This window comes from Micropterus salmoides, unplaced genomic scaffold (genome assembly GCF_014851395.1).
Source record: "Micropterus salmoides isolate LMB-PRFRI ecotype aquatic unplaced genomic scaffold, ASM1485139v1 Ms_hic_scaffold_2, whole genome shotgun sequence".
Lineage (NCBI taxonomy): Eukaryota > Metazoa > Chordata > Actinopteri > Centrarchiformes > Centrarchidae > Micropterus > Micropterus salmoides.
This window is the reverse complement of record NW_024041150.1, coordinates 3,612,093-3,745,048: the sequence shown is the minus strand read 5'-3', so window position 1 is coordinate 3,745,048 and position 132,956 is coordinate 3,612,093. Positions and strand designations below refer to the sequence as shown.

The window sequence follows — 132,956 nt, the reverse complement described above, 5'->3', positions numbered from 1 at the left end:
GTGTAGGGAACTTATTCAGGTGGGATTACGCAGCCTTCAAAGGTACATTATGTGACTTATTAAATTTTTTTTACTTTTGTAGAGATGATGATGATATTTATATGAATATATAAAACTGAAAAGACGGCAGTGTTTTATTTGATATGACTGTGTGTAAACTATGGGTGAACTGTATTTGTGTGAACTTGCACCTCACAGCTTTAGTGATGGCACTGAACTGAATGTTAGGTAGATATTAAAAACCTGCTCCCTTTTAATAACCTGATCTCTCGAACGACAGGTTTCACTCTGAAGAATGGAAGATTTCTACGCTAACAGCACCTCACAGAACAAAAGCTATAATTACAGCAACTTCATCGTCGATACCCAGTATGTGGTGACATGCATGATCATTGCTCTCGGTCTTCCTTCGACCCTCATGGCCATCTATGCACTTTTTTATATGGTATGTAAATTCTGATTATGATTTATTTATTTACTGTTATGTGTCTGTTAAGAATGATGATAATCTTAATTAATTATTAATACATTAGGATGCAACTTGTTTATCGTTAAAAAAAAGGTGAGGTGATGTAATAATAAACAAGTCACAACAATCAGGAGGGAGCGAGAGTGAGTTTCAGACCTGGGCACTGACAGTAAACACATCAAAGACTAATATAATGATCTTTCAGAAACAATCCAGAAATCAGTTCAATACACAATTTTTATTTAGACACCACTAAATTAAAACATACAAAACACTTCACATACTTTAGCTTCAACATTACATACACATGAACCCTCAACGTGGCTGTGAAAGATCTGAGGGCGAAAGCAAGGAGAGCTTTCTATGCAATTTGAAGAAAAATTAAAATCTACATTTCCATTAAAATCTCTCTAAAACTCAGACACAGGCCGAGGTCTGATCAGCATCGGTTGGGTTGCCTGGATGAGGGTGTCTGTTGCAAGACCCGAAATACAATGACTCCAGGATACAACACTGATGAGTGTTTGCATTAAGAGATGTGTGATAAACAGGAGGAATAAAACAGATTTTCAGCCCGTGTTCATCAGCAGGGAATGTGTGTAGAGGGTCTCTGACATTCTCACACGTGTGACGAGTTAGAAGTGAGAACAGCTTGAAAGTGCAGCCAGTAATCTTCTGGGCCAACCTGCTCTCTCAGCTCCCTGGCAGATTACTTACAATCCCCCCTGTCTCAAAAAAGCTCAGAACATACTAAAAGATTTATCACACGCCGGACACTCTCTGTTTGAACTGCTGACAGATGTTTCAGGACAATAAAAGGACCAGTGTGTAATATTTATCTATCTATTGATTGAAATGCAATATAATATCCATAACTATGTTTTCAGTGGTGTAAAAAAACAGCGCAGTTCTCAAACACGGAGGGCTGGCTGGGTTGCTTTAATTGACAAAGTATAATGCAGAAATTCACCTCTTGATCTTTCATCGTTCGATAAAGCCCCATGGGGCCACAACCAAATTCAAACTGCGTAAAAACCACAGAAATATGTTGTCAAAATACAATTGCCACTACTCCGGCTAAATCCGTCCATTTTCACAATCTTTCCTGAGTATACAACCAGGCCAGCCATATATACAGTGGGTACGGAAAGTATTCAGACCCCTTTAAATTTTTCACTCTTTGTTTCATTGCAGCCATTTTCCAAAAATCAAAAGAGTTCATTTTATTTCTCAGTAATGTACACTCAGCACCCCATCTTGACAGAAAAAAACAGAAATGTAGAAATTTTTGCAAATTTATTAAAAAAGAAAAACTGAAATATCACATGGTCATAACTATTCAGACCCTTTGCTCAGTATTTAGTAGAAGCACCCTTTTGATCTAATACAGCCATGAGTCGTTTTGGGAAAGATGCAACAAGTTTTTCACATCTGGATTTGGGTATCCTCTGCCATTCCTCCTTGCAGATCCTCTCCAGTTCTGTCAGGTTGGATGGTAAACGTTGGTGGACAGCCATTTTCAGGTCTCTCCAGAGATGCTCAATTGGGTTTAAGTCAGGGCTCTGGCCGGGCCATTCAAGAACAGCCACGGAGTTGTTGTGAAGCCACTCCTTCGTTATTTTAGCGGTGTGCTTAGGGTCATTGTCTTGTTGGAAGGTAAACCTTCGGCCCAGTCTGAGGTCCAGAGCACTCTGGAAAAGGTTTTCGTCCAGGATATCCCTGTACTTGGCCGCATTCATCTTTCCCTCGATTGCAACCAGTCGTCCTGTCCCTGCAGCTGAAAAACACCCCCACAGCATGATGCTGCCACCACCATGCTTCACTGTTGAGACTGTATTGGACAGGTGATGAGCAGTGCCTGGTTTTCTCCACACATACCGCTTAGAATTAAGGCCAAAAAAGTTCTATCTTGGTCTCATCAGACCAGAGGATCTTATTTATCACCATCTTGGAGTCCTTCAGGTGTTTTTTAGCAAACTCCATGCAGGCTTTCATGTGTCTTGCACTGAGGAGAGGCTTCCGTCGGGCCACTCTGCCATAAAGCCCCGACTGGTGGATTGCTGCAGTGATGGTTGACTTACTACAACTTTCTCCCATCTCCCGACTGCATCTCTGGAGCTCAGCCACAGTGACCTTTGGGTTCTTCTCTACCTCTCTCACCAAGGCTCTTCTCCCCCGATAGCTCAGTTTGGCCGGACGGCCAGCTCTAGGAAGGGTTCTGGTCGTCCTAAACGTCTTCCATTTGAGGATTATGGAGGCCGCTGTGCTCTTAGGAACCTTAAGTGCAGCAGAAATTTTTTTGTAACCTTGGCCAGATCTGTGCCTTGCCACAATTCTGTCTCTGAGCTCTTCAGGCAGTTCCTTTGACCTCATGATACTCATTTGCTCTGACATGCACTGTGAGCTGTAAGGTCTTATATAGACAGGTGTGTGGCTTTCCTAATCAAGTCCAATCAGTATAATCAAACACAGCTGGACTCAAATGAAGGTGTAGAACCATCTCAAGGATGATCAGAAGAAATAGACAGCACCTGAGTTAAATATGAGTGTCACGGCAAAGGGTCTGAATACTTATGACCATGTGATATTTCAGTTTTTCTTTTTAATAAATTTGCAAAAATTTCTACATTTCTGTTTTTTTCTGTCAAGATGGGGTGCTGAGTGTACATTACTGAGAAATAAAATGAACTTTTTTGATTTTTGGAAAATGGCTGCAATGAAACAAAGAGTGAAAAATTTAAAGGGGTCTGAATACTTTCCGTACCCACTGTATGTATATATAATTATAACTACTATCATTATATCTCTAAAGTGATCATTCATAGTCTAACATCCCTCTCCGTGAGTAACATCTATATGTTAACATCAGATTTGCTGGGAATGTATTGAAGTAATAACACATTATATGAATAAAACACACTCTTATTAAAATTCGACAAATTTAATAACAATCTGGATAAAGTTCTTAAAAGAATTCCAGTGCAGAGAGAGGAACAAAGAAATAAACGCATAATATAAACGCAGCAGTTTGGCAGAATGGGCCACATGAAGTCTGGATTCTGCAGACAGAGAGAAACAAACATGAGCACATCCAGCTCTCAAAGGTTGTTCACCAGTCAGGAGCTGTGGAACAACAGGGCTAAAATTAACGCTACTATGTGGCTGTGTTTTAAAGTTTTAATGACCGGGTCTGTTTGTTTTAGAGAGGAGACGACCTCGGAGGTAATTCGGCTAGAACCCTGCCAGGGAAGTGGAGCGGCCCCAGAACAACTCTCATCAGCTGTTAGCTGTAAACACTAGCAGGACTAAAGTTACGGTACGGCTGTGTTAAAACTATAGCACAACGTCACTGCGCTGTAATAACGTTATGTTTTATTAAATGTCACATTATTAACAAAATAGATAATGTCAGTCCATTGACTGTTACCTGACAACTGGCTTGCCTCATTCTCCGGCGCTGGCAGTAAGTCAGAAGACTCTGAGGAGGACCCATGTGATCCATCCTGCTCCACAGCAGCCGAGCTGTCACGTGACAAATGAACGACTCAAACCCAGAGACCCACAGTTGAGCGTCATGAACTATCAATTCAGTTTCCTGTAATGACAGAGCTCATGCAGCTACTGTGTGTTTAACGAGTGAACATAAGAGTCCAAGACTTTTCACGGATGCGTGAAAATGAACAAATTACTCTTTCAGACTACTCGTTCCTCTTGAGTCATATACAAGATTAGTACAAATGAACGGAACATTCTTTGAAAAACGCAACACTCGTAAATATAATTTCTCAACATATCTACCTAAAGAAACCTTATTTCTTGACTGGCTACTCTCTGCTGTCCCAGAAGAAACACCTTTTGGCCTATGTCAGCCACTGTAGCTGTCCTATGCTCTTTGAAATGGTAGGGGGCAGTGGTGGACTGGACAGTTGGTTGCAATTCGCAATCTCACCGCTAGATGCCACTAAGTCTTACAAACTGAACCTTTAAAACGCAAACAAATAGATAACAGTACTAAACACTGCTTGAATAATGCAATATTAAGGAATGAATTGTGAAGTGGACTGTCGTGTGTGTGTGTGTGAGATGTGTCTTTACTTTCCTTTTTATATATTTTTATAGCTAATTTAAGGGGATTTTTTAAATTTATATACCTGTTTGCACTTTACTGATGTTGCACTGATTAGATTGCATCCAGTTTTGTGTTACATGTACAATGACAATGAAGATTGTATTCTATTCTATTCTATTAAGATGGGACAAAACAATCATAAAATCACACCAAGCTCTGTAAGAACATCCTGCAGGTGAAGAGAAAAACACCAGAACTCGGCCGATACCCCCTCTTACTAAAAATACATAAAAGATCAATTACATTTAACAATCACTTAAGTCAAGTAATCCCCAGACATACCATCACATAGCTGTACCTTCAGCCAGAAACGCCAACTCAAGCAGACCAAACCAAATTATCAACAAGAAAAAATAATAAAAATGTCCTAAACTAAGAAATAAGTTTGCTTCATACAGACTGCGTGAACACAGACCGGTCATGAAAAAGGGTCCCCACAGATAGAGCTGGCTACCAGAGGGGAGGGACTCTGCTCCCAACTTCTCATCTTATGTTCTAAATTCAAAACTTTACGAGAAAACCATTTGAAAATTTAAAAATTGTGTGAATCCAATTGACAACATAATGAACCTCTGTTAACATGCCCCCCCCACGTCACCTGATATGGAGAGGGCCGAGGAAAGGACCGGCAGCTTGTGAGTGCCAGTGCGCAAAAAATAAGGTGCCAGCCCACTTCAAGCACTGTTTCTAACAGTCAAAGGAGAGTTAATGGCTCTGACTGCAGCATAAGATGACAGATTTTGGAGGAGGTGGACTTCACAACATTTTTACAACAGCTTGTTTGCTTTTGCCAATGTTTTCCTGCAGGTGAGAAGTGATCATGTTGCTCCGATCTACCTCATCAACCTTTTCATTTCTGACCTGCTTCAGCTCTGCTACATGATCGTTGAGGTGGCAGAACGTTGGGATTCGAAGATATATGAAATCTTTTATGTATTTGTCTATCACTTCGGCATGATGGCCAGTGTTGGGTTCATGGTCTGCATCTCCCTGGAAAGGTATCTATCTGTCTATCCAGTATGTGTGGAGCTCCTTCTGTGTCTGAACATTATATTAGTTTATAACTCTGAAGCTCCTCAAAGACTTTGTGTCCATCTTGTATTACAGGTATTTGGTCATCGTCCACCCGCTGTGGTACCGCTACAGACGAACCATCAAGACCTCTGTGGAGGTCTGTGTCGTGGTCTGGGTCCTTCCTCTTATCTGTGTTATCCCTTACTATTTCTGGGATAAGTATGTGGTCACAGACATAATCTTGGCTGTCTTCCTTCTACTTCCCTTTCCACTGTTAATCTTCTTCTTAGTTGGGACCCTCAGAGCCCTGTCTGCTTCCATTGCGCTGCCCTCCAAAGAAAAACGACGAATAGTTGGAATTTTGGTTCTGGTGCTGCTTATTTACATGGTGCTGTTCCTGCCCAACATCATTTGGTTTCTAGGATCACGCTTTAACGAAACACTCAACACCCTGTCATTTACGTTTGCTAAACTGAGTCCTCTTGCAGACTTAGTCCTGTATGTCTTCATGAGGAAAGGAGCCATTGACAAGTTTTTGGCCTCTGTGTGTTGTTGCAGAATGGACAGCAATGAAATCAGCATTTCATCAGTATGAATGATGACAACATTTCCACAGTCAGCTTCATGTAGGCAGAGAAAGAGGGAGAGAGAGAAAGGGGGGGAGAAGAAATGTAGGTGAATAGAAAGTGTAGATAGAGACTAGACAGATATAGGACCTTGATCTTTTTTGGTCACTCATGAAGATTTTAATGTAGTTGTTTACTTTTTTCGTTGTAACAAATGTTTCTCTTCCCAAAAATGTATTTATTAAAAAGTATTGTTATATTTTGTACAAATAGAAAACACAAATGAATTTAATTTGTTAACTTAGGTTTGGGAGCGGGTCCACGCCTCAACCACACCTCCAATCACCTGTCAAGGCTACATATACAGCTCCGCTCAGCCTGCCCCGCTTGTTTCGGATCGCTCGACACAAGACAGACAACGATCCACACTCAACAGCACACGCTTAACAGTACACTTGTTTCAGATCGCTCGACCCACCATTCCTTTCCCTTCATCCATTCATCCCTATACACATCCACTCATCCTCCTTTCCCTCTATCCCCCATCCCTGCTCCTCTCATCCCTTCATCCCTCATCCCATCATCCCCCATCCCCGCATTCCCTCATCCCTTCATCCCCTCTTGCGTCCCCCACTCATCCCTTCCTATTTAATCAGGGCACAGCTCTCTCATGTCTCATCTAGGTACCGTCTGGGGGGTCTTGAAATCTCAGGCAAAAACACTTCAGAGACGAAACCCCCACACTGAGTCTCTCTGCCTGGTCTTCTGTCCACCATCTCAGACCAGCCTATCAGACGACATCCTTCTTCCACCATCACCCTTGCCTTCTATCTGCACTAATCCGTCCACCATAATCCCTGCATTCCATATTTGCATGTTTCTCTAAATCACCATTGTTGTGGTGTGGTCCTTGCTAGTGAACTACATATTGTTTGTTTATCTTTATTTAAAACTAGTTTGGCCAACACTGGTGTTTTACCGGTAGGCATGCTATTTTTATGCCACATCATACCACATTACATGTCAGTTTATATCAAAATTGTACATTTTATTGAAATCCAATAAAAATCTGTTTCTAGACAAAACTGTGAATGTTTGTCTTTGACCAACTCAGTGAATTATGCGTGAAAAGTCTTGGACTCTTATGTTTTCTCGTCACACGGTAGCTGCATGAGCTCCACCAGCGCCGGAAAATGAGGCAAGCCAGTTGTCAGGTCACTGGACTGACATTAAATAGATATTTTGTTAATAATGTGACATTTAATAAAACATAACGTTATTACAGCGCAGTGATGTTGTGCTATAGTTTTAACACAGCCGTACCGTAACTTTAGTCCTGCTAGTGTTTACAGCTAACAGCTGATGAGAGTTGTTCTGGGTCCGCTCCATTTCAGTGCCCTGACAGGGTTCTACTGGGAGCCGAATGACCTCAGGGGTCGTCTCCTCTCCAAAACAAACAGTCAGCAGAATCCGGAGCAGATGTGGCCCATTCTGCATCCAGAACTGCCAAACTGCTGCGTTTATATCACATGTTCATTTCTTTGTTCCTCTCAAATTCAAAATTACTTTATTGGCATGAATGGGAACAACAATATTGCTGGAATTCTTTTAAGAATTTAGGGCCTTTATCCAGATTATTATTAAATTGGTCAAATTTTAATTTAATTCTTCAGTACATGCACACCAGCACACTTACCCAATTGGGTTTACTTCATGTCTATGAATTAGTGCATTTCTGCTTTTCTGCTTTTAGTCAGCATTACAGGGATGATTCATGAAATTTGTTAACAGTGTTCAAAGTTTGGATATAACAGATACCGAAGTGGGGGTAAAAATAAGATTCAAGTCAAAATGACCATCTCCTTAGTATCTGAATGGTCCAACTGGTTTGTGTCGAATCACTATCAGTATCACCACTAAACATTTGTGATTCAGTGCACATTAAGGCAACATTTTGAGACAAATAGTGCACATGTAGCATTACATGGCTGCAATCAGGTTCCAGTATCTGAAAAAAACATGGTAATGTAACATGTAGGCTGCCTTTAAGTCACATCATTGGGAATATAACAATTTCTATTAGAGGGCACATAAAAAAACAACTTCTAATTCTTACAAGCATCAGCTTTCATTAAAAGTGCTGAGGCAAAACAATGACATTTGAGTAATAAATTAGGTTTATTTATATAGTGTAACAATGTCAGAAATACAACACAAGAACAACTGGTGCATCTGTTCACATTGAAGTCAAACAAACAATCAATGAACGATCACTATCAGCTCTAACCCCAGTGAGAAAAACATGCGTTTCCTGTGACTGTTTTTAAAAAGAAGCTGCTTACTGTGGTGAAGAAAATGACAAAATCCAGGACATTTATTCATTTTGTCTCTTGAGATGTAAGGGACTTACAACAGCACCATAGTTTTCTTTCCACCACTACATTCATTTAGCACGCTATGTCATTAGGAAGCTCCTGCACGTCATTAACCCCCACATAACCGCTGCATGTACTGTTTGGCTGCAGAGGACTACAGAGAAGGACTACAGATACATATACATGTACAACAAATGCAGGTAGTGTTTGATACTCAAATCAGCTCCTCTACACTTCTAGCTGAGGTGAAGGCAGGCAGTCATGTCATGTCTACTAAAGTAAATGCATGTGAGAGCTGTCAGCAGTGACTGCTACAAATGCTGCTGCTGAGTACTGCTCCCTCAGCCTTTTTTAAAATCCTAGAGCACTACCTACAGGTAAAAGAATCTTGTGCCACAGACTAGTACAGTTAAAATATTAAAGCTGCAATCAGCATTGGACAGGCCTTTGCACGTGAAGCACGTCAGACAGTGTTGTGTCCGCACTGCAGAAGCCGCAGCTCTCCCGATGCTGCTCTGAACTGACGCTGCACAAAGTACTTAAAAGTCACTTTCTGTGTCCCCTATGTGGTGTAAAAGAGCTCCCAGTAACTTATGTCGCAGTACATCAAGTGTGGAACACACTGAGAAAATGTTATTTAAATTGCATGGTGAGTGTCACACAGGGCTTACGTCCTGTTGCCAGTTGTTGGTTGCGCTATGACTATACCTGAATTGTGGCATGTAGATGTGTTGAGGGCAGGACCATTCTCAGTCACATAAAGTTTGGTACTTATTTGAGAATGTGCAGTGAAGTTGTGTGAAGATACAACAACTTCCTGTGTCTTGGCAAAGCGTGGAACTTTGCTAACTGAAAACTCACAAGCTTCACAACGTAGCATCATCACTGGGTTGAGGCTTTTCTGGGACAGTTTTCAAGTTCATATTGGCAACATACCACAGCGTTACGCATGGCGCAATGACTTGGGTGAATGTTGGCATATGGATGTGTTCAAGGTGGGATATGTTATCATCAAATTTGGAACAGGTGTGAGCATGTACACTTAAGTTATAACAACTTCGATATTCCACTCCACGCCACGGGCCTCCACGGTCGACCAAAACTCACCAAGTACAACGTGTAATCATCAATGGGATAAGACTACACAGCAAAAATTTTAAGTCGCTTGGACTAATACTCTAGGAGGAGTTCATTAAAGTAAGTAGTGTGTAAATCGCCAAATATGACAATTAAATCCAAAATGGCCGGTTGGTTGTTGACCTGCCTGAAATGCCTCCAAAGCATAAACAGAGGACGCTCAATGACCAAACATTCCTGGCACACCACTGTTTAGCTTGTAAATATATTTTATTTGAGGTCCAGTCCACTGCTGTTGAATAAAATACATAAAGCTGCACATGCTCAAATCAGTAACAAGGTGGGCCGCCAGCAATAATATCTGGCCGGTGGCCACATTGCTTTGTTAGCAGAAAAATTAAAAATAAATAAATTGATAGCGGCAGGTGCTGAAACAGATCTCACTTAATCACTCCCTCTTAAGTTAATGTGCCTACAAAATAAAAGCACACGTTTTTTTGCAGCAATGCTTTATGTCGAGTTTATTGAGAGCTTTTACTTTGAAAAGTTCTGAAGAGTCACTGGCTTGCTTGACACACCTCTGAAAAATTGTGATTGGATTCCCCTGAATTTCCTCGGGAAATGAAAATAAGCGTTCCATAGGTTTGTGAATGTGGCTCAAACGCTGGGACGCGCACACACGGCAGCACATGCGTTACTCTGAGCATGTGCAAAAGTGTCCTTGTAATCAATTTGTTAAACAAGGGAGAAAAAAAAAGGCCGCCGGATGCTGGGATCGATCATACTACTCTCCAAACAGGCGTCCCGCACTCTGTCGACTGAGTTAAACGAGTACATGTATAAGCAAGGGTTTGAAATAATTTGACTTTGTTCTGCGCTGCCATGTAACGGCTTGAAAAATATGTGGCCCGATGCCAGACTTATTTGGCGACCTCTGCTCCAAGTCATCACATGACACACTGATGAAGTCTCTAAAAAGCTGTAAAACGCTTTACTTTGGAAGAACATAGCTCCTAAACTAACCACTTTTTTTTAGCAAACACCAAAAAACTTTGCTAAAACCATTCCAACGCTGCATGCTCCAGGATGGAGGCCTAGGCCCTCCCTGTCTCCAGATACTACCTCAGCTGTTCATAAAACCTTTGTGCATTTTTTAGCCCTGTAATGGCCCAAGATTGTAGAGCCAGAAGAAATAATCTCTACGCTGTATCACATCCATGAAGCTGAAATGCTCCCGTCCACCATCACTTTTGATCCAGCAGAAACAGTCACAAGCTGTACCTTTAATGTCACAGCTTCCTGTCCAGCTGTGGAGGCTGCCTCTCCTCCAGACTCTGGAAAGATTAACATCTTTTCTGCAACTTGCAAAAATGGAGTCTGTAGCTGCACATATGCCAGAGAATTTAGCTCTTAAAGTTGAGTAGGTTGGAAGAAAGTTGAGCTTCTGCTCCCATTGAAACCCATTCATTTTAAAATGCATAACAAATATTAATATATAATCAACCATTACAGATGTCCGCAATAAAAGTAATAGCACCCATCTCCTGAACAGGATGTACATTTAGAAATTTCTAGGACAAACGGTGCAGGAGAAAATAGCAGCTTTCACACTAATAATGTTTATCAGATATTATTTCAAAACTCTGGCCAACAGGAAGGACCTAATGCATATCTTTTCCTGTTTCACTTCCTTAAAAGAGAAAATGCAGATTACTGCACGTTATCACTTACCATATTTACCGTAGACTGTTTGGATGGAGAGGACAGCACATCAGACATTGAACTCATTCAGGTGTGGTCTCGCAGCTTTCAAAGGTAAATTTCACTTTTTAAACTTTTGCAGAGGTGATAAGAACGGAAAACAGTCGTCAGGATGCATAGAAAAGACAGCAGTGTTTTATTTGATATGACTGTAGGAAGTGTTATAGTCAAGACTGTCCAAACCGAGACCAAGTCAAGACAGAGTTTATCGAGACCGAGACAAGACCAAGGCTTTTAGGGGCTGAGACCAAGTCGAGACCAAGACCGAGGGAGACCAAGACCACATTACATGACACACAATAAAATGTGGAACGACAAATTGATCTGAAATATCTACACTCCCATTAAAACACCCACATATAAACACTAAGAGCTGAAATCAACGTAAGCATCTTTATTCAACACTCCTTTTCCATGCTTACCATCGCTTTTGTGGGGTGAAAGTCGTTAATGGGAAAAACACATTTTTAATTAGGGTTATTGGTTGCATTTGAAGCAATACGTTTTACATCCAATCAAAGTTAGGATGTTAACAAACAAATCAGACAATGCAGAAGAAATGTATTGATGTTCACAAAGTTATGGTCTTGACTGGTCTTGAAATAAAATCCCAAGTCTTCAATGTCTGAGACCGAGACAAGACCTTGCACCTCACAGCTCAACTGTCACTGAACAATGTTAGACATTAAAAAACCTTCTCACTTTAAATAACCTGATCTCTCAACAGGTTTCACTCTGAAGAATGGAAGATTTCTACATTAACAACACCTCACAGAACCAAAGCTCTGATTACAGCAACATCACCTTTGACTACAATGTTGACAACAGCACCTCCTACTACGATGAAAAAGCTAAATCCATCATGTTTGTGGTGACATGCTTAATCATTAGTATCGGACTTCCTTTGACCCTTGTGGCCATCTATGCTCTTTATTCTATGGTATGTACATAATGACTATGAATATGATTTCTTCATTTATGATCTATATCGTGGTTGTAAAGATGATGATAATCTTGAGCACAATTATTAGCACAGTACATTAAAAAAAAGATTTGAATTTATATAATAATACACAACACACAGCAATCAGGAGAGAAAGAGAGAGAGAGACAGAAAGACAGTGACTTAAAATAACTTAAAATAACTGCGTTACCTCGGTAAATCCAGTGAATATATTTTTAATATCTGTTAACATCTCTATGATGAGCCTATGAAATCCATTTTTATTTTTGCCAAATTCCATGTTTTAATGTTTTTACGATTTTAGCACATTTTGTCATCAGAAAGAGTATGTAATCATATCAATAAGAAAATATTTGAAATTGAATCAATATCAATGAATTTGGTGTGTTACGCAAATATGCATAATGAAATATATATTTAATATTTGTGCAATTATTTATGGGGTCAGTTCATAATGAAGGTAACAGTAGGACATTAAAATACAAACAAGTCCTCCAAACTAAACAACAAAATAGTTTATCCATGCCTCCCAAAAACACACAAATGAGCTTTTTCCAGTACCACAGGCGACTGGACTACTTAGGGTGTACTCACTTTTATTTAGACATTAATGGCTCATTAATGGTGATGTGTTATTCTGAGGGGACAGCAAATTTACACTGTTATACAAGCTATGCACTCACTACTTTAATTTGTAGCAAAGTCTCATTTCTTCAGTGTTGTCACATGAAAAAATATAATCAAATATTTAAAAAAATGTGAGGGGTATAATAAATTTTGTGAGATACTGTGAGTCAGGCGACCTAAGCCACATGACATTAAACATGTGGTTAAGGGTGTGAAACGATTACAGTTTGGTTAGGTTTAGGAAAACGTCATGGTTTGGGTTAAAGGTCCAGTGTGGAATATTTAGGAAGATCAATTGACAGAATTGCAATAAAATATACTTAACTATGTTTTCAGTGGTGTATAAAGACCTTACATAATGAACTGTTGCGTTTTTTTTAACCAAACTGCAGAAGGATGCATTACAAGTTGACTCTGACCACTGCAGCTTGTCAGCATCTTAGAAAGTCTTTACGAAGTCTTTAAACTCACTTGCTGGAACGGTGCCGGTATGTTTCGCTCTTTTGCTGCTTGATGCCTTGTCTGTGAATCACCATTGCTAATTCCATACCAACATGCGTGTTCCAGGTTGAAATCCTAGGCCCTCCCTGTCTCCAGATACTACCTCAACTGTTCATAAAACCTTTGTGCAGTTTTTAGCCCTGTACTGGCCCAGTTGTTCTTTCTGTTCCCCAGCCACCCGTCTACAATTCATCGCTGCGCTCACCTCTCCAGATGCCTCACCTGCGCCCCTCTAGCCCTTAAGATTGTAGAGCTAGAAGAAAAAAGAATCTCTACGCTGTACCACATCCACAAAGCTGTTGTCATTGCTCACTGTCCTACTGCAATGCCCCTCCTGCGGTTACTGTCCCAGATGAGTCCTAGGGCGGGCTCGGGTCTAGTCCGGGTCATCCCTACTCCATCCCAATGATGGGATGGAGTAGGGATTGTGCTCGCACAATGAGAGGGAGGCACTCCTCTTGTTTATCCCCTAACCATGACATCCAGCTGGAAAATAGATACGACATCCTCACCCTCCACGATTTCCGTCCTCTGGTTGGGGAATCCCAGCCTCCTCCTACGTTACCGTAACGGTTACCTGCAATTCAAAATCAGGCTTGGGGCCTGCCACTAACACACTCATCACTTGTTCAAAGGGTCAAAAAGGATTCGAGCAGTCTGTGGCTACCATCTCTATTAACCTCTTGAAACAGACACCTATTTCTAGAAAAAATGCCTAAAATAACCAACCCAAAATGAATCAGGAATAACTCCTCAATCATTCGGCCTAGATGCATAATTATCTCCTTTGATGGGTCAGAAGTTCTAAATAAACCTATTTATTTTGCTATTATAGAATAAATGGAGATGCAATAAAGGAAAATATGATATTTTCATTCTCGCCTGGTAGAAAATCCATATTTTAATAGCAAAATCACCATCAAAACCATCATCCTGTAGATTAATATTCAACTGATTATCTTCTAATACTCCTGGAATACAACTGTAACTGTAAATGTGATGAAAAGAAACTGTTATACAACAGTTATTATACAATTCTTCAAAATATACCAGGCAAATGTCCATGTTTTGGCCATATTTATGTTCACTTGTAAGTTTTCTTCAAAACAATATTCCTGTCCACACAACCACGTTCCAAATAACACAGAGCTTCTAAAACATTGAAATATTGATAAAAACAGTGACTATTCATCAACATTCCTATGACGAAAAACACACCCATGTTTATAGTCCCAGAAGTGGAGAACAGTACTTTCTCTTTGTATTGAGCAGAAAAATTGTTTGATATATTGGATGTCTGTGCAGCTACTACGGGTTTGTTATTAGATGATAAAGACCGCCTGTTCCAAAGCAACACTTCTTCTCTCCTGCGGATTCTGGGAGTAGTATATAGGTGACCGCCAGCTATGTAGCTATGTTATTCTTGACAGCCCCCCGAAGCCAATTACCCTTACCCTAACCATCAGAGGATGTGTGCCTAAACCAAAGTTATTGACCGGTTAAGCCTACAGCTGCGCACATAGGCCTCACGGGCCGACTTGCTAGCAGACGTTACGACCACCAATCCACTAGATGGCGCTGTCGCAAAAGAACTACGGTCCTAGAACTGTGGTCCCATGATTGCGGGGGTCCTGAAACTGCAGACTCCAGTACTGCAGATATAAAATATTGTAATCTGGTGAGAAATGAACCTAACGGCTCAGGGATACACAACTGATCAGAGCTGGGTGTAGGATGAGATGAGAGATATCTGGATGGCAATAACTGCAGCCATGTACAGTAATTACAGAGCTTATGTTGTGATAAAAGCTAATTTAACTCTTGGTGTTTGATGTGTGTTTGGTATGGATGTAAATGGTTGGTTTGACGTTCTAGCTGAGCCTCCTAGCTTCACGGAGGTGTGCAGCATGCATATGGTGACAAAATACTAGTATTGGACATGGATTTCTCTTTTGCATTTCGCGCAAAAATCGATTTTATTATTTATCTGTTTTTTTGAGTGTGTTTTTATTATTGTGTAACTTTGTTCAGCACTTTATAAATAAAATTGACTTTACTTTACTACGCTGAATACGTATGAAAAATAAGTAGCAGTAGTCATCGTCTGGTTTCTTAGAAAACCATACATCCCATCTCTCTCTCTCTCTCTCTCTCTCTTTCTCTTTCTATCTATCTATCTATCTATCTATCTATCTATATTGTAAGTCGTTTTTGGATAGAAGAGTCATGTAAATGTTATACAGACTTTGTGGCTATTTATAATACGTCACCCGACTTTTGTCACCTTTGGGCGTCATGGTGGTGCAGGGGTTAGCACTATCGCCTCACAGCAAGAAGGTTGTCCCGGCCTTTCTGTGTGGAGCAGGTTCTCTCCCTGTCTGTGTGAATTTTCTCTAGGTGCTCCGGTTTCTCCCACCATCAAAAACATGTTAGGTAGGTTCTCCAGTCAGTGCCGTGTGACCTGGCATGGCACCTGGAGTTCGTCACCGGGCGCTGTACAGTGGCTGCCCACTGCTCCCTTCAGGGATGGGTTAAAGGCAGAGCATGAATTTTGCTACATGTATGTGACAATAAAATACGTCATTCTTCACCTTCTTCTTTACTAATCTTTTACGGCCACTAAAAGGTTGCAGCTACAAACAAATGTAGATATGGGTCGTAATAAAGTGCTGAACAAATTACTTATAAAGATGTTTTTCTGGTGAGGACTCTTTCTATATTATTATTTAATAGGGGACAGTTCTCAATGAATGCATTTATACAATACACGTACTGAAAATTGTCCGGTTAAGTAGGTTATCATTTGACTACTGACACATTTTCCCCCATGGATCTTCTGCAGGAAGCACCATATTATGCTGGTCAAACGCAGAGTAACAAGTGGGTCAGAAGGAGTCTACTTTCACATCGGTAGCACTCCTGCTTGTTTTCAAAGCTTCACCAGAAACTTACATAGCTGTATACATTTTTGTATCCAACTTTGAAATGGAATATCTGACTCTGTTCACACAGCCACAGAGTCTACAACAAGATTGTGTCTTGCATCTGCTGGTTGTGCTGTCCTGCTGCAGAAGCTGCAGGACATCTGGCCCTTAGTCTTGTTACTGCAGTGATTGGCCAGTGTGTCACATCTGAGATTTCTGACAGCACAAAGGAGAGTTTGATGAAAAATGCATAAATAGCTCTGACTGCAGCTTGAGGGGGACTTCATAACATGTTTACAACTGCTTGTTTACTTTTACCAATGTTTTCCTGCAGGTGAGAAGGGATCACGTTGCTCCGATCTACGTCATCAACCTTCTAATTTCTGACCTCCTTCAGCTCTGCTACATGATCTTTGAGGTGGCAAACATTAAGGATGGGAATGTACGTAAAATCTTCTCTTTTATTTACTACTCCGGTCTGATTGCCAGTGTTGGGTTCATGGTCTGCGTCGCCCTGGAAAGGTATCTATCTGTCTATCCAGTATGTGTGGAGCTCCTTCTGTGTCTGAACATTATATTAGTTTATAACTCTAAAGCTCCTCAAAGACTTTGTGTCCATCTTGTATTACAGGTATTTGGTCATCGTCCACCCGCTGTGGTACCGCTTCAGACGAACCATCAAGACCTCTGTGGTGGTCTGTGTCCTGGTTTGGGCCCTTCCTCTTGTCTTTTTCATTAGTATATTTCTTGAGACTTATGTGGAATCCAACCAAGTCTTCATCATCATCATCCTCCTTCCCTTCCCACTGTTAATATTCTTCCTGGTTGGGACCTTCAGAGCCCTGTCTGCTTCCATCTCGGTCCCCTCTGATGAAAAACGACGAATAGTTGGAGTTTTGTTGCTGGTACTGCTTATTTACACACTGCTGTACCTGCCCACCATCATTATGATCCTGGTAGACCACTCGAACGATACCCTCTTCTACCTGTCTTTCATGTTAATTAAGTTGAGTCCTCTTGCAGACTTAGTCCTGTATGTCTTCATGAGGAGGGGGACCATAGACAAGCTTTTGGCCTCTGTGTGTTGTTGCAGAATGGACAGCAATGAAATCAGCAGTTCATCAGTATGAATGATGACAAAATTTCCACAGTCAGCTTCATGTAGGCAGAGAAAGAGGGAGAGAGAGAAAGGGGAGGAAACAGGAGGAGAAATGGAGGAGACGAGACAGAAATGGGACTTGCTAATCTTTTTAATTTAGTTGTTTACTTTTTGTTCATTGTTAATAATGTATGTCTACTCAAAATATTGTTTTTTTTTTGTACAAAAAGGAAACTACTTATTTTGTTTATCTTTACTTAAAACTGAAAAACCTCCACTCTTCCAATCCAATAAAAATCAAAACTGTGAATGTTTGTCTTTGACCAACTTAGTGAATTAAAACCTGCAAATGTTCAACAGAATCTCTGCTGGTTGACAAATCTCTATTGTCTATATGAACATAAAGCCCAAACTGCTGCTACCAGGGAGGCATCCTGCATGTATGTAAACTGCTTGTACACTGTATGTTTCCCCTTTTTAAACGTGAGCTCATTATTACCTGAGATCCAACAATAACAAGCAGATTTCTCAAACTGTCAGACTGTGTCTTTAAATAACTTGTCTCTCTGCAGGGGACACTTTGCTAACCAACAAAATGCATTTTTGGAAGGTCAACTGCTAAAAGCTTAAAAGAATGACTTGATAAGCTGTACAGTTTATACAATTATTATGATAAAGTATATCAATTAGAATTTAATTAATCATACATGTTAAAAATTTATTATAATATATTAAATTCAATATTAATTATTTCAACTCCATTCAGAGCTCACAGATATTAGATAGATAGATCAGTAATTTCCTTCTCCTCAGACAGAAATACTGATCCCTTCCAAACTAACATCTTATATTTTATGCTGGATGTCTGACTGTGATAGGATTTCATTAACTCTGCTCACTTTTCTGAAAAGGTTTTGGCTAAACTGATGGATAAAAAACATTCACATTGACATACAGTCCTACCTGGAAGTCTGCTCATGTGAAGACAGAACTGAAAAGCCACAAGCTAAATGGCCTGTTGTAATGTGAGCTGCAGTAAAGGTTTCAATCCAGCTTGAATGGCAGGCAGCTTTCATATTTTCATGTGTGTAGATTAACAGGTTAAAGGAATGTCTTTTCTTGTAAACCAGCTTCAATAAACTCACACTGTGTAAAATATTGTCCAGTAGGCCAGAGGAGTACCTGTACCAGCTCAACATCAGTAGTCTATCTCTTGTAATTTACAGTCATTCATATTCATTCAGGAGATGCTTTTGTCTTAAGTGACGTTGAAATAAAAACGTTGGGTTGAGTTTAACCCTACTTGCTTTTGTCTTTGTGTAGGCCTATATTATACATACACACACACACACACACACACACACACACACACACACACACACACACACACACACGCCTATATATAACAGAAGCATGCTTTAGATGATAAAAACAACTAACGTTACCCAGAAGCCCCTTTTCTCAATCTGCTCACGGACTGCAGCCACCTCTATTGTTCAATTTAAATAAAGCTCCATTTAAATCACATGACAGATACATTTTGGCAGGTTAAAAAATACAATTTTAACTTTTGCTAGTAAAGAATAAACCTCTCCATATTCACGCTGGTTATGATCTAAAGTATACACAACATAAAATACTTCCATGCCATCATCTTTGCATTATGGAGGGGGTTATATAATGGTAGACTGCATGTCCAGCCTCCTAGGACAAGTAGCATTTTTTTTTTGTTTGTTATAAAAGGCGCTATTTAAATGTAATGCATTATTAAGTTAGGATGATTATTGTTCACCATTTGAGCAGGGGGAATTATCACAATATCCAAAGGCTATCATTTGCAGTATTATCTACTAGTGCTGCATTCAGTTCAATGCACATATCGAATCCAAAGTCCAGCTTCCCCGCGGCCAGTGGCCTTTTTATATACAGTCTTATGCCAGGGGCGCACTGCCTAACAGAGGGTGCTTAAACGCGCCATTACCATTGGTTATTTGCGGGAGATTTACTGATTTCCAACCATCAAAGGAGCTCGTGAACGCAGCACAAAAAACAACGCATGTGCTGTTTGTGCTTGAACCTGATTGGTCCGTTTCGAACTCAGACCGCGGCGGTGTGTTGTTTTGTTTAGTTAGCTTAACGTTAGTTAGCACACAACAGAACATCCTTCTGCCTGTGCACTTAATGTCCCAAATACAACTATCAGGTAGGCAATGTTGTTGAGTAATAACACAGTGTGAGTGTCGTTGATTTTATTTTCCACAAAACTAAAGTTAAACGGACATTTGTTAAACTATGTTAGAAGTTGACAGGTGCGGCTATATTCAGCTAACTAGCTAACTAGCTAGCAGGTGGCTTAACATAACTTACTGTCCAAAGGAAGGTAAAGGTAACGCAGCAGGCGAGCTAGACTTGCAAGTTTGTCTTTGGTGTAACGTTAGAGTAAAAAGCAGGCCAAGTGTGGTTACGTGACCGTTTTCATTTTTGATACTGTTGCTTTACTTTTTTGCAGGATGATGGATTCATGTCTGAGCGACAAAGACAAACAGGTTGAAGATTTGAAGAGATATCTCTCATCAGAGTTCAGCACCTTACCAGACTCACAGGTAATCCCGGTAATGTCAGAGAGGCGCATTTACATTGGTGCCATTATTTTAAATCAATAAGAACACACTTTATTTGTAACTCACTTTGTATTTAAACAAATCCCAAAGTGGCACAGGATTAAAAAAAACAACTGATAAGTGCTAAAATAAAATACATAGATGGCACAAAAATAAAAACAATTAAGCAAAGAAAAGTCCAGAAAGCTTTGAAGTGTTAAGGCCGCTTTTATAAGCATGCACAGACTGTGGTGTCCTCAGGGAGAGCATGCCACAGACTGGGAGTGGCTGAGCAGAAAGCCCCATCTCCCATCATATGGAGCTTGGTCCTGGGATCAATACTTTTTTGGGTATGAGGAATTTGTCCCCCATCACTTACATTGAAAGTGCATTAGGATGAGAAGGCAAAATTACAGGAAACCCCTCTTCTGTGTTCACATGGGCGCACCTGACTGTTGTTTTAAGATCGACTTGAACCTGTTCTAGACCACGGTGGCCTCAAGCATCTTCCATCGTGCACAAGGTGTAAAGTGGTGACAGCTAGTCCACCTCTTGGATTGAAATGAATTCCCACAGAATTTTTAACCTGCTAGGGAGATGGCACACTTTTTAATTGTATGTTTATTCTATTTGTTCAGACACCATCTATAACTGTTGAACTCCCAAATGATGGTTGGTTGTTATGTTTTCAGTTATCTAGTGGCCATCTGCATATGGCCGCCCACCCAAAGTCTAGGTTTTGCTTTAGGTTTCTATCTGTTAAAAAGTAGTTTGTCCTTGCCATTGTTGCCAATTGTTTACTCATGCTGGGAATTGTTGGGTTTCTGTAAACAATATTGTAAAGAGTCTAACTAGACCTGCTTTACATGATTTAAGTGCTCTGGGATAGCTTCTGTTATGATTTGGTGCTATATAAATAACACTTAATTAAATTGAATAAAGTGAAAATGTTTCTTACCAAACGATCTCTCACAGCTAACCCATATTTGTTCTTCAACCTAATGCCTTCCTTTTACTTTCCTCCTGATGTTTTTGATTAAACTCTGATGTGTTGTGCAGCATTCGAGCATCGAGGACAGAGAACACCTACAGGTCTACCTCCGTATCCGGCCCTTTTCCTCAGCAGAGAGTAATAATGGAGAGTCGCAGGTAAATTAAAATATATTAATGTGCTAATGGGAATTGCTAAGAAATTGATACCATTGTGCTTTGTAGCTGCTTGTTTTACTTGTCAAGTAATGACTTAATGAAAACAGTCTTTTCTTTATGTTTCAAACTTTCTGCTGTAAAATCCTGTAAAGAGAAAATACAGAATCATTCTAAGAGTGTCTTCTTTTTGTTTTTAACAGGACTGTGTTACCATCGAGCCTCCTGACACTGTTCTTCTTAAGCCTCCTGGCTTGTCCCTCTCAGCGCGGCTCAGCACTGACAAATCCTTTCTACAGACTGGGCAGCGCTTTCAGTTCTCTCAGGTTGGTGTTTCCTGGTAGATAAGAAAGCCAAACAAGTTTAAAAGTTTCCTTTCTAATACTTATGTGTTGATGTTTTCTTATTGTTTTGAGTATATCGTCAATTGTATACGATCCATTTGAGTCTTTGTCCATTCAGTTTTTAAACTGAAATCAAGCTCACAGGCCAGAAAATGTTAAAGACATCCAGATCTAAAAGATGGAGTGTTTTTCATGATTACCTTTTACACTTTATTGATAAGCTTTTTTTCTTCCTTTTTAATAGGTGTATGGTCCTGAGACAACGCAGAGAGAGCTGTTTGAAGGCACAGTAAAAGATTTAGTGAAAGATGTTTTCGAAGGGGGAAACTCGCTGGTTTTCACATATGGAGTCACCAACGCTGGGAAGACCTTCACATTCTTAGGTCTGTTCCACTCTCCCATAGATTATATAAATAATAATAATGACTGAAAGTTTATTTAGAGTTTGGACTATTGTTCTTCAGAAGAGGATGTTTGTAGATCAGATGCAGGACAACTTTTTTTTAGCAGTAGCTTTTTGCCACCACACCCTGTATAACAGGTAACAGGTGTGTCTGATCAGTGTAATAGCCACATGGAGTTAAATGTTTTTCGGTATAGCTCAAGCTGTACAATCTTATTGTAGTAAAAACTTTACCCTAGAAAGGTGTCATGACTTTGTTATTGTAGATTTTGCCTGGTTTGGTCCTACATTCGTAGCTTGCCTAGCGACCTGGCTAATGGTCAGGAGATCTCTGAAGTCAATAATTGTTCTTGTGCAGCTGTTGGCCTTAATCTTAAAATGAGAGTGGAATAGAAGTGGCCTAACAGAAACGCTCTTGTCACTCCAGGTCCTGATGCCGATGCTGGTATCCTGCCCAGGTCTCTCGATGTCATTTTCAGCAGTATTGATGAACAGGTTTTCAGCGGGATGAGCATCAAACCTCACCGCAGCCGAGAGTTCATAAGGCTCACCAGGGAGCAGCAGGCTGAGGAAGCAGTGTTCAAGAGAAACCTCTTCAGACAACTTAAAGAGGTAACTTGTCTGCCCGAGGCGCTTTATCGCCCACCCTCCACCCAACTTCGAAATTCTGGGTTTTCCGCCCAACTTCGAAATTCCGGGTTTTCCGACCTGAATTTTTACTGTCAGGCAATCTGTCTGTATTGATTCAAACAGGTGTGTATTTATTCTGTCAGAGGGGCGTCAGACTGACAACTAAAAACTGTGGCTGAAGCGTCACCTGCGTAGGCAAGACCTTTGGTGTGTGAAATCAGAGGGTGCAAAGGAGAGACTGATTAGATGGTGACATGACACAGCTTACTGTGACTGTTGAAAAAAGATGTGTTTGAATGTTTTTCAAATGATTTGTTTTGGAAAGAATTATTATGCGCAGGAAGTAGGGTTGTTCAAGACACTGTTGGACAATCTGACAAACCCCTTCAGAGCTCTAAAAGTTCATGTAGCCACTTACACTCATGAATTACTACATAATGTATGTCACTAGTAGGCCTGTCATTTTCACTTTGCTTAAGGCTTGTGAAGTACAAGTGGACATCACTCTCCCCAGACATAAACTCTTAATGCCTTTTAATATTAAAGCTCAGGAGGAGCTGTAATTATTCTTGTGAAGCACTTTGCTCTTACTTGTGACATTACTCTTAAAAGTACTATTTAAATAAAATATTGAAGAACTGTCATTTATGCATTTTTAACTTTTTTTCCCCTCTGCCCTTTTCAGAGCGAGAAGAGCAATGCCGGCCCGTTGAACTCAACCAATAAGACTCTCCTTGAAGGCAAGATTTAGTTGTCTTTTATTATGAAAAAATAAACCTGTGCACTGAGATAATGTTTTACTAATTCTGACTGACAGCACTGTCTTTATATACAAAATGTACTGCTTAACCCCAAGGCAGGAATGCAGATTTACAATTCACATCCCTTGATACTGCATATACTATAGCGTGTGTTGCTACTACAGTGTGATTATTTTAAGTTTGTCTCTGTTGCAGGCCCCTCTATGCTGCAGACGACTGCAGCAGCAGAGGACAAAATCAGCCTGGAGGTGGAAGCGCTAACAAAGTTCTCTGTGTGGGTTTCTTTCTGTGAAATCTACAATGAAAACATTCACGACCTCCTGGAGGTGGTGCCCAGCGGGGCCCCGAGGAGGACTGCACTGCGCCTGTCACAGGACGTCAAGGGCAACGCCTTTGTGAAAGGTTTGAAGGGAGGGCGGGACAAATACCACATTACTTGACAGAAGTCTGAAGTATTAAGATTTAAGCGAGTATTTGAACTGTGGCAACAGTTCTGTTTCTTTTTAATCACAAATTTCATCAATACACTATAAAGCTAGATTGTGTTACAATGTTTAAAAATTACTGAATTTCCTTGCAGCTTTTGACATATGGCATACGTATGTAAAATACATTAATTTGGGCCTTTTCCTGTGAAATGTTGATGAATGAGCAGCCATGTGTCTCAAAATATAGGGGTGATCCTCCAAACTAATAGAAAGATCTTCGAATTCTTTAACTCTTCCTACTGTGCCGTTGTGTAAAGAAAATAAAATAAGGACCATTTACTGTTAATTAACAGTAAATGTTTGTGCATTTGTATTTAGATCTGCGTTGGGTTCAGGTAAATACTGCGGAAGAGGCTAACAAGGTGATGAAGCTGGGCAAGAAGAACCAGAGCTTCTCCTCCACCCGGCTCAACCAGCTCTCCAGCAGGAGGTAAGGACATCAGCCACCAGCATTTACTTTCAAAATACGACAAAATTAGAGAATGTGCCCACATTTAAATCTCTTTTACATGTAATTTAAGAGCAGACCTGTTTGGGCTTGGGAATGTCTACCCTCCCAGTCATCTCTCCACTTTTAAACCCCTTCTTATACTTTCTCTCTCTTCACAATCTCACCTCCCTTCTTATTTTATTTCTATCCGTTTCCTCTGCACTTGCTCGAGTGTGGTTGTAGTCATACTGAAACACACACATGTGAAAAATTGAGCGGAATAAGTCTGAGCTGAGTCTTGGAAGCTTTTTTTTTTTTTGGTCCACTTCACAACAGTGTTGAATGCATCGTATTTCTGTTTTTGTGTGTATTTCTGTTTTTTCTACAAAGTAGGGTTGAACAATTATTGAAAATCTCAATATGGCCTACTGCACTTTTCAAATCGCAAGAGGTGGAATATTTGTTAAAGGGAAAATGTGCAACAAAATAACTTTCTTTTTTTAATTTTATTTTTTAAATAAATTAAATATTGTCATGCTGCAGAGATGTCCTGGCCTACACATCATATTCTATAAATATAATAATGTAGAAATGATCAGTCCAACTATTGTATCGCAATTCCAATATCAGTCAAAATAATCACACTTAGAGACTTTAAAAAAATAATTCGGACATTATACAAAGTTACTGAAATGTATGTTTTCTTTCTCTTTCTTCAGTCACAGTATTTTCTCCATTCGCATATTGAGGATTGAGGATAGTGGGACTCCGAGGGTCCAAGCAGTCAGCGAGTGAGTAAAACTTTAACTGGCATATAAACATGGATTTGGGTGAGTGTTGCTGTATGATTGTGATACAAGGCAGCATTGAAAAAGCATGCATGTGTGCAAAAATAAAATCTTCTCATGAAAGAGTTCTCATTTCCTTTTACGTGGATTAATGTGTTTGTGCTCAGGTTGTGTCTGTGTGACCTGGCTGGCTCGGAGCGATGCGCCAAGACTCAGAATAAAGGAGAGCGTCTGAAAGAAGCTGGAAACATCAACACCTCACTGCTCATCCTGGGAAAATGCATCAACGCACTACGACACAATCAGCAGGCCAAGTGAGATCATTACCTGTCTGTCATTCTGTCTGTGTAGAATTGATTTAAAATCAAAAGACTTCACGTACTATGAAAGTGTCACTCGTAGTGTTGAATTGCAGATGGGAGTCTAATTCTGAAACTATGTGGAGGTTTTAGCACACGGTTTTTTGTTTTGCTGTATAGTTGTGTTATGGCTTTCCTCAACCTCCAAAGGTAGCTGAATAGATCCACCTGCTGTAAACAGCCTATCGAGCACCAAACAGAAGACGGACAAAGTTTGCAACTAGCTGGGAAAGAAAGTTAAAATGCAGAAGTTCAAGAGCCAAATACTTATCTTAGTTGGTGGAGTTTGCTGTAACAACTTAATAAGTTGGTGATATGTGGTGGCTGTACGCCTGTCAGCTTATCTACCCCCTAGTGGCCACTAATGTATTACTGCAGCTTCAAAGACAATTTGTCTTAAAAGTTATCAGCAAAAACAGTTGCACATATTTCAATGCCAACTAAGCCGTTTGTTTGTCTGTTCCCTCCCTCAGGCTGCTCCAGCATGTTCCCTTCAGGGAAAGCAAGCTGACCCACTACCTGCAGGGCTTCTTCTGTGGTCGAGGTAAAGCCTGCATGATCGTCAACATCAACCAGTGTGCCTCCATGTACGACGAGACTCTCAACGTCCTCAAATTCTCTGCTGTGGCTCAGAAGGTGCAGACACATTATTATGCTTTACTCTCTGAGCTGCAGTTTAATTAAAGTCCTCCATCTTTACCCCACCCCTGCAGTCTCACATTTAACTCTCAAGTCAGCGGAAGTCATCTCAAACGCACCTATAGCCTACATATGTTTTTCACTGTGTGAGAAAATTAATTATTGGCATGAGAACGTGTGAAAAGGGTCAATTGCAAGAGTCTCGCAAGACACTTTTGACCTCAAAGAGAAATATTGTCACTTTATAATATATAAATATTATTAAGTTCTTCTTTCTGCTCCTGTCTGTTTGCAGGTTGTGGTTCTATCCACCAGGCCTCTTCCCATCATGTCCCAGAGGTCCACCAGTGATGTATCCTTCGCTCTTCGGTGCAACAGGAGGAGCTCCCTGATTGGCTATGATAGTAGCCTGGAGGATGTACAGGTGGGGTGGAGACTTCTGCTCATGCTTTCTTATATTTATACAAATATAATATACAATATTCTATTTAGTGTTTTCCCTAGGATGGAGTTGTAGCAGCGGAGGTGAAGCAAAATTTTTGTCTGAATATAAAACCCCAACACAACATGTCTCAGCAACATTGCTCTGGTGATCATGAGCATGCGATGCACCTTTTAGAATAGCTAAAAATGTCGTGGTTGGGGGAGTGGGGAAAATTTTATGTTTTCCAATGAAAAATATGTAATTTCACAATTATTTTCACCATATCTCTGAACAAATAGTTGGAAAAGTTGGAGCAGATAATAAATCAGTCTACTGGGGAGTAACTACAACGTTTAGATTTGGGGAAAGTAATTTGGTTGGTTATGATGCTCCACAGTGATTTTTGGGCATCAGCCCAGTGTTCATGTTTGTCTTTTGTGTCTTCATTTTACAGCTTTTGACATAATATAAAAAAAATTAGGCTACATGAGAAACCTCCTCCCTTCTGAGGTGCATTTTATTTGCACATTAAAATCCAAAAAGAAATGTCTCCTCATTCTCTTATAAGGACTAGTTTACATCACTAATTAGCTTTACTAATCTCAGCTCCTCCAGTCACCTCCGTCCTCTCTTTTCTTAACGACCACTTTTCAGACTCATAAGAAAACTGAAAAATAATTTGATCAGTCTGTACAGGACAGAGCTGAAGGCTACGCCAGTTTACTCTCAGTTTGTAAGTGATGTTCCCAACATTGAATAAGTAGGTAGTGTGTTGAAAGAAAGAGTGAAGCCCTGAAGTTCTTTCCCTAATAGCTACTGCATATCAGTCCTGAGTCAGTGTTTTATCTCTGGGTGCTGTTTGTGCTCACATCTTTGACTTCAGTGATACATTTTTCTGCAGCTATTGCTTGTTTAACTCAAGCACACATGTACTACATGCATGGTGCAGTGAATGCGGACTGCTCACACATCGTTAGAACAACAATTAGGATATTATCAGAGACTATACATATCGCACACCCCTAGCCGGCAGTTTGAATCTTGCTTTTTTTGGCTTCAGTCATCACCAAATAAATCTACAGTGTGTTATTAAATTCATTTGTCCAGGAGGATGAAGATGATGAGTGTGAGGAAGAAAAGAGCCTGATGGAGGATACAATGGATCAGACCTGCAATGAAGAAGACAGCGATGAACACGATAATGATAAAATTCTCATCGGTAGAAAGATGCACCAGGTCAGTCCCACACCATTTAATACCTTGCCTTTAACAAAGAAGTTGCCATTAATTGCTCAAAATATCAGATATTTAAAATTTCACAAAGTATAAGATCACTCGGGAAACATCAGGTAGGTAAGAATACATTTAGGGAAAATAAATAAAAGTAAAGTATTGATGTGCCTCAAGCAATGATGGCAAGGCAAATGTAAATGCTCAGTATTTGTATAGCGCCTTTCTAGTCTTTTCGACCACTCAAAGCGCTTTTACACTACATCTGCATTCACACACATTCATACACTGGCAGAACAGCCGCCAGGGGCAATTCGGGGTTCAGTATCTTCCCCGAGGACACTTCGACATGCAGCCTGGAGGAGCCGGGGATTGAACCGCCGACCTTCCGATTAACGGGCAACCTGCCGTCGATTGTAACTAAATTAATTAGTCTTCGTCGAGAAACCATACTGTTGGTTTTTAGTGAACTTTGTTTTATATGGTGTTGCCCTCTCATTTTGATTAGACAGGTAGTCTAGAGGTAGGAAAGGAGTCTCTATAGTACTGCTCATTGCAGGCTGATCAGTGTGTTTTTTCTCTTAAAGTTTTCAGTTTCTTCATGTATGAATAGACTAAATCATCAAAGTTTTATTACAAAGGACATGTAATGAATATATTCAGTAGTCTTACTGAGGGAACAAAACTTTTTCAATTTTAAAACTCTATTGTTGTGTATTGCTATGTGTTGTTGTCCCGTTCCTCAGCGGCAGGTGGCGCTGTTGAGACAGCTGCAGCTACAGCTGAAGAAGGAGCGAGCGGAGAGCCTGCTCATGGAGGCGCGAGTCAGAGAAGAAATCAGCAGAGAGTTCTCAGAGCTCTTCTCTGAGATGCAGAATGACTACAAGTGAGACTTTCCCCCCCTCTTCATATATGTCCCGGAAAAGTTTGGGTCTTATATAAATAATACAAATATGTGTTTGTGTGTGTGGTTCAGTGACCGCCTGGCGAGGGAGAGAGAAATCTTAGAGGAGCGAGCAGAAAGGAGAATGGAGATCTTCAAGAACCTCATTGACAAAATGTCCACCACTGGACCCAGTCCAGATGCACAAGCCATGGTAACACAATCAGTCTTTCCCTGGGATCAACCCTATTGTGTGTTTTGTTTACTTATTGACTTGTTAAATGTTATGCATGCAAAAAAGAGGTTGTTGTAGATTGCTATTCCATATTTTTACATTTATCTAGGTTTATGTCTGGCACCCAGGCACTAAAGAAAATTCCTGTGTAAAAACAACTTAGCTGTTTCTGATTCTGACCGCTAACAAAGATTTAATGATTAAAACATGAATTAAAACAGCAAATATGAAGAGGCTGTATTTCATACCTGTCGCACTGCATGTTGTGCTGCACTGGAACTTGACACACACACCCTGTTCTCAGTAACAGAGTTGCCCTAATTATTGAGTTTGACCTGTCTTTGACCTGCTTCCGCCTACAGCTCGTCATTGAAATAATAATGACGGCAGCTGGAATTATTTCTTTGCTGTGAGAGCAAAGGGAATTGCAAGGTTTCATTGCAAGACAAGTTATTTGATCTCTTTTTGACATCACATGTTAATTACCCAAGGCGAAATTTGTATGTAGCTACTCAAGTTGGCACAGGTTAAGTGTCTGTTTCCAGCCCTCTCTGGCAAGTGTGCTTGAACCACCTCGGGGAACTAAGCCTGGATATTCTGACTGTCAGGATATGCTCACTAATCTCCCTGACTAACTTCTCTGATGTGCTCTTTCTTCTGCAGGACAAATCTCTGGACTGCTCTGAATTGGCAGGCATAAAGAAAGCCACTGAGGCTGCTCATAAATGTCTGGGTTCAGGCCGAACGGCGGCTCAGGGAGACATAAGAGACGCTGTAGAGGAGCTGGAGAGGAAGGTGTTGGAAATGAATGAGCACCAACAGAAAGTCCAGCAGCCAATGGCTCACAATGGTAAAAACACACAAATCCATCTCTGTCTTTATATGTCAGAAAGGCAGATGCTGGATACAGATGGATGAAGGAAATACAAACTGAGCTGTTCTTATAGTTTGTGGCATCTAGAGGACTGATGCACAGATAAATGGAAACAAACATCCAAGTTCAGGACATTCATGGGTGTTTTAATTTAGACCCAGTACAAATTGAAAGATCAGTTCACTCATATCACAATTATGGTCCTCAGAAAACTATATATGTCTTCATTAGTTACAAAGACAACTGTTAATCCATAGAGACGGTTTATGGAAAAGTTTTCAAATGTGATTTTCTTTTGTCAGTGCTTTTGAACAACACAAATTAAGTTCTGTTCACCACATAGATCTCAAAACCTCATTAAATAAAACCAGAACTATTTGCATGGCTTGGTACCAGTAATGGTGTCAGGGGGGAAAATATTTTTATAATTTAGGTGAACTGACTTGAAGGGGTTGGTTACCCTTAAACCATGAAGAACATGCAAACTATTTCAAATCAGTCGAATGAAAGAAGACATATGAAATGTCAATAATTCGACATGGTGGTGCACAATGTATTTTTAAACTGTTAAATGGCTTTCTGTGATTTATTCTGACATTAGCTGTGTTTCCATCAATTTTTTTTACGTGCATTTTCAAGTATGTACATGTTGAAGTGAATGGGAGATGGAAACACATTTGCCGAATAAGTTCTGACGTAGCGAACTTGTAACTCATGTCTGATCAGCTGTTTTAGTAGTTTTGCCGGATATCCCGTCATAACATGCGGAGACATGGCTGGTAGCAGTTTGCCCGCTTAAAAACACATTCCTGAGGACCTCTCTCCATTTTTCAATGGCTGGTTTTGTTTCTGGTTTGGAACCCATACACCTTGTGTATTACAGCCATGTCTAACGTCAACTACTGACGTAACTACGCTTGCTGTAGCCTGATTTATTCGCTCCAAACCAGCTGATGGGAACGCACATATTTCGGATTTACTGCTTCTTTGTTTGCGAAATTTCAAAAATCCGCTTAAAATTCGCATGACGATTGGATGGAAACATGGCTATTGACAGTTGGATGCCAGTGTGTCACCTGCTTTACTGTAGCATTTGTGCAGCATTTACTGTGGGTGGCTAGGTTATGTAGAAATCAATAAACCCATACATAAAAACACAAAAATAATCACTCTTAAGATCCTCATATACTCAATATTAAATGTGTTTCTTTATTTTCTGTGTTATTTCGTAGGTGAAGCCAGCGGAGTAGAGGAAGAGGAGAAGAGGAGGCTTCTCTTTCAGCTCCAGGAGAAGTCGTCAGAGGTTGCTCGGCTCGAGAAACAAGTGGGAGACCTGCGGAGGGGGGCAGAGCTGGGCTCGCAAAGTCGCTCCATGCTGGTCGAGGAGGAGAGCTCACGTGAGAGAGAACGGCTGCAGGTAAGATCCCTCGGCATAGGAGCACATAACCAGGAGGAGGTGCTGAATGCCCTGAAAGAGAGAGAGGCGATGTCATCGGTATCCTGATAACTCTCAACAGAGCCGGTTGTCAGTAAAGGGTGAATTACCATCATCTCCGCTATTACAGTAAAAGGTTTTGGTTTTATTTGGAGATACATCTTTTAATTTCCAAAAAATCCCCTCGTCATGGTTCTGCAGCTCTTTTCATTTATGCTGCCACAGACTTGTAATGTTGATCAATGAGCGTCTCCACTATCAGTTGGAGGTTAACGTCTTTCTCAGTAATACCTTTGCAGCAGGAGGGTAAACGGTTTCATTTTGTGTTCGTCTTACTAACCCCTCGGCCGTCACCGCCCTTCATAGTGTTAGTCTGATGTTTGTTATAGGGCCAGGAAGGTATTGGGCTTATTCATATCTAGGTGACCTGGGTTCACAGATCAGATCATTTAAAATATATTGGTTTGTTTTGTTTTTTAACATAATTTCAAGTCACTATAAATGTTTTAAGTTTGCCTGGGAACTAGAACATGACTGTGGATCTCAAAGGACAGTCATTTGGCTTTAGGAGGTAATGCACCACATTTTAATTTTATTCAGAATCACCTACCCTTATTAAGGCAAGACTTTCCATGACTTTCAAACTTTCTGCATAGAAAGAATTTTGCTCAGTCACCAGGAAACGGTCGATTACCGATTTTCACCAGGAAAACATGATATTACAATAAACTATACAATAATCTTGTTATCCTCTCAAAATCAGTGCTTCTCTGCATTTTATCCTCTAAACAGGAAGATATAGTGTTTTTATTTCTAAACCGTGCTTAAAGGGCAGCAGTTGCTACCTGGAAAGTATGACATCCTAACACTGATATACTTTAGGAAATGGTCAACAGTAGGGTTGGGGCGATTCATCGACGTAGTAGACGTAATCGATTACGTAAATACTTAGACTTGCATTTATGTGCGTTGAAGCGTTGCTGCGGTGTTGGCAGGGATTCCCCTGGACCGCGCATTCGACTGTCTGAAGTTTGGAAGTATTTTAGACAGACACTCAACAGCATGCTGCTCCGTGAGCTCTGTGAACTAGAAATAGCTTGACTGCAGCACAACTGCTGTCCACGAATACGTGAAACGAAAGTATCCCGGTGCACTTTGTCCAGACGGCAGCACCGTAAATCGTGTTTACTTTCTGTCTCCACACAAGCACGGCTCATTATCGGCACGAGGACATGTAGTCTGCTAAAAACTATTTTCAAAGTATTTCTTCATCGCCTTCATGTTAAAACTAAATCATGCCTCGCTGCTGTCATGGTAACGTAAGGTTACACCGTGTGCCATCTAACATTCGGCCGTTTCATATATTCTTTCTCTTTATTTAACGGCCACCTATGAGCGCGAAAACAGCTGAAACAAACATTACAGACGATCTGACTTCTTTGCCCCACACTGATTATCATACTGCATTACTCAATATTGAAATAAATCCATGTCAGAAACATTTAAAGTTTGAAGGAGCCTAATTAATGTCTGCTCTTGTTATTATCACAACACATCAGTGACGTGGAAAGTCAACAGGTTAAACCTTTCAAAAACCCCCTCATATAGGCTGCCCTGTGAACATAACATGTTTTACTTAACTGCAAGAGTTGTTCATGTCTGTTTTCAGTGACACTCTTCCCACCCTAGTTTATTCAATGCATGTAAATAAATCAATACTCCTATTACCTAGGAGGTGTTGGCTGCCCTTGAGAAGGAGAAAGAAGGCGCCCTCGCTGCCTTGGAGTACCAGACTATGGGAAAAGAGGAGGCGCTGGCCTCCTTAGAGGAGGAAAGGAAAGCAAGGGAGGAGGCCCGTGCCACACTAAAGGAGCTGAAGCAAAGCAAAGAGGAGCTTCTAGCGTCCCTTAAAGAAGAGAGAAAAGGCAACGAGAAAGCCCTAGAAACTGAGAGGAGAGCCAAGGAGGATGCGATTGCCGCCCTTTCAGAAGAGAAACAAAGCAGGGAGGATGTACTTGCTACTCTTGTTGAAGAGAGGAGAAGCAAAGAGGAGGCTCAGTCTGCTCTGGAGGTGGAGAGGAAGGAGATGAGCAGGCTGGTTGAGGAGAGAGAAAATAAGCAACAGGAGGGTGATGCTCTTCGACGAGAAGTCAAAGAGCTGACTGCCAAACTGGAAGCCACAGTGCAGCAGGTGGGCCACAGCATGATTTAATATTTAAATCCACCACCCAGCGAAAGGGGAAGAATGTATAAAAGCATAAAATTGTCAGTGATTTATGAAACTATGATACTTACCTCATGATATATTGTTTATGTTAAAATGTGATCCCCCCCCCCGCCAGAAAGTTGTTTAGCATGTGTCTTTATAATAATGGTTATTTGTGTTTCATTAAATGGTGTTTGTGCCTAAAGACTAAAATAAAGTGATATTTGTGAAACACCACAGGTGACCAGCGAGACGGAGAGAGCTGAACAAGCGTTAGTCCAGCTACAAACTGCTCAGGCACACTGGACGAACGCTCCAAGGAGATCCAGGAGAAAACTTCCCACATCCTCGCCCTGACGCAGGAAGTTCAAAGCCTGAAACGGGAACTACAGACTTCAGCAGTATCTTCTGGTTGTGTCAAAGATCAGCTTAGAGAGGAAGTCTCAGAGCTTCGGAAGAATGTGACCGAGGAAAAGGAGAAAATGAGAGCAAGCACAGACAAATGCTGGAGCTGGAGCACAAGCTAGAGCAGGCAAACGAACAGTTGGCACACAAACAGCTGATCTCCGACCAGCAGCTGGAACAGTTCACAGAGAAGCTGAACCAACAAGATGCAGCTTCAAAACAGCAAGTTGAAGAGCTGAAAAAGAAGCTTCGGGAGCAAGAAGAGAAATCACAGCAGCCACTGGATGAGCTCACATCCAGGCGCGAATCCCAAGAACGTGCTGCCAAAGAAGAAGTGGAACAGCTGAGAGCCAAACTCGAGGAACAAACGCAGGCCTCCAAAAAGCAGGTAGAGGAGCTCAATGAGAAGCTGCGAGAACAAGAAGCCATATCACAACAGCAGCTGGAGGAGTTAAAACACAAACTGAGTGAGCAAAAGGAAACCTCCGGCAAACTTTTAGATGATCTCAAGCAAAATCTCAGTGATCAGGAGAGAACTGCAGAGCTCCTCAAGGTCGAACTAGAAGAAGCTAGGTTTAAAGGTTCAAGCAGTTCCTGTTGCTCTGCTGCTGAAGAAGATCTCAAGAGACTGAACTCCGATCTCCAAACTGAGATCGCGACCCTGAGGGCAAAGGTTTCCAGCGTGGAAAACACGGAGTCGTCTCAGCTAGCCTCTTCAGAGATGGAGAGAATGCTAAAAGAAAAGGACAGACAGGTGGAGGAGAAGCTGGCAGAGGTGGAGAAAGCGTCTGCAGAGAGAGAGGCAGAGCTGCAGAAAAAGCTGCTGAAAAGGAGGCACAGGTGAATTCCCTGCAGAGGAGCCTGAAGGAGGCGCAGGAGCGGCGGGAGGAGGAGGAGACCCAAGCTGTCCAGGCGGCCCGGACCAGGGAGGTGGAAAGGCGCAGAGAGCTGCTGGCTGTGGCGCATGAGGCCATCGCTCAGAAAGATGCAGAGCTGGAAGAGAAAGCAGAGATCATCAGCAGGTAAACGTCATTTCCTTTACACATCAGCGTGGGAAATTACGTCTTCAGAATTCTTGTAAAGGCTAGATACAGTTTGATTATAAAACATACATGCAATTTTAACAATACTTTGTACTGTAAAACCTAGTAGAGCCTTTCACCCTACACTTAGCTCAGCGTTACGGCTCTGTCAACCCCAGCCTGACAGCTGATTGACACTTGCAATCTGGAATATGTGATAATCCTGCTCCTAGATAGACTGAACATCTCTCTGAAGAAGGTCTGCCCCTGACTCTTTCTGAAGTATCCTCGGTGTTGGATCACAAAAATCAGATTTGTCATCTAATCAAATCTTAAAATCAAACTTCTCTGAGTATTCAGGTGGTGTGGATATTGATGGGTTCTGATTTTCAGGTGTATCTGTAGCCAGGACTTATTATTTATCCTGGTTTAACGAATATAATCTTTACATAAGGATGTAGTAGGGAAGTAGGAAATAAATTTTTGTCTAGTTTAGCAGGAGAACATCAACAAAAATCCTCAACTGTAAACCAGAGAGTGGAAGTTTACATAAGTCCGTGTAAAACATCTGTTTTCAAGGCTGCTTTGTGATTGGAAGTCATTTTGGACGGCAGTACATCTGGGGCATCTTTTGGTTACAAAGCTATTGTATTTATCTTAAATATTAAATGCCGATTATTTGCTTTCACAATCGTCCAAATACATAAATACTTAAATCATTTAAAATAAAATAAGAGGAAACAAAGCGGCTAGACTTAAATGCTTCGCTGTGACACAAGGGATAAACATTGTCTGCTCTTCTTAACCCAAAATGTATTCGCTCCTCTCAGATCCCCTGTATTGCAGTCGTACTTCAACAGAATTGGATACATTCAATTCCCTTAGTATTTTTAATGGTAGGCTGCTGTTAACGTTCCTATTTTTAGGACTGCAGCCTGAAATACTCAAGAAAATAGTTACATACATACATATTTGTTGATTTTATGGGTCCTGTGCTATCATTCTCTCTCAAAGTCCCTTGATAAGATAATATATAATATGTCTATTACAGACAGTATTCTTTATTCCTCTGTATTGACAAAACCCATCAACTAAATAAGTCAATAAAATCTTACGGTAATAAAATATAGTCAGTTTGTGTCAATAGTCACAATGAGCCTGATGACAGATTGTGGTTTAACAGTAATTGAAACAGTCCTTCATTATTTTCATATTTATAATTCACAATAAAAAAAGAATATTTGACAACATAACCATCTCCAGAAAGATGTTACTAAAAGAATGGAAAGTGCTGTAAAAAAAAACGTTCTTTCTTAGATCTTCTAAACTAAAATGATTTATTACTGGTCACGATGTTGAATAAAATAAGTCTTGTCTCGGTGGCAGCCTTTTAGGATGCTGGATATTTGATATCTAAAATGTAATACTATTATAATGGACGGCATCAATTTAACTGTCAGAAAGCAGTCACTCTAAATATGTTGTTGTGATACTGGAGTTCATTATCCTTCCCGGAGTTACAGAGAAAACCAATAAACAGTGAGACCCCGTCTCTTTGTATTACCGTGCCTCGTTTTGTACTAGATGAAATTATTCTGTCAATGTGAAATACATTTCCTCTGTATTATCTTGCCTTTCATCTCTCCACAAGTACCGCGGTGTCCAGGAAGAGTTGTATTTCCACCCACTGCGTTTAAGATCCATTGTGTTGTTAGATCACAGTGTACTATCCTGTCTCTTTTAAAGCACTGGTAGCTCCTCATTGTTATCTGGTCTTACTTTCTCAGACTAAAGGAAAATGCCAAGCAGGAGTCTGAGAAAGTCAAGAGCCTCAGCCTCGACCTTCAGAGGAAAGAGGACGACACTTCAGACCTCAGAGAGAAACTAGCCGACTACAAGAAGCAGATCCAGCAGGTCCAAAAAGAGGTACACACATTGTCTTCATTGTCCTCTTTGTCCTTTTAGTTTAGCTCTCTCACTACTTATTTACAAACAAAAGAGTTTTGTTGTAAATTTGTAAAAGTCAGTGTGTCAATTACCAATTAAATATGACAGATACATTAGTGCTTCAGAGAGACCGGTTTCTCTGGCAAAAGTATACCCAGTATCTAAAGATAGTTGAGCGGAGACAAGAGGATGATACAGCTGCACACGTTAGACATTTTGGGTTATTTAAAACACTTGCATGGTTTAAACCGTGGTGCAGTATTCAGATTTGACTTTTATTTTTCCATTTCTAAAGGTCTCATATTTTAAAATGTTCAGGCTTTCTTAAAATCAGACTATGGTCCAGAAAAAGAGTTTTGTTCATTGTTTAGTTGAAAGTGTAGCTTTATGTGCAAGTTGAAGAAAGTTAACTACAGTAAACTTGAACACATCACATCCATCACTGGATACTTACTGGACACAGATATAAACAGCAGACACCTTGAGTTACTTTTATCTATAATATTGTGTAAACTTTAGTTCACATCTTTTTTTTTTTTTTTTTTTTTCTCCTGAAGATTTCGTCCATGAGAGAAGAGGAAAAGGCTTTAAAGCAGAAGGTGGCTGACACGGAGAAAGCCAAGAAGCAGCTTCAGTCTGACCTCGCCAACAGAGACAGAACCATCCAGCAACTCAAAACGGTCTTTCACTTTTCCATTTTAAGAAGCAGTGTAGGAAGTTCTGGCACAACTTCACCTACTTCCAAGGTCTACAGACAAGGGAAAAGATCTGAAGAGGTCAAAGCACTTGTAGGAGTTTTGACCCCTCTAAACTTTTCCATTTCTCAGACCAAATCTCTGAAGGCTTTAGCTCTGTTTGCCCTGTTCACCCTCTTTGTGTTCATTCATGTTCCATCTTTATACTCTGCTCATCTCTTAATGACCTCCTCCGTCCCTCCTTTAGGAACAATCCTCTGACGCCAAGTCTGACCAGACACTCCAGCTCTACCAGAAGGCCTGTAAAGGTAAATGTGTGTCGCAATGAGTAGGGATGGGTATCGCTACTCGATACCTTTTTGTGGTATCGAGCAAAACAGCCCAGTATCGAAACTGCCTGCACCCGCTTGTCCAAATCTATGCGTGATTTTAACAGGCTCTCACCTTTGGCTGCGGTCTCAGGCATGTTCGTCACTGTTGCAAGTTCATCACCACAAGCTTGGCTTATAATTCTCTGTTGTTTGGATGACCTAATTAGGATGAGGAGCGATCTGATACAATTTCCCAATATTTTTATAGAACAGTTAGGCCTATTTGAAAAAAGGAATAAAGAAAATGGATCGCCATGGTTGTCCATAACAACAATAAAAATAATTTTAGGCTACCAGTCAACTACAGTACAAGGTATCGAATGAAGTACTGAAGTTGGTATCTGTATCACTTTAAGGTACTGGTTTAGATACTGGTATCGTAAAATTTTAAACAATACCCAACCCTAGTGATGAGTGTCTTTACTCCTTGATTAAAACACTAAAACTGCTGTTGGGAACTTATTTATGGAAAGGCAGTGAAAAGGAGAGGACCTCCCTCAGGGATCAACATATCATAGTGCATTTATTACTGTGTGGGTACCAGGGTGGTGTTCTGCGTCTAATCCTGCACCTGGATGGGTGTGTTTTTGTTGATTTGTAGACCTTGAAACCAAGGAGCGCGTGATGGAGGACATGCGTTTGGCACTGACGGAGCAGGAGGAGACGCAGGAGCAGATGGAGCAGGCCTTGGAGGAGAAACTTAACCTCATCCAGGAGCTCTCCAGCGGTAAGACAAAGGATCTGAAATATCAAAAGAAAGAACATGAACTGCAAACACAGACATTGTGACAAGAACGTGGATTTCATTGTTTTGAATTAAAAATATGTTTTGCCCATGGACAGCTTAGTCTAATCCTCTTATCCTGTCAAACTGCAGGGAAACAAAAAAGTTCATAAAACGCATTAAATTAAACTGAGTGAACTTGTATCCTCTCACAGCAGCAGCGCAGTTTTATTGGATACTAAAGTTAGGTCAGTAAGAGGACAGAAACACACAGGATGTAGGGTGTGACGTTATGGCTAACCACAAAAAGACGCGCACATGAAAACAGATACAATAAAAGATACAGCTGACTTTATCTGGCCCTTATTTCATTATGTTTACTGACAAAAACGGTAAAAAAAAAAGAGGAAAAGGAAACACAGAGAAGTGAGGAGTCAGGCTCATAGCACGGATAACACCAGGCCATCTGCCATAGCTTTAATATTGGTGGACTCACCACACAGGCTTATTTATCTTATATTGAGCTGAATTTCTTTTTAAAGCAGTAACATACCAATTTACAAAACAATTGGTTAAAAGTTTGCATCTCTAAAAACTATAAATAAATAGTAAGATTTAAAGTATGAATCGAGTCTGTCACTTAAGCAAAGACAATACATTTGGTCCTACTTACTACACAGGTGGAAATGCATCTTGACCAGGGAACATGACAAGTTATGCTGAAGTTATATAAAGTTATACTTTAAGTACTTGTTTCGTCTTTGAATGCAAGTATTGATTCTCTGGTTTTAATGATTTCAGAGGTGGAGAAGTTGAAAGGGGTGTTGTTGCAGCAGAATTGCGGAAGCAACGCCCACCGTCAGGTCAACAGCCCGTCAGATGACCTCAAACTGGCCCAACAGGAAGCTGCCCAGGTTCAGGAAAGCTTGAAGGTAATGAAGTCTTTTTCACCTGTTGTAATTGTACATCAACTCTTAAAAAGAGGGGGGGGGGAATCAATGTGTAGACTGTTTTTTTTTTTTTTTTTTTTTTTTTTTTCTTTTCAACAGGAAATAAATGCACAGCTCATTCATTTTTAACACACATCCTTGTAAAAAAAAAAAAAAAAAAAGTTTTAAATTACCATTTTGTGTACAGCTGTGTACAGAGAAACATCAGGCCGAACGCAAAAAGTGGCTGGAAGAGAAGCTGTCCCTGATCGGCCAAGCTAAAGAGGCTGAGGACAAGAGGAACCAGGAAATGAGGAAATTTGTGGAAGACCGAGAACGCTACACTCGGCAGCAGAGCCAGTTGGTAAGACGAAGATCATATGAAAACATGCTTTACATGTGAACATGCCACCATATTAGCATTAATCTCAAAGCACAACTGAGCCAAAGTACAACTGCAGCTAAAAACGTCTTAGACTGGCAAACCAAGTGTGGGTTTGCCAAAATGGCCACCATACAGAGGACAAACCATTTTGATTTGGGTAACACGGGCTCTAATATTCTTGTTTCTCACTTCTCCCTCACAGATATACAATATAAAACCAGTATTTTCCATCAAAGATACATTTACATGTTTCCTGTTTGTCAGGAGTCCTTGTCGTCCCAGCTGGCTGAAAAGGAGCAGGCCATGGAGAAGTGGAGGAAGGAGAGAGACACTCTGGTAGCAGCTTTGGAGGTCCAGCTACAGAAGCTTCTCTCCAGCCAAGCAGAGAAAGACAAACTCATCCAACAGCTGCGCCAAAATAACACACAACCACCACAAGAGGTCAGTATGACATAATGATAAGAGATACAGGGACCACACACAGATATGTACACTTATTACATTAAAAAGACTGACCATGTGAAATTGGGTGAAACACCTTCAAATGTGAGATATGCAGTTCAGTTAAAGGGGAGATGGAAATGAGATGGAAGAGGAAGGTTAAAAAAGGTGCTTTAAGAACCAAGTGTTAATGCGCAGACTGTGCTGTCTCACATCCCTTAGTCTGATAAGATCCCTCTTCTGTATAAAGTCCCTAGGCTTTTAATGGATTATTCAACCTTCAGTAACAAAAACTTGCTGCTCTCCTCTATTTGAAACGTCCTCTTGTGTTTCACCCCTGTCGACGCTCCGTTCAGTGATGTCAGAGCAATTGGTACCCATCATCTGTCAAGGCAAACACATGCTGTGGCGTTATTGATCGGGGTTTAGCCAGAGGTGAAGCTTTACTGAAAGTTTGAACCTGTAGAGTGCTCCATATCAACAATTTTCTGCCCCATTTCATTCAGTGTTTATTCACCCCTTAAGATAGGATTTATTGGTAGAGCAGAACCCAAATGTTGTGCAGGGAAAGAGGCTGAAAAACATCCCTCAGCCAGCCAATTAGACAGATAAGGATAAATAAATGTGGTTAATGTCTTTACTAATTCATTTCTGTAATGCTGCACAGCAGAGCATTTGATGCAGAGATTCTGTCATTTTTGTCATACATTTGGGCAGCTTATTGACCTTGGTGCCACTATTCATTCATCTTGCTTTTCTTTCCGTCTCTGGTAAATTGCAGATTTTGTCGATGAGCCAGCATTGTTACCTTGGAGACTTCTGTATTCCAACATATGTTACAGCTCAGTATTTTGCACTTTCCTCTCTCACATTTTGTCCTCACTGAGCTTTTGTGTGGTTTTCAGAATAACATAATTTCTTTCATTGTGACCAGACAGCGGTACCCGAGATGACTGCAGAACAGACCGTGTGAAGGGCGGGCTTAAATGGTTCACCAAATCAAATTGATCCTGCTCATTGTCTGATATTGCTGCATTGATTTAAACATTTGTATCAGGCAAATCAAAAAGCCACAAATGATATGTAAGATGCGATGCGACGGATTGCAAAACCTGCTGCAGCATGGATTATTTTTTTCATTAATTTATATGATTTCAAATAGCATACTCGAATGGTTTTGAAAATATATTTGAACCGGATTTATGCACAAAGATTACAACGATTGTTGGATACTTTAAACATGTATGTGTATTTAATTAGATTAAATAGAGGGGTGTTTCTTTTATATGTTTTTGTGCACCTTTTTAATAAATGATCTTTTTTACTATTTGTGTTAACGTTAGAGCTTAAATATTTCAAGCTACTACAGCGGAGTTGTCATATTTTCCAGAAATTTAAAGACATTTCTTGTTGCATTTCAATTAAGTTTAGCCATGCGTCCCTCCATGCTAACGGTATATTTTTCTCCAGGATCCTGTTGTCTGTCAAAACGAATGCAATTTATGTTTTCAGGGTGAGATGAGGGTCAGGGAACACTGTCATGGAGTATTGGAAGCAATTCCATGATGTGTTTCTCGCACAGTTCAATCTGTCCAGAGCTGTACGCTGATTGTGTTGTCTTGTACATTTATTTGGGGATATTGGTCATGCCTATATAGGTTTCCATGCTCGCTAAAAAATGTTGTGTAACATTACTTTTGTTTCTCTCTGATGTGATGTTTACCGGTAATGTAGCTGGTAGGTTCCTCACTGTTGTTGGCTTGTAACACTTAAATAATATATTTTTTTAAATCTCATTTTCTTTTACAATGGTTCGAAGCTCTGCATAACATTCTTGGTGAAAAGCATAAAATCACAGGAGAAAGACAACATCCTCAGAGTCTGTGAACTTCCTATTACAGAGTGGTGATGTTGGTGTCAGCGTAGCGGAGCTGCAGGCTACTCTGTCTCAGAGGGAGGCAGAGATTCTACAACTGAAGGAGGAGCTCAGGGCCTCAGCAGTCCAACAGGGGGAACCGGTCACACAGGTCAGTCTTAAAGCAAATGCCCCTTTTTAGTATCAAATAACCACCTCTGCTTTCTGGAAAGGGGGCTGTGGAAAGATGTGTGGTCATCTTAAATTCATGGGTCTTAAAATGTTTTCATGATGCACCAAAATAACGCAAGTTCAAAGGAGTTTGCACAACCACTCTCAAATGGTTTTGTTCTATTTTAAGCACACCTGAGCTTAAAATCTGCAACATCTGGGCGGCTGAATTACACAGTGACAATGTGGCTGAGAATGTGAATATAATAAAAGAGAAGAACAGACTCAAAGTTGCATGTCAGTGATGCAGAAAATGTCTTTGCCTGCTGGGCTTTAACTTTTTTATGTTAGATTGTCCTGAGATGTTCTCCATCTTCAAAATGAACTAAAATGTGGGCTGCAGACCGCAAAGCGTTAGGACTTGGATCCTTTTGAATTTCTTGTTTTGATCTTGAGAACATCTTTACCACAAGGTACAACAAGGATTTTTCACTCTCTGTTGACATTGCTGGTCTTCACCTTTTTTGACACGCTGTATTGTGGATTTAACAGCACCAGTATTTAAGAAACCCTCTGCTCCAGAAACGGGCGCTTTATAATGCTTAGTGGTCTTCTTACCTGTATAGCTTTTGAATTTCACGCCCACAGAGGTTGGCTGATAAATAAAGGCTGAAAGAGCGTTAAATAATGCATTAAATTTATCGACAGGCTTTGGATATATTATTCTTGTAATCATGATTTATTATTATATTTTCTTATTCTGCCTGCGACAGACTAAAAGCAATGAAAGCCCTGCTACATTGGCTGCGAAACCCCAGAGTGAAACCATTAACAGGAAGTCTGGAAGAAGGAGGGATACCAGAGCGTCAGTCAGCAGTCAGGTAAGCTCATGAGATGCCCTGAAGATGGGTCTATGGTATACTTCATGAATCAATCAGTTTAAGTCTAAAAAAAACAACACAACGTTGTGATTGTATTAGCCCTTCCATGAGTGGTTCACTTTACATGAACGGTGGCTGATGATTTGAGTGGTATCACACTGCTTTGTTTACATTTACTTTTTCGCACTTGCCAAACACACAAACGGCTAACATCATCTTTAAAGTGATGCTTGAAGTAATCACTAGCGGTCGAGACATTTTGGTCTGTCTCAGTTTACAAATCATTTTATATGATATAGGCTGTGTGTCTTGAATTTTATGTCTCAATTTTTCTTTTTTTAAACATACCTTTACAAGACACATAAGACTTGTAGTTGTTGCCAGTGATGCCGTCTTGCTCAGCAACCGTGTGCGGATACGTTGTGATGACCTCCACACCTTGTAGTGACAGACAGACCGGTGTGCGTCCTCAGAGCTAGACACATTTCCCTCTTGAGTGACCACAGCGTGACCCTTAACCTTAAAATGATATGCGATCCAACAGGGCTCAGCTGGATACCCGTCAGTGCTCGACTCCTCTGAGATTTCCACAGAGAACGGCAGGACGAGCCGCTTCCCCCGGCCCGAGCTGGAGATCTCCTTCAGCCCTCTGCAGCCAAACCGCGTGGCTCTGCGACGGCAGGGAGAGGAGAACGCCGTCACCGTCAAAATCAGCCGCTCCGCACGCAAGAGGAAGAGTGGAGAGATGGAGAAGGTAAGCCACTCAGACAAAAAAGCATCTTGTCCATGCTCCACATTAGCAGATTCATCAGTCTGGTCTTTTTCCCGTCATGGATACATTTCATACTATGCGTCTAATTACAAACAAATTATCCATGTGGAAACATCCCATTGTATGAACTCACATTTGTACACATTTTATACATGTTTCCTTCTCAGTTCCCCAAAAATAGATCCTCCCTAGATAACTAAAAAACAACAACCGTGCAACATGAGCCTCAGAGATGGGCCTTTTCAGTTATTTTCAGAGATGATGGTTCGTTTTTCACACATTTTTCACTGAGAACATTTCACTGTAAAACCTTTCCCTTAGCCGCCATCAATCCAGCAGCGGCAGCGCAGAATTGTCTTGACAGTTACCTCTGAGAGTGGAGCAACAATAAATCTGGCACTTTGTAGACCAGTACAAAGCAAACTCAAACAGCTGTGATGTGTAATTCGTTTGGCATTTTCGCATTAACATATTCGCTGGTTTTGGAATAATACAATAGTATACTGAATGGAATGCAAATGTTAAAAATGTATGCAAGGGGGTTGTCATTGTGTGCAAACCATATCGCAAGATCTTCGGTTTTAAATCCCTCATGACCCTCATTTCCACTGCTTTTAACATTCTCTTCCGCTTCCCGCCCTCTCTGTCTGTGTGTTAGATGAAAATGGAACACAACTAAGCTCCTAGAGGTAAAAGTACGACTGCGTGATTCTGGTCAAAATGAGTGCAAGGAGTGTCAGAATTGAGATCATGATTTTCTCCCATAATTCTTAGGGACAGCTTTTCTTTTTTTTAAATGGACACCTCATGTAACTGCATAACACACTACATTGAAAGAACAATCAGTTAAATGTGTTGCCTACTCCATGGAACACTTCAGAAAAATGGTTTCCCGTGTGTGGGAGTCTGCTTTCACACAGTTTCATCTGTTGTTAGCAAACCATTTTTTCCACCTCCAAACTCCAGGAGATAAGAGCTTCAGTCCTGTGTGATCATCAAAGGAAACACAGCCTGTAGACTTGGACACATTTCTGCCTTAACCGCTGCTCGACACTTAATGTTAGTGTACAACATCAGAGCAGTTAGCACAACATGACAGTGAGCAGAACCATATCTTTGGCCAGGTTTGAAAATAATTCAGAGCCGTTGTAATCTTTCTTATGCTCTGCTGGATGTGTGAGTGGTGTGCAATGGGGATTTTCTGCTGAAGATTTGCTGGCCTTTTTGCGTTGTTTCAGGTAGTTGTACAAAACCATGGTGTAACATTGTGGCAAAGTAACGGGTGCTTTTGGACTTCTTCTGATTCTGGACTGTCATCGTCTTTGAATCCAGTTTCACTCAGCGAACTTTTGTCTGAACTGTGGGTGTTTCCTCCTCAACATCACTGGGTTTCCGTGACTTTGACACATTTTTTTAACGCTTCTTCTTTTGCTGCATTTTACTGCGTCCTGCCTCGCACTCCATGTACTTAGTTTGTCATATGCAGCATAGCACACTTGTCATTTGCTGATGTAGCTTAGAAAGAAATTATTAAGGGTGGAAAGGTTTCTGTAGAAACAAGAATATGAACACATTAATGATGCGCAGGTCTCTGTTTTTCAATACCTGCACCCACCGAGCTGTACTGCCTGACCCGCAAATATAATTATGCGTTATTCCACCACCAGATCCTGACCCGACGAGGAAACGACTAACTTTATGCATTATAGTAGCACAATTGTGAGATCTGAAGGTGTTGATCCTGCTGCTGGGAGCAGTCCAGAGTGCTCTCTTTCATCCCCGCCCACAATGGTGGGAAGATCTAGGCTAAATATACAGACAGATCATTCCACTATTTATTGTTGAATAGCTGCAAAATGAGTAACCCACCATAGACATGAACTCTGTCTCGCTGCATCCTTCACATCTAGTGTTTGGCTGCACTGTGTAGAAACAGAAGTTCCGGGATTTAACCTATTTTGATGAGCTTTGACCACACAACCAGTTGCACGCTCACCGGATGCACAGCAAGCGCTCTAGGCAGCATTTAGAGGATAAGAAGGTGGAAGGTGGACTATTGCACACAATGTGTCTGTAAGTTATTAATAACTTACTCGGAATTTTCTAGTAAGCTTTTCCAAACCCACGATGGTGTCAGTCAATCCGCATCACACATGTAAAATGTATGAACAAAGAAAAATGTACAATAAACATTTACGTGCACAAGCACTTAAAACAGTAGAGAAACATTCAGTATTTTTCTGTCTCCTAACTATTGGCCTCAGCAGTCTTACAAAGGCTGTTATGCAATTGCCAGAATGCAGTTTGTGTTTGTGCAGGCAATGTGTGACTAGTAAAAGTAACAAGGTCAACATGCCAATCCCACCCCATCTGTGCCATTTGGCAGCGGATTAGAGTCTTCATCATGTGAACCGGTCGATACTACGCCTGTTCTGTGAAAACAATTGCAATCACACATTGTCTCAGAAAGTAATCCCAGCACAGACCAAAGAGGCTCCAAGGAAACGAGACCAGTCTGTGAGACTCATATGGGAAAGTGAGCTGCACTGGAGGTCTAACAGGGTAAAGGTTGTTTTTCAGGACACGGTCCCAGTGGAATTTGATTAAATGCAGCGGAGGAGCTGTACTTATGTTCTTTTGTTTATTTTGACTAATGCAAGGGAAGTAGGCTAATGCCTCTGTTACATTTGGCTCCCAAAGGCATGTGACACATGCAACCGCTAATACAAGCACGTACAGATGGGTGAAAAATTAAAGGAAAAGCCACATGAAGTGTCTCAGTATGGCGTCAGGCCACCACAAGCCTCCAGAACAGCTTGAATGCTCCTTGCCAAGTCTGCGGAGCCCTTATTGGAGGCATGAACACCATTCCTCAACTTTATTTCATATATCATTTGGTCTTAACGGAGATGGTGGTGGGGACCACTGTCTTACACACTGGTCCAAAATCTTCCACTTGTGAAACTGGGTTGAGTGGTAAGGCCGTAACATTTAATTTACATAATTTTCACCCTCACTAAACCATTCAGTGAGCCCTAAACAGGGAAGAATGTTTCTCCAGACTTTTATTAAGCTTTTTCCTCAAATTTCCCCCCCATCTGTATTTGCACATACACACACTTTTTGAGATGCCATAAAATGCCTATGTAATATGTACATGTGGTTTACAAAAAAGAAGGAAATGTTGAAACCCGTATACAGTACTGCAGAGCACACACTCAACACAACTCTACAGTATATGACAAAGATATTTATTATTGTGTCATTCGAATAGGTTTACAAGACACCATAAATTACATTAAAGCCGAATATAAATGTTTTCCAAATATAAAGGACAATGCATTTATCTAATCAGTTTTTCAGACCTATGTCAACGACAAAGTTTGTTAATTATCAAAATTTGTAAATTATCAATAAAACATTGTGAAGAATATATAATGATAATAATAGTGAAGAAAGACAGTAATGAAATTCATTTAGCCTTAGTTAGATAACTATACACACCAAAATTAAGCAGCCATACCAATATTCTAATATTTTGACACCAGCAAATTTCAGGGTTGAATCCTTTCATGAAGAACTGACACTTACAGTAATCATGATTGAAAGAAAATGTGACTTCCACCAGATCATACCATGATATGTTTTCCCTGCTGAATATATTAACATCTGCCAACCTCAATAGATGGAGGAAGAAAACCACTTCTGAATTGAGCGATTAAAGATATTTGGCCTCTAAATAACTAGGATGAAATATACTTTTCAAGGCAATGTTTTTGTTTCCAAAGCTATTCCAGTAGATATAAAGCTACAGCATAGATGTTAAAAACATGTACCATCCACATATGATTGAGAGAAAACAATCTCATTAATCATACATAACCACTTACAAGGAGAAACACACATACTCTGACTTTAGTCATAGAGCATATATATAGACATTCCCCCCCAGAGAACACATTGAACAAGCATCGCACTCAGAGGAACACAAGGTCGGGTACAGTTCACTTGTCACATCACTGTTCAATGTCTGCATAGGTTAACACTGGTTGCAGCTTGTACGACTCCTCTTTCTTTAACAAATGCATACTGAAAATACTTCATGTCTGCATTTGGTAAAATATGCTGCCTCTATAATTTTGTGCATAAAGTACACATTTTTCAACTCCATAGTCTCAAACACCGCTCCACTGAAGCATTGTCTCTTGCACAGTAACATAATTTATTTATTTATCACATCATTATTGCAATTTTACAGTGTTGGCTCCTTGTTGCTCATCTTGTAAACACTGAATTTCCACATAATCCCAAGTGGCAGTATGCTTGGTGTATATCCTGATATATTCTGAGTGCTTAGGCATGAAAATACCTTATGCTGGTAACTCATTTTTCTTTATAAGCAATTGCACTACAAACCATTATTAATGTAGTCATAACAAATATTGTGTAAATGAACAGTGGTGCAAACATATGTGATTTAGCATCACAAGAAGCACAAGTTTGTTGGTCGTGGTTACGGTGCCATCCCGTCTTAGTCCAGATCGGCAGATATAAATCATGTTGACACCCTTGCTCAGGGTCTTTTTGACAATATTTTGACATCACTTTTCACACCTTCAGTGACAACAACAAACATCCCTGAATAACCTTTTGTTGCCAAGGGCAAGGGTATAAATGCTGTGCAGACTATCAGAATATGTGTACGCTTTTACCATGATGAAATTAATAAAATTGTCTAATGAAAAGTCCATCTAAAATCTTCTTAGTCCTGTTGAGAATGTGGTTTGCAGTAAATTTTCCTTAAAATAAACTAACAATTTTTACTTTACAAGTTTATTTACAGTTATTATTTTACAAGTTACACAACAGAGTTTCCCAAATTTCTAGTGAGAATTCTGGCTTTTTTCTATGCTCTTCAGTCAATGCATGTAAACTAAGGTAATAAGGTAACTCTGTGTCTGCCCCAGTCAATGTATGCAATGGAGTCAGACAGGGACACATTTTACCTCCCTTTCTCAATGTTTATGGACGATTTATTAAAGAAGCTTGTTGAACAGCTGTGGAAAAGGATATATGGTTGTTACGCTATCATCAACCACTTGATTTACGCAGATGATTCCCTTTAGTGCTAGTCTTCAACAATTACTGAGGGTTTGCTTTCAGTGTGGCTCAGACTTTAACATTAAATATAATGCAAAGACGAGTAATATTATGATTGTTGGTAGTAGAGAGTCAACAGTCATTGTCATTCATCTGTCATTTCCTGACTTCTCTCTGTCTGCTGTGTGATGAGGCTAAATATTTGGGACATTAAATAACTGATGACCTGTCTGATGGGAAGGACATTTGCAGACAGTGTCGTATAATGTATGCACACTCTAATATGTTGATTTGCAAATTTAGTATGTGCTCAGTATCTGTGAAGGTTACCCTTTTTAGAGCATATAGTACCCCTATTCATACCTTTAGTGGTGGTGCTACAGAAAGAGCAGCATGCAGAAACTCAATGTAGCATATATTTATTGAGGCTCCTGCTTAAGGTACCACAACGAAGCAGTGCAAGCCATTAGCAAGGTGTGTTATCGGACTCAGCAAACAGTTATTAGTTACTAGTATTTTCTAGTTTTTGTTTGTCTGTTTTTATTCTATGTTTTTTGGATCGGGTGTGTGTCCTTAATAAAGCTTTGATTAACAACTTTGTTTGGCACATTAAAGTGTACAAACTGTTAAAGATTTTGCTGCAATCAAATATTGTGTTTGCAGCAGTCAGCTATTGTTGTCTTGGTATTTTTGGAACTGAAAGTAACCAAAATTGGAATTACTGACCGCAGTCACCTTCGTTCCCGGGAAAGTGAACCTTGTTTGAAGAAAAGGTCGTTTTGAGATGGCACCGAGAGGAAAGCTGTTCAGCAACTTTGTGATTCAGCAACTTAAAACACGTTGTTCACTTAAGGGTTTCTGACTAATAGTTTTGAAAAGTAAAAGAAATGTAACTGGGGCAGAGCAACATTTGCTTTGCGATTTTTGTTTTACAATACAAGACCATACTTTAATTTAAAGCCTTCCTTTAAGGAATATCAACATGTTTTTTTCCAAACCCCCCTTTTCTATTTAACAAAAGTTCTCAAGTCTTAAATGTTGCCTAAACACAAGCAGCTGTAAAATAACATTGGGCTAAATAAAATCAAGTCTAAAAATGGCAAAATTTTAATCTGTAAATTATGTCTGATTAAAACAACCTGACTAGACACATTAAGTGCCCTGCCAGTTTTCAAAATTGGCTACCGACACATTTTGGTTGGTACAAAGAAAGTATTGAGGTTAGTACTGAGTAAGGTTGCGCGATACAGACAAAAGTCATATTGCGATGCTGGCCAATGAAACTTGATCATTATATAGCGTTTTTTATGCGGGCTCTAAATCGAACAGAACTCCACACAGCCAACGGACGCAGCTCTCCACAAAATAAACAGAATATTGCGTTGTGATATTGTGCAACGATATCGAGTCAATATATTGTGCAGCCCTCGTACTGAGTCAATATTTGTGTGCCAAACCTAGAGGTGCAAAGAATGTACGCCATTATTTTTTTTTAAGTTTAGGAATAGGTATTTATTTTGGTTTAATGTGGTACTGAGGAAAGTACAGTAATTATAACAATTTTGTGTGCCAAACAGTTGGGTTTTATTGTTTTCCAGAATTTTGACAGCTCCTCAAGAGAGCAGCGAGAAGTAGGACACTCGATACTGTGCATCGTCTCTCTTCAGTTTTTTAAAACAGTCAGTCAACTGTGTGAAGATGTGTTAACGATGTGCCTACATGCTCTGACAAAAGCTCATTAGCTGGAACATATTTGGCCATGTTCACATAACAACTACTCCCCCAATGTAACTAGGCTATTTTGACTTAGTTTCCTTGTACTCTTCTGGTATGACGACATTTTCTCTTTTGATGCCAGCCGTCGGAGTATTTATACAGGGGTGAAAGCTCTGCAATGAAACCCCAAAGTAATTCCACTAATGACTGCCGTCCTGCTGACTGAGCTGGGTTCAAGAGAGAACTGGAATAGAAACAGAGGGTAGGAAGGTGTAATGAAAAGCCAAGGAAAAGATGTAGGTGTCAGGGAGCAGTTCTACGGCACATCTAAAGTGATGTGACGTGACATCAGATTTTATTCTGAGGATCTAGGGCACTTCACTCAACATTTATAAACATGAACACATCCTTTAAAAAAAAGAAAAAAGATTGAGATGAGAGAACTTGAAAAATTCTCTGTTGGTATAAAGGTCATATTTGATGTCCATAAATGCATTAACACACGTTTTCTTTTCACGTTTCATAGAGATGATGGTCTTTTTTTTATTTATTTTTTTTATTTGTGACTGTTTCTCTCTTTTTGTACATTTAGTTCTCTAACCAACCTCTATTAAAGGCACTGCAATGACCCAGTTTCTTCTTGTAAAGCAATGGAGTGGACCTCCATCCGAACATATGAGGAAAAATTTATATCAAGGGGGGTTTGTTCAAGTGTAAAGTGTCAACACATCAATGTTCCTGTCAGCCTTTATACAGAAAACGTTTTGTACCCAGCCACAGTAAAAGGGAGAGAATAAGGTGTAGAGAAAACAAAGGGAAAAGGTGAGTTTTAAGCAAAGAGAGAAATGGGCCAGAAAAGAGAGTGCAGAAGGAGGTGGGAGCAGCACACAAAGAATAAATTGAGAGAGACTGGTTGAGGGTTAGAGGAGGGAAATGCCAGCCAGGGAGGAATAAAGTGAAATGAAAGGGGGATGGAAGGAGAAAGAACAGACAGTGGAGCGAATACAGCAGTGGGGAAGAGGGTTGGAGGAAAATAGGAGAAAGGGAAGATAAAAGTGGCAGGCAAGCAGAGTTGAAGCAAAGATGAAGAGGTTGGTGGAGGGAAGTTAGATGGCGAGATGAAAGAGGTGGTATTGTGGGTTGGGCGGTTGGATAGGAAAAGGAAAGAAATGGAGGAGGGTAAAAAGAGCAGAAGAAGCTGACACCACAGTGACAGAGATTAGATCTGAGTCTAAATGCACAGCCTGTACTTAATGTTCACATCTATTAACACGACATCTCCCTCATGTTCCCGTTTTAACACACAGTCACATTCTGAAATGAAGATGTGTGCAGTCAGTCTTAATGTGCCACTGGAAACCATCTGACTTATTATTCTTAGACAATATAGCCTGTAATTAGTAAGTGTCAGACTCATGGTGCAGGTAGGGCACATTGATAGGGTACTCTTTAAAGTGACTTTACGCTTTAGAAAAGCTTACAAAATCTAAAGTCTCTATATTTGTTTCATGGATATGCAATACCGCGCAGTGACACAGCCTATACTTAGAGAAATTTCCTGTCCCCTTTCACACATCATGAAACTGATCACAGCTAGCCTCTCCAATTATGGAGCCTGTAATAGAGGCTTTCTGGTTCCATCTCCAAACTTCTACCAGTCGTGATAGAACTTCTGAGTCATCCTCACAGACGCACTTGGAGATATAGCAGCGTGGAAATAAACAGTCAGGCATAACAAAAATATTCTAGTGGGTAAGGATCAACCCGAGGTGGCAGTGTATTTGGAAAGTTTGCTTGCGTCACCAGTTGAGATGGAGACAGAACGAGAATCGACATTTAACTGTCTGATTTTGGAAAAGAACATTCACATGTGGTCCCAGGATATTTTTAAAGCTCCCTTTAGTGATGTTTTTGATATTGGCATAGAATCACATGACTGCAGAGACCCTGAAGACTGACTCTCAAGTGTTTGCTACTTGCCGAACACTAAACGACAGGCAGATGAAGTTAGAGACTAGTTGGTAAAGAAAGTGTAACATCTAACAGCTAGATGGACTCTCAGGAGTTGGTGGAGACCAAACAGGAGCTAAAAGGACGGTGTTGGATGGACAGTTGTGTGAATGTTGGACCCAGATTGATCATATGGACACAAGCATGTGTCTGCTCAATGTGTAATGAGAATAGTCAGTTTTTAGCAGGTTAACAAATACAACTTTGTTTGTGTTTTAACGTCTCTCTGCCCCCTTGCTAATGCAGTTGTAACGTTCACAGAATCTGCACATTACGACTGATACTGTGTTGTTGATTTTAGCTCTTTGGAAACCGGGAAAGTCTCCAGTATGTGTTGTATGTTTGTTGCATTGAGCTTCTCAAAGGCAATGTTGCTTCTCTCTCTGTGGGTCTGTCTCCCAGCAGGATCTTGGCCTATCCTTGATCCAGCCGAGAGTCAGCAGGAGCACAGGCAGAGAGCAGGTTCACCACTGATTAATGGGACAACACTTAATAGGGCCTCCTCACAGAGGTCAGGGAGAGAGTGAGAGTCAGAGCACGGACAGGCAGACACACAGATAAACGCTGCAATCCTCAGAGCTTCTATCTAGAATTGCAGATTTTTTCAGGTCAGTCAACCTGCCCATCTTGCTCGGTTTCACTCTTAAGCTACTCATTAATTGGATAAAGTGGGAGAGTATTTATGGCAAGTGATTTGTTGTTTGGCCGTTGTTGTGATGCGTCAACACAAATGTGAAAGAAAGGGGGAAGTGAGTGAGGAGAATATACTGCAAAGGGTGTTGTTATGAAGCTCAAATGGATTTTCTTGACTTGGCAGATTAAACGCTGTGGTTTTTGGCTTTGTTTTCTTCTGAATCAGGCATTGATAGATTGTCGTATGAGTATAAGTTCCTTGAATATGAGACGATATGGGCCAGACAGCTGGACATCACACAACATCAGTTGGGGGAAAAAATCACAACAATCTCTCAGTAATGGCTTTCACATGAGAAAATGTGCTTTTACATTTAAACAATAACTTATTTTCAACCTTTTTCATTTAGGAAAATGAATTTGTATGAGAGCTCTCCAATTTTAAGCAGCTTAGTGTGGAGGTGTTGAATAGGGCGAACATCCTTCAACTGAAGTGCCTGGATTCAAGCATGCCTCCTCTACTCTGTCCAGTTATACTAAATCATTAGGGGTTTAAAGGTTTGCAATTTAGGGATGGGGATTGTTAATTTTTATTGATATTGATACCCTTATTGAGACTGCTTAAAGATCCGATTCTTTATCTGTACTATTATTTGGTGATGGTTATTAGGTAGGACGAGATGTGCCTGCACGGTATGAGCAAAATATTGTGCGAGAACATTGTTATATATTGAGATGACATATGACTTGCGTTAAATAAACGCATATTGAAGTGTGCATATTAGCTGCCTGGTTGTTTTTAAATGAATTATAGGATTAGAATGTAATATTTTAATTTTGTTTCTAGAGCAGCAACAGCAAAGTCAGTATATAGTAAGTCCCTCCTCCTCCTCCTCCTCTCTGCTGTTATTTACTGCCTGCAGGTGATGTTACCTGGTCGAAGGAGTAGTGGCTGGTTTGTCTCAGCCAGCAGCTGAGTTTTTAACAGTGTGCCAGATTTTAAGACTACAGACCAGTACAGCTTTCTATTTAGCTTGTTTTTAACATTTGGTTAATTGCCTAGTTAATGTTAGCTTGTATAAAACATACAATATGACACACTGAGGACAAACAAAATTAAATTAACCCTTTCTACGTGTTTACCTTACAGACAGGTGTATTGATAAAGTGTTGTCTTTTTACTCGCAAAGGTTTTATTGTAAGTACTTACAGTAACGAGCTTCGCTGTCATCAACTCGAGTAGCGAACTTAACTTCACCGTCTCCACCGTGACGGCGCAGCCTCTCCCTCTGCTGGGCGCTGTGTGTGTGTGTGTAGGAGTCTGCAGAGAGGCTGCACCCTGATGATAAACGGTCCCGGGCCAGTCCAATACTGCGTTTCGGTTGCCTTTACTAAAAAACATTAATTTTCTTATCCATCGTGTTTCAACATTTGACGCTTGAGACATAATGTTACATGGACTAGGACATAGGACTCGCTAGTCTCGATAGCAGTATCAGTAAGCTAGGATTTTGGAACTGGGTCCTTTTAGAACTGGGTATCGATCCCCATTCCTCGTTCGCATAGATAATTACCTCTCATAGTTTTGGGGTCATAGTGTGTTTTCAGTAAAGTTAGTAATACAAAGATATTAAATGAATACAAAGATGAATATTTATCCTAAAAAATGTAGTTGTAGGCCAGCTTAGGTTAAATTTCTAGAGCTGCTGGGCAGTTATACACTATGTACAAGCTTACATGTAGGCATAAACTGAAAATGAGCTGTACATCTTTGCATTGGTAGTTGTCACTAAGGGGCTTCCAGAGAGTCCAAATGTTGCTGGTTCAGTTAAACATTATGGAATAACAGTTGTATGCAAGATGTTTAAGCATCTGTTCACACACATTCAAAAATAGGATTTATTCTTCTTAGTTTGTCAAACCAGCAAAGCCGTGTAAACAGAAATGCATACCCCCTGCGTGGCGTTTTAGAATGAAAGATTGTGGGCCTTTGTGTTTTTTAATAGGCTCTGGACAATAATAGAGTCCCATGAGGCATAAATGGTTGTGGCTACACAGAAAATACTTATTACAAAATCATTGTTGGTTTTATGTTAAAGGGTAACAGCTTTACCCTTTAACCTCTTGATAGCTTTTCAGGCTGTAGTTAATGGGCGCTGCTGTTTGCTTCCATTGTGTCCAACCCAAGGGAACAATATAATCATGACCACAAAACTACAAAAAACAAATTCAGCAATAATGGAGCATAACTGAAAAGGTCTTTTGACCTCAAAATACACCAACCTTAATGCTTCCAGAAGCCACACCAGCTCTTGAATCTTAAACAGTACATCCATTTTGATTAAATATGTGTTTTCTTCTTTCATTGTGTTCCCCATGACTCTTTAAATAGTTGTGTTTTGTGGTTTCCTTGCAGAAGGCAGCAGGCTGTACATACTGTATATAAACAAGTATATGCACATATATGCCATCTATGTGAACATTTAACATTAATGCAGAAATGAGTAGTGGGCCACTTGGCGTCCAGCAGAGCTTGCTGAGGGGACTCTGCACCCCATGCTGACGCTAGTGGAGCTTTATATCCAATCCCCACAGGATCTGAACTAAATAAACTTTTAATGCTTCCTTAGAAGCATTGACATGGTTTAATGTTTCATGTCATTTTCAGTCATGTTAGTGTCTGAATAGCTCATGGCAAACTCAAAATCTGAAAGGATATGTGGGTTGTTACTTATCTGTTTATATATGTTTTTATACCATTTCTCTTAACAGTGATCAAATGTCAACTACATATATAATCAAGCATGCAGCAACAATGCATGGATAACTCGTAGACTCTATCCAAACCCCATTCACTAGAAACAAAAAAGACTTTGAACAGGAAACAGATCTTAAAGTAATAGTTCAACAATGAAGAAGGGTGGCTATGCAGAGTCGTCTTGAGTCTCTTGTGGAAGCTGGCCAGCGACTCTGCTGTGCTGGCGTTGGCCGGGAGCTCGTTCCAACTATGCGGGTCAGAATAGAGAAGAGTTGTGACTTAGTTGAGCACCTTTTGTCTGCTCTGAGCGTTGGCAGTGCTAGCCACCTAAAAGACGTAGTTGAGGGGGCGCTCCAGCTGGGGCATTAGGTCTGACTAACGCCTGAAGGTAGGTGGGCCAGTTCCATTGACAGCCTTATAGGTGATTTCCATTGTCTTAAATATGATGCAACTACAGGGAACCAGTGGAGGTCACGGAATAGGGGGGTCACATGGTAGAACACTTGGGTACTTCTTTACTCTTGCCATGTCTTCGACCAGCGATGGAAAATGCTCCTGCTACCACTCAAATATGTCTCTGTATTTGCTTTGTGATGACTCCCTATCTGGGTTTTGCCCTGCATTGCCCACTTTATAATGATGTTAATTCCAGTTACCATTTCCACCTTCTTGTCTGTTGAAGCAAAGGAATCTCTGGTCTGACTTTTCACCATTGTTGTTCTTCATTTCTATTCTGCTAACTAAGTAACCAACTGCAGAATAGACAATCTGCTTCCTGTTTATACCACATGTATACGTGAATGATAATGTGATGTGTTTTACACACCATTGGCTCAAGACCCCTTAAACATTGCTTCCACTTAACAATTTAATCATCGCTCTGAATCAGTTCTGATCTGGAGTATATCGTTTATTCTTCAACTGTAGAATATTATGTCTTGTTTTTAACCAAGCACCTTTTTTTTTTTTTTTCTTCCCTGAAGTCTCATATTTTCAGAAGGAGTAAACGACGAACACCAAAGGTACCCCTATTTTTCTTTTACTGAATAGCATCATGTTTTCATCAAATCACAAACATACAAACAAAAAACATTCATCATCACAGTCACCACATTCTTCATGATCATTTACCACATAGTATAGTTTTCATTTCTGGGCCAATAATGCAGTGCTTAAAATGTCATTATCAACATGTTGATTGGTAAAGAATTGGATATACACTCACCTAAAGGATTATTAGGAACACCTGTTCAATTTCTCATTAATGCAATTATCTAATCAACCAATCACATGGCAGTTGCTTCAATGCATTTAGGGGTGTGGTCCTGGTCAAGACAATCTCCTGAACTCCAAACTGAATGTCAGAATGGGAAAGAAAGGTGATTAAAGCAATTTTGAGCGTGGTATGGTTGTTGGTGCCAGACGGGCCGGTCTGAGTATTTCACAATCTGCTCAGTTACTGGGATTTTCACACACAACCATTTCTAGGGTTTACAGAGAATGGTGTGAAAAGGGAAAAACATCCAGTATGCGGCAGTCCTGTGGGCGAAAATGCCTTGTTGATGCTAGAGGTCAGAGGAGAATGGGCCGACTGATTCAAGCTGATAGAAGAGCAACTTTGACTGAAATAACCACTCGTTACAACCGAGGTATGCAGCAAAGCATTTGTGAAGCCACAACACGCACAACCTTGAGGCGGATGGGCTACAACAGCAGAAGACCCCACCGGGTACCACTTATCTCCACTACAAATAGGAAAAAGAGGCTACAATTTGCAAGAGCTCACCACAAAATTGGACAGTTGAAGACTGGAAAAATGCTGCCTGGTCTGATGAGTCTCGATTTCTGTTGAGACATTCAGATGGTAGAGTCAGAATTTGGCGTAAACAGAATGAGAACATGGATCCATCATGCCTTGTTACCACTGTGCAGGCTGCTGGTGGTGGTGTAATGGTGTGGGGGATGTTTTCTTGGCACACTTTAGGCCCCTTAGTGCCAGTTGGGCATCGTTTAAATGCCACGGCCTACCTGAACATTGTTTCTGACCATGTCCATCCCTGTATGGCCACCATGTACCCATCCTCTGATGGCTACTTCCAGCAGGATAATGCACCATGTCACAAAGCTCCAATCATTTCAAATTGGTAAAAAAAAAATGGCCCCCACAGTCACCAGATCTCAACCCAATAGAGCATCTTTGGGATGTGGTGGAACGGGAGCTTCGTGCCCTGGATGTGCATCCCACAAATCTCCATCAACTGCAAGATGCTATCCTATCAATATGGGCCAACATTTCTAAAGAATGCTTTCAGCACCTTGTTGAATCAATGCCACGTAGAATTAAGGCAGTTCTGAAGGAGAAAGGGGGTCAAACACAGTATTAGTGTGGTGTTCCTAATAATCCTTTAGGTGAGTGTAAGTTCCAATATGGTGGCAGCAAAAGTGTAAACATTAACAGAGGATACTTCTGACCAGAAGGCTGCTAACTTTCCTCACAAACCAAGGGGAGAGTTTTACACCACCTGTTTCTTCATTGTCTCTGGCCAACGGTAGATGCAGGAATAAATTTGTAGGAATAAGGATATGATGCAAAACACGGCATGTGTTCATCCAGACTTCCCTGCATCAGTAAAGATCTGAAAACAGATGGCGTAACTGTCTTCCTCTCTCCTGAGCTTTAGAGTAGGAAGAGTGAGGCTACATTTATTTGCACATAATCGTATCATAGCCAATAACCAGAGTAAGGCATCACAATAATGAGAATGTTTACATGGGTTACTTGTTGGAGCGTTCCGTTAATTTACTCATTTCCATTCTACAAAGCAAAGTCTGATTAATGCCTGAAGACACCCCGTTCACATTAGATGGCAATGTCACAGATTCCCTCCAGTATTCACACTTAAAGAAATCCTTTCATGATGCTAATGTGGTATAACCTTGTGGTGCAGAATAGGGTGGCAACATTTGAGGGATCCTGTGGGATTCCAGACAAGTGGGAGATATTGTTTGAGATTTAAGATACTGCATGTGTTCATGGTGGGCTCATCCGTGCATGTAAATATGTGGTTGACGAATGTTTGGCAGCTAGATTGCTGTGTGTTTGAAAATGTAGTAAAAGCTGATACTTGGTCATAGTTGGATAAGGTTAAAATGTATTTGGGTTATGCAACTCAATTAGTTGTACTCTGAAAATGTGGCCACTGAGAGCAAGTCTCCCGTCGATTACTTATGTAGCAGCTTTTCTTGTTGACTAGAGAGTATTTTGAGAAAAAAAATGGAGAGAGGTTGAGCCACAGGGTAGTGCTCCTGTAAATTGTTGGGATTCAGTTCCTTGTTCAAGGACACTTAAACGGATACATTGGGTTGAAGTGTAAAATTATTATTACAGGGTTGCTTGTATTGCTGCAAGCCCATGCTGCTCCCAGCTGAGTATGAAGTCACTACTGGAATTACTTTTTCCTTTACTACTGCACTTGCAATTGTCCACAAAAATTACAGCTTAATAAAATGTAAAAAGATGAGGCTGCACAGTCCAAGCTTAACACTTAGATTTACCGTACTGTGTAATCTGGTACTTTCTTGTACATTATTTTTGCAAATATTTCTAGATGGTGATTGTGCTGTGCAGAATCCATGCCTTGAACATAATTTTATAGATTGGAGAACATAATTAATTTAAACCATAAGAAATATTACTGCTATCCCTATCTCACTTTGTAGCTTTTAAAAAGAAGTTTTTCAAAAGCTGATGATTATCATGTCCCTCCCTCTGTGTATCAGAGGGTTTTCTGTGAAAGCGGTTATGTAAGAAATGCTTGGACTGGCAGCTTTCATGCTCAGATTATTCAAGGAAACGTTGTGTGCTTCTGCCTGATGACATCGTTAATCTTTGCATTTTCATCAAATAGTGAAGATGAATGTTCGTCTCTTCCACGCCAGGGTTAGTATTAAGCCCTTACATTTTCTAAAGTTTGGTCCCCGTTTCCTGGTAATTATTTTGAGCCTGATACACTGCTGGGTTGGTACAATCTGCCGATATTGGTTTATCACAGATGTAGCAGCATCCAAATTAATGTTAGCAAATTGATAAGCTGCTTTTTTCTCTATTCATCCTTTATTTTTCTTAGATAGGTTTTATATATTCTGTTGTATTTATCTTTTTCTCATCTCTTATTATTCATTACAATTTAATATTCCCTAGTGAGGTTGAAGAAGTGATCCTCCTCCTGCTTCATGCTGTTAAAACACTGTTTAAATGCCATGTCCTCTTGGCAGTTGTCTTGTTTTTCAAAGTAATTATATTGTCAAAATCAATGGAATAATTTCAATGTAATTGATAGCTCTTAAATCGAGTGCTCGTATTTCATCCATGTGACACCCAGGCAGGGAGTTGCATGGTAAAGTGGCTTCTTATCTGATGGGCTTGACATCTGTAGGCAGTAACCCAGCAGGGATACGGCAGCTGATTTCATCAGCCATCCAGACTGCTGCACTATTCCATTTTTCTCAGATATAATAGAGTGTTGGCAGACTGACACATGCAAACTGGTGCAACGTGAACACACACCAGCAAATCGACTGCTTCACCTTTTACTTTGTGCTCACAGTGATTTTCTCTTCTGTCGTCCTCCATTTTGCGCTCTCATTTTCTGTCTCACTTCTTCTGTCTCTCTTCTTTAACCTCTTGCAGTCATTCTTGCGACGCTCCATCCTCCCCTCTTCTTCTCTCGCGATGCCTCGTCTCTCCCAGTCAGCCATGTCTGTCTGCTCAGTAGATGATTTCTTAATGATTTATTGACGATGGTGTGGCTTTTCTTTAAAAGGCAGACCCTGCCGCTGTCCCAGAAAATCTGAATTTTAGTTAGTTTTGTGGCCCAACAGAAGTACTAAGGAGTCGACCCATTATACACGCCAATGTACTACAACTGATAACTGTTATTTTCCTACAATACAACTTTTCTGTATTTTAGTTCTCCAAATGACAGAGTAGGGGTGTATTCAGTATGTGTATATATAATATATATTTCTTTTTTAATTTAATGACTTCACAAAGTATATATTTAACAACACAATTCTGAGAGAGAGTAAGAATCCGTTATTCTTCAAAATCTACCCAGAAACCATCTACTTGCAAATCTCTGCCTCTCACCATCTTCTTCTTTTTCCCCAGTCTTGATTCACATTATCTCAGGTCTAATTTACTTTCTTCACGCGCTCCCTCTATCTTCTCATCTCTCTCTCCCTCTCTCTTACACGCATATCGCATTTTGTTTACTTTCTCCACACACTCCAATTACGGTTTATCTCTATCACTTATCACTACTGGTCTTCTTTTTCTCCTTCTTTCTTGCTCTTTCTTCCTCACTCTCGCACACATACCCATGCACAAACACACACACCCAAGCTCAATTATGTACTTTCTTAACATTTTTATATCTCAGACTGCCATTCTCTACTTCCTTCCTTGGATTATTTTTAAAAAAGTCTACTGAGTCACTGACGACTCCAAGTTTTGACCTTGTTTTTTTCTGCTTTTCAAAGTAAGAGTGTGTTTACGGCGTCCACCATGCCCACTCCTTAGCCACCCTCTCAGGTCAGCCTCATCTCCAACGGCTAGTTGTGACTCATAATCGCTTCATTTGCAAAAGCACCAAAATATGTGCAGGGATTTGTTGCACTGATACTGAAGCATGTATATACTGACAAATCAGTTTCTTTTATTAAATTTGTTTCATTTTAGTATTAAGTAGTAAGTTAGTAGTAAGTATTGAGGTATGGAGGCAAGATGGAGAGAGGAGGATGCCCCATTTGGGTGTCGAAGGCAACATGTAGGCCACATGTTGCAACGTGGCCACATGTTAATGTAGCTGTATGGACATGGTCCCTTACTGGCGTCCATGTTACATTGACGCACAGAACACACAGAGCTGGGAGCATTGCTGCAGAAACAAATTACCAAGGTTTCAATGGTGGTGGGAGGCTATTTTTCCCCCCGTGATGCTGGGCACCCCCAGGGATAAATATAACAAAGGTCAATGAACAACCTAAAGAAATGGTATTTCTTTATTCTCAATTTGACAAACTAAGTAAAGCCCAATAATCACTAGAAAAAGTAAGAAGCGGTACCAAAGATTTAACCATATTCATTTGAATCTTGTGTCTAGAAAAGGTCTGTTGGTCGTGAGTAGCAAAGTAAGTGGGGGTGTACATGTTTTTTGGAAAGATTGTTATATTTCCAGGGCTATTATGTGTTACTTGAATCGGAGAAGAACATTAAATTCATCCAGTTTCATTTGAGGCTGCTTTGCAACAATATCCACAAAAGGAATCTTGAAGGTTGAATCAGTTTTAAGGGTACTGAAAGTACATGTGTTACATGAAGGCACGGTAGAGGTTTCTGAAAATACAGAGGTTGCCATTAAAAGGCTCACATTGTAACACAAAAATTAAACCTTTCAGCTACTTTGCAAATCATTATTTTTACTGAATGATGATTCAAAATTGAATAAGGTGTGCAATAGTGCCTTTTGTGTAGGTGGAATAACATTTTAGCAAGAGCAGAGCAAATCGGAAACAATCTGTGAATTTAAACCTGTGAACTCAAAGTGTCTCTAATGACAATGTGGAAAATGTTTCATGTGAAAAAATGTGAACGTCCAAATTTACAATTATTATCCAATCATTCTCCATTTACTCATTTGCCATCATGTCATTCACTTCATTATCTCTCAAAAAGCAGACCAAGGAGAAAAATGTTTGGTTATCCATAAACACTGAAAGAATGTGCGCCCATATACCGCTTTTCACTCATGCATACTGAACAAAATATTGCTGCATAATCCCACAACCATGTGTGCTTTCAAATAGCGATCAAGCTTTTTTTACACAGATATCGTTCTGTTTCTTTTACTACAAACATTTCTGGCTCAGAGGCCGATCAAATCTGACCCCCCTTTCAGGCTCTGCACCTTTCATACAGCACAGCGAGACGACATAATAATCCTGGAAAATAAGGCAGTGTGAAAGCGCCTCATGCCTGGGGTATAAAAAGAATCCAAAATTGTATCAACCAGGAACTGAAGAATGCATCATTGTCACTCATGTTTGTCTATTTTGTTTGCTTTCTTTATTCTAATTAAAGGTTTTTGCACTCGCAGCGCTTGCCATTGACATTAGAGTCTTGTTCGAAAGTGAGCACCGAAAATTATTGGGTGTTTCTGAGACACATAGAAAATACATTTTGACTGGTGGCAGTTGAGCTTGTCAACTGTTCGAGCCCCTCTGACAGGTAAATTACCCTAAATTTGAGTTTGTTTTCTATCCTTGGAAATTATTCCAGCTGGTAAAAAGGTTACAACTGGAATCGAGCGACCACTGAGGCCGGTACACAAGGGGTCTGAATGTTTTTCTCCTGATGTCTGCCTTGTATCATTACCTTTCCCCATCATGTCCAAACTGTTCTTGTCATTATGAAGCCTTTGGTGGTTGTTTATTTAATTTTGTCTCTTTCTAAGCTCTCTGCTCTATGGCCTCTATTACTAATGCTCTGCTACAGATGACTCACACTGTACACACTGTTGGTTTGTGTGCTTACATTTTGTGTGTTTCCCTCCTGTGTGTGTCGATAGGAAGAGATGGAGGCAGAGAACAGAAGGAACACGCGGACCAAACTGACGCCAAAGCTGACCCCACACCAGGAGGAGGTGACAACCAGACAGAAACTCACACACAGACACGAACACAAGACACAAACATGTGCTCTGATGCATCCTATTCATAGCAACACCTACATTTAGAGAATACTAATTCATCATACAGAAGGTACTCATATTCTTATGTAAGGTCACATGTGTATTGCATGAGGCATTCTGTTTTTCTGATTCATAATATAATATTTAAAGTTGTCATATTATGCTTTTTGGCCTTTTCCCTGTCCTTTATTATGTTATATGTCTTTTATGAGTTTTTTGAGTCCACCCCAAAAGGAGTTAACATGTCCCACAGAAAACACGGCTGCCTGAAAACAGCTCAATTATAGTCCAGCCTTTACTTCCGTAACCGGGTTGTGTCACTTTGTAACACGCGTCATAATGCTCGCCCAGCAGCTAATGTGGCACGCCCTCAAAAACACCGGTGGAGAAACACACTGAGCTGCAGCACATACAGTGACCAGACGTCCACCCGCTGCCTCCTCTCTCCCCCACCATCCCTACCAAACCCTCCAGGAAGTCAGTGGACATTAATGGTGGAAATAGTGGAAAATTAACCTTGTAAAGCTGTTCTGGTACAACATTTATTAATTTAGCTGACGCTTTTATCCAAAGCTATTTACAATTGCTATATATGTCATAGGTCGCACGCCTCTGGAGCAACTAGGGGTTAAGTGTCTTGCTCAGTGACACATTGGTGGATGTGTCACAGTGGGGAATTGAACCCAGTTCTCTCACACCAAAGGCATGTGTCTTATCCACTACTCCATCACCACCCGTACAACCCCTAAATAAAATTATAAACCCGAAAATGAGTATAATATGACCACTTTCATTTGCTAGCTGAAATATAGGGTTGCTGAAGTTAATTTTATTACAGTGAACACACAACAAATGTCCTCCGGAGGAATAAAATTTCATTCATCTTAGTTTTCATTTATTAATCAGCAGATAAATTGATTAAACTGGACTATAACCCATCAGACATGTTTTCTGAATGCTGATGCTGTAATCAACACAGATATATAAATATATATAGATAGATATAGATATATAGATATCGAGATAGATAGATAGAGATATGGATAGATAGAGATAGATAGATATCTATAGAGATAGAGATATATAAATATATAGATAGACAGAGAGAGATAGACAGATATATAGAGAGATGGATAGAGATGGAGAGAGAGAGAGATGGGGAGAGAGAGAGAGATGGAGAGTGAGAGAGAGATGAGAGATAGATAGATATCTATAGAGATAGAGATATATATATATAGATAGACAGAGAGAGATAGACAGATATATAGAGAGAGATGGATAGAGATGGAGAGAGAGAGAGAGATGGAGAGTGAGAGAGAGATGAGAGAGAGAGATGAGAGAGAGAGATGGAGAGAGAGAGAGATAAATAGAGATAGAGAGAGCGATAAATAGAGAGAGAGAGAGATAAATAGAGAGAGAGAGAGATAAATAGAGAGAGAGAGAGATATAGATATATAAATATATAGAGAGATAGATATCGATAGATAGATCGATACACACATATATTTGTTTTAATAAATGTACACTGTACATGCTGACGGACTAACCACAGTTCACTGTCGCCTGTGATCAGATCTCTTCCCCAGCAGGTCGCCATGACTCCCAGAGCAGCATCCGCAGCAGAAAGGAAGGAACACTGCAGAAGATCGGAGACTTCCTGCAGAGCTCCCCCACGCTGCTAGGCACTAAAGGTTGGTGTGTCAGTGTGTGACTCTTTACTGTGGGAGATATTAAACTTTTGTCTGGGTAATTTGGAGAGTGAAGGGCGTTGAGTAGAGGTAATCTATCAGTGCAGCATTGAAACAGTTATTCATTAGTGATGACAGAACAAATACCACTCGAACTGGTGACATTTTGAGCTCAACAACTTGCACATTTCATTAAATGGATTTCTATTTCTTCTTACTTTTTCTTTTATAAGATAAAAGTAAGAAGATAAGGATAGCGCAGGTTGAACTGAGTAAAACTGGTCTTACAAATATAAATTTTAAAAAAGTGGAAAACTTTGAGCTAAATAAGACATTAAACATCTATATAAAATCGTTAAAATAAAGTGGAAGAAATAAAAAGTGTCAGAAAAGGCTCTCAAATAAAAATATATTTATATTACTAAAAAAATTTCAAAAAATCAATTTTGACTTCCTCGGGTCCAATTGAAAACCTCCCTCTTCCTCTGGTAGAAACAAGCTGGGCATGTAATTATATTTTGTGACTATTCTTTTTCCAGTCAAATTGTTCTTAAATATCTTTTTTGTCCAGTACACACAACCTGCCAATGTCATATAGACAGCCCCAGGCAATGTGAGTTGTTTTGCCCAGAGCAGCCTCCTAGGGGTTTTTAATGAAGTGAAGGAAAGAACCCAGTGTTATCCAACAAATCCAATGAAAAGGCCAGCACAAGCAATGACCCTACTAATGAGTATCTGTGTATCCACAGCTTGATCCTATCCTCTATGCCGTGGAATTTGTTCCTGCATCACAATGAACACACTGTAGCTGCACCAAACACTCACAGAGCACCAAATGTGGGTTAATCCAACACTGAAAATAGTCCTCAACAAATTCATTGTTTCCTCCTGTTTGAGTAATGTTTGTTTAAAAACTAAAGTGGCCAACTTTAAAAAAAAATGAAACTATATACAGTATTTGTGAACTAAACCAGTGGGCCCACATCCAACCTACTACTGGTTATTTAATTGGCTTCAAATAAGGCTTAACGTTCATACATCGTCTTTCTACGGTCACTCAATATTACAACATTTGTCCAACGTCATCCAACCCTGTACAATAGACGCTAGCCACATTAGCCCCGCAACATGCTAACGCCAATTTCTACAGGCCTGCGAAATAACCATTAAAGCGGCTTAAAAATGGTAAAACACTCAGCTTTTGAATTCCGTATCGATCCATCTTGAGCTTCAGTTTTGAATCCTGCTTTTTACTGCTTTGTCAGAAGTAAAATGGTTAACTTGGCGTACAGATGTGAGAGTTTTTCAGTTGATGTGGAGACATTTCCATCAAAAAGTTTTCCACTGGGTCTTCACTTCCTCGTATGGTGGGAGTAGATGGAGACTTTTGTTCTGGTGTTTGCAGCCAACAGAGACTGCCTTAGCGAGGAAACTAGTGGTTATAGATAATAGATTCATAATGTTAATGACAGTATTGTGAAATCCATGTCGTGGTAGAACGTGACTCTGGAGACGATGTCCCTACTAACACAGTTTTCACCTTCTCTCTTCATCTTTTCATGGAATTTGTTGACAATAAAAATATCCTTTTAAAGGCAATTGTCAGGCAGTAGCAACTTTTGAAGACCAATAACACAACCTAAAGTCTATTTTAAAACCAACAGGCAACCAATAAAGTGACATTAAAACAAGTGTAATGCATGCTGCCCTTGTAATCTTGATGGGCACAAGAGATGCTTCATTTTAAGTGTTCTGCAATTTATCTAAAGGCATCTTGGGGAAAAAACCCCCCACAAATGTCAGCACTTCAGTAATCAAGCCTGTAAATAGTGAAAATCAGTATCTGGCTACTGGTACCAGCTTGAAGCTTTTTATAACCAATCAACCCCCCCACACACACACACCCCTAAACACACCAACGCTCGCTTACAGTATATCCTCCCCACTGCATTCTGATGCATTATATTCATTAACCTCCAGTCATTTGCTGTTTTTCCATTACCAGTACCAGCTCTTGCTTTGACTCGATGGTACCCAGAGATAGCACCCCTCAATGTAGCTGGTCGTCATAGCGACGCCACACACAACTGCCGCGACGTAATTTTCAATGCGACCCACACACAGTAGTCTCTTGATTTAAGTTAAAACGTGTCAACATTCCTCAGAATGCAAAGACAGATAAGCGGTATGAAAACCTTCCAGCTGTGTTTTCCTCTGCCGTTGTTTCTGCAACGTGTGATGGTGGCCGAAAACTTTGAAGCACATTTTTGTTCCGCCATCACTTCTCGTAAAACTGTCAATATTTGAAATCTACTCAGCTGATTTCTCACCTAAAAACTTCTCAGAAGTGGATTTAGTGATGAAAATTGTAAAATATAAAACTTTCTGCTGCTGGCCTCTGTCTGGCGCGCACAATGATTCGTGTTTTCAGATCACATTTTTAGTATCGCCTCAGCTCGCTTCGAACCTCAACGGAGGTCATATGAAAAAAAAAAAAAAAGTTAAAGGTACAACTTTTCCACAATGGAAAACAGACGAGAAGGGTCGAGCTGGTACCGTGCAGTGGAAAGAGTTCCTGCTGGAGTCATTTGGCAAAGGATAACGCAGGTTTGACATAGAAACCAGGCAAGGACAGCAAGTTTGGCGCACTAATGATGGCTTAGAGGAGAAAGTGAACATATTGGAGTCAACTGGAGCCATCTCTGTGTTTTATCCTCGGGGACCTGCAGTTTCACTCGGTCAATTAATTGTCGCCCCGGGGTCCCGACGCAAGAGTGCCGTCGTCTGCCACCGTCTGATCCCTACTCTCTTTTTCTCTCTCTGCTGCTCGCTGTTGCCTCCTCCCATCCCTCCATCCTCCACCTTCACTCGTTTTTATCTGTGTAATTTTACTTCCTCCAGCACCTCCCTCTTGATCTTTTCTCCGTCGTGTCTCTCCTCCGTCCCTTTTAATCACTTGCCTCCTCTCCTTTCCCCACCTCCCTGACCCATCTCTTCCTCTTTCTTTCGTATAACCTGCGGTCTTTAAATTTCTGGCATGTTATTTGTTATTTCACTTTTTTAATTCTACTTCATTCTCCACCTTATTTTAGTGTCTACTCAATACTTGCTTAATACCTGCTCCCTTTCTCTGCAGTTTCTCTCCCACACTCACTCCTCTGGTCTCTACCTTAAACACACCTGCTTGTCCCGCCGCTTCCTGTTTCTCTCTCCCCGTATGTCGGCTCTGCTGACTTTCTCCGACAGTAGTGTGTTTTATAAAGTGGCCAAAAAGACACAAAACTTGTCTTTAGGATTGCACTGTTGTGTTGCTTTGGCTACTGTGCTTGTAAAATAATACCACATAACATCTCTTTGTATTTCTCTGCAAAATGCTCCAATAGGTCACCGAATATACCTGGGCGGCTTGCACTGTCTTACTTGTTAGTAGAAAAAAAAAAATGTATACTGATGCCATAAATCTACTCTTTCAATTATTTATTTACTGTAAAATTGATACAAAGAGCACATTTAACAACACCAAATAGTTCACCAACATAAAATAAGCAATCTGTTAAAAGATCTACCTCTGTGTCTGCAGCCAAGAAGATGATGAGTCTGGTGAGCGGTCGGGGCGATGCAGAGTCAGCAGCCTCCTCTTCCTCCCTTAGTCTGAGAGCCAAGAAGAACAAAAGGAAACTCTACAGACCTGAAATCTCCTCCCCCATGGACATGCCCTCACACCCAGTAAGTCTGGCACTTTTTTTGTAAGGAAAACTGTCAACTCTGGTCAGACACATTGTTTTTGATCAGATTTAAATCAAAATTTTGTAAATATTAGTGTTAATTTGTTTAGTTCTTATGTGGTTGCTTGTGTTTGGACAACATTTAACATTTGGGAAGTGTCACTAATTTTGCTTTAAAGGGGATTCAAGTAAGAGTCAAGAATCCCCCTAACAGATTTAGTCTCGTAATAGATCCCTATCTTTCCATCTGTCCTGCACCTCATTGCTCACATATGGTAGCAAATGGATTAGAGTTTTAGATATTGTTAATCTTACTCGTATACAAATTCAGCTCTCTTACTGGACAGTCCAAGTAACAAAACTTGTCAGACGTGACTAGAACATCTCACCTATGATTAACTTCCTGCAGTGAGAGACAAGAACCTCATGAGCAACACTACAACAGTCCCAAAACGAGCAGGGGCAGCTTTCAGATGACCGTAAGAGTCACTTCAACCAAAGGACCTCACTCTGGGCAGTTTTCATTGATAATATTTTCTACTGAAGTCTTAATTAAACCTGACCTGATGTCTGTTAATGATCCCGACCAACTGGGTGTGTTGCTGTGTTTTTGGAAAGAGACTTGTTACTGCTAATTCTTCAGCGCTTTGAGCAGCACAAACAAATCCCATTTGCATCCATTGTATTGTGGTGAAGACTTACGGTGAGCGTGTCAATCTTAGACTGTATATAAGAAATGGACGTAATCATCGTGACGTCACCCAAAGCCTCGAGTTTGGCCAATAGGGCGCCGCCATGTCGAGTTTTTGCAACCAGGAAGTGCCCGGAATTGACGATACGGCGGAGCTAACAGTGAAATTAGCTTAGATTTTCAATAGAATGCAGGTTTCAGGGACTTCAGCATCGGCTTCATATTGGAGATCGGAAGCTTCCCGCTTGGTGTCAATGTAGCTTGGTTATTCTAAAGCAACTTGCACAAGTTGGTGGCAAAGCAGCACTCAGTTTTTGGGCGAGGGGACCAAACCTTCTGTGTCACTGTGGAGCTGAAAATGTCTCCCTCACGTTAGAATTTTTCTATCTCTTTCTCAAGCTGCTTGTCAATCCCACGCCACCTACCCCACAGCGCCTTGAGAAGTGATTCACTGACGTCCCATAGAAAATGAACAGGGGGAAACATTTTCAACATTGTTTATGTAGACAACATCAGGGGTCAGTGTTTTGCAGACTCTATAAACACATGGATCACTTTGTGGTATTGGCCATTCAACTAAATTAAATATTCAAGTACTCAACTGTTAAAAAGATTGTCTGCCCTTCTAATTACAATCCTACAGTTATACACAAGTACCTACAAATATACACTCATTTTTAACAATGTTTTCTTTCTTGTTGTTGTTTTAGATCATCAGCAGAGAGCCAGAGGAGAAAGAGAGCGACCATCAGATCATTAAGAGGTGCCTTCGCTCCAGGAGGGCTAAATAATTAGCCTTCATATAGCACTGTACACCATTTTTTTGCTTAATCTTAACAAATGAAGGAAGCATTCAGATGCTTAGAAGTAGGGACCATTTTTCTACCACAAGGGCTGGGAAGTGAAAATGTATATCGTAGAGACATATCTAGGTAATCTTATTTAATTTAAATCCTATTCTTTAATAATTAACAAAGTCAATTCAGTTCAAATAACTAAGTTAGATTAAAAGATCAATGCCGGTCTGCTCAGTACGAAGCTAGAGCCAGGAAGCAATTAGCTCCGATTAGCATAGAGACTGGGCGATCGTGGGAAACAGAATACACCTCCCAGCAACTCCGAAGCTCACTAACAAGTTGTATCTTTGTTTAATCCACACCAACTTAAATACAACAGTCTGTGATGTATTTATTGACAGCAACAGTTCATCCATTCTCCAAGTACTTTCATGCAGCAGGCGAGCAGCTTCCTGCCGCCTCCAGTCTTAATGCACAGACATGATGGTATCGACCTTGTTCTCTAACTCTGCAAAAGAGCACATAAGCACGTTTCCCAAAATGTTGTACTAATATTTAATCCAATCAACCTTCGGCTGGTAGAAAGTATAGACTTCTCACTCAGCTTCTTTTATTATTATTTTTATTTAATCCACATTTACCATCAGATGACTCCAGAGTCACTACATATATTTTAAGTATTAAGCACTCTAAATTTGTATATCTATTTTCTTTCTTTACTTTGATGTGCAATTTTTTTTATTGAAATTTCTGGGCTGTGCTGGAGATTGGTTGGGATGTTTTGTATTGTTTATTTTACTGTGTATTTTTACTTTATATGAGTAAGCTCTGCAAAACCTCTGCAACGTTATCCTGTTTGTAAAAAAAAAGGCGGACGCAACAGAAACATCTTTTAATATCGTTTAGTGAAAGCGATATCAACAAAGCTGCTGAAAATGCCTCGTATTGTTCTACATAACTTTCCCCACATTTTGTGTCTGCACTTTATCTTTTACCTCACAAATTAATTAAAAACGGAACAAAATTTGACACTAAGGCTAGATAAGGATAAACTACTAATGGTTCTTTCTGTGTACTCGTTCCTCCTTCACGCAGTCTTTTAGCAATTATTAGGGGTTCTTTAGGACTGGTGATGTTCTCTTTAGGTCACTGTATTCTCTTCTAGATGAAGGTTTGCTGAGTATTTTTCTTTTGTACAGTAAAATTTAGTTAAAGCTGCCTGAGTTTAATTCCTGATACTGTGCAATTTTCACCAACTCAAACATAAATTTCTGTCATTGCATCATGTTTATTCTACTTCTTTGTACCTACGTTCCAGAGTTCATATCAATCATTTACCAATTAAAAATACAAAACATTTGTTTCTCAAATATGGAAATCTGAAATTTTCTTTGGGTGTTTTCTGCTGATCAAAGAAATTTAGCATTTTAAAGACATCAGGGTCTGAGAATGTTGTTGTGATCTTGCTATTATGACCTTTTTCATATCCTCAATATTAGAATCGATCATGAACATTATTATTGCAGTTCCACATGATATGTATGTGCATTACCATTTATCTCATCTTTAACTCCCCACCCCCAACCGGTCAGGGCAGATGGCCACTAGGGCTGTGGAAGAGTTTTAGATGCATCGCGATGCGGACTTGGACGATTAGGAATCAATTCACAAATGTCAATCGATTATCTAGAGGTTAATTGATAAGGTAATGTTGACCGAAAGAAAAAGTCGGAACCCAGAAATGCGGAAGTACAGCTCTGGACCGTTTTTGTGTCAATGCGCAACTAACGTTAATGATTTTATCCAGCACACGGTGCAGCACGGTAGCGCTTAGCTAGCGTCTTCTCCTTTTTCAAAGAACAGCTACGTGACAGGCGGCAGTCGGTGACGGTGAAAGCGGCGGAGCAGAGGAAAACATGAGCTGGGCTGGAGCCAATGCCAGCTTACATCAGGCGAAAGGCGGGGTACACCCTGGACAGGTCGCCAGTCCGTCGCAGGGCCACACATAGACAAACAACCACTCACGCTCAGGCTCACACCTAAGGACAATTTAGGGTCACCAATCAACCTATGCCGCATGTCTTTGGATGGTGGGAGGAAGCCGGAGCACCTGGAGACACGGGGAGAACATGCAAACTCCACACAGAAAGGCAACCTGGGTTCGACTCATAATCCTAATGAGGTGCCTTGAAATTTCCACCCTTGAGCTGATGCATCGAGTAATCGGATCGAATCGTTACCCTGATAATCGTAATCGAATTGTGAGACCAGTGAAGATGCACACCCCTAATGGCCACCCATGCTGAGTCATGGTTCTGCTTGAAGTTGCCACAGGCTAAAAGAGTTTTCTTGCCAAGAAAACTCTTGGTGGGAAGTTTTGGGTCATGAAAAGTGCAATGAGATAACTTGTTTTATATAATAATTGAATTGAACATACTTGTCTTGTTTTTGGCTGATGTAATGATTTAAGACCCACAATCATTTGTTGAAAATATACTGTAAAGCAGGCCAGCCTCTGTAGGACTGTAGCACTCTGAAAGCCTGATGTCAACATTAATCACTCTAGTATTATAAAAAGAAGTATCATATCGATCACCTGCGTTGCCCACACAGTCGCAGACAAGTACATAACTCTACATTCTGACACTTCAAAAAGCAGTTTTCATGTTTGCACTTACTGAGTAGAAGTGGGATAATCAACAAGCCCCCCAGGTGGCTTGAGTTGTAAGTGGACTGAGTTGCTGTGGTGTGAATGCACAAGAACTGGAATTTGTTCAAGGAAAGCCACCAAACCAAGAGAAAGAAATGTAGATGTACTTATTAAATATTTGTTGAGCAGAGAGGTGACCAACTTAGACCACAGGAGTAAAAAACATTTCTCCAATGGATAACACTCCTAAAGGGGAGCAGGCGTGTCTGTGTCTGTTAGGGCTGGCCCGAATGTCATCTTTTGAGCTTCGATCATTTGCTCTTAATTACACCCCCTCCTCCCCCAACCTCAACGTGAAACTAGTAAACACACACAAAATTTTTGTGCAAGATAAAAGGCTCTACATGGTAGTCTGTCTCTGATTTGTTAATGCTAAGTAATAACTTGTCATAATCATAACTCATGCAGAACAAGTTCAACATTTCAAAGGTTGTTGGGGACATAAGGGCTCAGATTAGGGGTTTGACTGTACATTTGGGTCACGAGAACAAGATGAGAAGATATTTTAACAGTATTTTCAATAAATATTCGATGCCTTTGAGCATTAAACACTTAATTTCCTGCATTCTGGAGACATTTCTGCTTTATTTCTATGAAGGGAAACAAAATTAAGGTGGCAGGTGACATTTCAAAATATAACATTATAATGGAACATTATGCAGTAATCAGCTTTTGGAAAATGCACATTTGTTTCTTCTATATTTCAATTGCATTGCCAGTTTTCTTATTGTGCATTGTTTTTTTGTTGCAAGCGGTTTTTCAGAACATTTTTAACAAAAGCTTCCAAAAAGTGATGGAGACATTCTGATACTGACCTGTCCCCAGCGTCCTCAGAGTAAATGACACCTATCTGTCAATATTTTTAAATGTCCCGGCCCATCAAGGCTGTGATTGGTCGGTTCACGAAAACTGACATTGACGAGCTACTCTCTGCTCACGGCTGCATGAAAGGCACCCGAGCATCTCTTCTACCTCGTCTCTCTCCGCCGACAGAGATTAGCAGGCAGGCAAACGGGTGAGCGTCACGTAGCGCCCAGAGAACCTAATATGGAGAAGGCAGAGGAGAGGACCTGCAGCTTGGGTGGGTTCAAGCACTGGGTCCAGCCCAAGTGTCTGTATCTATCGCCATGATAGAGGGGGGAGACATGATGTGTTTTTAAATAAGGACAGCCGCTCCTGGAGGACATTCATAGTGTTGGGTTCATGTGAAAAGTGAATAATTTAAACGAGTGAATGGTATCATCAAATCTGAGGCCACATGTCCATCTTGGTGCGTGAATATGGCGCTAAAGGAGGGTTGAGAGTTAAAAAATGAAAAAGCTTCATCCCTGGGAAGGATGAATGCCTGCAGACAGCACCACTGCAAAAATGTATACTGTACAATCATCCACAGTCTCATTTTAAAGTTTTTGTACAAGTTTTTACCTGATAATTGAATTAGAGGAAAGGGTAGGTAACTACTTTTCTATATCCTCCGGGGCCCTGCCATATTCTGTGGCTGTGAAATGTGTGTGGAGGCAATCTGCTGTGGCTGACGTCAGAGATGTTCAGGCCATTTGTCCAAACACTGACGGTGTTACTAACTCCCCACTGTTGCACCCCGCAGTGAGGTGGCAGGGGTGGCAGATTATCTGTGGGTGTGTTGTGTGTTTTGAAAGGCTCCCACAGGCTTTTATTTGGTAGAGCGGAGCATTTTCCAAAAAGCAAGAGGTTAAAGCGGCATGGGTTGATGGTCATGTGAATGTTTAAAATTGAACCCAATTTCATTTTCTGTCTCAGTCTTGAAAGCTTCTTTCCTTTCCTTTTTTTTTTTTTTTGTTTTTCGCTTCACCTATCGACATCAAAATTCAAGATGCTCAGGAGACAAACATGGAGGGAGCGGTAAAACAAATTAGGTTCTTGTAGTAATTTAATTATACACTATCTTCCTTATTTTATGGAAACAATGTGCACTGTTAGCTGCTTCTCATGACCGAAACGTCAGCACTTTTTCAAGCACACTATTAAAAGTTCTCTGAAAAAGCCCACAGGAGCTGCATTTAAAGGAACCTCTTTTAACAAGCACTGATCTTTCCAGATATGCGGGAGTGTAAGGAATGAAGTGCAGCTGTTTTACACTAAAGTAAATGCTATACTATACTATACTGTACATTGCACATTGACAGTCTGTGAACAAACAAATTTTCTCTGACGTTGGGGACACGATGTGAGAACAGCAGGTGGCGAGCAGCATTGCTGACTCATTAATCCAATCAACGTTTGGCTGGTCACTCTGAAGAAACTAAATGTTCAGCACAAATGTATTGAAGTAAAATTGTATTTTTATACAACCTGGATCTTATTTCTGTAGTTTTGCCATCATTCCCAATAAATATAATATTTTACTCACCTGCAGGTAGACCTGAGGTGAAGTCACAGGAACACAAGCGAACAAATCATACAGCTCGTCAAAAGTGCAGGTTATCTAAAGCAGTGTTACCTAACCTTTTTGACTTGTGACGGCTTAAAATTAAACAGCTCGAGACACTTCATTACACGATATGTATGATTTGTGAGCAGCTCCACCAGAGAGGGACGTCTCCTATAAAGCTCTCAAATTATTTCTTAGTTCATCAGACAGCTTGTCAGGAGGACGAGTGTTTGAATGTGAAATGATCTGACTGAGCAGGAGGAAGGTGAAAAACCGTCACACTGCGGCTTTAACATTAAAACCAAAGAGTCATGAAAGCGGTTGGATCGAACTGTAAGGGAGAAATCAAGCACAGACCAGATTATAGAGACTGGGAATCATTTGCATGTGGGCTGACTGACGGTTAAATTGTGATTAAGGTATGAAAATGTGGTTTTAAAATGGCTGCAGTCTGCACTTTTTTTTTCTCCCCGTGTCACATTAGTGCTGTCAGAAACCCTCCACGCAGCGGAGTGCAGACGCTATATGTGTGTCAGAAAGACTTTAATCCAAAAGCATCATTAGGAGGAAGCCTCCTAATCACTGTACAACAAAAAGAGAGAAAATGACAGAGAGACTAAATGGGGAGAAAATGTGTGGGGGGGAAAAAATCTGGGAGCGCTGATGACAGAGAGCTTACAGAACAAAGAATAAACGAGACAAGAGGGATGAGGGTGAGCAAGGATGGCGGCGAAGGTGAGAATTCAAATAAGGACACATCCCTCCTGAAACTGCAGTTTTCTTCCAGCTCAGGGACGCTTTCAGAGAACGGAGAGAAAGGAAACGCAGCCATGTGTTCTGTGAATGATGGAGAGGCTGCCATGATGCAATTTTAGCAATCACTTCCCACACAGCTGGGCCTTTTGTTTGTTCTGTCTGAACAGCCCTGCCGTCCTGTGAGTCTGTCTAGTCAAGAATACTTTTCATTTGTAATTTTGTTAAGCTATAGATAAAAAATTAAAGGGAAAAAGCAAGAAAAGCTAATTAGATATGAGTATGTGTTTCCCTGAATATGTGTTTGTGTTTTTATGATCTTCTGTCCTTGTGTGGTCCCATTTGGGAGTTTTTAGATTGAGTTCATAGCTCTGTGGCCAGCCCTCCAAAGCTTTTGAAGGTCTGTTGCCTCTTTATTAGTTTCATGGTCTTCTTTTTAATATTATTCTTGTAAAACACTTGGTTTTCTTGCTTTGTAAAAGGTGCTATACCAAATAAACTTTACTCCATAAACTTGTCTCTGAGCCGGAAAAAACTGAAAACCCCTGCCGTATATCATAGTGGATCTACTTCTGGGGACAGATCTTGGGTCAAACATTTTGGAAGTGTTCCTCAAAGCCCCACTGGAACCTCTACCCAGGTTACCTTCTGACGTTTCCAAGTAAGTGGACCTTAAGGACAAATTGTTCACTTCTGTTTCCAAAGTCAAGCGTGAGCTCCTCCCAAAACTGCTGGCCATTATTTATTGATTCTTTTAAAAGGGGACCGGATCCAAAGTGCAGTCGACCTGAACAGATCTAAACCGATTGAGAACTGGCAGAAGCAAGATGCTCCACTGTAAAAGCTGTAATTAGTCTATTGAAAGAAAAGGTATCTTCAATATTTTAGCTGTATTTTAGCCTCTCCAAAGTGAAGATTTGTTCGTTTTTATAGCGTTGTACTTTAGATTTTACATATGATTTTAATCAATAGCAATATTTTGGGGGTTTGGACTGTTGGTTGTACAAAACAAGCAATTTAAAGATGTCTAGGCCATTATATCGTCCCAGTTATCACTATAACATTTATAGACATTGTTAATCCATTCCTACTTCACTAATTAACAAGCAGCTGTTGATGCCGTAGCAACACAGTCTAAAGATTCGATGTAAAGTCTCCTGTCGTGGTCATGATGCACCACGTGGTCAGAGTGCAACTAAATATTCCACATATTGACACACAGATCCTGAGGCTTGCAGCAATACAGTGGGACCCTACCCAATCCGGTTAGACTGGATTAATTTGGCCCATGAAGACCACTACTTTCTGCTCAACTTGCCTGCCAGTTTCATGTGCTGACACTGGTTTGTTAACTTTACGTGTGAGGCTGTGGCTCACTTTCCATTTGCGTCCCTGCGAAAGAAGCAAATTTGAGACTGTGGTTTGTGTTTGATTCCAAACTGCAAAAATAAAATGACACGGTACACACTGTGGTGTTTTCCTCAACTGCTGCTGTATGATAGAGAGATGGAGACGCTAGAACAGCTGCAGGGATTTCCAGACTACTTTCTGTTTGAGATGATTTCTGGTAAAGTTGAGGGGTATTTTTTGGAAAGCTATCGGAGTCTTGCGCATTTCCCAAATCTCTAAAATCAAGCTGGTGCTGGTGTGTAAATCAAACCAAGTTATCATCATGACTGGCAATAATAAGAGAATATCACCCAGTTTGACATAAATGAAACAAAGAACCAGTTGACTAGGAAAAAAATGGCAAGCCCTCTCCTTTCCCTTTTTTTTGGTCATGTGCAAAATCAGCATTTAAAGTTTGGTTAGTCTACTTAATATGATCTGTTTCTAAGCCATGTTTTGAGATTTTTGTGGACTACAAACCTACAATATGTAAATTTGGTTCTGGTTTAGGTTCAAAGTTGAGACGAAAAAATTTGATGTCCTGCTCTGAACATTTGACATCTTCTAACTCTTTCCTCGAATGAATCCTCTTTTTACAACAGTAGTAATGTGTTTGAAAATTTGAGTTTGTCTAGTTAAGAATAAACTGAGAAAAAAGAAAATCCTAAGGACGTCACATCTCGCCCACGCTAAAGCACACTTCACTCAGCACAAAATATGAGACTGCAGGGTAATTATTTTCACAAATGATGATTGCAACTGTTAGCTTTTCTATTATAAAACCTTTAAATAACTTCCCCATGGTGACTCATTCATTTATCTTTCTTTGAAACATGAGATGGGATTCGCATGTGGCGTAACTTCCTGGTGATTTAATATATGCATCGCTCCAATTTTGAATAAAACTCAAATTACGTTCAATTGATTGTCCTTTCAAGTCTTTGAAGTCTGTCACTTCTTTTCTGAAGGAGACCTGTGTGGGTTATTGCAATGTGTCGGAAGGAAGGAAGGAAGGAAAGAAAGAGTTCTTTTAATAGATGCACAGTGTTTTATGAGAAGGGAGTGACAATGTGAAAGCATTGATGCAATGAACGGCCGTGTCAAAGCAGATTTATTTATTTATAGCTTAACTTCTGCAAACAGGTCTGTCAGAAAATGTTTTTACAATTGCCAAAGACATAAAAACAAATGCAAAGAGGAGGATCTAAGACTGGCTCTGATGTGGAGCTGTTCAAACACAATCCAAATGTTTGACTTGTGCTCTTTTTCTAAATGATATTTTATTATGATCTATTTTTTATTTTAAGCTCATCGTTTCCTTCACAGGAAACAGATAGTATTCTTGCAAAGAGTTAAATGAGCAGATTGATATTTACTCTAATCTGTATGGTAAATATAAAACTACATCTAGCAGTTGGTTAGCTTAGCTTAGCACAAAGACTGGAAACAGCCTGGCCCTTTCTGAAGGTAACAAAATCCACCTGCCAGCACCTCTAACAAACCTCAAACTATTTCTTGGCCCAGTGTAGTGACTTCCTGGAGTCTGGTCATCACAGGAAACCACTGCTACCTGGCAAGAAATAGTCCGACACATAACCCCTCCCTTAAAACCACAATGTAGAAGTGAATTAGTGAGCTCCAGAAGGGCTGGTAAGTGAATTGTGTTTTAGGCAGAGCCAGGACAGCTCTTTCCCTTTTTGGGGTCTATGCTAAGCTAAGCTAACTGATGTTAAAAAAATTATTTGGACAAACATTCTGGGACACCTGGGGGGGGGGAACCCAGCCCCTTCAAAAAGTATGGGACAAGGGTCTCCCAGTACTTTTGTCCACATAGTGTTATTTGTCAGTGTTACATTCACACTGCACACCGTTAGTTTGGTCGTTTGCAGTTATTTTGAGACTCGATTTGTGAAGCTTTTAGCCTGCCATGTCAAAAACTACAGGAACAAAACTGTACAGCAACTATTCGCCAAATATATACATGCTTCGTAGTTATGGGGATAAAACTTTGAAATTTTGATGTCAACATGTACTGACCCTCATTGCACTTCGACATTGCAGTTTAACACACTGGGCCCTTTAAACTTCAGTAAACTTTGTCTATCACATATATATATCTTTGTTGCTGGTAGCTTCCTTTGTAGAGCTGTTTCGGTTATTTTCAAAAAATTGAGCAATCTGATAAAATACTTTTGAAATTATAATTTATTATTATTTGAAATATAATTGTTATACAATATACAAAAAGCAGATGATTAAACTATGTTTTTGCCTGCCATGTCTTACCTTTAAAAGTTAAATGACTCTGGTAGTGACCTAAAGATACATTGAGTATTTTTATGTCACAAAACATATCTAAGGACAAAAAGTAACGTAGTATGAAGCACAATTTGTTCTTTCATTTTATTTTGTAAAAAACAGTGTATAACATACTAATTTTTTTCATGTGTTATCTCTTAAGCTGCATTTGTTTTATCTGACATTGGTGCTTTTGGAGTAATTTCCTTTCTTCCAGACAATTTGTCTCAGTTCATCTTAATGAAAATGAATTTGCAGAGATTTAAACATTTCTGCAGAAACATAATCTATTGTTCTGTATATTTTCTAATTAGACTTCTGGTGTTAAGACAATTATGCAATAAGCACCATGACAATTAATGATTCCTCAATTACTTAAACTGCTGCCTGTAGAGCCAATCTGCATCTTAGAGAAATATTTATAACTTTAAATCCAACCTGCTTAAACTTTGTCCATCTGGCACCAAATGTGATTAAAACAAAGCATAAACAGGTTTTACAAACACACACACACACACACACACACACACACACACACACACACACACACACATATAATGTACAGGTGCTTGAACACACCCACACCAGCATGGACATATTAAAAGCTCCAGACAGATAGACAGAACTCCCATCTGGACCAAATTGCCCCAAGCCTCAGTGTCCTACAAATACCTTTTATCTCCAGACAGAGGCGGTAACCGTCTGTGGGGGAAACTGAATTCATATAGCAGCAGTAACAGGGTAGAGCCAGAAAAAACCAGAATGAATAAATGTGAAAGTAGCTTTAAGAGAGCTTGAGGGTGTAAACAATGTAGGTCTTGCAGCCCTTCTTATCCACAGTTCCCCCCTTTAAGACACTAAAGCAGGAAAAGGATTACTTTCCAAATAACTTTTTGATCAGTGGGCTATTATCACTTCATTATTCAGTCCAACATCATGTTTATTTATCTGTTTTCTTGTTGGGAGGAGTTATTCTTCTCTTACCGATCAGTAGTGACTGACGTGTCCATTCCTTCTACTTATTTTCAGTCAACACAAGCAGATAACGCACAGTATGTTATGTGGATCAAAGATTTAAAAGCATCTCTGTGATCCGCTCTCGCCATTTTCTTGCCAAGGAAGTGATGTCACCGTTCTCAATGCAACCGGCAAAGCTCTGATTGGTTTGTGTTTTTCTAAGGAGCATGACACCAGAATTATGTGCTTTGTTGAGCAACTCAGAGATGTGTATATTACGGGTCCCAGGGATAGGTACCTCAGTAGCAGATATGTAACCTGTATGAAAGCAGGTGAAACAGGAGCAATGAAGACTCGGTGCTTCTGCATTTTGTTCCAAATTGCTTCTCTGGTTTTATTAAACAACTCAAAATCAGGTTAACACAACACATTTCTGTTTGAAGCATTTCAGTTCAATGTCCAGGCCTAATAAAGCTAAATCACAGATTCATCACTCTCAATAAAACATCTTCTCTCTCTGGTCAGTTACGGTCTCTGTGATGAACACATTTCCCTCGACTTTACATTCATTAAGCATCTTTAGTAATTTAAATACCTTTTCTTCTTACAGTATGCAACTGCTTTAAACACTCCTGTTTACGTCTAATATAACTTGGGCATGGCCTATACTGCCCCTTTAATGTGTCAGAATTGACAATAAACTTCTGTAATAAATACAGTCCACTGAAATGTATTGACTAGAAAATGCTTATGCTACATATTTTCACTATATATTTAACAGGAACAAATAGCAATATTCAACTTGGCAAGGTGCGTATTGCTTATAAACATCTTATCAAACAAACATCTAAAATATCTTCAGTGTAAGTTACAGCCACAACACTTTCCCACCGTAAACTTTAAACGTCTGCTATTCGCAGCGCCACCATGGCATCATCGCGGTAAAACTTCGACAGGGCAAACTTCTTCCTGTCTTTACACATGTCAAAATCATCGTAGACATTGTTATAAACTCAGTGGCTCTGTCCGAAATCACCCACTACTCACTATATAGTTATTATACCCATATAGTCCACTCAATGTATCCCAGAATGCATTTTGAAAAGTAGTGTACAACGATGGTCACTAACCAAGCCATATATACCATCATGCACTGCGCTGATGAAAAACTGATTGTCCGACGGCAATTACATAATTAACGGCGCCGAGATAACGATCAGAGTAGTGTCCGAAAGTGCTGTTAATAATGCGAGTGAGCTCCCTATATAGTGCTCTACATACAACTTCCTACACAGGGGGTAGGGACTAGTGAATGAGTGGGGATTTCGGACACAGCCAGTAATCATGGGTTATTACTTATACTTTACCGCTTCTGAGGAAACAGCGGAGGTGCCGCTCGCCCCGTAGCAACTAGCGTGACCACGACCGTTCCGCCTCACGGCTCTACAGAAAACTGTATACCTCACTCTGTTAGTACAATACCAATTATTTTCCTCCTTAAATTAAAACACAAATATATACAATAACCCATAATGATTAACCTGATAATTGTTAATTTGTTTGCACATAAATGTGGTCACACTACCTTAGGTGTGCCACATGTACAGCAAGTCAGGGGTCTAGAACCAGGCTAGCACCAGGCACGACTTTTACTGTATTTACATGTACACTCAGTTGCCAGTTTGTTAGGGACACCTAGCTAAATCTAATGCAGTCAAATAAAGCGGGAAGCTTCCACTCAGAGACCTGAGGCAAACGTGGAAGTCCCTTAAACCTTCATTCTAATGAACGGCCAGCAGGACTCTTCTGGTTGCAAAAAGAAGTCCGGTTCCATTAGAAACAATGGTAACATGAGGCTACTTCTCAGCTGATTTATTACCTCAGTAAACTCTTTCCTGATGAGTTTATGGTCTCAGTCGTCTTCTTCAATACAACATAATTAATTTAGTAAATTATGGTCCTATTTAGAGGAAAATAGACCAGAAAGCAGAGTATGTTTCAGGGCGGGATTATCTGTGGTTGACAAGTCGTTATTATGGCGACCTGTCAATCAGGCTAGAGTGACTCGTACCCACGACACTGTGTAAATTTAACCAGCGCCATTGAAAAAGCTTATTAATCGGCTGTTCACTTTCTCTGGTGAGTACAATTAGTTTTAAGACTGTTGTTCGCTAGACAAAGTTAAAATGACAGTTAACGTGAGTTACAGATGCACCTTGCTAAACCAGCTAGCTAGCTCCACACACGCCCTGTTAGCTCCACCGTCTCGTCCAAAGATATGACCATCTTTGGACGAGACGGTGCCGCTGGTTGTAAAACTCAACATGGCAGCGCTCCTATCGGCCAAACTCGAGGCTTCAAAACGGCAGTCCACAATACAACGGGTGATGTCACGATGACTACGTCCACTTCTTATATACAGTCTGAGTCAAATGCAGTCCTGCAATAAATCCTACCTTCATTAAGGTTATAATGTTTTGTTTATATATTTGGAACTGTTTTTTATACGTGTTATTGCATTGCCTTTAGCTAGGTGTATCTCATAAACTGGCCACTGAGTGTATATATAGTGCCCTTATCCAAAGGGCTCCACAATTTACCATTTGCCTCACCTTCACACACACACACTTAGATGCTGAGGCAGCAAGCTGCTCTTGCCCAAGGACACTTTGACATGTGGACAGGAGGAGCCGGAGATCGAATCACCAACCCAGCTCCTGAGCCACACCCGCATACTCTATTTTGAAATGTGGACAGGCAGAGCCTGCATCTGCTAAAGAGGGACATACAGTCGTATGCAAAAGTTTAGGCATCCCTGAATATTTCCATTTATAAATAATTGGGTGTTTGGATCGGCAATTTAATTTTGAGCTATCAAATAACTGAAAGACACAGTAATATTTCAGTAGTGAAAATAAAAAGTTTATTGGATGAACAGAAAGTGCTATATGTATCAAAATGAAATTAGACAGATGCATAAATTTGGGCACCCTTGTCATTTTGTTGAGTTGAATACCTGTAACTACCTGGCACTGATCAATTGGAACACACAATTGGTTTGGTGAGCTCATTAAGCCTTGAACTTCACAGACAGGTGCATCCAATCATGAGAAAAGGTATTTAAGGTGGCCAATTGCAAGTTTGTTGTTCTCTTTGACTCTCCTCTGAAGAGTGGCAACATGGGAGCCTCAATACAACTCTCAAATGACCTGAAAACAAAGATTGTTCAACATTATGGTTTAGTGAAAGGCTACAAAAATACATTTGTACAGAAAAATTTAGACTGAGTAGAGTCCAGTGGTCCAGCAGAAGCAGAAGTTATTGTCTCCTACAGATGACGCTGGGTACAGCAATAGATATTCTTACAACTCATGAGATGCAATGTCGCTACCGCCACCTGCTGGTGTAGCTAATAAATTGCTCTCACATTTACAGATCTCTGTTTACAGAGTGGACAAAATTCAAAAAATGCGTGAAAAGGAAGTCACAAATGTAACCTGACCTGCAAATTGACAGGAAGTGATCCGCAAATGTGCTAAAACTGTTTTGTGTGTAAAATTTGATCCACAAATGCGTAAATAACACTTTGTATGTGAAATTAAAATATGTGTGTACAGAGTAAATTGTACATATTTGCTAATTGCACTGTATTTTTGTGGATATGATTTTACACAACAAAAATGTAAAAATACATGTTTTGGGTAGTGACATATTTGTGTATATATTTTTTTTTTTTACAGATCTCTACAGTAGACATTGGACAAAATTCCACAAATGTGTAAAAAAGGAAGTTACAAATGTAACGTGACCCACAAATTCACAGAAAGCAATCTGCAAATGTGCAAAAACTGTTTTGTGTGTAGAAGTCACTCTGTATTTTTGTGGATATGATTTTACACATCACAAATGTAAAAATACACATTTGTAGATAGTGAAATATTTGCACATCATAGTACACATTTGTGGATTGTTTTCTGTGGGCTACAAATATTAAAGTCCAATAAAATCTTCCATACAAAAAGCTATCGCAGAAGTTTAAGCTGTCAGTGTCCACTGTGAGGAACATAGTGAGCAAATGGAAGACCACAGGCACAGTTCTTGTTAAGGCCACAAGTGGCAGGCCAAGTAAAATATCAGAGAGGCCAAGGCGAAGGATGGTGAGAATGGTCAAAAACAGCCCACAGACCACCTCCAAAGACCTACAACATCATCGTCCTGCAGTGACACCCTCTGTGCATCGTTCAACAATTCAGCGCACTTAGCACAAGGAGAAGCTGTACGGGAGAGTGATGCGGAAGAAGCCTTTTCTGCACACATGCCACAAACAGAGTCGCTTGAGGTCTGCACATTTGGACAAGCCAGGAAAGAAGGTGCTGTGAACTGATGAAACAAAGATGGAGTTATTTGATCATAACAAGGAGCTTTATGCATGGCGGCAAAAGAACACAGCGTTCCAGGACAAAGACTTGCTACCCACAGTAAAATTTGGTGGAGGTTCCATCATGCTGTGGGGCCAGTGCCGGTACTAGGAGTTTCGTTAAAGTTGAGGGTCGCATGGATTCCATTCAGCATCAGCAGATACTTGAGAATAGTAGAGGAATCAGTCACAAAGCTGGATATTTCAACAAGACAACGACCCAAAACACTGCTCAAAATCTACTCTGGTGTTTATGCAGAGGAACAAGTACAATGTTCTGGAACGGCCATTCCAGTCCCCAGACCTGTTCATCCAATAAACCTCATTTCACTACTGAAATATTACTGTTTCTTTCAGTTATTTGATAGCTCAAAATTAAATTGCTGATCCAAACACCCAATAAATGAAAATCATGGAAATTGTCAGGGGTGCCTAAACTTTTGCATACAGCTGTAGATAAAGACTTGCATTTCATTGTTCTCACACGGACAAACCACAGTAGCAACAGGAGAAAACACACCGGGTTTGAACACACACACGTCCGCGTGGGTGGCCTGAGTGGGACTGAGCAGCCTCCTTCAGCAGCACCGTTTTCTGTGCTGCTCTCTAATGGGCTGCACGGCGGCAGAGATGAGGGAGAGGTGCTTGACAATCCCATTAGAACCTTATTATTTTTGACATTTTTCAAACACAATGCCCCGTGTTTGTCTCAAACACTTCTCTCATTGGAGAGTTACCAGCAATTCAAACAGTCAGCAAAACAATGGCTTTGTCTCTCTGCTCACTCTGTCAACGCTTTATTAACCATACAGACTACAATCCGCTACAGACCACATGCAGTTATCATGTGTGTCTTTTTTTCATGCATCTGTCATTTTTGTCAGAAAAAGTTTCACTTATTTTCAGAAAGGGCAATCTCCTCCACTAAAGTAACAAACATTCACAGTTCTGCATTATTTATGCTCTCAGGTGGTAAAAGAGGTAAGAGTGGAATTTAGGACATCATTCAATCCAGATGGTTGTGCCTCCCAAACCTGGATGTTGGCTGCACTGAATGGCTGGCAGAGTGTATGTGCGTGTGTTGTTCAGTGTATTATTATTCTGCCAGTCAAATCTTTGAGGAAAGATGAACCAGCCACATTTTAATGGTTTATTGATGAAACATCTCTTGGTGTCCACATGCGTCTTTCGGTGTGCGTATCTGAATGCGTCTGTAAGAACAATTATTAACATATTTAAAATTCTTGAAAGCTGACATACAACCAGACCACACTAAATCAGTTTATTGATAAAGAATCTGTGTGTGGGGGTTATGATTCAATCTTTCAAATATATAAGAGCAGATTAAATTGGTTTATTACAGCAGGTGTGTGTTTTTGTGTTTGTGCACATTGTTCATTTGGAATCCGATTAAAGATATTTCTATTTTTCTATTTATCTACCCCAGTAAGAAGTGAACCACCGTCGTGGTACTGAAAACCCAGGGTTGACTCCAAAGTCACTTAGATATGCTCAAATCCTGCTTCGTGGTACAGGCCTCAGATTTGGAAATTAAGTGAGTCAGCCGAGAAAATGCCGCTCCAATTTGCATCATCACGTTCTTCTCCTCGTTGTTAAAACAGGACACAACGTTGCCATGCCTCTTGTGTGTTTTGTAGCCAGCTATCAACACACAACACCATAGCATTTCATAATAATAAACCATCTGTCTTAACTGTTAGTCCATATCAAGCTCTTCTTCACCTTTTCCAAATACTCAGACACATGTGGCTGGGAAAGAAGCTCCCAACCACAGGCACGTTCAGGGGTCATATAATGTCAGAATGTTCCCACACTGAAGAGCCCAAATCCAACCTGAAACCCAGATAATGAAACCCAAACATGATACCTAAATCTTTGTCCGGAGCCGTCAGGGTTGGGCTGTGTATCAAAACTTTAACCCTATTCTAACATTGACCTTGGGATCAAATGTAATTTACAGGATAAATGATAAACCACACAATACATCAAATCATCAAAGAGCTCTGATTACTTTCCACTGCTGTCTGTTTAAGTCTTGGCCTGATATAAAGTAGGAAGAAAACAGTCTGTTGACCCTTACTGATTCCTCCTTTTCTCCTATTCTCATTGTGTGCAGTATGTGTGTGTGTTTTGTGTTCATTTGATTGAGTTCAGATTTATCTAGAAATATGTACCATGTAAGCTCGACATAAACTGAAATAATCACAGCATTAATAATGAAGATGAATTGAACTGGGAGACTTTGGGGCCTTTTAAGGTCTGGGGCCATGTGAGCTGTGTTTAGTAAAATCTGGTAGACAATTTGCAATGAAATTGAGATTGAAGACAGTACAATTTAAAAGGAGGACTCCTGGTTAACGCTACTGTTGTTTTATTTGTAGATTAAAGTGTGCACATGTCTGAAATGTCTTCAAAAGTAGAAATATTTCATTTCTTAATTTGATCATCCACATTCCAACAATGACCTTCAGGTAATGGTACTGACAAAATGTATGTGACACTTCAATTACTTTCCTTTCTGACTGCTGTGACGTTCTGTCTGTCACTGTTAATCAGCTAATACCGGAGTACTTGGAGTCTACGTGAAGGTCTGTCAGTCTGAACCTGCAGGTAGTCGAATTCAGCTGAACTGGATTGACTTTAGCACTTGGAGGCAGAAGACAAAGAGAGAGTCTCCGTCACTTTCCATTTTCCCCCTGGCTTCATCCATCTCCCCCTCCCCACCTCTCTCAGCACTCTTTCCCCGAAAGCCTCCCCATCACTCCATCCAATATTCACCAGAAGTGCTCCAACATCGGAAGGAAGGTGTGTGTGTGTGTGTGTGTGTGTGTGTGTGTGTGTGTGTGTGTGTGTGTGTGTGTGTGTGTGCGTGCACGTACACTTTTCTTAAAGTGAGCTTTCCGAGCTTGTTCCTGCAGCTTTTACCTGCCTACCTCAAATCAGACGCGGCCACTTGAGGTCAGAAAAAACTTCACTAAAAAGAAGTGCATGGGGTAAACCTGAAACCTTTATCATCCTGGTTGAATTTTGAAAAGGTCACTTATATCTGGAAACTGATTATAGGTGTAACGGTAAAAGCAGGGAACACTGATCCCATTCTGCTCTTGCAGAAATGTACTTTCAGTTGTTTTAATATAAACATTCTTGGCATGAATGGATAAGTATCAGTATTGCAAAGACGTATCAGTTCATCTCCAGGTAATTAGTTAATTAGAAAATAGAAAAAGTTTAATTCATATAAAAAGACAAAACTATATATATATTTTTCAACTTGTTACTGTTCTGTTATAATATTTTGAGTGATTAAGGGTTGTTGATGGTGGGGGAAACTGGAGCACCCAGAGAAAACCCACACAGACATGCAAACTAGACACAGAAAGGCCAGGACAACTGGGGTTCAAACCCAGGACCTTCTTACTGTGAGGCCCCAGTGCTATCCACTAGGCCACCGTGCTGCCCTGTAGTTATAGTTTGTTGAATTGACAAAATGAGAAGTCCAACTTTAAAGAGTGCTAAACAAAGACAAAGATGAACGTGTAGGGGCGCGTTTAGCTCAGTAGGTAAAGAGGTTCGAGTCCAGCCTGCAGCCCTTTGCTGCATGTCGCCCTCTATCTCTCTCTCTTTCCTCATTCTATCCACTGCCCTATCAAATAGGACTTTTTTTTTTCTAAATGAACCAAACTCCACCTGGACTCCAGAACGGCTGAAGAACAGTCTACGTAATAAAACCCATTTACTACACTGCACTATTTAATAATACAATATTTAGATTTTGAATATATTTTCTTCCTCTTAAGCGACCATTTGTTGTGATTATTCTTGTTATGCAGCAAAAATCAACCTGCAGACACCTGAAACGTGCTTGAGTAAAGTAATCCATCAACGTAAACATCATACTGCTGGGATGCTCAGACATGTGGGACTAATGGCCAAACAGTCATAAACAAAGCTGCGATAAGCAAACATGAATGTCGTGAAACGTATGACATGGATTTTGTCTGCTTCTCTCTTCAAACAAAGTTGCCTCTGCTCTCATTAAGGATGATTTACGATGGTGCTGCCTTGTGTTTAATTTATGGAGGTTTAACTTTCTCCCATGGCAGACTGACAGTGCTGGGCACAGACTGTTAAATAGTGCAACAAAGTTAGCGTGAGACGCTCTGCATAAAACCAGGCCTGTAGTCGAGGTCACCTTCAGCTCCAGACACAGACCAACACATGGCGAGCCTCACTGTTGTGGTCCTGATCAGTTTTAAAATATTGTAGGGAGGAAGAGTATAAGCAGAAACAGCCACAGCAAGCTGTTTGATGAATAGTCCCTTTTGAGAAACGGCACGAGTGTACACCGGTACCAAAATACAGGCTCCCAAAATACAAGCAGATTATTGAGGACGAGCTCAGGACTGAAAGAGATTTCTATGGCTCACATCTGAATCATCTGCATCCAAAATACCACTCGCAGATTTCTTGCTGCGAGCGTTTGACATGCCTGTACCTTCACTCACGGATGACACCAATGCTTCAGGGCAGCCATGCTGTCGTTTCACTCTACATGACCTCCATTCCCAACAGCTTTCCCTCATAAAGAGTGTGCATCATACTCCAGGGAGCAGGAGAAGGGTACGACGGTGAGGAGAGACGTTGATGACCGGGGCAAATGTTGGAGCAGACAGACACACACACAGAAATCACAGTTTGATATGGTTTGTAAAACTGCAGAATAAACCTCACAATTGATTGACGATTTCTCAAATGCCGTTGATTTTTAAGGATTAAACAGATTTTTAACCAAATATGTGATGAAACACATTTATGCTGATTGACCACCATCAATGATCAAGTCCTGACCTGAGAATCACTTTGTCTTTAATATCATAACATATTGTTTTTTAATTTCATAGATGGGGTGAATGGGTGAAATAGGATGAATTGTGTCCCCCATTAAAAAAGAGGTACAGCAGCATAACGTCATTGATTATTTGAATCTCCCGACACTCCGACAGGATCGGTCCGGATGAACTGACAGCAGCCTCTCTGAACATGAAAGTAAATTGTAAAAGAAAACACAGCCTTTAAAAATCTATTTACGCATGATCCATCAGGGAAGCTACCATCTTTCTTAAGAGGAGCCAGCTCCCCCGTAGTTTGCACCCTGCCTACAATCTCGACCATCAGATTCCCGCAACAGGAAATAAATTTACTCTCTAACTCATGGATTTGTTTTTGTGGTGCCACAATGTTTCTCGTTGTTTGGTGTATTATTAAAGAAAAACTCTTAATTTCAGGTTAAAATGCATTGTATTGCGTGTTACTGAGATTGTAATGGATATAATATAACCGATTTTTATTTATATTATTACGTTACAGCAAAAGCAATACATTACTGTTGTAACGCGTTACTCCCAACACTGTTGGCAACCATAACCAAGTAGCTTTAGTTGCTCAAACGTAACCATACATTAAAGGGGCATTATGGAGTTTCCAGCAGCCACTAGCGGTGCGGTTCTTGCAACCAGGCGTGTGCTCGTACACGTGCTCGCTTGAACTCATGAGCGAGCATAATCTGAAACACAACCGCTTTCATACAGAAATACCAGAATAAACGCAGAAATACCTGCATGCAGGCTGTGGCTTTTCTCCAGACATGTTCAGGCTCTGTTACTTCGATGTTTCTGTCTCAGAGGCAGATCAACACCGTCGCCATACCTTTCATTCAGCGCAGCGAGCCGCATATGCTGCTGCTTTTCAGTAACGTTAACCAGCTTTACTATCTGTGAATCTGTCACCGGAGGCTCAGCAATGTCAGCACAGCTACATGTATTGGATGATCATGAAACGGTTAGTGAGCTGGACTGAATATTATAATGAGATTGTGTCACACTTTACAACAGTTAGACCGCAGTAAGTAACTTTACTGTAACTAGTGATAGTGGATGGCTCTTCCTCTGTGTTCTTGTGACCGTCTTGTTGCAGTGTTTTATATTATGTGGGTCACATTAGTTACAGCGATGGAGAGGTGAAGAAGCTGTGTACCTGAGTATTGGTAAAACCACAATAAACATAAACTGAACATGACGAAGCAAACAGCGGCAGGTCTGTAGCGTTATATCCTTTCTTGCAGGCTAAATCAACAGTGGTACACAGGATAGTAACATGGGTGGCGTTAGTTGGTGAAGGAATGTGGAAAGGATATAACTTTGCACCGGATAAAATTAGCAACTGCTTGGCGTTAGCCGGAGAGCTAACGTGACTTTCTCTGTGTTTCTCCAGCTTTACTGATGCTCACTTTGTTCTTGCTCGACATCATCTGAACCTGTTTGGTCTGATGGGCTTCAGCACATAAACCTCTATTGTTGTTTTGTATCCTTACATGGAGCCTGTGTTTTGCTGTGAGCCGGTTGTTTTATGGTGTTAGTGGACTGCATGTCGTTAGCTGCCGTGTTGTCGCTGTAGTCTGCAACGGAGAAAATGGGTGTGTGCTTTATTTCTAAGTGAGTTTTGGGCCCACTGACAATAAGGCAATGAAAATTTAATTTATTAAAATCAAAAACTTATATATAGCCATTAATTACCCACATTAATCATGGAAGATTAGAAAATGCTCTTATAAATGTCATACGTCATATGAGTCATACGGTTTGTTTTGGAAAGTAAGGTCAAGCTTAAATTTTATGACTCAACCAAGCAGCTGAAAAATGAAGCCAATGTGCCAAAACTGCAGTTCATAATATTGCCATTTGAGGCTGACTCCAAAAGAGAGTCAGTCTCTATAGACCCCCATGTTAAGATGCCCAACATCACAGCAGAAATAAACACGTTTACTGCCTAGTACAAGAAAAGGTCTTGGTCTCTTTATGATGGTGCAGGGGTCGAATTTTACCTGTTTAAATTATATCAAGTTATGCAGAACTAATGCTGCGTTCCAGGCAACTCAGAACTCACACATTGTAAATGGTAAACTGTTGCGTCCCAAGGTCTAGGGGTATCCTGGACGCAACATAAAGGTGTGACTTCCCACTCTTCCCCTTCCCAAGCAATGCCAAAACACAGTTTAGCAGTTTATTTATATTCAGAGACATGCTCAAAACTAAACTAAAACTTTCCTAAACCAAAAAGTAAAGAAAAGACAAAGCTCTAGGCTTCTAATACCAAAAAACAAGAGAAGAAGGGGGCAAACAAAAAGGGCTTCTCATTCCTACTAACTACTAGTAGCTGACAACAAAGAAGATCTGTTCATAACAAACAAAATGGCTAAAGCCAACAAAACAAAGTTGTCAAAAACAATAATCGGAGTTCCAAGGTTAAGTTATTCAAAGTCTAATGTGTTCACTACACAGGTTCACTCACAAAGTCTATTATGCTCACGACAGTTCTCTACTCACAATGAAAAGAAACCATACACAGGCTCAGGGCCCTGTTTCAGAAAGCTGGTTCAGAGCATATTCTGCCTGAGATGAGGGAAACTCTGGGTTTTTTGTTTCAGAGAGCAAGTTCAGATAAACTCTAGATCAGTAACTCCAGCAACTGATGCTTCTCCCGAGGAGGTTAGGATAAGTTGAAATAAGTCTGACTCCTCCCCTCCTGCGGAGCCTGAGGCGGCTGACTGACACACCGTTCCATTTCCCTTATTCATTGTGTCGATATCAAAGCCCACATCTGAACGCATTTACATCTTTAAAAACTTTAAAATCCCGTTTGGATAGGCTATTAGTTTTTCATCCAAATATGACCTTGAACATGTCCGCTTATATGATCAATCGGTTATCGATGTATGGACAGATCTCCGCACATCGTGGATTTATCCTTAGCACAGAATAAAATCTATGTCCATGAACAGTAATCTCTCATATTATAGTCGCATTGATTGAAACATTCCTATCTTAGTTATCATACTGGAGATAATGTGAGTATTAATTAAATACAGCCTTCCTTTTTAAAATGAATGTAATGGGCTGTAGGACAATTCAAGCACTTTATCATTTAATAAGGAAAGTCCAGTCTGGTAAATGATGAATGTGCAACGCTGTATAAAAAGGACTAATGTTAGCGTATTGACTTCTTCCTCTACTCCTGCGTTTTAGAGCCTATCATGGTCCGCGTTGGCAGCATTCATATTTCAAGCTCCACCTGATTAAAATGGAGGCTCTGCCTTTATTTACCTGTTGCCATGATAAATCATAGTATTGGAGCTCCGTTGATGATGACTTTTTTTCATCCCCACGCACAACTGTTCTGAAACCGAAAATTCAGAGTTCCCACCTCAGGCTCAATCAACTCAGAGCTCAGGGATAAGCTCAGAGTTTGTTTAAGCCTGCTTTCTTAAACAGGGCCCAGGTGGTTCAGCAACAAGACTTCATTTGGCCGCAAGCTCCACTCTTTGGCCCTTTTTGGATAAGCTGGAGTCAGACACAGCCGAGATGGCGACGGACAGAGCCACCCACATTGAGTTTTACAACAGCTCTTCAGAAACCTGGGGTGAAGTCGCGACTCTACGTCTAGTCTATGCTCTGCGTCCATGTTTTATACGGTCTGTGGATTCAACATTATTACTGTTGTGATGATTATGACAAATATATCTCTCACTCTCCAGCAAGTCCAGCACACTTAACAGTCAAGTCAAACAAGTCTGATGTTTTAGTCACGGTTCACTTGTGACTCCAGCTGTGTTTTTGTGTATTTCTGTGTTTCCCATTTGTTTCACTCTTCCCTGGTGTTCAGGTGCCAGGTACATCTCCTGAAATTTGGTTCTTCTGCCGCACCTGCAGGCAATCTACTCACCAAGCCTCCTGCTCAAATACTCCTGGTCTCCTGTCATCCGTCACCAGATTGTTCTGACTGCATGTCAGTCTGTAGTTGTAACACAACTCTAGGTCAAAGAAATCTTGCTAATAGAATCCACATGTGCTTTTGCTTTTATGTTTTGCTAACGTGTTTTTCCTCTGTGCTCCAAAGCTTCGGTGCCTGCTGTGCCACCCGCCATTTAACTCCGCTTTAACTCAGACCACTTTCATTCTGCCATCATCTCCACTCATATGCCTTCCTGCCTCCTGCCATCGCCAGCCATGCTCTCCCATCCTAGTCCCAAGTTTCGCCTTTCATCAACTGGTTGCATCTCTCCTGCCGAGCTTCCTACTGTGCAGTCAGCCAAAGAGTCAATCACAGTTAACAGTAGAGGAGGATGTACCAACGTCCGGTTCAAAACTAGTTTAGATAACGTCACGAACATTCAGCACTGGATGTTGTTGGAGCAAAGAACACAAACCCAGAATAGTTGCAGTTTTTGAAGCATGACGTTGACCCCTGATACTTGGAACACTTCAGAAATAGGTGCTTTAATTGCTGATGTTGTATGATCTAATGAGAGTAGGTCTCAGTAGGATTACTCTGCACATTAGGTCAAGCTTTTTCCTTGTTTGTTTTTTCCCCCCCCCAGACTGGAGGAGTACAGCTTCTTTCCATCGTCTGCTCCTGAACTCTAAGCAGCTCCATCAGAGTAATTCTGGGTTCTGAACACGCTCGACAAAACAGTTTGGAAACTTTTTGTAAATATAAATGTTAATGTAATTCAGTACCCTCCATCACTGCAATTTCGTTTGATCTATGACCCCGACCCCTTTCCTTTTTTTTATCTGTCTCTGACCTTGAAAAGTGCAGGCTGCTGGTGGGAATAAAAAGGTGTTACACATAGGTTCAAGTGCATTAGCGGAGAACCTCACACTCCGTCCATATGGAATAAACCTATATAATTTATTGCCTATAGCAGAATGTGGCCATCTGTTGGGTGGAGTATCGCACAAAGACGCTGTTGATTCGCCTACATCATGGTGATGAGGGTGGAGGCAGTGTAGAATAGAAACAAGGGGAAATCACACAGTACAGTCGTGATCAGATGGAGAGACAAACAAGCACAGAAAAACATACATCAGACAGATCCCTTTTGAATTATTCGCCAGAAAATGGTTCCTATCCAATGGTTGAAAAGATGGTAAAAATCCTTTGTGGGGAGGAAGTGAAACTAATATATAAACACGACAAGTCGAGAGCCCCGCTAGCAGCCTCCTCAAGCTACAACGTCCATTGCACCAACCGTGATGATTTATCTTTTCTCATGCCGGTACAGACGACACAAGATTTGTCTTGCCAGATGGCCATTGTGTCAGATCAGGTGATCACGGTGCCTAAATCCCTGCTTTAGATTGTCCTGCAGAGAGACTACAGAGTACTACATCCTGACCAACGGCAGCCTGCAGTCCTTCATGACCTGCATAACATCCAGAGGTGACTACAGCTTTCTCAGTACTCATACTCATATTGGCCAGCATCATAGAGCACAACCCTTGTTTCTAATATATTTTAACTTGTAAATGTAAAGATGTATAAACATTATAAATGGATTATAATAAATTCTCTTTTGTGGCATGCAACAGCTGTTTTTACCTGTTTAAGTAAAGTAAGTAAGAATGCAAGTACTGATTATTACTTATTCAATTACTCATTTGGTCAGTAAAATGTCCGAGAACCCACGGTGAGATCTTCAAACGTCTTGCTTTGTCTGAACAAAACTGTTGTTTTTACAGTGATAAAAAAAAAAACATTTACATGTTTAAGAAGCTGGAAACAAAGTTTATTTACAATTCTGGCTTGTTGAATGACAAATGATGGATCCATTCAGGATGGAGTTTCACAGAAGACCTGTGGAGTATTTTATGCTTCCCGAGTTTTTAGAAAAGTGGTAGTCAATAATAATTAGTTAGGTCGTTTATAATGCCGGAAAGTGAAGCTTGACGAAAACTATATTCGTGCATTTATTATTAATTTCATTTGATCTCAATTTATCCAGGTTAGTTTTATTGAGATCGCAAATTTCTTTTCCAATAGAGACTGGACCAAACCAGCATTAGCAACGTATTTAATTAGAGAGCAATGACAAACACTTTCCACCTAAAGTCACAGAACAAAGGAAGAAGTGAAAGAACAACAGTGCTGGAACTTAGTCAAATAATTATTACCATATATTAATACATTCTGAGTCTATTGAAGAGTGTTAATGTCACTTTTTCATAACTGTCTCATTCTTATAATATACACACTTAATCTGGTATGAGGCACATACATAGTTTTCCAGCACACAGCTGAATGCATATAACTCCTCAAACTTTGCCCCAATTCATTTGTATACCAGCATATTTTTTGGACAACTTGCATTTAATAGGTTGGGTTATTGAAGTCTTAAAAATGCAGATGTTTTATTAGAAAATATAAAACACCCTTGGCATCGAATTAAATGACAGTAAAGATACATGATGAAGCTCACAAACAGCTCACGGGGATAATAACAGAGTGGTGCTAATCCATTATTCATACCTTAATAACTTAAAGGTGGGGTGTGTTATTCTGGAGAAATCTAGGACTATGACAAATAGCGTCATATAGAGCGAACAACTACACAGCAAGTAATTGAACTAATATTGACTAAGTTGAGGGTTAGCAAACTGCAGCTACAGTTTCTGCAGACAGGATGAGACGGTCCCAGAGCCAGCACACCAGCTCCAGAACAGGTGAAATAAAGGTTTGGACACGATCATCCTCCTACGTTCCTACTTTCTTCCATTTGTGAAACAGGTGGAGGGGAAAAAAAGGATTTGGCAGGTGAAAATCTTTTTGTTAGATCAGTGTTTGATGTTGTAATACTCATTTTGGCCCACAAGAGGCTGAAGTGCACCACTGCCGTATGTCCTAAATAGGACTAAAAGCATTGATGTGGTCTTCCAGGTGAAGCCAGATAATAATAGGATGCTGGTACCAACTCAGCTGGCCTCCACTAAACTCGCTACTGTCCTCAGTTTTCCATTGCAGATAAAGTACAACTTCATGTAGCTGGTTGTAATAATGACACCGCACAAAACTGCTGCAACGAAATCTTCGACGTGACACACACCCGTAACCCACACACAGCAACCAAACAGAGTAACGTCTGCACATTCTCATTTGACCACAGCGTGGTTTTGCGGGTTGCCACAATAATAATAAAGTAGTAAAGTACAGAGAGTATTGTTACAGTTACTATGTCGCTTTCTGGCTGAACTATGCAGTGCATAGTGATGATTCTCTCTGACCAATCAGGACTCTGCAGTGTTTTACCTTTTTGGTATCGCCTCAGCTTGTTTGGAACCTACCAGATTCCAGGTACGAGACAGATTTGCCCAATGGAAAACCAAAAAACGGTGAGTACAGTCAAGACGAGCTGAGCTGGTACATCCACTGTCAAAGGGACTATAATACATTTCTAGAAAAAAATGTTAAATAACTTTCTTACACAAAATACAGCATGTACCGATAGTATTTAGAGTGCATGGAAAAATTACAACTCACGTGGAAAAAAACATGGAATGCTGCATTGTGATTGAAAAATATTGAATATTGCAAGCCTTTTCCTTTAACACTAGGGCCCAGAGACAGATAAATCAATAATCACATCAATGGCGGTCGTTAAAAAGGTAATGAAATTAATTAAAAGTTCATTTAATTTTCTGTTGGTACTAATATAAAAAGTTATGTTTTTAGCCAGTATTATGTCAGTGCTGCAGTATTTTAACCTCTTAATTGCTTGTGGTTGTTCATCCGTAGAGACCGGTTTCATAATGCAGATATTCTCATTTCCTCTCTGTTCTGCTCTGCTGCTACTGCTGCGACATATGATCCGTGCATGTTTATTCACACATCTCTACATAATAGCTGAGTACAAAAACTGTCTTTTGTGTGAATGTTTACGAAACCCCCCCATCTGCCCTTTACCTCCTATTCCTCTTTGACTTATCCAATTACTACCTGCTACTGCTGCTGCTGTAGCCCAACTTTCCCCACAGGGATGATGACAACTAATCTAGTCTTTTGAAATTTTGCAGTGGCTTAATCTTGTATAATCCTAACAAACTGCTCAGAGCTCTCTTATACGGTTTTCAGTTTGTCAATCCCCAAGGCTTCAGGATTTACAGATGTGTGTGTGTGCATCCTTATCGGTCTGTCTTTGTATAAATCATTCATACTTAGGGTCTGTGCCCTTGAAGAAAAGGCTGTTCTCCAGATCCATATTAAAGATGATTTCCAGCCCAATACAGCGGAGACTTTGAGATCTACATTGTACATTGTATTGCTGGTAGTATGAGTAATTTCTAGTATTCTTAAGAGAGACCTTCGCTTCTGGATTCTGTCCATGCTAATGTGTCCTTGAGCAAGACTCCAACCCCCTTGAGATGACATATGAAGATTACAGCTACACTGTCAGTTGAGGTACAGTACATCTTAGGTCACAATGCAAGAAGGATTCTGTCTGTGCCTGCTGATTTACAGCTTGAAACTGTTGGGAAACATAATGCAGCAAGACTAGGCTGCTGTATGTCACACATCTGACGGCCTTCAGACTTTGAGTTAAAACTCCCTTTTGTCCTATTTTCTTACATATTGTCAGTCTTTAAGGTCAGCCTCAAATAGATGGATTCAATGTGAAGTGAACAAGTAATTTAAGGCTTTCATTTGCAAGTGTCTTTCATTTTTTCATACCTGAGCCTGCAGTGTTTATCTCAGCGCAGATGATTGGAAATTTCAGGATCATAGTCTGCATTTCGCACAGCGCTGACACTTTCAGGGTTACAAAGCACCATTCTCAGTGGATTTCCACAGTAGCATGAATGCTAAAAATGCGTTCATGTTTCTCAATGGAGGGAACTTGGATTGAAGTGGCCACCAAATGGCAGATTTTATGTTAATTTACATTCACAGGACAACATAACCAACCTTGAAAGAGCTTTAAAATGCTGAAAGAGGGAAAGTGGGGGGTGTAGACAGCAGGATTTGTAAAGCCTGTGGGGATGAGGCAGTAATGAAATCCAGATTCAGGACAATTCTGAACTCAAGAAAAAGGTCAATTTACTTGTGCAATAGAACAAAGATTAAGATCCTTTTTAATAAGGTGTAGAAAACATCCAATCCTTCTTTCAAATATTTACAATACAGTACAAGTAGGAGCTAATGATACCATCTGTGCAGAGTAGTAGAACCAAACTTCTTCTTCTGGTAATGGACAATTCATGTGCAATGAATGGTACTGGTCTGAGAGGCTTAAAATCATTATTTTGCCATGCTTATTAACACTTATCACTCATCAGCTTTTACCTCAATGATATCGTGATGTGATGATCTTATGTTGACGTTCTACAAACTTCTGCAGTCCAAATGAATGATTTCATGTGAGCTGTAGTTAAAAAGTAACATAATTAGTTGGTTTTACGTAAATGAGGAGTTTAGAATCCGGCAATGCATAGGGGTGGAACGCAAGTCATTTCTCTTACCTTCATATATATATACTGTATATATGAAGGTAAGAGAAATGACTTGCGTCATAACACAAATGGTTATATATATATATATATATATATATATATATATATATATATATAACCATTTTTTTACTCTCTCTCGCCTGCCCCATTCCTGGTCTTGTACAGAGTTTTGCATGCATACCGTGCTGCCGACAGCTGCACGCACGTCTCGGTTCCTCGCGGGTCTATTTCAAGTAGCCCGCTGTTTAAAAACGCTATAATATTGTTTGTGTGGTTCATCAACGGTGATAAATCATCCGAAAGTCCAGCGAGAACTTGGCACAAAACCGGTGAAGCTGGGGCTCCGTCTCTTCAGCAAGTGTTCCTCTTCTGCCACTGCACACGTACACTCTACGCCTATACATGCGCACTGACGCCCCAGGGTTAGGATTACAATTTAGGATTTATTCACGCACTTTAAAAACATTTATTGAAAGTTTTTTTTCTTTTTGCATGTTTATTTTCAGCATAAACAGGCAGTATATTAACTTATTGGGAGAAAATGGTTAGTTCTAGGTAAAATCAGATGTTGAGCACCCCCATATCGCCAAAATGGCATCCTTGTTTCACTTGTTTCGATTAACAGTCGAATATCAGAGGTCAGCCCTAATATATACTGTATATATATATATACATCCAGAGAGAAATTCCTTTTATGTGTACACATACCTGGCAGTAAAGCTGATTCTGATAAATATATATATATATATATATATAGTAATGTCCATTGTACTTTAACTCCAAGACCTAATATTTCATTACTCTTCAGGGTTTCAGAGGATGAGTTAGAAATCATTCAGTGTGATTTCTCTCAAAAAAAGTTTGAGCTGGAATCACAGAGCCATCGTCACATTGTCCAAACTTCTGGCAACTCATCTTCTCTGGGCCTCGGGGTGTTTTCAGAGGGCAGGTGGCTTCTACAGCAGGGATGTCACAATCATTCTCACGCTTTTGGATACTAAAGGAGGAGGGACAACATATCTGTTTGCCACATGCTGCATGATGACATCCACACCACAAAAGGTGATTTATGCTCCTGGTTTATTTATTTATTTCATAGTTGTTTTGGCACTCTAGGAACTTTGCACACTTCTATAAAAGAGGACTATTATTCCTTAATGTCCTCTGTCCAAGTGTAATGAATGAACGAAAACTCTCAAATGTCATACCGCTGTATTCTTTTTTAACTGTAACTACATACAGGAGTTGGCCGGAGGTCAAAAGAGTCTAAATGTACTAACATTTTTTCTTAGTGTGTTAGAAAAGGTTCAAGTGCCCCTGCTGTAAAAGCTATTATAACATTACATTACATTAAGACACAACTGTGGGACACTGTGGTTTCCCAGCCTATTGACATGATAGAAATATTTTTTAACTGCAAATGCTGCTGTGTTAACTATAGATACAGTAAATTTACCTGTGTAAATTTATTTAGCTGTGATTTTGTTTTGCTTTATAATAATGAATGCCCGAGGGTTTAAATTTGCAGATAGACCAAAAATCAAGCCGCCATCACAAAAGCCCAAAAGAGAATTGAGTTCATGCAAACACGCAAAAGAGACCTAAAAAACATGGGATATCCTTGGCTGGATTAGCCTTCAAGGGCACCTCAGGGCAAAAATGTGTTGTTGGACTTATTGCCACCCCTAACACACCACCCTCTGTGCAGTGTGTATGTACCCTGACAGCTCCATGTTCCCACAATGCTCAACACACCCCATAGAGAACACATGACAGCTTGTTATATGCCTTGAGAAAGAGATACCAGTCAGTTATGCTTGGGGTAGTACTAACTATAGCCTCAGGTTTCTAAAATAATAAAGGTAATAAAACTAGATTTCGACACAGAGTTCCTCTACATGACCTAACAGAAGTAAGAGAAAGTCAATTGTCTTGACACTTGTCCCCTACTCCAAACAAACACTCATTAGATGTTGAGAAGACTCAACTAAGTTAAACATGGAGGACATGGTGGATGACACGCATCAAACCACCCACACCCGTTACGTTATATATAAGCCTGCACACCAGCAGGGTCAGTTTGAAAGGGCACGCAGCTCTCCTAATTCCAAGCTTTGACAGCCATCAGGGCTCAAGAAATACAGCACCTTCATTACATTTGCTCCGTGCGTTGCCACATCCTGGGAGCTGTACCTTGCTGATTTCTTCTCTAATGACATTATGCTCTGCTGTGTGGCCTGTGTGTGTTGTATTTAAGGGATTGCTGGTGAACATAACAACTCTATCTTACAGCCATTTAAATCGTTTCTTGATGTGATCAAATTACGTCATTAAAGTTACTTTCTTAAACACACAGTAGAGACAACCTCTTGATGCTGGTGGCACAAAAATACTTGTGGCAACGAGTCAACAAAAAAACACACATTTCCTCTGGCCTGATAAAAGATGTGATATTGGCTTGCTGTTACAGCACGGGTATGTGTATGAATGCGGCAGGTGCCTGGATTAATAAATCTTTTTGGCTAGGCTGCTGAATCTAATGAAAAGGTATAAAGCTCTCCCATATATGCAGCTTAATGTTCACTATATTCCACTTTGGACTGTAAAACCAGGTCATTGCCACCATACAAATGGCTGTTAATGCTGAGATAACTTTTCAAACCTATGAACCTGTTCAGCTAAATCACAGTGATATAACCCTTTAGTCAAGGAAAAAGTTTGGAATTTAGAAATTGCTTTTTTCTCGTCTTTATGCCCTGTAATTCTAACCCTGTAAAGCCTGAACCATCAATTGCCAGAAAATTTACATTTTTTGAATATGGAGTGGTTATTATACCTAATGCCAAATTTAATTAATTTTTTTTGATTAGCTCTTTGCATGTATGAGTTTTATTTTGTAATTTATTGCAATGTTTTGCCCACATCATGTTTTTTTAAAAACAACAAAAGACATGAAGAACACAACATGTTTTAAGCCTTTTATCACCATCAGCATCATCATCTTCCCCTAACTGCTCATGTCACTTGAATTGCCATCCAGGATATCTTCATAGGATATATCTGTACTTTTTTGCCATTTAAAAAATACAAGCAAAACACAAATTACTGTGTATTTCTCCTCTGAATAGGTAATTTTTTATTTAAAATCAATGACCAAAAGACCATTATTATGAAGTGAGTCTTGGGAAACATCTAATTAGACATTTAACAACTCGATACAGCAGGAAAATACAACATAGGCTACAAAATTTCTAAATTTCTGCTCTAAATATACCTAATTATGACTTTAGTTAGTTTACTTAAATAATTAAAAGTGACAGGTTTAGAGAGACTAGATATTAAGCCTGGTTTCTTCATAGCTCAAGGAACGAAACAATCAATTCAGGCTGAATTCCGATCAGGATATCTAAGGGATAAAGTATTTAACCACTAGGCCTTCTGACAAATAAGAGGTAACTGAATTTGACACAAGTTATTGTTGGAGAATAAAGAATTTATAATGATAAGACACTGAAGATTTGCTGCTATGACACACCTATCAGCAGGATGACTTTGTTAATTTTCCTCTGGGGACATCTTTTTATCAGTTAAAAGCTAATAAATGCAGAACACATCTACTTTCAATATCACTGCAGTGACTGTGACTTTATAAAGTTAGGATTTTTAAAACAAGACAGCAGGATGAGAAAAACTGCAACAGAACAGACAAGCAGCTTCTAAGCGTGGTAAACTTTTACGGAGCTGAGCATTAGGATAAAATACATTCCACTTCATATCCTTTAATTTGAATATATGCCCTGGGTTCTGTTTGTTTTCCATGCTGAGCCTGAGCTCCTTTTTCATTCCTCACTCCTTGCAAGCCTTTCCAGAACCCATGCTCAGGTGGAGCTCGAGGACAAAGCAGAATAATAATAATAATATTTTATTTGGTTGTCCTAATAGGGAACAATAAATGAGTGTGTTTGAACTTTGATAAAGCCTAAATTGCCTAATTTTATCATCAAGCATGGAGATGTTGCAAGGTGCAGCTCATGCTCATTGAACATCATCCGTGCACTACACATCCAGATGGAGGATGGAGCTTTGTCCCATTGATTTATACACAGAAAGCCCTTTACAATATGAATAACACACTAAGTATCAAATTGGTCTGCAGCCCATGAGTAGAGGATGAAAGAGGAAAGACCTCTCAGGTATTCCACAGGTACTTCAGGAGTCAACATCCTATTTACCCATTTTTCTAAACTATACAAAAGACACACAAGGCCAAATTCCCTTTGGGAATCAGAATGACTTCATTACTGCTTTTTCTCTTTGTAGTCCACAGTCTCTGATCCTGTGACAGGTAATTTGTTGCTCTCTAACCCGAGCTTTAAGGTTGCCAAGCTTGAGTTGGTTTCCAAAGACCAGCAATCAGTCAGTCTTACTGTATCTGAGCCTCAGATCTCTAAACCAACCAGCAACTCATTAATCAGGACATGTGAACGGGACGAATACATTAGTGGCTGCAGTCACTCCAGAGGTGCTATCAGCCGATGCTGAAGTTGCATGCTCACATAAATTCCAGGAACAAGCACAAAGTGGAAAGACGGTCCTTGTTAATGAGGCAATGGGCTTAAGCTTTTAATCTGCATTCCCTGTTTGTTTTCTTGTCGTAACATCTAATTAATCATTTGTCACTGCAAGCCAAACTGCTTAAGCTATGAAGCAAAGACCATTTTCTGTCATGCATTTTTCAGCATGCTTTTATTTTTAAGGCAGCTGGATTGTTCTTATAGAATAGAGGATGTGCTTTAATAAGCCTTTACAAAAGACAGGGTGAAAGAAGCAGGGCCTCATATACTGACGATTTGAGAAAGGGTCACTGACTTTATGCATGTCGACCGGCTAACCCTACAGCGTCAACGAACAGCACTGTGTGCCACTGTTCACTAACATCTTTAGACAAAATCAGCTTTATTTTCTGATTGTTTTATGGCAGTTACGTTTTAAAGCACAAATATACACAGCCACACCTCGGCACAAGCTCGTGGGAAGGAGCCACATTGCCAGATTTTCTGTGAATGCAGCCAAAACCACGCTTCAACCTGTCCACTGTATCCTCTGCTCTGTGTGTGTGTTTGTGTGTGGCTTAGCTCCGCCCTCGGTCAAACAGTCACACAGACCTGCAGCTCTTTGTACATCAAACATACATCCATCCATCATCTTTCAGAGCCAGGTCTTCCTCCTCACTTCGTTTGAGCATTTAGCACTGACAGAGAGGAGAGGAGAGAGAAGAGGAAGGCAATGAAACCTGGTCACTTCAACCCCAACACATCTCAAACCCAGCAAAATAAAAAAGATAATCAGAAATTACAGGCAGAGGGAAGGGTCTCTGCAGATACAGACACTGCCACACCCTTCTGATGGGTCATAAGTGATGACTGAAAGGTATATAAATGAAGTTCCTATTCATTATGCCTTTAAGTTAACTGGTCTTGATAAGGATCACTCCCCATCTTTTATATGCATATAAAATGTTGCATATGAAAATGACAATTTAACATTTGATATGCTCAGAAATATAACATGAAATATTACACATGTTCAGTATAAATGTTTAAGTAACTGATAATTTAAGCTTTTAACTAAATATATTTTGAGTTAAGTAAGTAAGTAATAAATATAAAGTAGCATGAAGTGGATGTACCCAGATGAAGTACCTCAGATCTATTCTTCCTTTCTACAGTACAGTACTTGAGTTAATGTACTCAGCGATGTCCCACCACCAAAATCAGCTATTTTACAGGGGAAAGGAGTAGATTTTTTATTACCCCATAAACACATAATGACCATAATGCATGTAATATATGTGCAGGAAGCTCACTGGGACATTGATATGGATCATACTAATGATTAAACCATTACTTGGCATCTGCTGAGATTTCTGCCAGACACATATACAGGAGGAGATCAATTCTGTGTCATTGCAGTTTAAAAAGGTTGCACCATGATCATATATCACTGAATCCACATTTAATGGTCATTTCATCCTCAGCAATAACCTTTTTCAAACAAGTCTTCCATGATATGTTTCTTCAGCAGTGTTACATCATCGAAACAGTTTTTACAGTTAAAGTGCCAGAAGGAAGCTAACGATCACAAGGTCAAAATCCGTCATCCATATTCTGGCCAACGAGCCATTAAAATGGCTCCATATTTCTTCCTTTCTCTTGGAAGCAACTCTTGGCTGCGGCACTCATATATTCTCCCCAGAAATCAATAGTTGTGGCCGGCTCTGCTCGGCACCTTTCTTCTCCTCTCTCGTCTGAGATATGAGGCCTAGCGGTCAAACGTCAGCTCTGCTCTCGCTTGGTGGACGACTCCAAGCATAAATTCAATAAACTTGAGTCGAGTTGGATCTCCTCAGCTCGCTGTTTTTGCCCCTCTTTCTTTGCCCTGCTTCCCCCGTCTTATCTCCCTCTGAGGGAAGCGTTGAGGGAGCAAACGTCCATGGGGACTAAAACACAAGTCAAATCACATCCTTTTTCACTGACCTTTCACAAGGGGTTTGTCTCAACATCAGGATGAAACATTTTTGTCTCTTTAAACCCCTGTGGCTAGTACAAGTCAGAATATGCTCCTGTAATATCAGCGACACGTTTCAGGACCTGCATGTATAGAAATTTGAATGTGAAAGACTGGAGGAAGAAAGTGGGATAGCCCCATCGGGATAATGCCTCAAACTTTTCATTTACATTCAACCCACACAGTTTATAACTTTCCTTAGGGCTACAGTGTTAAGGAGAGGATCTATCTGGTGGTTCTTGTCCGCATAATCCCTGTATATGTATGTATAATCTGTAGGTTTTATAGGTCTAATGAGATTCTGATGAATAATGTTCCTCATAATGATTTATATTATGGCACTAAAAGAAGTATTACATGAATTTGATGACTAATTCCTCATTATATCAGACTCTGGTTAGCGGACTGTTCAAATGAGGAGAGCTGCTACTTGGAGGCTTTTCAGTTCAGATGCTGCGATGGCCTAAGGTTCAGAGACAGTGGTGGGCAGTAACTACGTACATTTACTAAAGTACTGTACTTTGGTACAAATTTGACGTACTTGTAATTTCCTTTAGTATTTTCTTTTTATGCCACTTTCTGCTTCTACTCCGCTATACCTCATATTGTACTTTTTACTTCACTACATCTATCAGCTTTAGTAGTTACTTTAAGAAGAAGAGTTTTTTTTATACACAAGACATTTGAAGAGTTTAAAAAAATCTGATGTTTTGTAAAAAATTAACAGTTTACATACTGTATACCTATATAATTACAGCTGAAGCGATTAGTTGGTTGACAGAAACTAATTGGCTGCTATTATGATCATTTAAGTCATTTCTTGTGAAGATTTGCTCATTTTCCTTTTATTATTTAAATAATTTGAATGTTTGTTAATAATGTTGAGGTTTGGATGGTGTCACTTTGGGCTCTGGGTAGTAGTGATGGCATTTCTCACTATTTTCAGAAGTTTCACAAACAATTAATCAATTAATAGAGAAAATAATCAGCAGATGAATCCATAATGAAAATAATCATTTGTTACAGTCTGTTACAAAATAGTTTAATGTGAGCTCCACCTCAACCAACTACAACAGTAAAAGCCTGCTTTTACCTGAGTAATACTAATCTCATATAATATCCTAGTATAAAACTCACAGGGGACATATTTTCAATGTAGTACTTTTACTTTTACCGACTACTTTTACAGTTGGTATTAGCACTTTTACTTAAAGGAAACCTATTATGCTGCATTTAAAGTCCTGTATTGTAGTTCTGTGACTCTTATATGGCAGCTTTGCATGATTCAAAGTTTAAAATACATTTTTGTCTATCTTATACTGGCCCTTCATGTAGACCTTCATATCAGCCTCTGTCTGAAACGAGCTGTAGATGCTCCTGTCTCTTTAAGGCCCCCCCTCTCAAAGCCCACTGTCTTCTGATTGACCAAGACCTGAAGCACGTGCACCAGGCTGTTGTTGCCATTGTGCGGTACAGAAAGACTGAACGTTGCTGTGCCGTTGCTGTGCGGAGCGAATGACCATATATGGAATACCAGCTCCGCGTAGCTCCGTGTGTCGTAGAACGGAGCCGTTGGTAGAAAAAGCAGTTCAAAACAGAGTGTTCAGAACAGGAAGAAATCTCTTGGTTTTGGCGCGCATAGATTAACTTTAAATACTTTACCCTCATTATTTGAAGCTTTGGCCATGTTTAACATGAACATCCACCATTGTAATATTGTAGATAAGACAAAATATGGAAAATCATAATAGGTCTCCATTAAGTAAAGGATCCTAAAACTTCGTCCACCACTGTTTAGTGATGGCAATCAGATGTCTAGCTGGTGTCCATTTCCTTAAGTTAGTTTAATTGCCTGCAACAAAAACCTCTACATTAAACCACCCAAATAACATTTTCGTGTTGTCTATTCAAGTTGAATGCGTGTGTGAATTTGAGTTTTTAAGCAGCGAACTAAGCCTCTGGGGTGGTGCAGGGACAAAACTGAGCCTCTCATGGAGCATTTCTGCCAAGTAACCCCCAAGGAACCTCCTTTGATCAAATGCTCCAGGAAGTAGATGGTTAGGAGGTACCTCCAGACTGGGAGGTCAACCCAGGACATAAGAGTCCCCTGAGTCCTCAAGGCAGAGGTTTCTTCCATGCTGTACGCTGGCCCCAACAAGCACCACCAATCAAATGTGAAAAAACCTAAACCACAAACTTTTGATACACAGCCTGCCCTAAAGCTCTTATCCAAGCTTTTTTCTATCATCCGGACTAGAACTGTGTAATAGACTTCTGCTGCTCGCTGGTTTGATTATTTTACTAATCCCTGATTGTTTCCACCTGTGTCTCTTAATCACCTCCCTTTTTGTATATTTAAGTCAGCGTTCTTCCTCTTTTAGTTGGCGAGTCATCGCATGCTGTCGAAGGCCCTGTCCCGTCTCACGTACTTTTATTTTGGGATTTACCTGTGTTTCTGGACTCTTCTTCCTTGTTTGGACATTGACTTTTGCCTGCTTCCTTGTTTGGATTTGTTTGCCTTGTGTTGGACTACTGACCTGTTACTTACCCTCACCTCTCTCATCACGCCATGTAAGCCTGTTCACCTTGTTTTGTTGTTTCTACTTAAACACTACAAAACTGTTTCTGCTCCATCTGGTGTCTGCATTCTGGGTCAGATCCCCTGTGTCCCTGTGTCTAAGCTTGGCAAACCATGACAGGTATGATGTAGGGAGGGATTTGATTTGATTGCTTGAAAGTGGGCGTGACAGTACAATACAGTTGCCCCAAATCCCACTGGATTGGATACATGAATGTATTCCCCATCAGAGTTCCACAGTCATCTCCAGAATAGGACTTAAGTCTGTCATAAGCAATTTGTTCAAATTTGTTAAGATATTTTTCCCAGTGAAAAAGCAAAACAATCTCATGAAATCTTCAGTATGTAGAAGATAAATCTGACATTTGTGTAAAGTATTAGGCTGTGGAGGATTAATGTGCCTTTAATTCTGAAATATTTAACATAGACTTGTGCTTAAATATAATTATTATTCACCCAGTAAGATTATACAACAGGAAATTTTTTTAATGAAATTCACAGAGGCACTGCCATTTCCATACAGCAGCAACACCACACACTGTGACTCATATTAGAGGAACGACAGGACTTCATTTGTCCTGCGTGTTTTCCTTCTTTGAGTGCCTCAGGAGCGAGTGGGTGAGTTCACCTTATAATTTACATGAACAAATGAATTCTGGATGGTGACAGAGGAAAAAGAAAAGGGCCTGAGAAAGAAAAGGGGAAACTTTGGAATTCGGCCTCGGGAGACCATCATGACACTTTGATAAATGTCTTCTGCTCAGAGAGGCACTGAGACTCAGAGACAGAGGGATGATCCCGAGCAGGTTCTCAGCCTCGGGACTGAGAAACACCAGGCGGCCGCAAGATGTTAGAGGGGCTGAGATATGATTCATGTGATGTGAATGAGATGTGTCTTGTTTCTCAGATTTCTGACACATGTTCTGTTCTGCTTTAATAAATAATTAGGACTGGAAACGATTAAAAAATTTTATTGCGATTAATTGCATTGTTATGTGAATAATGAATTCTAAATAGTGTTTTGCGCACTTACTTTAAATGTACTGCTAAATACACAAAAGTGCAGTAGCAATTATTTAAATCTCAATTTAAACATTAATGTAATCAAATCAAATATTAAACCAAAGCTATTTGCCACTGCCAGGGCGCGGAGTCCAGAGCCACGATCATAGCATCATAACAGGCACATTCTGAGCAACAGGTTAACATTTATCTAAAAAATCTGTTTTCGCAATGGCAAATCTATCCTCCCACTGCATCCAGCGTAGTCTGCTAAAGCCTCCTTCCGCTGCTTGTTTTACTAATTTGCAGGCTGATCAACATCCCGCCCCTCCTGTGACCCAGTGTTTGACTGTATGTGTATTCAGAGCCAGTAACCAACAGACTTTCAAAATAATAATAATTAATAATAGCCTAATAAAAACTGCGTTAATGCGATAATATTGCCCAGCCCTAGAAATAATACAAATTTGTAGCCACCGGTGGTTCATATACACAGATTTTGGAGGTTTGTGGTAATTGGAGGTTTGGTTTCATATTTCACCCACATATATGTTGAGTTTCAGCATCACTGCACTGAGCAGCAGTGACTCCATGTTCAGTACGCTGGGGAACAGGAAGACAGACTTATAATAAGTCTATATAAGAAGTCCCTGATGGAGAAAAAAAATGTTTCATTTTGTTTCTAGGTCTTACCTTACCATTGAATCACATCCACGCACACTTTTTGTGTACTCATTCATGTTTGTCTAAATTACTTGCATGGTGTTTATGCTGTGCTGGTTTCCAGACAGCACTGAATAAAGGAAATGATGAGAGTGTGTGAGGGAGATGGGAGGAGAGAGAATTTCATGCCATAGCAATGTAATTATAAGGTTCCAGCTGGGTTCAGTGTAGTTTTGAGATAATGAACATTAAAGTTTTCACCTTCCATAGACCAAAACATAGAAACTTTTTAATTAATGGCTTTTACCCCCTGGAAAAACAGATTTCAAAACCTATCCCCAGACTAATTTGATGGTGTTTTCTAATAAGTATGCTGGAAGTGCACAAGTGAATTATTATCCTGTGTCCAGAACTATCAAATTATTCTTCATTGCGCCATTCTTAATCAAACAATGCCCCATATGAAACGTTAATCTTGCTGATTTCAAGTAATTTCACTTTAAACATGCCAATACAACCTCTTAGAAGATGAAAGCCTTGAAACAAAGAAAATACTTCAAGAGGCAAAAACAAGCATAAAACTTGTCTAAAGAAAAGAAAATCTAGTTGCTTTCCAGGAAACTTATGAGCAAAATTATCTGCAAGTGCAGTAAGATAATTTTGTAATTAACAACTGGACAAGCAAAATAAACCTTCCATAATTCTTACAGTCCTTTGCCAAGTTTGACATTTTGTTCATGGTGATAACTAAAGTACTACTGAAAAAGAAATATCATTGAATACAAATAGAAACAGTGTGGGATGGTTGTCCCTAAAAGAACACACTGAGGTCGTTTTTTGGACCCGACTTCTATGTTCCTTGCAGCTTCTATAACAGCATGTTTCACTTTTATTCTTTGCAAAATCATATGAATTATGGTCTGCCCTCCGACCCTGCCCTTGAAAAATTGGTTGTGAAAGTAAGGACAATATTAAAAAATAAGGTCATTACATAATACCTATTCCCTTTGTGTGTGTCTGCACAAAGCTTTTAAAAATTTAGTTCAGTCCTAGATATTTAATGTTACTTTAAACCTGAAATCTGTTATTTTTAGCTAAAGTACAGGTAACATATTTACTTTAATGGCGCTCATTTACAACTAGTACAGGTAGAACTCAAAAACCCGATCAACATTTCTCAATATGGAAAGCATCTCTAACCCCACCAAACACTCCAGTTATTAAATTTTGCAATATGTTGCCATTCTAAGATGAAAGTTGCCGAATGTTCATTACACCCCACATACAAAATTGTTGCTCAAACTGATGCAAAAGGAAAATCACAAGGTCATTAAACCAAAAGGGATCCTCCTCTGGGGAGCTCAGTGCTTCTAATGATGCCTTCTTCTCCTCATCTTTAGTACTGTCAACCTCTCTCCAAAACACCTTTAAACTTTTATATCCAGCTCACTGCCAGCAGTAAACTGGGTGGTACCGGTGGCTGATAAGGGCACTAGAGAAAAGTTCATCCTCTGGCAAGCACAGCACATTTCACTGCATTCTGACCTTTGAGATATAGCACCATGCCTTCCCAAGGGGAAAGGGGAAAGGCAATGGTGGTCCTTCAAGAGGTTAGGTTATGATCAGTAGAATTATTAGGAGCAGTCCTCTAAGGAATGTAATCTGCTCTGCAATTTCACCCACCACCTTTCAGTGTCTTTGATTGAATGAATGGATAATCTTTTGTAAGATATTATTTTGCTCATGCTCATCGAGTTGTGTGGTGGAACAGTGGATAAGATACATGCCTTTGGTGTGAGAGGTGGTTCAGTTCCCCACTGTGACACATCCACCAATGTGCTCCAGATGCGTGCGACCTCTGACATATATAGCAATTGTAAGTCACTTTGGATAAAAGCGTCAGATAAATGAATAAATGTAATGTCATGACCCTGTACAATGTACAAAAGGAGAATGACATAATGAGTCTAAATGTGATGTAACATCATCCCTTTAGCTGTCTTAGCTGTTTTTTTGTTGTTGCGAGAGACATAAAAACCCTGTAAGGTTTTATAAAAGCATGCTTTCATCAAATCTCCATATACATACACACACGTTCCACTATGGGGACCTCTCATTGACATAATGCATTGCCTAGCCCCTTACCCTAACCATCACAACTACATGCCATACTCTAACCCTAACAATACCCCAAACCTGACACTGGCTTAAACCCTAAAATCAAGTTTTAACCCTCAAATAGCAGTCTCTTACCTTAGGGAGTGTGACATGAGTCCCCAAGGGTTAGTGTTCATTCAGGTTGAAGTATTCACTGGAATATAAGAACATAAAAAACACACACTCACTCACACATTCAGTGGAAGTGTAGACAACTGAAAAAACCTCTGTTTCTGGGTCACCAGTGAGGAAAGAGCTAACATGTGTGATGTAGCGAGGAGGTCTGGAGCATGGATGGATGATTCCCTTGGTTTGATGTTGCACTCATGTTTAACTAGAGTAAAGTTATGAAAAGTTTAAATATAGATCTCAATGGAAAATTCATACAAAGGTACTGATAACAGAAGGTCAAAGGCTGCAGAGTATTTCTGGTATATTGTTCCAAGATGACATATCAATGATTCAATAAAAGTGACATCGACTACGTATTATCAGATTAGTCAACAAGAGCTGTTGGTAAGCAGGAGAGATGTCTTTTGGCACCTATCTTTGGATTAGCCACGAGTTAGGAGAGTCAGGCACTGGCAATATGCTGATGGCTTAAGCCCACCCAAATTAAACTTTACTCTTCAACTATGGTTGACGTCAAGGACACTGTGTCCATGTTTCATACAGTCCATGTCCTCTCCTCGAGTTCTCCCCACTGTTCAATATCAAAATGAGGCTGCGAGTAGACACTTCTGTAAGTTTCTTAATTGCTTAAAAACTTGATGTGACATGAAATGTATTGTTCATGTAGAAAGTGTACAGTGTAGAAATACGTTTGGTTACTAGTCCGAAAGACAATCTGCTGATGTAAAAAGTACGAATGAAGGTGAAGCGTGAAAGTCGATAAGCTGATGCAACTGCAACTGCTATGCCTGAGCTAACTTATGTACATTGACATGTATGTTACCGTTAGATGCAAGCAAAGCTCTCTGACCAACCACAAAAGCTAGCCAAAATAGCAACGAGAGTGACTGGAACAGGAAGAGCTAAGCTGTTCCAGTTAAAAGTTTAGTAAAGCAAACATATAAACACAATACTTTGAGTAAAAATATATTCTATTGCTTAGGTGAACCTAACATTTTTACCAAATGTGAGCACTTGTCCTGCACATGTGTTTCCCATGAAGCCAATATTAAAAGTGTTTTAGGGCAAAATAACCAATATTTAATATGACCCTATTAAAAGACAACCGCCCCTAAAACAACACCAACACCACCAGGGGAAATATGCTAACTATGATAGCAAACTGCAAACTCCAGACTCTTAGCACTTCCTGTTGATGTTACTTGGTGTCTTATTTTCCCCCTTTTTTGTATTAGCGTCTATGATCCTCTCCAAACAGAAAGTTTGCGGCTGCTTCTTACGCTGTTTTGCTGGCAAACAGTTGATTTGTAGATCAGAACATTCTCCTTACTACTATTTTGTGGTAACAGGAATCACAATGGCAGGGTACAAAGAGGTCCAAGCAAACAGTTTAACCTGAATTAGAACTGGACGAGAATGAGGCCAGCAGCCAGGTTAGCCCATGTGTCACCTTTGACCTTTCTTCTTTTTCCATCCTCCCCAACGGGGTCCAACCCACCAAGGTGAAGACCCTCACAGTGGACCCCAAGAGTCTCCAACACTACATTTTGACCCCGACTGACCCTCCAGCATCAGTCCCAGATGCTGCATCGTCTCACCCTGGAGCAATCGATTGGAGTCTCAGCTCAGTTTGTCCTGGTTTTGTTCTCCAAGGGAGCGCAGCTGTGGAGCAGTCTGCTGTACACTGATGCCTTATGGTGAAGTGGAACATGGACACTGAATGTTTTTCTCTGTTAGAATAAGAAATGCACTCACAATATGGCAAACAAGTTCCTTCGGTGCTTCTCGTGATGAAAAGTGAAGAATTAATTTACAAGAAAGTGCATTAAAATGAGGCAGACTTTTTAATTACATGTCACACCTGCTCAAAAAGATAGTCATGTCACTACAAAGCAATTTATCACAGTCTGATGTTCAACACATTTCAGGAAAATCTGCCCGTTTAATTCCTTTATTGATCTGGTGAAACATTCCTCATCTGTCAACCTTCAGGAAAGTGCTGGGTCATCTTCTCTCTAAATCTGCTTTAAAAAACATAACTGAAAGTCCTGTTTCATATCACTACACTGTGCTTTCAATCTTTAAACAATTAGCATTTACTGTGATTTCCTGCTTAACTGAATAAACTCGCATAAAATAACATTGATACATATACATTTTTATCTTGTCTCCAGTGTCATATTTATAACATGATCTGTTTTATGATTTTACTTTATTTTTATGTCTTGATTCATATCTTTTTAAAAGTAAAATGTTTACTGTCTAAATTAATATAATATAATTATTGATCCCCTATCAGCTTTTTAATGTACAATTTTCAAATTTGCAAAAACAAAATTACATTTAATTACACAAAAAAAAAATTGGATTACTGTTAGGGTACAAATTAAAGGAAAACCCTGAATAAATACATAATGTAGAAACATCAGGGATGAGAATGCCTGAGTGGTCAGTGAATAGTTCAATGTCAGAACTTTCTGTGAATCTGTTAAAAACAAAGCATGTAGTGTGTGAGATTAAAATGGACAAACAGAGGTCTGGTCTGTTCATCAAAGTATAAAAATGTATAGAGCAGAAGAACAGCACATGTTGAAATGTCCTGGGGCAAGACACTCAAAAAACTCCAAATTGCTCCTGATGGTCAGACTAACACCTTGCATGATAGCTTACCACAATTGGTGTGTGAGTGTGTGCAAGAATGAGAGCCAAAAATTGTAAAGCACTTTGTATAAAAGTGCAGCCATTTTTCATTTATAACAGCAGAAGTACTGTAGCAAAAGAGAGTACAAGTGAAACCTTCTCTCACAGATTTTGGAGCAACTTGTTAGACAGCGTTCTCCACCACCACCAGAATGTCTGTGCTTGCTGGATGGAGGTATGTAACTGAAATGACAGAGGAGCCTGGATGCTATATGTTGATATTAGCGTTAATGTAACTGTCCTGGTCAGAATCCAGTATGCACAGCAGCAAACTTAAATCTGCCAAAGCACTTGATCCGAAAAGTCAGACTCGTGGCAAAAGGAGCCCCGCCACCTTGTAAGAATACCTGTAAATGAGACTGTGCAGAAGTAACGCAGGGGGAAATGAAAAGAATGTATGGGGCTTTGTAATGAGAGAAATGCTGCTCATGTCTAGAATAGAGGCAATCACCGTCAGCCAGACTAAATGCCAGTTATAGTTACGGACTGCTGTGTAAAGGGAAAGTGATTGGTAATGGATTTCTGGAGTAAAATGTATTCCCTTTACAAATTAAGGAGAGTACCAAGTTTTTATAGTAGCAAATTATTACTTTTTCTGAGAAACTTCCAAAAACTTTCCAAGAAAACATGTTTCAACCCACATCGCCTCCACCAGCAATAAGAAGTTCCATAACTTGTAAAGCTGCAGCCACTTTAATAGTTTCCATCTGCTTATCCTGTTTGTTCCAGGTTTCAGTATCAGTTAAAACAGCAGATAAAAATGCAGTGCTGCAGTTTGGCAGCTGATATATTGGCCCTTCACAGCAGCACACAACAGAATGTAACAGTCACGGATGAAAACCGATCTTCTCTAATGGCAGAAATCCCAGATCACGACTGTCGCCACAGATCAAACTGATCTTTAGGCAAAATGATATCCAGCCACAAAATTTCAGCATAATCTCTTTGGTTTGTTACTTTCTAACATATCATGTTTAGGCTGCCGCTGGCTGGATGCTCCAAACAGAATCAAATTTGGCATGTTCGCACAGGAGAAAGTGAGGGTTTACAACTACAGTTGCTGCAGTACGTGTGTGTGCAAGCTGGTCAGCCAGTTAGCCAAACTTGTTGACACTATGACCCAACCTCAGTCATTCCTTCCAGTGTTTCCCTGCTGACACATTCGGCTGAAGTTTGGAGAGCTGGGCACATTTCTCCTATTCTTTAAGCTTTAGACTTGCTTCCAGTTAGGGAATAGAATAAAGTGTTGCTGTCAGTTTATAAATCACTTGATGGCTTAGAGCAAAAATAAATGAATGCATATACTTATTTATGCTGAAAGGGAAACTTTACAGATTTTCTCTTGGAAAAAGTCTGCCAGATGAAACGCCTTTATTGAAATCATTTTTTAAATGTATTATTGAAACTATAGACTTTGTCTAGTAGGTTACTTAGGTCACTTCTTCTTATATTTTGTATTTTATTCTGTGTGCAAGCGGCATAGCGACTAGGGATGGCAATGTCGGCCTGTCTGTTGGTCCAGACTGAAATCTCTCTAAGACTAATATGAATTACCATGAAACTTTGGTTAATGACTAAACACCTGGACTAAACTAACGGCATGCCCATCAGCCTCAGCTGTACTTTGAAGTTTGCGCAGGCTAATGTTGGCATGCTAAACGAAGATGGTGAACATGTTACATGATGGTGAATATTATACCTGCTCAGCATCAGCATGTTTGCATTGTGAGCATGTCAAAATCAGCCTTCAGCACACAGCACTGCTGAGCCTCAGTACAGCCTCACCAAGCCACTGGCATGGCTATAGACTTTTAGTCTTGTTAAAATACAATGAAGCTGTGGTTCTTAATTAGGTTATATTAACTACTCGTAAAGCACTAGAATTACATCAGTGTGTCCTTTTGACCAGATGTTTACTTCTTGTTTGGAGGAGCCTGCGAGTTGCATCCTGTCCTCATTCTCATTCATTCCTCCTCCATCTGGTGGAGACACAGTTAACACCTGACCTGGAGTTACAGTGAGTATTTCAGCATTTGCCTGCAGTGACATATTTCACAGCAGTGTGACAGATTTTGAGAACAGGCCACATTCAGGTACATTTGGAAAATGCTGTCAGCCTGAGAAACAGAGAGAAATACACAAGAGGAAGCATAACTTGACTCTTCAGTGCCGACTGTGTCTCCTGAATGCTCACTCATGACAGTTAGAAGTGCAACGAGAAAAGATTTTTGTTCCTTAATAAGGCACAAGAAAGCTCAGGTCCACATGGAGAAGGCCACTGCTACCCTCCCCCATCTCCTTTACCGTGCAGTGTCACTCAGAATAAAGTCACTCTTGCAGCTGTGGAGGACTCTCTGTATCAATAGGACGGTGTAAATAAATCGTTAAACTGTGGCAAGAAATATCCACCACCATGGATTTTGATAGACAAATTACTCTGTCAGCTGTTATGTTAAATTATGAGCAGTTTTATTGTAACTGGTCAAAATCCTTCAAACAAAGAGCATGTGCTAAAAACAAAAAGACAATGTAGAAGAACTTTATTAAAAACTACAAAGCAGAAAATAGATACCCGTGCACGATGATACATGTGTTTTTGTTGCAGAAGACCATGGCTCACAGTTCAAGTATCGATGTTTTTAAAAGGGATTATTTAGTAGGGGATTATTTTAATTCTGCTGTTTGGCTCCACAGAGCTTTAATGGGGATAAATATTGAAAACTACATTAATATTACTTTACATCTCTATATGGAACTGGCATTGTTATACTGTGTGTGCTCTCTTTAAGTTCCAGAGGCTCACAGTGGGATCTAAACAAACAGTCTCCAGTCATGGTCAGATAGATATTAGCACTGTGTGACCACAGTACTGACACACTATGTGTCTGAATGTACGGGATCTGGAGAAAAACTTTAAACTTGGTCCAACTTTACTCGCTACACAATTCAACATCGTTCAACAACGCACTGCATTGGCCAGCGTTTATATGCTACTAATTTGCAACAGCAAAACATACTGCTGATCAACACAATGAGAGGTTTTAATCAACGTATCTGGCAAGTCACAAAATGTTCATACTGAAAGCATCTGCAATACATTCACTAACAACGTATTTAGAGCATGACAGGTTAACTTTATTGTCATTTAAATCGAAACAACAATCTGTGCTTTTGTTGTCTAAACTGAACCTTAGGTGGGAGTCAGGATGCAAACCCTGGTCTCAGGTATTGTTACTAAAACGTGGCCCTTTCTGAACTAAAACGTTGCGACTGAACATGTTCAAGGCAGTAATTACGTTTCCAATCAAAACGTAATTGGGGGAATAATTGAGTAGTATATACACATAATTTCTAGGAGACAGGGTCGATCAAATACATTCAAGTGCGTATTCACTGTAGATTGCTTTATAACGTGAACAGCATAATTCTATTGTTTACATGGCTCATCATTGCAATGAAGAATTAAAGAACTGTCACCTTGATAAATACCTGTCACTTTTTTTGAGTAAAAACCACTGTGCAGTGTTTTGGCATCTGATAAGCCTTCAAATTTAGAGATGTTTTGCCTCAAACTGGAATTTCTGAATCACATTTCATTTTCTCGCCTGGACAACATGCACATACCAGCATCAACACTTTGTTTTTTGGTCTAAATGCCCACTTGCTGACCCTAACCCTAATGCAATAAATGGTTTCTGTCGAGCTGTCTGTTTGTCTGTATGTCCAGCACTTCTACTTCTTGGCAAGATATCTTACTTGACTTTTGACAGCCAGATTGTCATGAAATGGGGTGCAGATATTGATGGATAGTCCCCAGTTATTTTGCCCACTCATTGGTCCAACAAGGTATCTAGAAAAACTTCAATCACAAAATCACAAATACAACGTTCACATTTGATCTCTACTAGCAAGTCTCTAAGAAGACTCAAAACATCAGTTCCATCCAAAGCTCTTGTATTGCATTAACACTCGCCTTTCAGGGAAACTAGTGGGGCAATTGGCTTTTAGTTTTGTTATTGTATTGTTTTGTTGATGACATATTTGCAGCATAATTTCGACAGTAGTGGTGTCCTAAGAACAACCATGGGCCATAGTGATTACTTTACTGCAGAATAACTCGTGTAAAATTCCTACTCGTGAGTCAGAAATCATCACCTTTACATACAGTAATTACATATACTGTATATGACAGCATTCTGAAATTTCACAGTACTTGTTAAATCCTTACACAGATTAGGTTCAAACTGTTGAACTGAACAGATCGCTTACTTACACCGTACTGTAGTCAGTCAGAGTCTCTTGCAAACTGTCTACTGGGCAAAAAGTTTCTTGTATATAACAGCTAAAGTCATTTGGAGCTGGTCATCAGTGAAAGCTGACAGGTCCATCAATCAAGAAGCGCACGCATTTCACAACCCTGTGATCTTAAGTAATTTGTCTGAGACCCGAGAGACAATCACGCTCTCCTCCACACACACACACACACACACACACACACACACACACACAAAAATGTGCTTAAAAATGTTGTCAGGCTCAGTGTCAATGGTAATGTCTGTGAAAGCAAACTGGATATATATATATATAACACACAGAGACACCACCCATCTGGTGCACAAGGAGTGTGAAGAATTAAAATGCTGGCAGATGAACCCAAATTGTGACAGAAGGAGCAATGGATGTGCCAAAAGTGCCCATGCTACGGCTGTCAATCGTGTGCAATTAACTACAAGATTAATTATGAATAATTGCAACTAATCCTGTATTTCAGCACATATGGAAATCTCGTAATACGCCACATTTAACTAAAACATCTTTAGCTGGTTCAGTTGCGAGTTGTTAGTAAATATATCACATGAAAAAGACTAGTGAAGTAAAAAGGATTGGTTTACTATTTGCCTGATGTTCCTAACTTTATTTGTCAGTTGTTTAAGTCAAATTTCAAAGACAAAAAAAGAAGCAGATGGGAATGTATTGGAAAGACTAAAAGCATTCAGAAGACTTGTGTCTTTGGTCACGTGGCGGACAGATGACAGCTCTGGCTTTAAGGAGTCTCTCTCTGGCTGTTTCTGTACATGAAAGACAAATATTTCAACACACTGGCTGAAGTTGATAAATCACCTCACATCACATTACATTGTGGAAATGTACAACATACTGCTGCCCCATTAACCTCTCCTCCCCCTGTCATTTCCCAATCCCTCCCTTTCCCTGTCCACATCTGCCCAAACAGTGGTAGTTCAAACACAGTTATCTACAATAGCAAACAATTAGCAAGCGTACCTTTCCTGTCTTCAGTTTTCTGTTCAGGTAGCTTTGCTTTTCTTTTCTTTGTACCTTGACTTCAGAACTCCAGTTTCAGCATCAAAGAGCCACGGCCTCGTTATGATGCAGTTGTGTCCTGAACCGTGTGTCTTAACCAGGGCTGTGCAGCAAGGGCAGAGAACTTGCAATGTTTATTAATTAAAATGTTAAATTCAGTCTCCTTACTAGTTTATTCTGCTATATATATATATATATATATATATTTTGCCAGCGGTTTAGACACTAATACACTGTTATACAAGCTGTACACTTATCAAATAGATTCTGCAGTAGAAGAGCTATAATTGTGAAGCACTTGAATTATGTTGGTATCTGATATTGCAGAAAGAAGTGGATGAAATATGAATTGCACTTCATTTATGGAGTTGGATGTGCACCCTAATCTATGTTAGGAAACCCATTTCCCCCTGTTGTATTATATATTTACCTTACTTCCTAAGTTTATCTCAAGGGCCAATAACTATATTTTATTTAGTTGCCATATTGATACAGATGCACACACAAATTATGCATGGTGGGGTTTTTAGGTATTGATTCTTTAGAGGCGACTGCTTGGTCTCAAGTTAAATATTTCTCTGTGAAATGGAAGTTGGACTTATTATTTCTAAAAATCCTGGATACAGCACAACATTTTATATTTTAGTTATTGTCTGGGCTTGTGCATAATAATTTTGTCCTTCTTGAAAATGGATCTTTCGCAATGTTATATTTTCCTGCCAGCCAAGCAGTACATATTACAGCAGCCTCTGCCTCCGCCTTGGTAACTGCATATGCTGGCAGGAGGGGCTCAAATAAAGACAGAGGGAAGTCTGGATGAAGTGTAACAGGTTTAGACAAACAAGACAGCCGGAGTAAATACAAGCCCAGATTCAGCTGGTGTTCAGTGTGCAGCACTTTAACTCAGCTGACATTTGTGTAGTACTTATAGCAATAACTGATTTGGTGTCTCAGAACACAGATTGTTGACGTGATTTCAGTGTCTCATTGTCAATATGTCTCACGCGTCTCGTCACAGTATGAAAAGAGCATCAAGTAATCTGACCTCTGTCAGCCTCCGGAAAGCCAGAAATGTCAGCAGCACCGCAAAACAACACAGATACACTGAGCTCCTTTCATGTTGTTGGGCAGAAAATCTGTACTTACTTGAAACTTTAACTGTATTTGCTGTGACATTTTGCTCATAAATGTCTTTTTAATTTAAATCATTTAGATTAAAACTTTAAAGAAGGGGCTGAAACTCCACAGAGATTGAAAATCAGTCGATGAAGATAAATTCAGAATAACAAAAAAGAGGAAGAAAACAATCTCATCCTCATTGCAAACTGTCCAGTCAACCACATACAAGCTATATGGCCAAAAGTATGCGGATACCCCTCCACATATAGTACTTATGTGTACTGTTGGTCTAGGGACTTTCCTGGTTTGGGCTAAGTCCCTTAGTTTTAATGAAGATAAATCGAGTCAATGATACAACATTCAGTAATATTTCAGACAATAGTGTGATTTCAACTTAGTGGCAACATCTTGTCTTTGTCCCTTTGCTGTTTCCACATGACGAAGTAGCTCCATAAAGAAATGATTGTCCCTTGTTTAGAACTTAACAGGCCTCCAGAGAGTCCTGACCTCAATATCATCTAACACCTTTGGGATGCACTGCACAGCACACGGTGAGCCAGACCTAATCACCCAACATCAGCGTTGGACCTCACTAATGCAGCCAGGTTTCAACATCTGGTAGAAAGCCTGAAACCAGAAGAATGGAGGCTGTTTCCACAGCAGATTAATGCCCATGGTTTTGGAATAACATGTTCAACTCACACATATCCTGGTGTCCCTACAATGTTGGCCATGAGAGCAGTTTCCCTACTATACTATCATGCTGCCTCTCAGCTACTTCTGTTGCTGCAATCCCGATACTTTTCTTAGTTCTTAAAAGTAACTGTATGATTTGGCCAACAACTGCTGAACTGCAAAGTTTATAAGGCTGAGCACTATTTTGGACATTTAAAGCGTGACATTTTAAATTTTCAGGAAACAAAATATTATAATTAACTGTGTCAATCAAATCACTGAACACACAAAGTCAAACCATGATCAGGACGGGAAAGAATTGAAGGTAATAGAGAGAAAGCTGAAGGATAGATTGAGTGTAGCCTGCGACATGATAGAACCAACAACAATAGCTTGATGAAGATGGAAGGATGATGGATGTGATAAACAAGCATGTAAACTGAAAACCTTGATAAGTTGTTGTTGTTAGAAGTTGATTGACAGTTTTCTCATTTAAAGGCATGAATAAAAGAATCACAAAGACGAGATCTGAATGATTTAGTCTTTTTATTAAATCAACTTTGTGTCTTTGTTTTCTTGTTTTTCTCATATTTAGCATAAAAGTGTATGTTTACTTTAAACTGGCTCTCTTTGATTGAGAGATCTGAGAGTATATTAAATATTGAATGGGCTTCATGAGAGCCCATTCAATATTTCAGATACTTTCAATCCAATTGTCTTTTCTTATTAAATCACTTGATATTTGTATCAAGAAAGACAAAGAAACATGTAGGTTGAGAGAGAAGTTTTGGAGTTGTGTCAGAAATAACAAAGGCGTGTTTGACAGCTTTATGGTTAAATGTTTGCAGTTCTTACGGTTCAGCAGTGATTTTACATGCCACAAAGGCCATTTGTTTTCTTCCCGCTTTCTGTTTCTCCCCCTCCCCTGTGTTTCCCTTCTGTTCAGGTGCTAACAGGATGATTTGCTTCCACCTGTGCAGTCTGGCCTTGCTGCTCATTGGTGGAACAGGTCTGACGGTGGCCAGTCATCATGCCAAGTCCTCAATAAAAGAAGCCTGACGGAAGAATTCAGGTGCTCTGACTATAAATTGATATAGATATAGAGAGAGAGAGAGCTTTTTTTCCCCGGTGAGCAAAAAGGAAATAGGTGCACTTTTTTGAGTTTGTAAGTATTTTAATGATAGCATTAAGGCAAAGTTAATTACACAGTGTGCAATGTGGCTGCATGTACAACATTCCCAAATTTAGTTGCTATCCAATTTAGGATCGAAGAGTTATGGCCCATTTAGTGAATCAGGTCATGCCTTCAAAGGATTTTATCAAATCATAGACAAATGCTAAGTGACATCTAAAAACCAACTCATTTTGTTCGGGTACATCTAAAGATTGTATGTTCCAGGTTTGATAAATATTGGTTGAAATAAAATATGTAAAAAAAAAAAAAAAAAGTTTACTAAAATGGTGGGAAAAATGTATGTATTTTTATAGCAATCACACAGTTATAATAATAATAAATTAATTTAATAATTAAAATTCTAATAAAAATGTCAGAAGTAAAATGCAACTTAAAATACTCACTGTCATGTCTTTCTCACAGGAACTCAGGAAAATCAGCAACTAATTTGCATTTTCCTCCATTTTCGTTTTCTCTTTTTATTTCTTTTTTCTATTTTCTGTATTGTGTTCAGCCTTCCCAATTATACATCTGTTAAAAAGGTCTTTCATTCATAAAATTCTCCTTAAATAAAGTGTTCTTCTGCCAATAAATGTCACACTGGAGCACCAGCATCTTAGACCAAAGCAAATGGGTGCGATCGCCCACAGACTCCATTGAGAAAAACAACAATTTTAATTACAGTAATTTTACAGATCATCATAAAACACACATCATTCAAACTGGACAGAAACAAAATAAAACTGACCAAAACCATCTTTCCACTGTTCCAACAAGCACCACCTCTGATTTAGTATGTAAAATAAATCCTTAATTCACCGAAATATGCTGGCTCTACCCCCCAGCCAACAGCCATAAAATGGGCTGCAATGGTTGCAATGTAATTGTGAACAAATGCGCCTGCCTTTCTCATAACTCGCTTACCAACAGATTATGTTGAAAAAAACTATAATTTTACCTCACAGATCATGTTAAACACTTCATTCACACATCTTCTTTTTTGGCTTTCCACCTATCTAGCAATTCCCAACTCTGGTATGGTTTAAAGAAATCCTTAATTTACGCCGTTAGATGAGATAAGAAACAGCCGTGTTATGACTCTCCTCAAAGCCAACAGCTACACAGCCAGGGACTCACATGCGCTGTTCAGCGTTTCATGTACAGAACCTGGAAAATTCATGTTATTATGAGTCTCGTGTTGTATGTTCATGTTGTGAATTCACCAACAATAGGAACAAAGGGCTCCTTTTGCATACAAACCAATTTGTCACTGGGCAGAATGTCCTGGTGCACCTGGCCTCATAAATATGGACTTTAAGGAGCAGTACAGCCCAGTTAAAGTCCTAAATTAGAGGACCACTGTGACCACTCACACTGATAAATATACCCTATTAACTAAGCCAGACAGCATCCATTTAACTTGAAGGACATGGAGAATGAAATCCAATGAGCTCCTTTTACAGTGCACAAATGACAAATGTTGGCATTTATCATTTATGCACTGTGACACAAACATGGCCATGGACAGGACACAGAGATGAGACAATAATGGATACAGTATAAGATAAATAATTTATCTAAAGGCAGCACAAGGTTGGATACATAAAAGAGAAATTGGCTGTTTGTAGAAATGTGATTACATTAATGTAAAAATTTAATTAATCCTCTTTATTAGACAACTGTGCTCGGCAGACCTTTAATTTGAGGGCCACTGCTCAGCTGAGATCAGCTCTGCTCCTTAAATGTTTGGGCAAACTAATTGTTAATCTCTTAGTGGTGAACAGGAGTCTGACTCTTCCTTTCTGTTCTGAAGACAGATCTAAGCTCAGACTATAAACCTTCAGAACAGAGATGGACTGGCTATCTGGCATTTGGGAAAATCTTAGGAAGTTAACTATGAGAAATCCTCTGTTATGGGAATTTACAATGGCTAATACTGATGTAAAAAAATAAATAATTAAATCGGCAAAGCAACAGCCACAGCTAGTATAAGAGGTACAAACATTTAGCGGCACAGCAATGCTGTTCGGAAGTAAAAGTCGGGAAGGAGCAGTGTTCCCACTCAGATTTGGAAAATGTATTCAATGTTTTTATAAGGGGAAAGCACTTGAATACTTCTGAAGGATTTGTTTTCACATGCTACAATGTCACAACACTGGTCATTAATTTATTTAATAAACAGTAACCACAGAAAATGAAAAGATGCCAGCATGTGTGCTGGGTTGCTGCCCACAGGGCATGTCACTTGACTCACTGCAACTCTGTCTGATTGGATTTAAACTGTTGTTTAGGAAAACCATGAATACAAATCCAATCTCTGAGAGGTCCATGCAAAATGATCTGCAACTCCTTGCTAATAGTGATGGATTTTTATATTTGCCGTAAAGTCCTTCACCAGAAGCTAATTTAAACAATTATCTCTCATTATATGTTAAATTTAAATTCCTCTTTGTATTGCTTCTTTCAGTAATTGACAGGGTGAATCCCATGTAAGAGAAAAAAGAAAAGAGAGTAGTGAGGGAGAAACATTAACACTGCTGTCAGGCCAAGCTATTAGGACCCACACTTTAGAAACCAGCACTCTGCAGAACTGACAATAAAACAACAGTCATTATGTTTATAATGTTGAGTCAAATTTGATTTAGTTTGCTTTCAATTTCTCCATTAAACCTCCCAAAATGGAGAGGGTTTGGGTTTTATAGCTTGGCTGTGGGGCATGAAATGAGAATTCAACCACTAAGCACTTTGGTTTGTCATTAACGGAAAGACAAGTAAAGTCTCCAGAGAGACATAGCTGCTTTTAGTGTTAAGCCCAAAAGTGTGTTTGTGTGTGAGTGAGCTAAATTTGTTTTACTTTAAAGAGGCCATGTGTTACTTTTACTAACTGTGTGTAATTATAGAGGACTGTGCAGAAATATCTAACTATAATATAATATAATATCTATAATATCTATAACCCTTTTTAAAAATAACTGCACATTACATAAATTTAAAGTAATTGGAAACTCTGGATACATTCCTTAAATAAAGTATTAATTTATGAAAAAGTATTCAGAGAGTGAAATTACAACATATAAGCGAAACTGTAATTTGCAAATTATATGCAGTGTTTTTGAGCTGCTGTGGTCATCTGCAGTAACAAGCTGATTGGTATTGGTCACAAACCAATCAAAACCAACTGAAATATTTGACGGGTCCTTTACTGATTAAATCAGCATTGTTACCAAAGTGAAAGAACGCTTAAAGTGGTCACATTATGCTCGCTTTCAGGTTCATAATTTTATTTAGGGGTTGTACCAGAACAGGTTTACGTGATTTCATTATCAAAAAACACCATATTTTTCTTCATACTGCACATTGCTGCTGCTCCTCTTTTCACCCTGTGTGTTGAACCTTTTGTTTTAGCTATGGAGTGATACATCTTACCTCTACAAGGTCTTTGTTGGGAGTTGCACATGTGCAATACCTAGTTAAGGACTACTAGCTAATCAGAAGCAGAGAAAGGCGGGTCGTGAGAAGCCGGTAAACATCAGCTTAGCAACATGGACTGGAGCAGGAGTTTTCCAGAGTGGTGAGTTATTAAATTAATCTGTAACAAAAGTATCTTTCATCCATAAAGTTTTAGTTGAGCTCTGTCTCTACATCACAGTAACAACTTTATGTCCACTGACTGCCTGGAGGGTAGCTAGTGTTTGGAAGGGAGAGGAGAGGCAGCAGGCAGACGTCTTGTCACTGTGTGCTGCAGCTCAGAGTGTTTTTCCACCTGTGCTTTTGACGGCGTGTCTGACTAGCCGCTAGGCGAGAATATGATACGTTTTCTTGTGACGTCACAAGAAATGGGAAGTAAATGCTGGACAGGCTGTTTTCAGGGAGTTCTGAGCAGTGTTTTCTGCAGGAGATGGGAAATCCCTTTGGGCTTTTTCACTTTGCAAACCTATTACATGCACAAAAAAGGAGAGGAAAATAATATGACCTCTTTCATAGTAAAGCTGGTAATATTCGAGATTTTTCCTATTGTTAACAAAACTCATGACAAGAACCAAATGTGGATTGATGCAATTAACATGTGTCATGTTATCCAAAGCCTGATGTATTGTATTTCTTTGTACCACTGTTGCTCTTTAAACACACATTAATGAGCTACACTTTTGCACTGACTGACATGTTCCTTCATTACCGTGAAACCGTGTGTCATTGTCATTCTCCCACACTGTTCTACTCCCATAAATATTCACTAACAACCCCCAGCAAATGCACTATTCCCTCTTGTTTGGGTAACGTTGGTTGAAAAATAAGTGACCAGCTGCTTTAGTCTATAACTATATATAAGTGAAAAAAAAGTACATCTTCAGTTGGAAGCAATTGGCTCGGGGCTGAGAGCCACAGACAGGGAAGTCAGAAAGTATTGAGACAGACTAAACATTGTTGGTTTTGGTCTTCAAATGCCAACTTTATCGTTAAATGGCCACCACACTTTTTTGCATTTCCTGTAACCATTTTGAGTTGATGCTACAAAAACCACATAGTGTGGAAAAGACACTCTGTCTCACACAAATTACGGTCATTTGCAACTCATTCACAATTTCCAATATGTTTTGGAGGAGACAAAGTGCCGCCTCTTGTTCACTGGCAAAACCTTGTTTAGGATCTGGTGGCGCTGATAATCTGTGGTGAAAAGTCATGAGGAGGATGTCTGAAAACACATGACTTTAACGTTGGAGACTCAACCACACTTCAATCCTGTGCTTTGAGTAAACATTTTATACTCACTGCTTTTAAGACCAAGAGCTCCCATAACCATGATTTGTTAATGAAGGACACTGACAGTGAACATTTTGAAAATATGTTCAATGTAAATGCCGTGTTTGTGGATTAAAAATGTTGTTGTATTAGAATGTAATAGGACATGTACGTACTTGGGGACCAGTGCAGGTGCTGTGAGTGGAAGTGCTTTTGTTTTACATCTGGTTTGTTTTCTGCCCTATATATGAATAACTTGTTGACAGATTTCAATTAAAATTGATGGAAAGTTAATACACAGCCCAAAGGGAAAAGATAAATGTCAAGATTTCTTTAATGTTTTGTTTTTTCATGTTTCTGGATCATTTCTTCCATGGAGAATCACCCTGAAATATAAATCAATTGATTGATTGATGGATGAAGTGAGTGATTGATTTAATGGCTGCAAGGCATAATTATTGTATTATGGGCATTGCATACTAGTTTGCTGTTGTCACATCACATTGCACTGTGCTTCATTTGTTTTCTTTCTAGCTGTGATTCTTCTCCACTGTTGTGAAATATTTAGACAGCAGCCGAAGGAATGAATGGATTAAAGAACTCGTTTGCCACATCTTGATGTCTTAAGGCCCAAATTAATAATGTGCATGAATGAAGTAACACTTCTAAACTATTACTCTTTCCAAATATAATCATGTTACTTTCCCGGTGACAGTGTGAGAGCAGAAATGTGTTACCTCGTAGCTTTAGCCTCCATGCTCCACATGCTTCACAGGCTGAAATTTATTCCATGCATTTCCATCCAACTCCAAGTGCAACAATTTCATGGTGGCTTCTACTGCCCTGATGGGCTCACACCTGTACGACTTCCAGCTACCGCATGAAACAAACATGAATATATATCAAAAAATGTAGGTAAGGAAGGTTGTATGTTGAGCTTGCTGCTTATCCATAGATTGAACATGAGGTCGTACTATATCTCTAAAATGTACCTGATGATTGTGGCTTTAAACGCAAAATGTTCACGATTAAGATTTTTTTCAGGATGTTGTCTGAAATGTTCCTACTTAAAAAGCTGCAGGGCGATCAAATGAAGCGATTCCACAGAGCTATTGATATGTTTTATATTGCTTTGGTAGTTGGGGATGTTAACTGAGCTGTAGGGTGCTTTCTGGTGATGATGACAAGAGTGATGGGCTTAATGAGCGTGGGCTGCAGGGCTGGACTAAGATGCTGAAAACAGCCCCTGAGCCCAACTAGTGGAAGGACCAGTTTAAAGGATTGTTTGACTCTTGAAAAACATACCAAATGTTTGTCTTATTTGATTGAGATGTTATTCTCTGTTAAAGAGAAAACCCAACAAAGATAGTGATTCTGAGCTGAGCCCAGGGTGACAGATTTTCCCCTCAGCTCCACCCAGGTTTTGATCCAGTTGCCAGTACTTGGGTCAAAGACAAAACCTGTGGGGTACTTTAATCAGGTATTAAATGCCATCCATCCATCCATCCACTATCTTTTGCTTATCCGGGGTCGGGCTGCAGTGGCAGCAGTCTAAGCCGGGTATTACAGACATCCCTCTCACCAGCAATGTTTTCCAGCTCCTCCTGTGGGATGCCAACGTGTTTCACAGGCCAAATGAGATATATTATCCCTCCAGTGTGTTTGTCTTCAGGCTCTGCCTCCTCCTCAGAGGAATGTTGGTGGGGTTTAGGAGCTCCTCAAAGTGCTCTTTCCACTGCTCGACACTATCCCAGTCTGGGTCAGCAGTTCTCCCTGGCTGAGCACAACCTGAGCCTGCTTTCCCTACCTGAGTTGTCAAATGGTTTGCCACAACTTCTTTGAGGCCTACCACAAAGTCTTTCTCTATACCCTGGCTACCAAACACTTGGAAGCAAGTTCGCCTCCCATGTCTGTCTCCAGGAAGGGCCCCAGTTTCCTTTTCTGGCAGAGGTGCTGCAGCCCCTACTCGGCCTATTCATGTGCAAATCACTCTTATTCTGGCCTCTCTACTGGGACCAACAGGTGTTGGCTATAATTTCTGTATGTATAATATGTGACGCATTGCACTGTGAGATTCTTGCAGGTTTTAAGTTGTACGCTCGTTATAGAGGACACCATACTGTGTATACATTTCACACCCATTTAACTTAAAAATCATTTTAGTGAAAATAGCAAAATAGATGGTACTAAAAGCTTGGTGACATAGTGACTATTCACAAGGCGAGTTGATACTAGATCTACTGCTGGCAAGCTAACCAGTAACACGCCAGCAGGCTGGGAACATGCTAGCACTGTTCAGTCACATTTGTTCTTGAATATAACTGGCCTGTTACTGCCAGTTAGTACTCATTTACATATTTAAAATATTGGCATTATCTGCTCTGCAGGCATTAGACCTGTCTGTCTTGTCTCTCCCTTTTATTTTTTCTCTTTCTCTCAGGCTAAATCAAATGGCCATAAGGATAACTGGATCTAATGACTGTTAATGATAATAATAATAATAATAATAATAATAATAATACTGACTGTTGCTGACTCCATCATGGGGAGGCTGAAACAGCTTTAGGAATCCTGTTTTCTCATCAACCAGCTGCTCAGCACGTGGTAGATTTACAATGAAATGTCAAATGTAAAAGCAGTCATTGTGTGTGTTTTATATGTCAACTCATGTTGTTTTGTTTCAGACTTCATATGTGACTTTATGCAATACCAGTTGAACAATTTTAATGTGAACTAACATCAGTAAGCATCTTGGGATGGGAGATAACGTGGGATTACATGACTGTTTCCTGTGAATCCCTCGTGCATAGGTAGGTAATTTGGATCCAGCTCAGGAATGTCAAGCTCTGCCACTAACATTAAAACTATATACAGCAGATAAATTAATACAGATTGTAAATACATTAGAAGGCTATTGCTGTAAAAAAAAAAAAAATTAAAAGAAAAGAAGAAGGGTTTGGTTTTGGCCCTGGAGGTAGAGCGAGTTCTCCACATTTTGAAGTGTCCTTGGGCAAGACACTGAACAACATGTTACTCCCAGTGGTCAGGCCATCAACCTGCTGATCACTGCTATCAGTGTGTGAATGTGTGTGAATGGGAGGTAAATTGTTGGGTGCTTTGGAAAATTTCACTATATAAATACATCCATGTAGATGATAAATCTTAAGGTTTATAACTTTGAGTAAAAACTAGTATAAAGCAGAAGAAAACTGAGACTGTATAGAGTGTAATACAGTAAGGTTGTTGAGACTACAGACATATGCTGTCCATATAGAATATTTACAGTAGCTATGTTTGTCAAACAACTACTGCATGCATTTACTTTATTAATTTCTTAAAATTATATTTTTTTAACATATAGCAAGTTACAAAGTCATTCACATGAACAGCATCAGTAACTTTGCACTTTGAACCCCGAATGGCAATAAGAAATACATTTTGTCAAGTATTCCTTGAATGTTATATTGACAATCTACAAGCGACAGGCTTTTTTTGACTAAACTGACACTAAAAGTTGATTTGAGCAAAGGAGGTAAATCTCTTGTGTCTCCCTTTGTGCAGATAGGATTCTCTTCTCCAGTGAGGCCACACTTGATGATTTAGGCTGATTCCTGCAGCATTAACATTGTGCTGTGGGACTCTATGGAGAACTACCCAGCTAAGAGAAACTGGCAGAGTCACAGGAATGCTAATGAGATATCTGTCCCTGTGAAAATAAACTCAATGAATTAAAGTGGTGAAAATGTAAAAAATATGACTTGGGCGGAGAGGAGTGTTAATTATCCATCTGCTCTCTCTTTTCTCTCACACTCATTCCTGTTCATTATTCTACACTTCTTTTCGCACTGCCATTTCACTCTTTCATTTACTCCCTTATTATTCTGCTGGAGCAATATCATAGCCTCTCTTCCCCTCCCCTCCTCTCCCCTCCTCTCCTCTCCGGCCTTCCCTTTCCTGTTGCCGGGATTATTTTGAGATGACAGGA

The 132,956-nt window shown here is 39.9% G+C and overlaps 3 protein-coding genes and 1 long non-coding RNA gene across 5 annotated transcripts in view; all 4 read left to right on the top strand.

Moving 5' to 3' along the window:
• LOC119911318 (G-protein coupled receptor 4-like) overlaps positions 1-7,167 on the top strand; it is a 7,242-nt gene extending 75 nt beyond the window's left edge. Inside the window, exons 1-4 of one of the 2 annotated variants that reach the window (XM_038730164.1) lie at positions 1-42; positions 281-445; positions 5,469-5,596; positions 5,706-7,167. The exon at positions 1-42 is cut by the window's left edge and continues 75 nt beyond it. In XM_038730164.1, the coding sequence (XP_038586092.1) occupies positions 296-445; positions 5,469-5,596; positions 5,706-6,207 (780 nt within the window). In that variant the 5' untranslated portion in view covers positions 1-42; positions 281-295 and the 3' untranslated portion in view covers positions 6,208-7,167. Of the gene's footprint in view, positions 43-280; positions 446-5,405; positions 5,597-5,705 lie in introns of both variants that reach the window. The other variant, XM_038730163.1, reaches the window with a different exon arrangement.
• Positions 7,168-11,376: 4,209 nt separating this feature from the next.
• On the top strand, positions 11,377-18,808 carry LOC119911284 (G-protein coupled receptor 4-like). The gene is made up of 4 exons (XM_038730104.1): positions 11,377-11,445; positions 12,119-12,331; positions 16,742-16,929; positions 17,039-18,808. The coding sequence occupies exons 2-4, from the start codon at positions 12,134-12,136 to the stop codon at positions 17,535-17,537; spliced, it is 885 nt and encodes a 294-aa protein (XP_038586032.1). The 5' UTR covers positions 11,377-11,445; positions 12,119-12,133; the 3' UTR covers positions 17,538-18,808.
• A 783-nt stretch (positions 18,809-19,591) lies between these two features.
• LOC119913352 (kinesin-like protein KIF20B) lies at positions 19,592-72,226 on the top strand. Its single transcript, XM_038732763.1, is given in 38 exon segments — positions 19,592-19,709; positions 20,016-20,109; positions 21,166-21,255; positions 21,456-21,578; positions 21,841-21,979; positions 22,427-22,611; positions 23,315-23,369; positions 23,586-23,792; positions 24,197-24,308; positions 25,028-25,099; positions 25,264-25,410; positions 25,929-26,091; positions 26,390-26,518; positions 27,626-27,754; positions 28,495-28,634; positions 28,725-28,845; positions 29,530-29,716; positions 30,973-31,157; positions 32,908-33,366; positions 33,622-33,681; positions 33,684-33,861; positions 33,864-34,607; positions 34,610-34,808; positions 36,596-36,734; positions 37,313-37,435; positions 37,698-37,758; positions 38,423-38,548; positions 39,347-39,477; positions 39,683-39,838; positions 40,124-40,300; positions 42,202-42,327; positions 43,100-43,207; positions 43,752-43,961; positions 57,180-57,218; positions 63,825-63,899; positions 65,521-65,638; positions 69,216-69,361; positions 70,762-72,226. Coding segments are annotated over 37 exon segments (5,733 nt in total). The 5' UTR covers positions 19,592-19,709; position 20,016; the 3' UTR covers positions 70,843-72,226.
• Positions 72,227-113,743: 41,517 nt separating this feature from the next.
• On the top strand, positions 113,744-115,401 carry LOC119913362. The gene is made up of 2 exons (XR_005446439.1): positions 113,744-113,851; positions 114,744-115,401. It is a non-coding gene; the product is annotated as an uncharacterized LOC119913362 (long non-coding RNA).
• Positions 115,402-132,956: the final 17,555 nt, after the last annotated feature.

Excerpts from the sequence above, each read along its gene's own strand:
- LOC119911284 (XM_038730104.1), top strand. The coding sequence starts at position 12,134 with ATGGAAGATTTCTACATTAACAACACCTCACAGAACCAAAGCTCTGAT. Across the intron at positions 12,332-16,741 it reads TCTATGCTCTTTATTCTATG|GTGAGAAGGGATCACGTTGC; the intron begins GTATGTACATAA and ends GTTTTCCTGCAG. Across the intron at positions 16,930-17,038 it reads GTCTGCGTCGCCCTGGAAAG|GTATTTGGTCATCGTCCACC; the intron begins GTATCTATCTGT and ends CTTGTATTACAG.